This window comes from Oryza sativa, chromosome 4 (genome assembly GCF_034140825.1).
Source record: "Oryza sativa Japonica Group chromosome 4, ASM3414082v1".
In the NCBI taxonomy this organism is placed as follows: Eukaryota; Viridiplantae; Streptophyta; class Magnoliopsida; order Poales; family Poaceae; genus Oryza; species Oryza sativa.
Genome location: NC_089038.1, coordinates 27,159,840 through 27,297,290, shown reverse-complemented (window position 1 = coordinate 27,297,290; position 137,451 = coordinate 27,159,840). Strand labels below are relative to the sequence as shown.

Below are 137,451 nucleotides of genomic sequence, written 5' to 3'. Positions count from 1 at the left end.
AGGAGAGAGGAAGAAGAGAGGCGATGCCTCTCTCTCTCTCGGCGCGTGCAGCGCACGTGGAGGTGGAGGGAGCTGAGGAGAAATGGGCCGAGCCAGGGAGAAACGGCCCACAGCCAAGAAGGACGCAATTTAGACTTTTTTCGAGAGAACTGATTTGGTGGGGGGGGGGGGTTTCAATTGGAGAGAATTTGAGAAGGATTTTTGGAATTTAACCTTGATACTTTGACTTTAGGAACATAAGGTGAAGTCAAGGGAAGGATTCGGGGCGAGATTTGAATAATTCTGGATTTGTAGAAGTATTTGGCGAGGATTCAAAGGAAGGATTTGAATTTCAGAATTTGATTTCAGAGACTCGAATCGGAAGAGGAATTTGGATGAGGGGGAGGATTTTGATTTCGATGAGAGGGAACAACGGGATTTGAATTGAGATCCTTGGCATAACATAGACTCGCACACAAAGAACGAAATTTTCGCAATTAGGATTTTGCCGAATTAGTTTTTAACGTCTCACGAAAAGCGGAGCGTTACATCCTCGTACTAGCGTACCCCAATACACTATTCATCTGGTCCACAGGTATCCCCAGTCAACACAACCAAACACAACTTTGAGTCATCATTACCTAGCTCGTTGTCACCTTGGCGCATTAGCTCTAATTACTTCCCAAAGGCTACCCGTGGATGCCATCGCGAGGCATGATAGACCAAAAACTACTAAAACACAACAATAGATTTCTACAATGATGCCTTTTGGAAGGACATGTCGTCATAAAGCAGCACCATTGTCGGCCCAAGAGCTAAGTTGAGTTGTCATCCAAGAATCCAAAAATGGAGGCACATGGAAGATGTATCCAAGGACGAAAATGCCGCCTGTGTTGTCCTCATTAGAACGACACAGGCGCTGGAAAGTTCTCTCTAACTATATCCGTAGTTATCATAGCATGGTTTGTGAAATTTGGTTATTGTGAAAATAGAAGCGTTTATTTTGCAAACCAACATGAGTTTTGATGGAGGCAGAATGATAACCCAATCTCTACCGATGTTGTGTGTTCCTTCATTTTCTCTCATATTTCTCTCACGTCACATCAACGTGTGCTATATTTTCTTCGTCCTTATCTCTTTTATACAGACCATGCATATACAATACTCCATCCGTAAAAAGAAGTACTACAAATAAGCCATTTTGTAGTAACTTATGACGATGAATCTGAATAAGTTTTTGTCCAATCCATCATCAGTTTTTTTAGAGTTAATTGAACCCATGCCACTACAAATAAGCTATTTTAGATCAATGTCACTATTATTCACGATATCGGCTACGTGCCATTGGAATTTGGAGAAATTGGAACTATACCACTCCGTCATGTTTTCCGTCAAAAGTCTTCGTAAGCCTCAACTGCATGTGGGACTTAGCTGTCAGTTCATTCTTCTTCACCTTCCTCTCTCTCTCTCTCCACGGCGTTCATCGTCGCTGCCGCCATCGTCGACCACCTCCACGGCGGGAGGGATCGGTTGTCGTCGCCGTCGTCTTCGACCCCATCTGCAGCGGGAGGGCTTGGGAACCGCCGCCGCCACTGTCGTCTTCGACCCCTTCCGCGGCGGGACGGCTCGGGTGCCGCCGCCACGTTGCCCCTCATAGAAGTTGTGGAAGATGGAGGAAAAGATGGGGAAAAAAGAAAAGGGGGGACGATGAAGGAATATGTAACTGACATGTGGGTCCCACGTCTGGGGGTCTGACGGAAAACGCGATGGAGTGACACGATTCCAATTTCCCCACATTCCAGTGGCACGTAATCGATATCGTGAATAGTATTAACATTTATCTAAATTGCATATTTGTAGTGGCATGGATCTGTCACACCCCAATCCGGCACCGCCGCACAACGGCACCTGATAGGAGCGTGTCGTAGGAAAAACGGCGCGAACCGCTTCCTACGAAACCGCGATCTCGGTACCAGTCCCAGGACATAGTGCTGGTACCCACGGTGACAATTATGAATCACTGCAAATCCTTAAAATAGATAGAGGACTTATTTACCTTAACTTAGGTTGCAGCTCAGAACAACCCGAGAATGCAACCGACGACACGGACGAGGAAACACCAACAACAGCAGCAGCAGCGGAACCAACGAACTAACACCCAACACCACAGGCGACGGCTGGGAACCAGGACGAAACCCTAATCTTCACTTCACTTTATCTTCTCTTTAGGGCGGAGGAACTATATATATATATATTTATATAGAGCAAGGGTCAGTACTTTCGTACTCAGCAAGTCACGGGAACTTAGGTGTTTAATGCAAGCTTGGAAGAGAGGCAAGGTTGTTTTGCAAATCTTTCATTTGAAGACATTTTGAAATCACTAAGTGATTTATTTCTTTCTAAGTTTGGGCCGAAAAGAAACTTGCGTCCCGATTCGACTTTAAGAGATGTTTTTCAACAGCTCATTGGTAATGTACCGACCTCCCGGGTCAGATCATTACTTCTCGGCTCCCAGAGCCATTCCACTTGATTAATCGGCTCCCATAGCCTTTTTCATTTTCTCGGACTCCCAGAGTCCAGCTGCCCAGCAGCACAACAATCCGCTTCCACTCGGGAAGCCTAGTCTATGATGCCCACAGACATCCCGAATCACACAGATTCGTTTCTGACCACTCAGGTCGTCTATCTGCCACATAGGCTGATTCTGGTTACGATTCCCACACCACAACAACTTTTCACAAAGCACAGGCAAACAAATCTACGCAACGGGAACCACCTCACATCCGCCCATGACCGTGGGCACGGCTGTTCGAACAGTTAGTTAACCTCTGCAGAGGGGTACACTTTACCCACAAGACACGAACTTACTCCAGACACTGGCCGGTGTCAGAGGTTCGCGACAAAGCCTTTCCTAAGCCGACCCAGGGTTACCTCATGCCACATAGAAGGATCAAATTCTCACATAAACATAGGCCATTTTAGGCATTCACAAATCAACTCCAACCACCTTGATCGGTAAGTGAGCAAGCTTCTCGTTCTTGCCTTACCAGGAACCCGGTTTGTCCGACCCCGCCCCGGCGTTCCCAACTATTGGCATGCGAGGTTTCCCTGAACCGACTAGTTACTTAGCCAGGGTGTCCCATTCCACCTTGTGGTTGCACTTTGATTATGTTCGATGAGTTTCCCACAGGAATCGGTCCTTATATGCGAATACGGGACAGTGCCACATAGGCACAACCGCCGCATCGCGAGTTTTCACAATTCCTTTTATTTTCAAACAAACCGACACCACATGTCGGGTTTTGAAGGCTTCACAAACCCATTTCCCAAGTTTTCGACAAACAACGGTGTATGTGGGATATTTGGTATATGCGCTCAGAGAGCACGAATACCGAGGTACCACAAGGGTGGAGTGACAAGGAAATCAGGGTAGTACGACCTACGGAAATTAGTGCGACTACTGGGTAGGTCCGTCGGTTTGGCACGCAAACCGAGGCCAAGCAAGTTAAGTGTGTGATTCTAATAATGCAAGTTGCAAACAAAATAATAATGACTTTTCAATTATAGGGGCAATTGATCAAAGGGTGACTTGCCTTGCTCAAGGCCTTCACGAAGCTTCACGAATCTTCGAGAAAACCCGCGATCGACGAAAATCCGCAACCGCAACTTTACACAAACAATCGAAAACCTAAACAAAAGACCAAAGAAGGATCCTATTTAGACTAATTAATAGTGCCATTAAATAGATCTCAATTTTACGGAATTACTGGAAGTGGAACGGAGGCGATCGGAGCTACGGATCGAGGGATATGAATTTTGGAGGTCTAAATGGATTTTCTGGACAAAGAAATGTTTTGTCGGAATTTATGGAAATAATATTCTCAAGAATATTATTGACAGTCACTGACCAAGGAAAATGATTCATGGAATTTTGGAATAAGGAATTGATTTCTGAAAGAGGGGAAAATGATTTATTGAATTTATAGAAAAGAGAAATATTTGTGGAATATTGGAAAAGACATTCTCAAGAATATCTTTGACTCATTGACAAGTGGGGTCAACAAGAAGGTGAGAGAGAATAAAATTGAGAGGGAGCAAATTTGGACTTTTAGCTCATGAGAGATGGACACTGACTTGGACGGAGGGAGGAAATATGGACTTTTAGGCCGAGCGTGAGGCGCGGCCCAATGGGTTGAAGGAGGCTCGGCCGAGCCATTGGGCCGGCGCGGGCGCAAGGTGGCGGCCCATTAGGGGCGCGCGGAAGGGAGAAGGGGCGGTCCGGGTGGACCGAACCCACCATGCGAGGTCCCGGGTGGGGCCCGCATGTCTGCGACATGGTTCACGGAGGGATGGGCGCACGCGAGGTGCGGCGCAAGGGTTTCGGGTGAGCGCGGTTCACGCGCGAGCACCGGATGGACCAAGGATGCGGCGGGCCCACGCGCAGCCGGTTGGTGCACCGTGGACCGTGCGCGCGAGGGAGGGGGGGAAGGAGGAGGCGGCTGACCGGCTCGGCTCGGTCAAAGCCGAGGTGGCGCCGACGTGGCGCCTACGTGGCAGCCACGCGGGCCGGCGGGAGGAGGAAGAAGGGGGCGCGGCCAAATGGACGGCGGACGGCGGCCGAGTTCACCGGAGCAAGGCGCTACCTCAATGGAAAAAGAAAGCGCACCGGGGAAGGGAAGGGAAGAGAGGAAGCGAGCCGACGGCTCGGATTCGCCGGAAAGAGGCCGGAGGCAGCGGATTGCGGCGACGCGCGCCGCTGGCGAGCAAAGGGGGAAAACGGCGGCGGTCAACGAGGGATCAATTCAAGGCGGTGGGAGTATCTCCGGGGTTCAAGGAGTTCATCCCCGGCGTCGGATGGGGCAGAGCGACGCCGTGGAGATCTGGCGACGAGCGGCGGCCTCCGGGAGCGAGCGGCGACGGTGGCAAGCCTATGGCGGGTGGTGGCGAGGCTAGGGGCTTTGTCCACGCGCGTTCGGGAGGACTACCGAGCTACCGCGCGAGCTATAGGAGGGAGAGGGCAAGCGGGAAGGGAGAACGGAGGGAGGCACTACCGAGCCGAGACGGGCGCTGTGACGAGCGGCCGACAGCGCGGGAGCGAGCTCTCCGGCCTCGGGCCGGGAAAGGGGAGGAAGATGGGTGCCCGGAGTCCCGCGTCACGCGTCCTCGCACGCACCGGTCTTCCCGGTGCTCGGCGGCGGACGGCGACGGCGAGAGCAGAGGAAGGGCGACAATGGCGCGGTGGAGTAGGAGTGTGAAGCGGGAGGGATTGAGATGGGAAGGGGAGCTCGGCTTCGGGTTTTATAGGCACGGGGTGAGGTGATGTCGGTTTGGGAGGGGAGAACCGACCTTGGCGGTCAAGCGCTCGGCTGGCGGCAGCGGCGGTTTCGTGGGCGATGCGAAAGCGGTGACGGCGTGGATGCATTGGGCGGCGAAGGCGGTGGATCGTGCGGCGGAAATTGAACCGCGGGAGCGAGAGGAGCAGCGCCGGCTGGCGCGGGGCGAGCTGGCGCTGGGTCAAGGTGGGGGCGGCGAGCTGGCGGTCGCGCCCGTGGTCCAGGCGGTGGCAGGCGGTGATGCCGATGGTGGTCGGGGAAAGAGAAAAAGAAGGGGGAAAAAGAGAGGCTCGCTCCAAGCCGATTCAGGAAGGGAGTAGGAGGGAGAGGGAGAGCTCGGCCTCCGGGTTTTGGCAGGACGCGCGTGGAGCGGCTCAGGCACGCGCGCGGGGCCGTGCAGCTGTGTGGTGCAGCGCGCAAGGGCAGCGGGGCCGGGCGGCTGCGCGGCGCAGGCGCGGCAGGGCTGACAGCGGCAGCGACCGGCCGGTCGACCTCCTCGCGAGCGAGCGCGCGCGCGCGACGCGGGGGTGCGGCCGGATTTCGAACGGCGACGGCGGGGAAATCGGCGCCGAGGAGAGGGAGAAAGGAAGCAGAGAGAGAGAGCGAGGAAAGAGAGAGGAAGTAGAGAGGCGATGCCTCTCTCTCTCTCGGCACATGCAGCACACGTGCGGGGAGGTGGAGAAGCGGGCTGAGAGGAGATGGGCCGGGGAAGAAGAGTCGGCCCACCGAGCCAGAGGGAGGTAAAATAGACTTTTACAGAGAAAACTGATTTGGATAGAATTGGAGAGATTTAGGGTTTGGATTCGAATTCAAATTTGATACTCGAACTCGAGGGTTCAGGGAGGAATCAAGGAAGGCTCAAGATAGAGTTTGGTATTTTTCGAAATTGGGAGCGAGCGTTTAGTGAGGATTCAAAGGATGCGACTGAATTTCGGAATTTGATTTGGAGACTTGAATCGGAAGAGAAATTTGAGGTGGAGGATTTTGATTTCGATGAGAGGGAACAACGGGATTAAATTGAGATCCTTGGCACAACTTAGACTCGCACACAAAAAACGAAAATTTTCGCAATTAGGATTTTTGCCGAATTAGTTTTTAACGACTCACGAAAAGCGGAGTGTTACACAAAGCATTCACGCCGTCGCCGCTTTCGCATCGCCCACGAAACCGCGAGGCCGCCAGCCGAGCTCCCCTTGACTGCCCTCGTTGGATCCTTCCCCTCGAAGCCCCATCTCCACCTATAAAACCCGCACTCCCCTCCCTCGTTCGGCTCCTAGCCTCTCCATCATCGCACCGTTTCTCAGGCCAAGAACGCTCGCCCAACGCCGCGGCCTCCTCCGTCGTTGGTGTTCCCTTCCTCGCCGCCTTGCGTCGCCGCTCGGCCAACGCGGTGCTGCCCGCCGAGAACACCATCCTCCAGACCCGGCGCCGCCCTCCCCGAAGCCCGACCGTTTTCCTTCACCGGCTTCCCGTTTGCTCGCCATCGACGCCGTTCATCGCCATCGGTGAGCTCTTCACCTAATCCTCCTCGTTGTCACCCTCTTGGATCACCGTAGAACACTCCCGAACCGCCGCTTTGATCACCGGACCCCTCTCCCTCCCCGGCGGCGTTCCGCCCTTCCCCGCACCGCGCCTCGCCGTCGCCGGCCTCTCTCAGAGTCTCCCCGCCCCATCCAACCCCGAGAACAAGTTCCCAGAGTCCTAATGTAGACCCCCGATTTTGGAAATCGGAAATCTTCTGTGTTTATCGGTACCAATCCCTGGATCAGTAGTTGGTACACACATACATAGTTGGATCACAACATATCACGAATGAACTTAGGCTAAAAGAGTTAAATACTTACATTAGGGCCAGGTAGGCCAACAACTATCAGAGAACAACAGCGGAAGACAAAATAATATAAGGGCCCGGTTAACATGCCACAGGCAGTCGACTGGGGAACGAGACCTAGAACAAGACCGCACTCCGATCATCTTGTGGGATACGCAAGCGTACCGACAAGGGCTTCTCTTCAACACTCTCCTAAAAGATATATAAATAGCAAGGGTGAGTACCAACCGTACTCAGCAAGCCACCACAACAACAATGCATATGATAGCGGGTATTTCAAGGAATGGCTTCAGGTTCTTTTGCATAAAGCTAATTTTACAATTCTTTTCACAAGCCTAAAACCTAGCATAGACTGATCAAATTTTAGTACCAGTGTTCACTTTAAACAACGACGGTTCTGTCCACCATCCATTGTGATCCCAAGGATAGCTTCCCGCCATTGAATCGTCATGGTTTTCTGAGGATGTCCACCTTCCCTCCTCTCGGGATGTGGCTCCATCAGCATAAAATTCATCATGCAATATCCCATCCCACACAAGTTAAGAATTTAGAGTCTAGCCAAGTGTAATACATGTCCCGGTGCTCAATAACCGCGAGCACGGCTATTCGAATAGATTTGGTTTACTCACACTGCAGTGGATGTACACTTTACCCGCACTCCGCGACTGCCCAACACATGAGCCTCGTCCCAACACATGAGACGCGTCACGGCAAAGCTTTTTGATAACCTCGCATTGGCAGTACCCGCTCCATGAACTTAAATCCTCATGCACTCTAGGCGTCCATGTTTCTAGCAGTGAGAGGAGTTCTGGCGCTCCCGGGAAAGAGAAGTCTCACACGCATATTAAATTATGGTTCAAGTTAAGTTCTCTCTCTCACACACTCATGGCAGTCCTACCAATGGCGACACCGATGTAGGGCACGCCTCTCGGCCCTACCTCAACGGCTGTCCCATTGTAGCGCACCTGCCTCACTCAGGGGTGAACCATCTATGCAGGGATACTGCCTCCGCTCGGCTATCTAATCCGCTAGGTCTATACCCATTCGAGAAGTACGGTTGTACGGGGGTCGTTTCATGCTTAACTTCATGGCTCGGTCCTTAATTGACCGAGGACGGTACTAGCCTTTTCCAGATACCACCCAAATCCTCCGTCCGCCCCAGTCGAAAACAGTTGTTTAATTTTATTTCTCCTTTCACAAATCATGTCATCAACATCATGGCAATGTGGCGCTCATGTCTCCACATGCCGCATCTCAATTACCTTCCCAAAGGTAATTGCCCAAGCATATAGCATTTGATAAATATGAGTATGCATGATTCTAGAATAGCATTTCTAAGCAATTGTCATAATTGACTAGGGACTCGTACGTAATCATGGGTACAAGGATTTTAAGGGTAAACAATAATCAAGGCATGGCATAATCACAAGTAGGATGTTCCTCATTGCATGCAATTTTATTTGTAAACAAAACAATTTCGCAATTAGGATCAACATGTTCAAGGAATAGTGATGACTTGCCTGCTCAGGATAATCCCTATTCTCGATATAATCTTGATCAACCTTCACCTCCTGGAAGTTGCAGACGTTGCCTCACGACTAACCGATACACAAAGTCTATAATACGCGAGAAAAACCAATATTCAAGCAACAATCAAATATGCACAACAAAATATATTTGCTGAGGTCGAACCTAAGGTTGCTCATATTATTCGCGCTTGCTAATGGACTCTAATCAAGCTAAGAGCTAGGGTTTCTTAGTCTTTCTGTTGTCATGGTGGTGCAGTCTAGCTAATGGCTAAGGAAGGATTATGGTTACACATGCATCTATCTAAATAGGACGGTTATTTACTAGAGGTTCTGTTGTTAGATGGATTTAGGATCAATCAAATAGTTATAGTGAATCATTTGTATTATTATTTTATTGATGGAAGCTTTACTTTAATTATGAACATATTTTACTTGTCACAATAAATTATAAAAGGTTAATAATTATCCATGCTTTGTATGTTAGAGTTGTTCAGGTTAATCATATTATGGGTACAGATTATCCCATCACATAATTTTACAATGAATAATCCTAATTTACAGTTGAACTATAATTATAATTATATGAGGTCAAGATTTATAACTAGTATTTATCTAATATACATGCTTGTCATACTCTCCCTCTTAACTTAATTTATGCAACACGCAAATTAATACTATACCGTACCACTATAATGGGATGTATAGTATATGTGTAAGCAACAATATCTTATTATTGGATCATATATTTGAGTAGTTGCTTTTTACTGTAAGCTATACAATACATGTTAAAGATGATTATGCTACTGTACAATATCCATTTTTATTCATTGGCACACTATTTAGGTTAACTATTATCTAATCATTTGATATTAATTAATTTATAATTATAAATATATTTTTTTAAATAGTGAATTATATATCATTGGAAAGCTTATGAATTTAGATGAATTTAGGTTCAAGTTTCACTTAAATCCGAGTAAAAGTCGAATGCGAAAGTCGATTCCTTTTTATTAACTTTACTATCTGCGAACTACGGCAAACCCAATTTCGATTTAAACTATTTTGCGGGTATAAATATTTTGTTGTCATAAGTTTTTAATTTACTCATCCCGAGCATTATATCCATATAACAGGTTAGAAATTTCTATTACGAGCTAAATATCGGACGAAATCTTAGAAATATTATACAATTTAATTTAGTCTATGACTAAACGATTAAATATAATACACGGCTAAGATTCCTAGTAATTGAATCCGAATTTCTACCATGAACCGATGACTTATAGAGATTATCAAAAATAATCTATAATAATCTATAAGAATTCATCTAATTGTTTGGTTATTAATTATATCTAAATTACTACCAATTTTAATCTAATCTGATCAAGAAACATATATTTATAATTAACTCGGAATTTCGATCGAAATACCATTACGCTCGAGGAATTTCCAAAAATAATCTATTATTAACCCCGACCATTTTTATTTCCTAAATCCTCCTAATTTCTCCCCCAATTTCCCTTCTATTTTCTCCTTTCCTTCTTTTTCTCTCTTTTCTCTCCCTCTCTTTCTTTTCTTTTCTTTTCTCTTTTCCCTTTTCCTTTCTTTTTCTTTCTCTCCCTTTTTCCTTTCTTCTCTCTTTCTCTCTCTGTCGGCCTCTCTTTTCCTCTTCCTTTCTTTCTCTCCTCTCTCCCGGCTCTATCTCCCTCTCTCGGCTCTATCTCCCTCTCTCGGCTCTCTCCCACCCGAGCGGCGGCGGCGATGGACGCGAGGGAGAAGGAGGGCGGCTCACCGGCGGCAGCAGCGGCGACGACGGCGGCGGCGACGGTGGCGCACGGCGGCGCAAGAGCGGCGGCACGGCGGCACGGGAACGGCGGCGCAGGAACGGCGGCGCGGTGGCACGGGAACGGCAACGCGGCAGCACGGGAACGGCGGCGCGGCGGCACGAGAACGGCGGCGCGGCGGTGGCGCACGGCGGCGCAGGAGCGGCGGCACGGCGGCACGGGAACGGCGGCGCAGGAACGGCGGCGCGGCGGCACGGGAACGGCAACGCGGCAGCACGGGAACGGCGGCGCGGCGGCACGAGAACGGCGGCGCAGTGGAGAGGGGAGAGGGGAGAGGAAGGGTTAGATGGGGTGGGGGAGAATGGAGAGAGGGGGGGTATTTGTAGAGAGGGGAGGAGCGGCGGGGCTCGGGGCGGCTTGGTGTGACGGCGATGGCGACGCGACGATGACGCGGCGCGGCAGCGGCGCGGGACGCGAGGTGGCGACGCGATGGGCGAGCGGCGCGCGGGTCGCGGGGCGCGAGACGGCGCGCGGGGCGCGAGGCGACGGGACGGGGCGGCAGCGGCGACATGACGGGCGCGCGGCGATGGGATGGGCGGGCGGTAGCGGCGCGGGGCGCAAGGTGCGATGGCGACGGACGAGCGGCGACGAGACGGTGCGCGGCGCGATGGGACGGCGATGCGGCGGCGACGGGCGACATTGGCGCGAGACGACGGCGACCCGCGGCGATGGCGACAGCGTGGCAGCGGCGGCGCGAGCGAGGCAGCGGCACGGGGCTCGAGACGGCGGCACGGGGCGCGAGGCCGACGGCGACGATGGCGACGGCGGCACGGCGGGCGAGCGGTGCAAGGTGGCGACGCGCGGCTCGGGACGGCTAGGGCAGAGGTGGGAGAGAAGGGGAAAGGTTAGGGACCAAATCGAACACCTTGCGGGCAATGAATAGTGCACTTTCCTATTATTCCCGATTTTAGGTTATTTTCAATATAAATTTGATTTCATAATTTCTAAATCTTGTATAAATGAAGTTTATCCCATATTTGTGTTATCCTAACTAAAATTCTCCTTAATTTGATATCACTCATATTTTGTTTATATAATTTATTTGAGTTTTAATTAGGGTAAATTCTTATTCTATCGCAATTAAATTTAATTGATCCAAATATGGTCGCGATAATATTTTATTTATTACTACCCATACCTAATCTTTTATTTTTAATTTATATTTATTTTACCAATTTATTTTTAAGGTTTATTAAAGATTCTATAATTTTCTAATGAGACCGTTATTAACATAATAGCACATTAGCTCAATTTATCTATATGTTAGTTTATTTTATATGGAGGGGTTTAATATATCAAATTTCAATCCCTAAATGCAATTAGGAACTTGGTGCAAAATCGATCTACATATCGAATTAAATACTCCTGTAATTCTATTATATATACAGAGAGCTCAGTTCATTTGAATGATCATCATTTCATGTGTACTCGTATTATGGCACCCACCTATATTATTCAAATATTTTAATATTTGATAAAATAGGTTAATAATAACTTTTATTTTATTTGATTTTAATATCTTGCGCATAATTATTCGTAGGATTAAATATATTCTCATAAATCATATCTATTGCTTAAATGTAGTTCTTTTCTTTACCTTCTTGGTGATCATTTATGGTTTGGCAAGCAATAGGAATCATAACAACCAGCATGATGCAAAAGTTTTAAAAAGTTCGAAATTTTAGTGATTTTTTTTATTGTCTTGAATTTTCAGGATGTTACACCTAGAGATGCTCCCGCCACCACGAATTGACCCCATTCTCTCCCGGCGTGTCTTCCCCCTTTTGCTCGCCGCCGGTGGCCGCCGTCGAAATCCGCCGCCTCCGTCCAGTTCCGGCCACATCCGAGCCGAGGAATGGAGTCTGCGTCTCCTTTTCCCTCCCTCCGGTGGTCTCCCTTCCTCCCGCCTCGCCTCGCGGCCGCTCCGCCGACGCGCGCCGCCGCCTGCCGTCCATCTCCCGGTCGGTCTCGTCTTCCTCCTCTAGCCGGCCCGCGTGGCTGCCACGTAGGCGCCACGTCAGTGCCAACTCGGCTAGACCGAGTCAAACCGGCCAGCCTGGCTAGCCCCCTCCGTGCGCACGGACCACGGTGCGCCATGCGGCGGCACGTGGGCCTGTCACGCCTCGGTCCACCCGGCGCACCAATCGTGAGCCGCATCCACCCGAAACCCTAAACGCCGCCCGCGTGCTCCCATCCCTCTGTGAACCGTGTCGCCGACATGCGGGCCCCACCCGGGACCTCGCATGGTGGGTTCGGTCCACCCGGACCGCCCCCTCTCCCATTCGCGCGCCCCTAATGGGCCGCCTCCTTGCGCCCGCGCCGGCCCAATGGCTCGGCCGAGCCTCTTTCAACCCATTGGGCCATGCCTCACGCTCGGCCTAAAAGTCCATATTTCCTCCCTCCGTCCAAGTCAGTGTCCATCTCTCATGAGCTAAAAGTCCATATCTGCTCCCTCCCAATTTACTCCTCTCTCTCGCCTTTTGTAGGCCCCACATGTCAGTGAGTAATTAAAGAATATTCTTGGGAATATTCTTTTCCACGAATTCAATAAACCATCTCTCGTATTCCAGAAAAATTCGATAAATCATTTCCTTGTCCAGAAAATTTAGATAAACTTCCAATATTCATATCTCTCGATCTGTAGCTCCGATCGACTCCGTTCCACTTCCAGTGTTTCTATAAAATTGAGATCTATTTAATGGCACTATTAATTAGTCTAAACAGGATCTTTCTTTTGGTCTTTTGTTTAGGTTTTCGATTGTTTGCGTATAGTTGCGGTTACCGGATTTTCGTCGATCGCGGGTTTTCTCGAAGATTCGTGAAGCTTCGTGAAGACCTTGAGCAAGGCAAGTCACCCTTTGACCAATTGCTCCTATAATTGGAAAATCATTATTATTTTGTTTGCAACTGGCATTATTAGAATCACACACTTAACTTGCTTGGCCTCGGTTTGCGTGCCAAACCGACGGACCTACCCAGTAGTCGCACTAATTTCCGTAGGTCGTACTACCCTGATTCCTTGTCGCTCCACCCTTGTGGTACCTCGGTATTCGTGCTCTCTAAGCGCATATACCAAATATCCCACATACACCGTTGTTTGTCGAAAACTTGGGAAATGGGTTTGTGAAGCCTTCAAAACCCGATATGTGGTGTCGATGTGTTTGAAAATAAAATGAATTATGAAAACTCGCGATGCGGGGGTTGTGCCTATGTGGCACTGTCCCGTATTCGCATATAAGGACCGATTCCTGTGGGAAACTCATCGAACATAATCAAAGTGCAACCACAAGGTGGAATGGGACACCCTGGCTAAGTAGCTAGTCGATTCAGGGAAACCTCGCATGCCAATAGTTGGGAACGCCGGGGCGGGGTCGGTTGGAGCCAAACCGGGTTCCTGGTATTGCAAGAACGAGAAGCTTGCTGAATTACCGATCGAGGTGGTTGGAGTTTGAATTGTGAACGCCTATAATGGCCTATGCTTATGTGAGGATTTGATCCTTCTATGTGGCATGAGGTATCCCTGGGTCGGCTTGGGAAAGGCTTTGTCATGAACCTCTGACACCGGCCAGTGTCTGGAGTAAGTTCGTGTCTTGTGGGTAAAGTGTACCCCTCTGCAGAGGTTAACTAACTGTTCGAACAGCCGTGCCCACGGTCATGGGCGGATGTAAGGTGGTTCCCGTTGCGTAGATTTGTTTGCCTGTGCTTTGTGAAAAGTTGTTGTGGTGTGGGAATCGTAACCAGAATCAGCCTATGTGGCAGATGGATGACCTGAGTGGTCAGAAACGAATCTATGTGATTCGGGATGTCTGTGGGCATCATAGACTAGGCTTCCCGAGTGGAAGCGGATTGTTGTGCTGCTGGGCAGCTGGACTCTGGGAGTCCGAGAAAATGAAAAAGGCTCTGGGAGCCGATTAATCAAGTGGAATGGCTCTGGGAGCCGAGAAGTAATGATCTGACCCGGGAGGTCGGTACATTACCAAATGAGCTGTTGAAAAACATCTCTTAAAGTCGAAACGAGACGCAAGTCTCTTTTCGGCCCAAACTTAGAAAGAAATAAATCACTTAGTGTTTTCAAAATGTCTTCAAATAAAAGATTTGCAAAACAACCTTGCCTCTCTTCCAAGCTTGCATTAAACACCTAAGTTCCCGTGACTTGCTGAGTACGAGAGTACTCACCCTTGCTCTATATATATATATATATATATATATATATATATATATATATATATATATATAGTTCCTCCACTCTGAAGAGAAGATAAAGTGAAGTGAAGATTAGGGTTTCGTCCTGGTTCCCAGCCGTCGCCTGTGGTGTTGGGTGTTAGACCGTTGGTTCCGCTGCTGCTGCTGCTGTTGGTGTTTCCTCGTCCGCGTCGTCGGTTGTATTCTCGGGCTGTCTGAGCTGCAACCTAAGTTAAGGTAAATAAGTCCTCTATTTATTTTAAGGATTGCTATGATTCATATTTGTCACCGTGGGTACCAGCACTATGTCCTGGGACTGGTACCGAGATCGCGGTTTCGTAGGAAGCGGTTCGCGTCGTTTTCCCTACGACACGCTCCTGTCAGGTGCCGTTGTACGGCGGTATCAGATTGGGGTGTGACAGAGGATCTACACGATACGGCATCAAGCAAACATGAAGACAAAGATTACACTGGTGTCACGCCCCGAACTAGTCCCGACCGGAACTAGCCCGTGACGCTCCAAATTAACCTGTTAATCGATACCAGTCCCAGGAAACAGTGCTGGTATCACAGGGAGACAGAATATCACAGCAACAGAGGTCTCTTTATTATAGAGTAGAGGTACAGTCATGTTGGGCTGCGGACAGATCCCGAGCTCACAACTGCATTACAAAAGGGAAGCGGAAGCCAAGACTTGGACCAAACAACACAGGCGCGACTTGGGAACTAGGCCGAAACCCTAAAACTCATCGTAGCCGGCTTGCTCCTGGAAGAACTCCTCATCAGCAGGATCCGCTTCATCTTCTTCAGCAACTGGGGGGAGATTATTTCTATAGAGCAAGGGTGAGTACGGGAGTACTCAGCAAGCCAGGGGAAAAATAAGTGTTTAATGCAGGCTTCAAGGAGAGGCTGGTGTTTTTGCAATTGATTTTATTTGAACTCTTTTCTGAAACAACTAAGTGAGTGCTTCTCAAACGACAGGGATGAGACAGTGCGTCTCGTCTGGTCGGAGTATGTGCAATGTATCAGTCTTTAGATTTTGAAACGAGGTTGGCACCCGGCCAACAGCTTTTCAAACGGCCACCCGGGCCAACAACTTTCAAACGGCCACCCGGGCCTAGCTGATTCCATCAGCTACAGATTTTTCAAACATCGAACCCCTTTCCACAACAGCAATTTCACAAGCAGTAGTTAAACAAAACTACGCTAGGAATCACCTCACATCCGCCCATGACCGTGGGCACGGCTGTTCGAACAGTTTGTTAACCTCTACAGAGGGGGTACACTTTACCCACACGACATTACTAACCCGAATCACCCAGCCCGTGGGGATCAGCCACGTCGGGAGACCTCCAAGCTTTCATGACAAGGCATTTCCAAAGCCGACACAGGTTTACCATATGCCGACGAGAGGGGTCCCAGACCAACAACAGGTTAGGTCCCAGACCATACTGTGCCAGGAAGCCCAGGGGTCCTCCCCAACACCACCCCGGCGAATCCACATGTCTCTCGGCATCAAGGCTCCCCTGATAAGCTAGTTACTCAACCAGGGGTGTCCCATTCCACCCATGTAGTCGTACTTGTCTTATGTTTGGATGAAATTCCAAGGAAACGGTCCTTAAGTGCAAGAGCGGGAAACCGTACACCCGGTACGTTCCCCGGTCCGCGGTTTTGGAAATTCATTTAGTTCGCAAGCACCGACCCAGGTGTCGGGTTTTCCAAGTCTTTTGTAAAACCCAAGTTTTACCCAAGTTGTTTTTCAGATTTTAAGTTTGAAGGCGTCCGTCGATACTCGCACTGGGTGCACGAATATCGAGACGCAACTAGATGGTTGCAAGGGGACATGGTATCACAATTAACAAAGGAATGATCAAATGCAACAAATTAGGTAGGTCTACCAATCTGCCTTGCAGACGGGACAACAGATTAAGTGCGATCCTATCAATGCATAATATTTTTTCAAGCAACATAATTAAATTTCAAATATAGGCTCAAGATGTTCAAAGGTGGCTTGCCTTGCTCGAGATCTGGAGCTTGATCCTCGAAATCCTCACACTGCGGGTCTTCGGGCTCCGAAACTACACGCGAAACGGGACAACTCAACAAACGGCGAAAATAAAGCCCTATTAATGACCTCTTAGCGTGCCATTAGATAGATCTCGAGATTTGAGGAATTTTGGAAGTTGAACGGAGTCAAACGGATTTATGGTTGGGAAGGTATTGAATTTCTAAGATTATTGGATTTTTGGTCTAAAGGAAAAGGATTTAATTAAATCCTTTTCGAAAAAGAAAAGAAAAGAAAAGGAAAGAGGGAGGGAAAATAGACTTCCCTCGGGCGGCTAGGGCGCGGCCCGAGAGAAAGGGCGGCTCGGCCGAGCTTAACGGGCCGGCCGGCCCAAGAAGGCGGCCCAGAGCGGCCCAAGACGCGCGCGCGCGGGAGGGAGGAGAGAGAGAGCCGGTGGACCGGGCTCACCACGCGCGGTCCCGGGTGGGACCCGCTTGTCAGCGGCTCGGCTCACCGTGCGGAGGGAGCACGCGGCGCGGCGCTAGGGTGGGGGAGGGACGCGGTGCACGCGCGCGGTTCGCGGTGGATGCGGATGCGGCGGGCCCACGCGCAGCCTCACGGCTCGCGGTGGAACGCGCGCACGGGGAGGGGCTGACCGGGGTCGGCTCGACCCAGTCTTGGCTGAGCTGGCGCCGACGTGGCGCCTAAGTGGCTGCCACGCGGGCCGGCGGGAGGTAGACGACGACGCCGGCCTGAACGGACGGCGGACGACGGCGGCGAGCGGCGGAGCGAACCACGGCGATACAGGCAAAAGCGAGCACACCGGGTGGTTGCACGTGACGAGGGGAGACGAGCCAACGGCTCGGATTCGCCGGAGGGAGCTTGACGGCGGCGAATCGCGGCGGCGGCAACCGGCGGCGGGAGAAGGGGGAAACGACGACGAGGTCACGAGGGGCCGATTCCCGGCGGCGAGAGCATCTACGTGGCTACGGGAATCCGATGCTAGCGTCGAATTGGGCGGAACTACGCCGAGCGAGGCCGGCGACGAGCGACGCTTCCGAGCTCGGGCGGCGACGGCGGCGAGCACACGGCGAGCGACGGCAACGGCCAGGGCGGCGCCGGCTAACTACGGGGAGGCTACTCGTGCTACTACCCGAGTCTAAGGGGAGGAGATGGAGCGGGGAGGGAGAACGGGGAGATGCTCTACCGTGCGGGCGGGCGCAGTGACGAGAGGCCGACGGCGCGGGAGTAATCTCTCCGGCCTCGGGCCGAGGAAGAGGAAGAAGAGGGCGCGCCCGGAGTCCTCTTCCGCGTCCTTGCTCGTGCCGGCTCCTCCGACACGCGCAACGACGAACGGCGACGGCGAACAGAGCACGGGGGCGGCGGCAATGGCACGGAGGCGAATGGGAGAGGAAGGGAAAGGGAGAGGCTTGGGTTTTAAGGGCGGCAATATCGGTTTGGAAACCGACTTAGGGCGGTCAAGGCGCGAGCTGGCGCTCCGGCTAGCGGCCAAAACGGCGACAGAGGTGACGCCGGCGAGAGGGAAAAAGGAGGAAAAAGGGGGAGAGAAAGGGGGCTCGCCCCTTGCTTCTTTGGGAAAAGGAGGAGGGGAGCGGGGGCGTCGCGGCAGAGGGAGGAGGGCTCTGCCTCTGTCCCTTGGCGGCTTGCGCGCGGAGAGGCAGGGCCGAGGCGATGACGACGGCGATGACGGCGGGGCGGTGTGGAGCGGAGCGGCGACACAAGCGACAGGCGCGACAGAGGCTGACGGCGGCAGCGACCAGGCGGTCGGCCACCACGGCACGCGCGCGCGGGAAGCAATGGGCGGCGCGGCGATTTGAGCGGCGCGGCTCGGGCACGCGCGCTGGCTAGCGGGGCCGGGCGGCTGCGCGGCAGGGCAGCGGGGCCAGGCAGCACAGACGGCGTAGGCGCGGCAAGGGCGGCGACCACGCGGGTGCGCGCACGCGAACACGGCGCGCGGGAAGCGGCAGCGAGGGAGCGGAGAGGGAGGACTCGGCTTGGCGCGGGCGGCTCACGCGCACGCGCGCGGGCAGAGCGGAGGGGGAGGGAGCGCTCAGCGCGGCTCACGCGCACGCGCGCGCGGCGCGCGGGCGGAGCGGGGAAAGGGAGAGAGAGAGAGAGAGAGAGCGCCGGGGGAGGGAGGGGGAGATGGGCCGAGAGGGATTCGGCCCATCGACCCTGGGGAGGCAAAATAGACTTTTGCGGATGGATATGATTTGGAAGGATTTGGATTCGGAATTGAACTTGACGATAGATCGGGGATTTGAGATCTTGAGATGGCACGGACACTAGACAACAAGCGAAGAAACAAATTTCGCAATTAGGGTTTTTAAGAGATAATTTTTCCGCTAGGCGCCACGACGGAACGGGCGCTACAACTGGTTCAGGCCCCTAGCTCGTAAGGTAATAGCCCTAATCCAGTTTATATGAGATTGATATAGAAAATCACATGTTACAATAGAGAACAGTCAATCCCGAGATTACTAGCGAGATCCTTGTCGAGATGGTTTCGACGAGATCTCCCAACGAGTAGGCTTCAAGTCCTCCAGATTGTAGGCTATGGTGGTGGTGTTGGCTCCCCCCCCCCCCCGGCCAGGGGGTGGCTATTTATACCTTGGACCCCTTTGTCTCCAAGTAGAACGTCTACTCGGAGACTCTGTATCCTACACGATATGGTATAATCCCAACCTTCTCTGAGTAGAACTCTACCACGTTACTTGCCCGTGAGGTTTATTTCCATAATCTCTTGTCGATTTCCTTATCATACACAAAAACGTATCGTACATACAAAAGTATGACATATCCGTATATTTTATAAGTCGTAGGATAGAAGGTATGTCTTATCCGTAACCATGACAAGTTGGGAGAGGCGTTTGGCTGTTGTCTCCTAGGAAAGTTGAAGCTGCTGCGTAGATGTGAACTCGGCAATGACGACTCATGTCGGACCTTGTCAATCGTGTTTCACTTCGGTGTAGAGTAGCAAGTTGTATAGTTCTTGCTATGGTGCTTCCTAGCGAATTAGGGGTCACTTGATCGTGTGGGCGATGGTATGATGACAGTGACATGTCATTGCCAACGTGTGGGGGTCTATGCTTTCAGTTTGTTTCTCGTAGCTACAACACCTATATCAACAACGTGTGGCAATAATGCCTTGTGGCCAACAGAGTTTGAGTGTTGAGCTTAGTTGTCTTACTTCTAGTTGTGGTAGTTTAGGTTAGTTGGCTACGAATGTGTTGTAGTTGCGGTTTTTGCTTAGTTTTGTATAATTAATTATGCACCGCAAATTTTGGTCTCATTTTTCCTTGAAATAAGGCATCTTCTTCTTGTTCTTATATAAAAAAATAATACCCCGGCAACAGCTGACTATAGTTCAAATTTCACAAACTAATTTGTTCATGGATAATTTTACAAAAAATGATGGTATGGGGAGGAAAAGACAGTTAACATGCCATATCTGATATAGTCTCATCTGATTGGAACAAACACCTTATGAAGCCTTGGTGTGAGTTTTTGCGCATGACTATAGGCTCTATGGAGTGTGATAGGTAATTGGCATCATTGTGATTGTTGTTAATTTGTCTTCAAGTTATGAAGTATGGTGTCATAATATTGGTTTTGATAGTTTCAAGTTGTATGTATATGGCATGATTAATGTTGGTCAGGCTGTAAGAATCTTCTCCTAATAATCATTATCTAGTATAATGATGTCAACGATTCTTAAAATCTAGTGATAAATTGGATTCAAACAAGATACATGGTAGAGAGAAACCATATATAAAGGATTATTATTTTGGTTATATCAAATGATTCCAATTGAAAATAAGGCCATCCAAACAAACATCAAAGTGGGAAGGACTTTTTAGAGGTCCTAGAAGACATAGGACACGTTCGGAAGTCATTCCTGCGATTTGCAGCGCTTGTGTTGTGCGAGGACAGTTTTGCCTTTTGCTCCTACAGCTAGCTGCCATGCAGCCACAGAAACTGTTAGCCGAATAAGTCCATAGTTGAACCGGAGATGACGAGGCTACGAGCTCACCCATTTCCCCACTTGCTAACAACCACTAGGTAGATGTTAGGTATAGATGAAGTCTCGCGATTGACTGGTTGAATGGCATGACTTGTACTACTTTATTTATGGCTATTGGTGAGGAGTGAGGATAACATAGCCAGAGTAGGGGTGCGGGCGCGCGCACACACACAGAGACACACAAATATAATGCACATGCACAAAAATGTAACACACACACACACACAAATGTAACACACACAATTATAAATACTGTGGCAAAAATGTGATTGGTTTTAGTGTCTTTAAATTGTGTACTAACAATTTCTAGTTGGAGTTTGATAGAAAGAGAAGAGCAAACAAACAAATTAGATTACAAAATAGAAATATGTGATTAATTTTGTGTCTTTCAAGGTGTAGTTACATTTTACAATTGTGGTTTGATAAGAAGAAGAAAGCAAACAAACATATTTGACTAAAAATTTTCAGTTGTGGTTTGATAGGTAGAAAGATGAAGACAAACAAATTTGACTATAGAGATACAACTAATGAATCTAAACATACCACACTACCATTGCATTTAAAAGGATGTAGTTTATATATTGATGAACTTAAGTAGAGTTTAGCTCCAAAATCTTGAGTGATTTTCTAGTGGCCCTAAATTTGTGGCATTGTTGAAGAGGAATGTTCGCAAAGTCGTATATTGTTTATGTAGGATAAACATGACACAATTGGCTTACGACAACATTACGGTGATGGCTAATAATAACATCAGGGGTAGAGTGATAGCATACGCACATGTGCACGTACGTGTGCGCATGCGCACACACAATAACAAAATTGTGGCAAAACAATATGATTGATTATGTTTTATTTCAGTTGCTAGTAATATGTCATAGTTGTAGTTTGACATAAAGAAGGAAGCAAAAAAGATAAATTAGCCTATAAAAACATAACTAACAAATGTAGACAAATCATTCATTCCCATTACATTAAAAATGATCTAGTCTACATATGGACGGATGTAAGCAGAGTTCAGCTCCCAAATCTTTAGCGATTTGGCAGTGACTCTAACATTTGTGGCATTGTTGAAAAGAAAGATTTTGGCCGACTCGTAGATGGCTTTGGTGGGATACACACGCGAGGTAATGCATGTCCTCCCTCCTTGAGCGAAGCCCTCAACTATGGAGTGATCAACCTATTGAAAGAAATTGCACACAAAGAGTTAGGTTACGACGTATCAAAATATATGCGTTGTGGCATATGAATATGCATGTACTCAACATTGCTAGAAAGACTTACCAAAATCCTTATTGACAGGTTTTCGCCATCTAGCACAGGTACCAAGCTGCCATAGACTCTCTTAACTAGATCGTTTGCTTTTGATGACCTGAAAAAAAAACAAGATTTAAAATGCATTAAAATTTACATCTTGACTCGATTAAAGCAAAATTTAAGCCTCCTTTATATATACACAAGGAGTTCTACACACGACAGCACACATCCTCTGTCCACAAATTGAAGTATCGAAAAAAAATACATCCTCTAATAACAAGATCAAGTGTGAATATTTGGTTGCAAAAATATGTGCACACAGAGGAAGACATGCACGCATATACTGGAAAATGTGTACCACACACACCTGAGCTCGTCTTGGCAGAAGAAGGTTGTAAGGTTGCCGTCGACTCCCTTGACCAGGTAGAAGAAGACAGCCGTCCGCTCCGACAACTGATCATCGGCCAGCACGAGAAGCCCGAACGGGCCCATCAAGCCACGGCCAACCGCACCGCCGCCCGTGCCGCAGCTGTATGCTGCTGCTCCAGCCTCCGTGACGACACCGTCGGCTGCCGAAGTGTCCACCTCGAACACGGCCTCGATGTCCAGCTGTACAACCGCACGCACACCAGAACCACACTTGCACGTCAGTTTCTCGGGTCGGATATATAGCAGTTGTTGTGTATGTGTATGGCACACTTTTTTTTTATAAATGTATGACACATTTTGTGTTCATGTGTCAAAATCACGCGTACGTACCTGTGTTGCTTTGCCGACGTCCAACGGCACGACGGAGCCGGGAGAGACGTCGAGGCCGTCGAAGCTCTTGCCGCGCATACGGAGGTTCTCCACCTCCACCACCGGCCACTGGAGCAGGTTGCTGCCAGTCTTCGTGTCCAGCATAACTGTCCTCGGAATTGACTGCAAATAATAATAATAATAAAAGGTTAATTTAAATAAAGGGAAATGCCTTGTTTGGATGGGCCTCGGTCAAGGCCCATCAAGGGCACATTGAATTCAACAACAATTTAAAACAGGAAAAAAATAAGATTTAAAGAAAAAGGGACAATGACATGAATGATTGAAGGAGAGACAGTTAAGGATCTACTCCCTCCGACTCTAAAAATGTATAGTTTTAACTAGTTAAAGATATATTATTAAGCAAGAGATTAAAAAACTACGATGTCCTTGTGGTGGAGAAAACGAAAAAAAAAAGATAAACTAGTATTAAAATGGTCTAGTGGATCACCTAAAATTACATTTATTTAGAGATGGTAGTAGCAGTTTAGTTTTTTTTATAGTCATTCAGACAAAATACAAAATTGTAGCATGATTTTAAAAATATACAATTTTAGCAAGTTTTTACAGTCATTCAGATAAAAATACATAATTTTAGCATGATTAAAAAAAGATGCAATTTTAGTAAGTTTGTATAGTTCGCAATTTAACAAAAGGCCAATGCATTTATTGGTTAACCTATCACCTAATTCTGATAAACTCGCCTAGCGCCAATGGCAAATAGTAGAGTTGTAAAATATAACAGCCCGGGTTCGAGTCTTAACACGCTCACTTCCCACCCAAATTCTTTTTGATACAATTCTAGGATATTTTCATACCCGGCCATCTAACCAAGGAAGTATATTTACTCAAAGTCCACTGCTTTTTTAAGAAGCCCTGCCTAGTGTAGTTGGCAAAGTCTATAGTTAGACAGACTAGCGGACCGTGTTCGAGTTTTAGCAGCTCACCTTTTCACCCTTGTTTATTGTGTTTGAGTTTTAGCACACTCACCTTTTCACCCTTGTTTTCGTTTGCGTTTAATATAAAAATTATCATGCTCACCTTTTTCCACCATAATTTTTTAATAGAAGTCTAGTGTATTTGCATAACTGGTCACCAAGAAAGTGCATTTATAAATTTGTGTATCACCTAATTTTGATAACTCCACCTAGCGCAGTTGGCAAAGGTTAGAATTAGGAACCTAGCGGGCCGCGTTCGAGTTTTAAAACACTCGCCAACAGCCACCCTTTCCACCATGGTGCTTTTTTTTTCAAATGCATCTCAAGTATTTTTACAACTTAACTGGCCACCAAGAAAGTGCATTTACTTATTAATCTATCACCTAATTTCGATAACTCCACCTAGCGCAGTTGGTAAAGTTTAGAATTAGAAACCTAGTGGACCGCGTTCGAGTTTGAACACACTCACTCAATTACCCTTTCCATATATTTTTTAAAATACATCTCAAGTATCTTTACCACCAAGAAAGTGCATTTACTTATTAATCTATCACCTAATTTCGATAACTCCACCTTGCGCAGTTGGTAAAGTTTAGAATTAGAAACCTAGTGGACCGCGTTCAAGTTTGAACACACTCACTCAATTACCATTTCCATATATTTTTTAAAATACATCTCAAGTATCTTTACAACTTAGATAACACGGTTAGACTTGTGTAGCCTATTAGCATCACAACAACTTGCCTAACCAACTGAGAAAGGAGACGTTTGTTGATTTCCTTTTTTATATTATAGTATAGTACAAATATCGAAAACTCCTCAATTTCATCTTTAGAATAACTATGAGTGGATTTTTTTTTTCATTTCACAAAAACCATTGATTTCATCATCGATTAAAATAAATTGCCAAACATTTTAGTTCCAAAAATAACGTAAAACAAATTTCTCAAAAACGAAGTTAATTCCCCTAGGAGTCGAACCGGCCACTCAAGAACTCACTTTCACGCTTGCCACAAGAATGACATGTACATATACCGCGAAATTACTAAGTTATTCAAATGATTACGGATTATTAAAAAAACAACACGATTGCAGCGACAGGTCAGGGTATTAAATTTCCTGATGCTAAGCAAGTCATTATCCACGTGCTGCTTCGTTGGAACAACCCCTTTGAATAGTCCTGTTTGGAATTCCAAACTCTAGCAAATCAGAAATTTACTCAAATCCCCCTTTCGTCAAGTAAATGTCCTAGCTAATCTCTAGCTATGCGCCAATGCAAGACACGTTATGGACGCATAAAAAAAACCCTTCGCAATTTGAGGATTAATCTAACTCTAGCCTTAGCTAATTAATAGAGTACTAATACTTCTCCACACTAAGACGTGGTGACAACTAGTTTGCTTAGACGTACGGCTCTCGTGCTCTCGCGGCCAACCGGAGACAAGTCACGGTCGGGCACCAGAAAACGCCGGCCGATCCAGTCCGATGTCATGGCGCCGCTGCTGCATGCAAATCCCCGCGAGTCTATTGGCAGCCTGCAAATCTCGCCGGGCCCGGCTACCTCTGGTGGTTGGGCGGGCGTGACTCGGACCGATTAATCAAGTCGGCATCGTGCAACTCGTTTGGGTAGACCGGTAGAAGGACGTGATCCGGTTTTCAAAAAATAATAAAAAAAAGGACGTGATCCCCGTGGGGCCCGCCCAGACCTGGACTACTGCATATACTACTGGTCCAACTATGTTCATGCACGTTTTCTTCTGGATCGACCGGCCGGCGCAACAAGAAAGCCGCACGCCTGCATGCCTCTCGTGGTGCACAGGTAAAGACGTTTTGCATTATATCTTAGTGGGCGGAATTGTGGTCTAGAAATGGTATATGCAAGTGTATAACTACATAATGACCGGGTCCTAGCTAGCCATCCATGGTTAACTAGCCAGATCAGCATGATCATCATATCCAGCTGGCTAGCAGCTAGCTGGCTTAGCTAGGGGCGTTATTTTCATAAGGTTTTAATGGATTTCCATGAGTTTATATCGTCCTAGTCACTTTACTTTTTTGCTCTAGCGATTCAAATAGTATGAGCTAAATGTTTTTGACACAGTAATTAATGGAGTACAGTACATGATTGGGAAAAAGGGATGTATACGGCAAGTTAAATTAATTACAATATATATGAATTATACCAAATCAGTACGGCTTTTCAGATTTTAATAGTAACTCGTTCTGTGCCAATTGAGATAGTACATACCCAGTTACCTAAAAATCTTAATTAAGTATCTTGTTCATGTCATCGCAAAAAAAAAAGACTAATTAGTTTTGCAATGAATTATATCACAGATCAATATGGCTTTTCAGACAGCTTTATAATAGTTTTCCTACGTCATTTGAGATTAATATAACTTGTTATTTTTATATTTTTGTAATTATGTTCAGTTATGATGCTTCACAAAGAAATTTGACGGGTTCGTATCTCTATCCGTGTCTCGTTCAATCCATTGTCAAAATTAAATAAAAAAAGTTTGTTTATACGTAACTACTACTAATTCTATAGCCTATCAGAAATATGAAACCAAGGTTATGGGGGTTGTCGATCAATGTACGTTACCTGAAGGGAGGCCCAGCCCTTGAGTATGTCAGCCCGCTCGCTGTCGGTCTCGCCGATCCACCCCCATAGCACGCGACGCCGCCCGACGGGGTCGTAGAACGTCTTGGACGCGTAGAACTTGCCGTAGTCGTACCGGAGCCCGATCCCGACGTCGATGTCGGCGTTGTCCGGCGTCCAGGTATCGGTCTCGCCGTCGTAGGTGCCGATGGCGTAGTAGTCGTTTCTGTCGTCGTCGAGGCTGGCCTTGAGTACGTGCTTCACGCCGGGCCCCGGCGGGGTGGACGTCTCGAGCCCGTCCTCGACGGCCGGCGAGGTGGACACCGGGTACAAGTCCACGCACTCCCACATGCCGGTGCCCTTGACGACGTGCAGCAGCGTGGGCAGCAGGTCGTAGTGCAGGAAGTCCTCCGTCTTGTACACGAGCGCCAGCCCCGCGTGGTCGCGGTCCTTGGACCCGATGGTGATCCGCCACGCCGAGTCGGCCGGGTTGCGCCACGCCGTCGTCGGGTCGCGGAAGTCCGTCAGCCCGATGCCCGGCGGCGGCACCAGCACCGGGTTCGCCTCCGCCTTGCTCCATTCCCGCAGCAGCGGGTCGTTCGGGTCGGCCGGCTCGGCCAGGTTCTGCACCTGCACCGACTCCTCCGTGGCGCCGGTGTAGAGCATGACGATCCGGCCGTCGGGCAGCTGCGTCGCCGAGCCGGTCCAGACGCCGTTGATGTCGTACCAGTGGTCGGGCACCATGGCGAGCGGCAGGTGCAGCCAGTGGATGAGATCGCGCGACACGGCATGGCCCCAGGTGATGTTCCCCCACACGGCCGAGTCCGGGTTCCATTGGTAGAACAGATGGTACCATCCCTTGTAGTACAGTGGACCTGCAGATCGATCCATCGACGGCCCGGTCAGTGCGTGCAAAAAAAAAGTGTCACGTCTCGCGACATCGATGTCAATGCGTGACAAGTACAAGATTGCGCCGTGCATTGACAATCAGCGCCAGCAACTTACCGTTCGGATCTGTAGATGCCGAGAAAAAGACGAGCAGCACGGCCATGCGCACGAGACGTCCGTGGAAAAGAAACGGAAAGGGAACAAGATTAGAAACGAGAAAACATTGTATAACCGGTGAATCGGAGCCGTGCGATTACAGATCCAACGGCCTAGATGAAACCACGGGAACGATGGCAACGTGTATACATACCGTTCATCCAATTGTTGGGGGGCTGGAAGTGGAACGCCGTGCGCTGCCAGGACAGCATCGAGTTGGTCCAGGCGTAGTCCCGGACCGCGCCGCCGCCGAGGCGCAGCGCCGGGGTGGTGGACTTCTCCGAGACGCCCTCCACGACGCCGCGGGACGACGAGGCCGCGACCTCCACGGTGCCGGGCGCGAGTACGGCCGCCCTCCCGTCTCCACCGTCGTGAAATCCATACACCAGGAAGAGCGCCGCGAGGCCGAGAAGGACCACGGCGGACGCGACGACGGCCGGGAGGACCGGCGTCCGCCTCTTCCCCCTCTCCGGATCACGTTGCTGGCGGCTCTCGGGGCTCGTCTCGGGAAGCAGAGGCGCGGCGCCGTCCATCATCGGGGAGATGGCCGGGATCATTGGCAACCAACCAATCTAGCTGCTGCTGCTGCTTGCGCTCTAGGCTACGTCGAGAGCTAATGGCAAACAAGGTGCATGCGCCCTCCTATTTGTACATGAACGAGAGCGAGCGGACGAGGAAAAATGGAAACGAACGAAGAGGCTGGCAGTATTTATAGCGACGTTGCCTTATGCGGAAGGGACAGATGTACTCTGTCGCGGGCGATGATTTTTTTTTCACCGCATCGCGCGCTCGCGCAAGGTCGCCGCCGAGACGCCGAGCGAATCGGGAAATAAAAGGAAACGGAGAGAGGAGGCGATCTCGATCTCACGGTGGGAACTCCTTGCCAAAAAAAGGGAGGGTTTTATAGCGGAGCATTGGCCGGGCGAAGTGATCGGAGTCTGAGTCAGCAAGCATGGGGGCCAGTTCATGTGGGCCACGGAAACGACAGGCTTTCACGTAATTTGCACAAACTACTCAGCTTATTACAGAGGATCGGAATTCAGGGGTCCAAATTTGTGAACCGAGAGAGATAAAAAACCTACTACGTTTGCATGTGGGTTTAATTCACCGGAAAACATGGACGATCAATAAGGTTGAATTATGCAAGGCTAGCTACAGCTAGAATTAACAGTAGGCCACCAAACCATGCATTTTGGTTCTAGAGCGATTCTGTCAGTAGTTCTGTCCTAGTGTCCTACTACAGTACAGCGTGGCACTAAAGCCATAATTTAAATTCTTGCTCCGCCTAAAACGAAGGAATGGGTGCTTAAGTTCGTTGTCCACTTCCCAGTATGTACTGGCAGCTGATTATACAAATAAATTTACATTTATTGATAAAATGCAGCAGCTAGTTGGAAAAAATATATAAAGGTAAACTTTTATTGGTTTACAATAAGAAAAGGAAAGCTTTGAAACCATATCTATCCACTCTGACATGATATAAATTGAGGAGTTACTCGATCGAGAACTGTCTCTTAAATCTATTCCGTCAAAATGCGTGGACTTTAAACTCTATAACGATATGTCGATACATCCCTTGGATCCAATAATGTTAAACTTTTATTGTTTTACAATAAAAAAGGAAAGGTTTTTTAAAACAATATCAATCCGCTCCGACATGATATAAATTGAGGAGTTATTCGATCAGTAACGATATCTCTTAAATCCATTTCGACAAGATGTGCCGACTTTAGTCTATAATGGTATGTCGGTATATCCCTTGGGTCCAAATAAACTAAACTTTTATTGTTTTACAATAAATAAGGAAAGCATTAAAACGATATCAATCTACTCCGACATGACATAAACTGAGTTATTCGATCGATAATTGTGTCTCTTAAATCCGTTCCATCAAATTGCGCGGATTTTAGACTATAACAGTATGTCGGTACATTCCTTGGATCCAATAAAGCTAAACTTTTATTGTTTCACAATAAAAAAGGAAAGGTTTTTTTTTAAAAAAAAACTATATCAATTCGCTCCGACATGACATAAGTTGGGGAGTTATTCGATCAGTAACGATATCTCTTAAATGCAGTCCAACAAGACGCACAAAATTTAGTCTATAATGGTATGTTGGTACATCCCTTGGATCTAGTTAAGCTAAAACTTTTATTGTTTTACAATAAGAAAAGGAAATCTTTAAAATGATATCAATCCGCTCCGCCGTGATATAAATTGAGGAGTTATTCGATTAGTAACGGTATCTCTTATATCCATTTCGTAAAAAATGTGTAAACTTTAGATTTTATAACGGTATGTCGATACATCCTTTTGATCCAATAAAGCTAAGCTTTTATTGTTTTACAATAATAAAAGGAGACATTTTTTTACAATGATATCAATCCGCTCCGACATGATATAAATTAAGGAGTTATTCGATCAGTAACGATATCTCTTAAATACATTTCGACAAGATGCACAGACTTTAGTCTCTATAACGGTATGTCAGTACATCCCTTGGATCCAATTAAGCTAAACTTTTATTCTTTTACAATAAGAAAAGGAAAGCTTTAAAACAATATCAATCCGCTCTGACATGGTATAAATTGAGGAGTTATTCAATCAGTAATGATATCTCTTAAATCCATTCTAACAAGATGCATGGACTTTAGGCATATGTTGGTACATCTCTTGGATCCAATTAAGCTAAACTTTTATTGTTTTACAATAAGAAAAAGAAGTTTAAAGCCGATATCAATCTGCTCCGACTGTAGAGTCTATAACGTTATGTCGGTGTCCCTTGGATCTATTCAGAGTTTCCAACAAAATAATACACAGGAGAGCTGTAGATATGTTGCACCACCTTTCACTAGATTTTACTTTAAATTTATCAACATCAATTTAAGAAATATGGATTCAGATTGTATCTAGCCATTTCATTCCCAACTACGAATACTTTTTTTTTCGTTATACTTAAATACTGCTAGGTATCTCAGCAAAAGAATATATATAATAGATGCTGCCTGCTATGGAAAAATCAGGTAAAAATGGAATTTAATGTCAACCAAATAACATAAACAAAAGTAGTAATACATAAAAATATTAGGAATTTGCACACGTTAAGAAATTGAAGAGCAGTCGTCACAATGGACTGAATCCAAAATCAATCGAATAAACAAAATCATCTCTGTAGCAATGTTTACAAAGATAAACTCCCTAGTTAAAAGGGATTAATCAATTTGATGACATGTGCGTGGTATTAAGTAACTCGATCGTTTCTATATCTCGCATGTTGTTTCAAGGAAGAGATTTGTGCAACGTACGTAGAGCTATCCATGCTTCCAAGCTTCAGAGTAGCTTCAGCAATCAGCATGTGTACATGTATTTTCTTGAGGACTTCACGTTTAACGCACACAAGCAATACCTATGGGATCAAGTTGTTAATTTAAATATTTTTTATCCATTCCAACTCGCTACAAAGCAGCGGGCAACTCTAAGCGGTCAAGGCATGGGCCACCAATAAAAATTACTCAGATCATAAAAGTTTTAAGTTTCAAATTTTTTTGAACTACGTTATAAAAATCTAATTTTATCCTAAATATTAAATATTTATGACGGGAAAGAGGGAGGTATAGAGTAGAACCTAACGTCTTTTTCCAAAAGAAAAATCGTTGGAGGTTAATTGTTCGGCATCTTAAGTTAGCCTCATTAGTCGCTGATAGTTTATTAGTATTTAATTATGCACAACTCCTCGATAGCAACCTGTTGAATTCATATACATATAGTAAGTACTGTTCACAAATGAATTGTAAGGTTAGTGTTCACCATGTATTGATTGTGTAATTCTATATTTCCACCGGTTCTAAAAATATTTCTCCACGTGATATGCATGACGAGAAATTAGGTAGATCAATTACGCTGATCGTCTCGCAAGAAAAACTGAATATATAAATGCAAATCATTTGACTAAAAAAGATGCATTAATTATTTTATGACATAATTGGCATGGTATTGTATTGTATTGTTTTATCGTTATACTGTTCACAAGCTGGAATTTGAACTGTATTACAATATCTTAAAAATTAGAGTTGTATTTATGATACAACTCTTATATTTATATTTACAAATGCAATTGTACTGTCATACCACAGAATGTAGCTCTCTAACATATGAGAGAATCTATTCTATACCACTGAGTTTGATCTAGTTTAATAATTTGCTACTAACATTGTCTCTTTTCATAATATACCCATTGAGTTTATTCACTGTAGGAGCCTCTCCTACAATTTCATTTTCAAAAAAAAAACGATGGCTTTACCAATTGTTTTATAATACGCTATTGGGTTAAACTTTTTTCAAAGAGAGAATCGACTCCATGCCACTGAGTTTGGTTCAGCTCAACGATTTCACTAACAGTGTCTCTTAATTTCTATTATATACCGGTGACATTAACAATGTTTTACAATATACCAGTGGGTTGATCACCCTTATAAGAATACCCAAAATACTCTTAGAGATATACAATGTAAACAATCCCTAATTTATTTCATTAAAAGTTTCAATAAAAATGAAAATTTTTGTATGGCCTATGTACAAAACATGTAAGAATGTATTAAGTTTAAAGTTTTTTTGTTATATTTATTTTATAAAATTATTTTGTGTGGTATACGAGAGAGAAATTGCTTAAAATAGATAATAGCACAAAACACAAAAATATCGTATGTAGCGTATGAAATATGATTTACATTAATAACAATAACAAAAATTTATATAGCATATAACGGATAAGTTATATTTTTTAAAAAAGAGTATAAATGCAAAAAGAACTTGAAACTTATCTACAAATTTACATGTTGTACATGTAAGGAGGCCAAATAATTAATACACACACACACACAAACACACACACACACATATATATACATACATATATATTTTTCGAAATTTCTAATGAGATAAAACCTTTTATATATGTACTTTTCCTCCCAAAAATAGTCTTGACAGGTGGAATTAAACCATAGCTCCAAGACCTTGTAGGTAAATTAGTTTAATGTGTATTCCGTGAAGGTTCATATATAGTTTGTTTCGTACACCACTCGCTTGGTTTCTGAAGGAAAGAAACCAACGATTTTTTTCACGTTTCAGATTTTTATTCAACGGTGCATCAGGGAGGCTCCTGGCCCCTCCTATACACAGCCAGGATCGACTCTCAACTCCACTGTTGCATCATCATCTCTCCTTGATATCCATGTCGTCACCACTGATGCACCTCAATGAGACCTACTACTGTTAATTGCTTGCCGGAACTAACCTCCACCGTGGCAATTCATATACTAATAATCATATGTGGTGTGCCTGTGGACAAACTCACGCAAAGAAAGATAAATTAATCAATCTATGTGTACGCACACGATCACAGACTTGTACGCACGAAATCCATCGAACACCTGATCCAGTATTCAACTATTCATCGCGAGAATTAAATGGGAGGGAGAAAAATTCATCGCAATCCCCAGATCATTTGATCGATCGATTGAGTGGATATACACTATCCGGTTCGTCAAACCGGTGACTGGCAACAGCAACTGGCTGATCGATCGAGCTAGCACCGATCTATTATCTGGACTGCCAAATAATTGAAGACGTCGTCGCAATTCAAGCATTACGCTAGCTAGCTACGTGGATGGAATCCACTCCAAGCATTTTTGCAGCAATGAGGAGTTTAATACGCAGACAGAGACCCGCGGAGATGATGATAGTACTGTGACGCGATCAATTAATACCGGTCGATCTCCTCCAACGACAGCAAACCGGCTAGTCGGTGAGCGCGAGTAACATGCGCTATCGCCTACCTGCAACATTTCTGCACATGCATACATTGGAGCTCTCTTGATCGGTCGATAAAGACCCATGATAAGTATACCGCAGTACTAGCTAGGAGTAGGAGGCAATAATGCATGTTACTTGCAGCTTCTCTAGAACGGCGCATGTTGCCGTGAATCGGCGGCGGCGCTGCCCGTTTTCTGCAATGCCTTCTTCTGCTTTCGAGATCTGCCGAATTTTCCTACCTCTGTCACAGCTAAAGCCGGGCACTGTTCACGGTTAAATTTCACCTTCGTTTCCATCAGGCTAATCCGGCGAGACAGACGCATTCGAGGAAGAACATGGGCACATGGCAGACTGAGACTGGCCGCAGCTGCATGCGATGTGTCTCGCGAGGGACGTCAAAGCACGCCTTTTTGTGATGAGCATGCACGAGGCAGCCTGGTAACGACGAGGGGGTGCGGTGATCATTTAGAAGTAACCCGCAGTGCAGATAATATCATAATACGGATGTCCCAGGTGTTGCTTAGGCAGGTCTTAATTATCATCATCAGGCGTTGGTCAAGCGATCCTGTCCACGGGAGACGGGAGACAAAAGCGAAATCCTAGTACTACTAGACATGCTCCAAGGCTCCAAGCTCACGTACTGATATGCACAAGGAACAGAGAGAACGGAGATAAGAAAAGAAAAAGACCTTATCCAGCAGCTGCGTGTGCAAGCTTGACACAGAAAGTTCGTAGCCAAGTAATTTACCATCTCTAGCGTGTACACCTTCGTTTATGTTTTTCCGACGTGGTTCAGCCACATGGACCAACTTTAATTATATCCGACAGTCGTGCGGGTGCGGCTCGTGACAGACCAAACATTCTTCATTTCTTCGAGCTACCCCGTCCAACGTTCAAGCAGCCCTGCTCGCGTCCGGTCCAGTCAAGCTCTTGTGATTCGTGGCCCACGGTTGTCTAGACTCTGGACCTTGTGGATGACGGCTCGGCCTCTTTGCGTGTCAAGTTCGGTTGTTGCCAACGGAAATAAAAAATCAGAATTGAATTTTACACCCACCGGCAACGTGCGTAATGGTCGAAAACTTCCCTTCCTCTTTGCTTCATCACTAATCATCCTTTTTTTTAACAGTTGACCATTATATAAATTCAGGATAAACTTCACGGAAGAACCAAGCGCCCATTTTTTTTAAAAAAAATTGGAAGAATTAGCGTGAAGCAAGAAGGAAAAAGTACATCCAAGGTCTCTCAACTTGTCATCGAATTACAAAATCATCCCCCAACCACAAAACCAAATATATAATATCCCAACTTACAAAACCATTCACTTTACGTTCTTCGGTGGTTTTGATCCCGGTTTTGTCCGACGTGACGGCTGAATCAGCATGGACCCCACATGTTAGATGCCACGTCAGCATCCCTCTCTTTCCCCTCCTTGGAGCACGACGACGACTCGGGGCTGCCGCTCGCTTGCTCCTGGGGGCTGGAAAAGCCGCACGCACTCAGAGTGGAGGCGGTGGGTGTCCGGCGATGTCCCGAGGCGAGCGAGGACAGCGGTGGCTTGCCTCCTGCTCCTCTCCCCGCCGATCTCCCTCACCGACCGGCGAGTGCACGCGGAGAGGAAGAAGGGCAGCGGCCGGCCGGCAGAACAGCCTGTGAACCCATCCTTCCCTCCATTTCTTTGCTAGCTTCCGCCATTGTTTTTTGGATTTTATTTGCTCATCTGGTGCTTCTTCCCCTTTCCGTTTCTGCAGCTCACAGCCTCACACCCGCTCAAATTCTTCACAATCCGTAAGTGTGTGTGTGTGTGTGTGTGTGTGTGTGAGAATTCTTGCAGATTAGATGCTGAATTGCTGCTAATAGCCTGCATCGACTCGTAAATTTATGTTTTTTTTTGTTGGAACAGATGGGCTGTGGCTAGTGCCCGCAGTACAGCTATGGGGGATGCCATCCTGCTGCAGGCCAATCACATTCGACGTTAACAAGGTGCCAACCATGCGGGGACCTAGCGCACCGAGGTCCGGCGAGGGGCAGCGGCGGCACGCGGCGCGCAGCGAGGGCGAGCAGGAGCGTGACGGCGGCCGACGGCGGGGCGCGGTGGCGGCTAGGCGGCGGCCGCGACGCGGACGCACGGCGGCGGCGCGGCCAGGACACGGGCTCGTGGCGGCCGGCGTGCGGCGGGCCGGCGGCTCATGGCGCCACACCATGCGGGGCGGCGCGGGGGCGATCAAGCGGCCATGGCGTGGTGCTGCGAGCACGCCGTGGACGGCGGATGCGGTGCAGCGGCCTAGCACGGCACGGTGCGGTGACGCCGGTGGCCGGGTGGGTGCGGGATGCGGCTAAGCTGCGGCTCGGCGCGGGATGCGGCCGAGCGGCCATGGCGCGGCGAGTGCCAGCAGCACGGCGGCCAGGGCTGCTCGCTGCTCTGCCCTTTTCCCTTTTTTTTTCTTTCTTCATTTTCTTTTCCCATTGACTTCGTGTGGTCGGGGAGGCGCGGCGGCCATGGCCAGAGCGGCGGCACGGCTGGGCGACGGCTGGTGTGACGCTGCGGAGTTCGGTGCAAGGCGCGGTCCGGGGCGGCCGTGCGGGGGCGAGGCCGTGCAGTGGCCGGCGCGCAGCCGACGTCTCCATCAGTGCCCTTTCGTGACATCCTGACACGTGGGTCCCATGTTGACTTAGCAGTCACGTCGTACAAAACCGGAGTCAAAACCACCGAAGAACCTAAATGGAACGGTTTTGTAAAGTTAAGGGATGTCATATATCTGGTTTTGTGGTTGAGGGACGATTTTGTAATTCGATGACAAGTTGAGAGAACTTGGGTGTACTTTTTCCAAGCAAGAAATGAGAAAGTGCGGTGCTGAGTTGGGCTTGGAACCAAATTCATGGCCCATCTCAGTTGGGCCTGTGATGAGTTGGGCTTCTCCAAGGGACCAGGAAACTGACGCTACAGCTTTGCCGGTTGCGCTGGGCCGTGGAATCACTGGACGATTAGCCAGTGCGCCACCGGCCACCGGATCGATACCGGCGGCGGCGGCGGTGGCGGTATCCCACCCGCGAGCACGAGCACGAGCACGGCTGCCGCGTCCGGGGCGCAAGTGCGGAAACAGTCCAAGTCCACGCCGCGTTGGGGATCCCACCTAACCTCAACCGCTCCACGCGGGCGCCGAGGGTGCCATGAAGAAGCTGTTCTGCTTCCGCGGCGGCACCGTGGCGAGGAGGTCGGAGAGGGCCCCGATGGCTGAATGGTGCGTGTTCTGCCCCATCGCCCGCCGCGACCCCGCTTGCAACACCGTCCTCCTCTACTCCGTTCCGTACCCTCCTCCCCGTCGCCGCTTCCGATCTAATAATCCCCGTTCATCTGGTGCTGTTGGTCGCTAAAACTCGTGTCAATTTGGTTTCCTCCGCAGGATGACAGGGTCATGGCGTTCAAGGACATCAACCCGTCGGCTTTCAGGTAGGAGTACTTCTATGTCTCCGCGCACTGCGTCGTGTTGGGGGGGATTGGTCTGGAAATATGGATATGGCGTTTCCTTGTTATTACGTATAATAGCTGTAGTCGGATATTAGAAGTGATTGGGTTCACATGTACTCGGATTGAATTTACCATCTATATTTCTACTATACAACTAATGCAAGGTGGAAGGCTTTAACTAACTTGTGTTTGTTGTCTTGTTATGTCTCCTACCTAGCTATAACTACTTTGCGAGTGCAAATAATGGTTTACTGTGGATCTTGGTTGCAGTGAGCTTGTTATAAGTTTCAGTGCGAATTTTTCATATTTGGACACTTTTTTACCACCATATTATCTCTTTTTACTCTGCTTCTCATTGCAGAGAGACCTATGTTTTAATATATATATTTTTTGAACAAACAGACCTATGCCTTGATCGTTCCTATATAAGTGGCTATATTTTCATGCTGAAAGAAATCATCCTTTAGGTTTTTTTAGCAGGAGATTATGTATTTTGATGGCCGATCAATATTGGTGATCAGCTGAATAGCAATGCGACTGATTCCTCTGTACCAATCTAATCTTAACTGTTGTCTGAATTTGGGTATATACCAACCACCAAGAGGTCATGGAGAACCAAGTCTTGTGGATCGCCTACTTGGATGTTCTTGATTATCTCAATTCTCAAGTTACTGTGCATATACACAAGCATATGTTTTTCTATATTATACAGAAGAGCAATGAAAAAACATGTTGTATATCTTCACAGTTGCACCTCTCTATTTACAAATAGTGGAAAACATACTCTCTCCATACTCGTAAAGGAAGTCGTTTAGGACAATGTTTAAGTCAAACTTTAGGAATATAAATCATGAATAACTCTCAAGTTGTTGAGTTTGAAAATGTAAAAATTATATGAATAGATTTGTCTTGAAAAATACTTTCATAAAAGTATACATATATCACTTTTCAATAAATATTTTTATAGAAAGAAGAAGTCAAAGTTTCTTTTTTTTTTGAAACCGTATGAAGAAGTCAAAGTTGTGTTTTAGAGACCGTGTCACTGTCCAAAACGACTTCCTTTACGAGTATGGAGGGAGTATGTAATATCACATAGCTTACAGTTGAAGATCAATAAATTGCTACCGACAATTATTGTACTATATGGTTAACTGGATCAGTCAGACATGATGAACACCCTTCTGTACTCAATGCAAAAGTTGCAAACATAATAACAAGTCGATCTGAGCTCTTTATGCCGGTTCTGTCTTTGACATGCCACTATGCCAGAGTGATTTTGGCCCTGTAATCTTTTTAGCACCAAGTGTCCAAATGTGATTTCAGTTTTCCACCGTTAACTATTGACCCAGAGCTTGTCAGATTTTTCCTTTAACATTTGTTTTACGGTATCCTGTGCTGTTTGCAGGCACTATCTTGTCATACCCATTGAACATATACCTACTGTCAATAATCTCCAAAGAACCACCGAAGATCACCAGTTAGGTGGGTGATTTGTTCCTTCTCGCTTCTTGCAACCTTGGCTCCCTATTACTCTTTGTCTAAGTCAAACCAACCAGTTGGCATGTTTTGTCCTTTTCAGTTAGTCACATGTTGGCAGTAGGAAGAGATTTACTCAATCGGGATGCTCCCAATTCGGAGGAACAGAGGTATTGCCAAAAAGAAATATTATTTATGTGTTCTATATTTCTTGTTGTACATGTGATTGAAAGCTCTCTCATTTGCTGATAAGCAGTAACACTAATATGCGGTGATGGGGAAACTTCCATTGTCACAATATACTTATCGAGCGTTATTCCTCTCTGCGTTCTTGTAAACTTGTTGTGTATTGCAGATTTGGTTTTCACCAGCCACCATTTAATAGTGTTGATCACCTTCATCTTCACTGCTTGGCATTGCCATTTACGCCCAGGTACTCAATTTACAGTGCTATACGCCTTTCCCTTCATTTGAAATGTGGCATTTTTCCGTTTGGAAATTATTTATACCACTTCATTTTAACAGCTGGAGGCAAGTAAAATATACACCTCTTGGTCCCCTTGGAGGGTTTATTGAAGCTGAGAGTCTATTGGAAAGAATACGCCCATAGTCTACCGTTATCACAACTACCGGTACAAGCTATTCTTGCTTAACTTTTGTTGTATTGTCATTTGTACGTGATTCATTGTACATTCACAACACATGGTCTGAAATTGTAGACTAAATCAGACCCACTCTTTCTGGATGTTGAGCTGCATTGAGTTGATAAATGCCTGCTGTATGAATTTCTTTTCATGGTGGACAGCCTTAGCTTACAAACAAAGGAATAATAACCACCTATGGACCTTTTATGGCCTTTTGATTAGCAGTCAAACATTTAGGCAGTTTGCAATTATGATATGATTTTCTCCTATTTAGCTCTCGCCGTTACAGTTACTCTTAGGCTCGTTAAGAAATGTACGCCCTCCGGGCTAATAATACTTGTCGTTTTGGACAAAAGTGAGGTCAAACTTTAAAATATTTGATTACGAATAATTTCTAAAATATTTATCTTTGCAATATGGTGACTATATGTATAGATTAGTTTTAAAAAAATATTTCAATAAAATGATATATTTGTTAACACTTCTATTCATATTATAAAAAAATAGTGGTTAAAGTTATTTTTTTAAGACCGTGTCTCTGTCCAAAATGACAAGTATTATCAACCCGGATGGAGTAGCATATGGACTAGGACTTTGGTACGAGATGAATACATTTTTTTTCTTTGTCAGGCAGATGAACACAATTTACAAAGTATCACCGCCATTATCGCGATGACCACGGAAACCCGCAGGCAGTGGGCAGTAGGCACAATTGGAGAGAGAATGTTAATGAGCGATCAGTCGCATGCGCCCTCCCCCGCGCGACTAGACACGGGTCGCGCGTGGAGAGGGGGGCGCAAGCACCGTGCGGTTTCTTTTTTTTTGTTGTTTTTTTGGCGCACGGTTTCCTAGGCGGTGTGCGGTTTTTTTTCTTTTGTTTTTCTTTTTGCGCACGGTTTCCTTCCTTTTATTTTTCTTTTCTTCTTTCCGTATCAGTTTCTTTTTTTTTTTGGCGCACGTTTGACTGGGTGCAATTGGCTCTCCAATTGTTGTGACCTTGTGATTGCATCCTTTTAATATGCATCGCTTTAGTCATAGCTTTTGAATGATTGTATCATCCCTCTGTTTAATATGCATCGCTTAATCATATAGCTTTTTATATATATATATATATATATAAGAGTAAAATGCACTAGCGGTCCTTAAACTTGTCAGCAGGTTTCACTTAGATCCACGAACTTGCAAAGCGCACATCGAGATTCCTAAACTTGGTTTATTGTATCATTCCGGTCTAAAGCCGCGTTTGACCGTGGTTTTGCCTACGTGGCACGCCACGTGGACGATGACATGGATTTTTTTCTCCCTTCTTCCTTCTTTTTTTTCTCTTTCTTCCTTGTCGAAAAGATGAAAATGCCTTATACACGTCATCGTCCATGTCATCGTCTTTTCATAAAAGAGAAAAGAGAAGGAAGAAGGGAGAAAAAATAAAATAAAAAATCCATGTCATAGTCCATGTGGCGTGCCACGTAAGCTAAAACCACGGTCAAACGCGGCTTTGGACCGGGATGATACAATAAACCAAGTTTAGGGACCTTGATGTGCGCTTTACAACTTCGTGGACCTAAGTGAAACCTACTGATAAGAAGTTTAAGAACCGCTGGTGTATTTTAGTCTATATATAATGTTTGTATCATCCCTCTGTTGGTTTCTTGCACCTGCTACATCCCTGTTTCTCTCCTGCTACAATAAATATCGGCTCGGAATGATACACATCATCATGAAACAAATATATATTGGATGTGCCATATCGGAAGTTGTTCTTTATGAAATCTAATATCCAAATATATAGTTAGAAATTGATTTTTTTTATACTAGTATGTAGCCGTTTGTATCTGCCCCCACAACCAAGAGGCAAGCTAGCATGAAAAAAGTGGCAGTCATGGTTCTTTTGCATCTTATAAAGTGGCAATAAATTGGTCACTCTCTGATTGTACATTTGTACGCAAACGAATAATAATGGAATGCTTCTCACTTTCACTTTATTCGAAAGTAGACGCCAAGTCTTGCGCCTTTGTAAAATTAGTTTTGTCGTCACTCTGAATGATCAACAGCTCAATATCATAGTGCAGATGTACATACACCAAAAAGGATCTGGCACCTGTTTTATCTCACTTGGTGCTCTTAAAACTCAACAGCAATGTTCCATTGCATTTGTTCGTTTCAGTGCACGCGGAGACGGGGAAATCTTTCACTGGCCGTCGCGTCTCTTTCCATTTTGCCTCTGCCTTCTTTCTGTTCCAGTGTTCCTAATCCGTGTCATTCGTCTCATCAGCTACTATGACCTACACAAAGGCCAACCCCAGCAGTACACACTGGACGACAGCGATGGCCCAACCTGCTCGAAGTATAGTGTACTCGGAGTACAGCAGTACGAGAGATGCCAATGATGAGCCCGAGCCCCATTGGCAGAACCAGCCTGAACTGGAGTGCTTGCATTGCAATTGCATGTACAGTACTGTTGAGCTATACTCCCTCCGTCTCAAAAAAAAAAAAAAAAGAAGTAAACTGTGAGTTCCCGTGCCAACGTTTGACTGTCCGTCTTATATGAAATTTTTTTATAATTAGTATTTTTATTGTTGTTAGATGATAAAACATGATTAATACTTTATGTGTGACTTATCTTTTTAATTTTTTTTATATTTTTTCAAATAAGACGGACGGTCAAACGTTGGACACGGAAATCAGGGTTTGTCTTTTTTTTTTTTTGGATGGAGGGAGCACGTATTTTCCATTGGCCATGGGCCATTGGCCGTTCGCTCTTTCAGCTTCGCACTGCGGCTATATGGAGTCTAGGCGGTGCCCACTGATCGGCCGGCGGGGACCCTCGTCGGTACGGCACGTACCCGACTCCCCTCACAGCTGTTCTCCGGCCAGCCATCGTACGTCGCCTGTAGCTGTCAATCGTCATCATCACATATTCACACTAGGAGGAGTACAATAGTACATCATGGCGATGAGGGCACAGGGCAGGCGTTCGATCCATCAATCCTTTTTCACGACGTCTCCTCTTGTTTTCTTCTGTACCGGAGTCCGAAGCCGAGCCCCCCTCTGCTGCTGCTTCGTCTCCTCGACTCCCCGTTCCGCCGCTGCTGCCGCGCGCCATCCGTTGTCCTGCCTTTTCTTCTCACCGTTGGCTGCGAACGGTGGTGCATCATTGTGCAGCCTGTACGTTAGCCTTGGCTGCTTGCGCGAACCGTTGTCGCGTTGCGCGCACCGTTCTTCTCGGATATGTGTGGTTTGAAATTCGAATTCTCATTCACTACCCCTTTGCAAAGACTCACTCCCGTTTGAAGCAGATTGTTCGCCATAATTGTCTACTTTGGTTTTATTATAGGTGTGGAGTAAATAATTTATGACAATAATATGGTAAAGTAGATAAATAGAACGGGACAACCATGCATTAACCTGTACTAGTACGGAGTATATTGTACTAGTACCTCACGTATAGTGTACGTACATATGAAATGGACGCCTGAACAGAAGCTTAAAGGATACTCTACCATTGTGGATGCCAGTGAAGCATGAATGAAGGATCTCAGAGTCAGATAGAGTACATGGTGGAGTAGTATTAACTCGCCTGTGCCTATGCAGACATGAAAAATTGACTTACAGCCAAGCCAGCGGTACGTGCAAGATTGCTCACCGGCGTGAATGCCATTGCCAACCTCGTTATTCGATCACTGAATTGCATAGAAATATCTCACATGAAAAGGGCTGGGCCCTTCCCTTATCAACAAACTAGTCCTAGGTCCCATTGTATATCTGATTCTGTATCCAGCTCACTGAACCAGTGAGCTCATGATAATGTCGCCACGGTGGCGCATAGAACTATTGATGGAAGAGAACTAACACTACTACTAACAAAAAGCTCAGACAGCTAGTCCTTTACTCCTTTTCTTGCCTCCCATTCGGCTCTCACGGTGTATTTGGTTTTAGTTCATTTTCCCATGATTGTCATTTGTCTTTGCTAATGCTCCAATTTCTTATGGACTGAACCAGGGGCTGATTTTATCTTTAGGCTGTGTTTAGTTCCACATCAAAATTGAAAGTTTGAAGAAATTAAAACGATGTGACAGAAAAGTTGAAAATTTATGTTGCAGGAAAATTCAATGTAACGAAAAAATTAAAAGTTTGAAGAAAAAAATTATAATCTAAACAGGGCCTTACTATTTTTTTGGTGTACAGAAGTACAGAACGAAAAGATAGAAAAATTAGACGATCGAGCAAGTGTAGTGCAGTGCAGTACTAGTAGGTACTGGTAGGGCCCTGTTTGAAAAAAAAATTAGCTCAGGGCTAATTTTGAGAGCTAATGTTTAGTCATGAATTGGTAGGCTAAACATTAGTCTAGGGTGGTATGTTTGTATCCATGGGCTAATTTAAGGTTAAAAGGTAGAGAGAGAGTAGAAAGAGAGGAGAGAGCTGTTTTTTTATGGTCCCCACACAAAATTAGCCCTATTAACATTCCATGGAGAGGCTAATGTTTTGAGGGGGCTAATTCACTTTAGCCTCAATTTTAGCCCACCCGTTTGGATCCTTGAGGACTAATTCAGCACTAAAAGGTGAGAGCTAATAATTAGTCTAAGGAACCAAACAGGGCTGTCTAGTTGATTTCATGGTGCAATCAAGAAGATTTCATGGCGCAATCAAGAAATGGATCTGATCCGTCCACAGATGCAACGATAAGCACTCTGCAAATGGTCCCCTACAATTGATTAGCACGTTTTTTTTTCGAATAAGATTGATTAGCACGTCTTTGTTCTGATTGACAGACACCTACAGACTGCAGTTTAATTAGTGCTATCCTTAATCTCAATAGTTAATTTGCTGATTTCAATCTTCCTAACCTAACCTATGGTCTATGGAAGCAACACCCTAAATGCAGATTAACGATCACACGTTTTCAAGGGTAGTTAATTATGTTGAGGGGTTTCAACTACTAAAACTTTCTGAAGTGGTTTAAACAGAAGATAAAAAGGAGACATAATAGTTGGATGTACTCCGTACTAGCAGTCCATTCACCTACTCCCTCCGTCCAAAAAAAAAAGACAAACCCTGATTTCTGTGTTCAACGTTTGACCGTCCGTCTTATTTGAAAAAGTTATGAAAAAAATTAAAAAGATAAGCCACGCATAAAGTATTAATCATGTTTTATCATCTAACAAGAATGAAAATAATAATTATAAAAAAATTTCATATAAGACGAACAGTCAAACGTTGACACGGAAACTCACGGTTTTTGAACGGAGGGAGTACCTATAGTTTCAGCCTTTCGGGACGCATTATGCACCAGGCTAGCAATAGCATGAGATGACAGATGAATAGTAAAACTCGTTTGGTTGAGTTTAAACTTCTAGATTTAATTTTAAGAGTTGAATCTCAAGTAAAGTTATGGAGTAGCTGAAACCTAGTTTTACCTTTCTACTTTAATTTACTAGAGCTCTTCACCTATCTTTAATTCTGTTTTAAGTGAAGTTGAAACTTATTGATCGGGCTTCAACTTCAAAAGAGCTAGAGCTGAAACATGCAGCTGTAACCTTGTAAAACAGGCGAGTTGTGCGCCTTTCAAGTTTCAATCGAGCCGTGTCGTAAAGTCACCACTCCCAGTAATCGCAAAGTCACAACTACCAGTAAAAAACCATAGCGATCGCAAGCTCGTGGTACTTGAAAATGCAATGACACTACTCCAGCTACTCTCACTCCGAGGCCACCACTCGCTAGCTTCCTGTGTCCCCTTGTCCTGCTTGCTCTGCTACCCTGTAGCTGTAGGCCTGTACTGCTCCGTCCTGATCCGCCCCGGCTCTCTATCGCAAAGAAAAAAAGATCCGCCCCGGCTCGATCGGTTTGCGCTTGTGCACGCATACACGCTCGCGTCCAAGCGCACATCCGCACAGTGACTCGCCGTCCCGTGACTCCAAATCCACACGTTGTCTCGTCACGTAGCCGCTTGCAAGTTGCAACCAAGCGGGCGCGCCGCGCGAGCGCCTGAGCGAGTGTGCAGCATGCGTGTCCTCCGTGCGGCTCGCGCTCTCCCCGGGTGGATTTCCCCCACGCGATACACAGTTTAGTTTGTTTGAACCGTCCCCACGTACGCCCCGGGATGCTGCTGCCGGCTCGGCCGCTTCAAAAACCCCTTCTAAACCCGCGGCCTGAGGCCAGAAACCCGAGCATTCCACCGTGCGCGAAAGCGCCCCGTCACCATGCGCCTCCAACTCTGCTTCCTCTGCTTCGGCTTGCTTCTCGTCTCCTCCTCGCTGCAATGCCACGGGCTGCTTCTGCCGCTCACCAACACCCTCTCCTCGCTCCGCCCAGCCAATGACACCGCCACCATCCACCGCCTCCTCCGCTCCTCCTCCCTCCGTTCCGCCGCGCGCCACCGCGGCCGCCGCCACGGCACGCGCCGCGCGCCTCCTCCTCCACGGCACCGCCAGCTCTCGCTGCCGCTCGCGCCGGGGAGCGACTACACGCTGTCGCTCTCGGTCGGCCCGCCTTCCACGGCCAGCTCCGTGTCGCTCTTCCTCGACACCGGCAGCGACCTCGTCTGGTTCCCCTGCGCGCCGTTCACCTGCATGCTCTGCGAAGGCAAGGCGACGCCTGGTGGCAACCACTCCAGCCCGCTCCCCCCACCGATCGACTCCCGCCGCATCTCCTGCGCGTCGCCGCTCTGCTCCGCGGCGCACTCCTCCGCGCCCACCTCCGACCTGTGCGCCGCGGCGCGGTGCCCGCTCGACGCGATCGAGACCGACTCGTGCGCGTCCCACGCGTGCCCGCCGCTGTACTACGCGTACGGGGACGGCAGCCTCGTCGCGAACCTGAGGCGCGGACGCGTCGGGCTGGCCGCGTCCATGGCCGTGGAGAACTTCACCTTCGCCTGCGCGCACACGGCGCTCGCCGAGCCCGTCGGGGTGGCCGGGTTCGGGCGCGGCCCGCTCTCGCTCCCGGCCCAGCTCGCCCCGTCGCTCTCCGGCAGGTTTTCCTACTGCCTCGTCGCCCACTCATTCCGCGCCGACCGGCTCATCCGGTCAAGCCCGCTGATCCTCGGCCGCAGCACGGACGCCGCCGCGATCGGCGCCTCCGAGACGGACTTCGTGTACACGCCGCTGCTGCACAACCCGAAGCACCCCTACTTCTACTCGGTGGCGCTCGAAGCCGTCTCGGTGGGCGGGAAGAGGATACAGGCCCAGCCCGAGCTCGGGGACGTGGACCGCGACGGCAACGGCGGGATGGTGGTGGACTCGGGCACGACGTTCACCATGCTGCCGAGCGACACGTTCGCGCGGGTGGCCGACGAGTTCGCGCGCGCGATGGCCGCGGCGCGGTTCACGCGCGCCGAGGGCGCGGAGGCCCAGACAGGGCTCGCCCCCTGCTACCACTACTCCCCGTCGGACCGCGCCGTGCCGCCGGTGGCGCTCCACTTCCGTGGCAACGCGACGGTGGCGCTGCCGCGGAGGAACTACTTCATGGGGTTCAAGAGCGAGGAGGGGCGGAGCGTCGGGTGCCTGATGCTGATGAACGTCGGCGGGAACAACGACGACGGCGAAGACGGTGGTGGTCCGGCAGGGACGCTTGGCAACTTCCAGCAGCAGGGGTTCGAGGTGGTGTACGACGTGGACGCCGGTCGCGTCGGCTTCGCCCGCCGCCGGTGTACGGACCTGTGGGACACGCTCTCGCGCCGGTGAGCTGCTGGTGCGGACTTACGATGATCGAGTATGATTTGTCCTAAGCTCTCAGGTGTACAGAGTACAGACTAGTGGTAGCTGCCATGCATGTATCTGTAGGATTGTTCTTCTTGCGACGTTACTGTTTTGTTTCTCGTGTTTCTGCTTGTAAATCTGTCTTGCTCTGCCCGTATGGAACCTGATTAACGATTAACCGATGGCAACGACTCGGACGGCGAGACATGTCTCCACACGGGTTTTTGCTACCAACAGAGAAACTGCAGTAAACAAACTCGAACCTTTGGCACATTTGATGCAAGAATCATTGATCAACCACTGGTGCACGAGAGATGCAGTGCAGATAAACTCCAGAATTTTCAAGCTGATCCGGTGAGAGATTGATCGAGTGGTGGTGGTAATCAGCTTTGCCGCTGATGAGTGAGCTGTCGAGCGATGAGTGTGGCGTACAAGCGGGCCATGGGGAGCTGCGCACGTGTGGAGTGGTGAGCCGAGCATGAGCTGGCGGGGTTTGTCTCCTGAGGGAAAGGCAGCGCAAGGTTCGATGTGCTACAGAGATTACAACAGTTTTGTGGTCCACGTGTGTGGTAAAAAAAAAATCTGGAATCATCCAGAAAATCTGGATGAACAACCGAATACTTACTCCGTCCCATAACCTAACCATTTTAAGGTAGGCACGTATATTAAGTAAGTATGTAGAAATGATTAATTGGAGGGGTTATGATTGGTTGAGAAGAGAAAATAGGTGAAGAGAATGGTTGTGATTGGTTGAGAGAAGAGGGTAGGTGGAGAAATAGTTTCATTTTAATACAAGTTACTGTGCTAGAAATAGATATAATTTGGGATGGAGGTAGTATCATACTTAAAATGTGGATGAACAATAGAAAATATGTCTAAAATATACTCCTTCTGTCCCATAATATAACAATTTAGGACTGGATGAAACATTTCATATGACAATTAATCTAGACAGATATATGTCTAAATTTATTGTACTATAAAATGTCATATTCCGTCCTAAGTTGCTTATATTATAGAATGTAGGAAGTAGTAAGAATCTTAGATGAAACATTTTTTTGTATAATGAATGTAGGAGTATCTGATAGAGAGTTCCAGATACATTATACTAGAAAATATCCCACCTAGTGTTAAATACTTTCATCCCATAAAAAATAACCTAGTCACTACCAATCTAGACATACATATGGCATATCTAATATTTTTTTTTTGGAACGGAGGGAATACTAAATAATTAAACCAATGACGATCTAATTGGGCAATGTCAGGCAGGAAAGGTGTAGGCCTAGGAAGACAGATTTTGGGCATATTCAGATTGTAGCCAAAATAAACCTTACCAAATTTTGGCAATGCTAAAATTTTAGCAAGATGGCAATATTACTAAAAATTTGACAGGATTTTTCATGTATTTATCAAATTTGGCAACAAACTAAACGTAGATATTTTTTTTTGCAACTTTGACAAAAAAAAATGGTATGGTTGAAAATGTCATCAAGATGAACAGTTCCTTTGCTCAGCTCTGCTACTGCCAAGGATCCGCATCATACAGTAGATACGTTGCGGAGAATCCACACTTGAGTTTGAAACTTCAAAAGTCCTCTTCAAATTTGAAAGCAGATCCAAAATTCCAATGCAATGGTGCTCTCTTTCAAAAAGAAAGATGTGACCAGTTTCCTATCGATACTACCACCACTACCAAACTGTTCAGCTGGTGACAAACCGTAGATTCACTGTGGTGTGCAACAAGAACGATTCATATAAATCTAGCGCTCCACTATACAGAACTGTATAACAGTATAACATCATGGCATTGCTAACATCCTTCAGGCGCACTGAACCAACGTGCTCATACGGTAGATGTAGTGAGTATGCATTCAGAGCTCGAGACTGATCAACATATAGGTTCGATGTCGCTCGGTGCAGAGTCGTAGTATATGCCTCATCTATTCAAATATTACTATATTTTAGAATGGGTGTAGTACTCTGTATTCATATCAACTAATCAACATAACGAGCCTGTCACATGCTTGCAAAAAATATTTATCTTCCTTCTCAAATTTGCATTTACTAGGACTCAAAAACAGAAAGCACCCTGTCTGCAGTGCACAGAGCCTAGCAGTGCAGTTCACTGTGAGCTGCGGAGGTTGGTGTTTGGATTGGATCGGCGTAGATGAATCCAGGATGCGTGAGCTGTCACGGTGTACCGAACGCCAATCAATTGAATTGCTCAGCGCAGCTGCACAGTAATATGTTTTGGCACGAGTGATGAACCCTATCTCTAGCTAGGCCATTTATCACCTGACGAACGCATAATGGTTGGCAATATTCTATTGGCACATCAATGCTGGGATTGTAAAAGCATTTGCGAACATGTATTCCAGCTTGGCTCTCATTTGCTACCATCGTTTTAACTGTTCATCCAACCCACGCATATCAATACAATATCTTTATTTTATCAAATCTCAATACAATAGTTTTACACCTTATCTACTCTTAATACAATTGAATTATATCATACTTTGGTAAACTCTGATACAACAAATACTTAAAAATAAATTTATTTTATAATAATAAATATGCTAAAAATAAACTTGTTACGAAACGTACTTCAGTCTTTTTCCCTCCTGACTAGCAGCCTGCAACCGACCATCCCTTAATACTCTCCACTAAATTTTTCTCAAACTCTCAACTTTTTATCACATCACATTACATCTAAAACATTCTTACTCATATAAACTTTCAATTTTTTTTTTCAAACTACCAACTTTCTCTAAACTTCTCCCTAATTTCAGAAACTAAACGACTGTAGCCGAATAGCTGAAGTTTGACCGAGATCATGGATGGCATCTACGCTCGGGTTCAATGTCAGATACACGTTGTACAAATAAGAGTGGATTGTCTTCACTGGTCAACTTAATTTACAAGTACCTGAAATAATGCACGCCAATGTTAGCTCAGTCAGTCCAATACGACCCCATCGTTTGGCTAATTGTATAAGACAAACAACATATTCACAAACAAATAATAATTTGTAAATAAACCTTTTATATTTGTGTTCTTAGCAATCTAAAAGTAAAAGCTGAAAATAAACTTTGATAAAAAAAAACCTTAAAATCAACTCCAATTTTAAAGTTGAAAATTCAAATTTTGATTGATAAGCATAAGTATAAGCGAAAAGATGGGCTATTCTTTTTTTAATTTTCAACACAATAAAAACAACGTGTGCACATTCACCCCTATAAACGCACAAACACACTCTCTATCTTTACGAACACCTCTAAAAGACTTGGCTACACCCTATCTTTACGAACATCCATATCTTGAAATAATGAAGTCACCACGGTCATTACGGTCGTCACCACGGGCGCCTATTGTTTCCCACTGAAAAAATAATTAACCGTAAAAGCAAGTACTTGTGTCAAGTTTAAAACTTGAATCCGGATAAATTGGTTTTACACCAGAATCTAAACAGTAAACAGTTGAGATACACTCACTTAGTCAATAAATTCCTTTAAAAACTATCTGGCTATGCTGACAAACGTCCAGGCCCAAAATATCTAATTTGCCTGTCTTCTCTTCTCTACCGGAACGGCGATGCAGGACCTACTTTTGGTTGAGTTATTCATGAACTATCTATCTATACTAGCATCTTAAGTCGTGGGTTCACACGACGACTATGACCTCTCCATCTATTAAATATATTTATATATTGTTTATGTTAGTGGACATAAATTCTTAATTATAATTAATAATGAATATGCTTTTAACATATTATTTCAAAAGTGTAACTATAACATTAATGGATTTATATATCTTGATTTGTCATTAAGAATATCATCGTAAACAAATAATTTATCATATATTACCGCGACCATTGCCTTTTACAATATCTAAATGCGTCAATTGTAATAGTAATGTAAATAGTCACATTTCTTATGCGTTGCAATTCTGTCATCACCAGTTGAGAAGTATTTATACGCTATTTTATCGTAAATCTTATAATCATATGATTTAAGTCAACTTTACAAAATTTATTATATCGTCCATGTCACATGTTTTTTTAATTTTAATCTGTAGTGAAGTAATCGATAGTATTAGATTATGTAGCTATTTATATTTACACGGATACTTTTATTATTGATACAGTAGAATTACTTTGAATACTCATTGGTGATTATTAAGGATAATTTTGAAGATATTTTTCATTCTCATATATTTGTTATCACACATTTTATGGAATGTGCTTGAAGGGACTAGAACATCCCAAGACACTATTTGGTTTTTTTTTTAACTTATTTTTCTCTCTTTTGATCCAACGGTTCTCTTCATTCAAATCATGCATCCAACGGTTCATATTTATTTGATGATGTGGCTCATCCTGGTGGGATCTTGGGATCCCCTTTTCACTGATGTAGATATCTCTGTCTAACTTTCTGCTATATCTCTATTCTAATTAAAGCATTTTCTAGAAGTCTTCAAGTTAAAAAAAAATCTAACTTGTTGATTAAATGCCATAGTGCGATGATAATAGATTTACTTTTAACATCATGGGCTACATTTCAAGCCCATCCATTATGGGTTATAAGCTTATGACAAGTTCATAAATATCTAAAATAGTGAAAAAAAAACAATGAGCCATGTCATCAGGAACACATGGACCGTCTGATTCTTCATTCGGTAGTTACTAGCCATCCGATCCGTCAATTGACAAAACATCTCCTTGATCCTTCAAGAAGTTTTTTTTTTAAAAAAAAGGCCCTTCCATGTCCCTATCCTTGTCCTACTGGAGGAAAAATCACCTTTCCTTCCAATTCCATCCGGAGAGAGGCGGAGACAGCACGTGTCGTTCCGTGCCTCCTCCCCATTGTCGCCGCCGCTGCGTCTCCTCTTCCCAATCCCCTCCGTCTCCTCCCAATCCCAGATCTAGTTAATTATTAAGTTCAAAATTATGAAATCATAAAAGGTCTATAATCGAGACTCCAACCGAGTACAACTTGATATTATTAATTATTACAAAATTTTAGATTCAGTAAATCATGTCAAAATTATAATTGAGACTCTAAACTGAATAGAGTCAAATTTTATTAATTTAGAATTTCAAACTTATTAAAACATGGTAAAACCACAACTAAGACTCCAAACCAAGTAAGGGTCCCTTTAAATAGCAGGAATGAAAAAAATAGAGGAACATGTTAAACACAAGATTTTGATAGATATATGTGTAAAACATAAAATAGCAGAAATGAGAAAATGTAGGAATAGAAAAAACATTAGGATTCTGTTAGGGATATGTGTAAAATAAAGTATTGAAAAACATATGAATCGGATGATAGAGATTCAAGGGAATTTTTCCAAGAGTTTAGACCTCTCACTAACTATTCTCCGAAATTTCTATAGGATTATCCATTCCATAGAATTATAATAAGGATATGATAGAATTAAATTGTTTGTTTCGTAAGATTTCATAGGAATGTTTTTTATATGATTAAAATCCTCCGAAATTCTTATGTTTTTCGTACAAATAAACGGACCCTAAAACTCAATATTTATTAACTACGAATTTCAAGATTACTAAATTATAAAAATCTTTTTTAGCATTATAAAACCAATGTACATTGCCGGACATCCTAAACCAACATCGCTGGACTAATCAAATTGCATCGATACTCAATGATCTTCGGTTTTAGCGAGACCGAGATGGGTGAGGCTGAAGTCCTCGTTGCCGTCGTTCGCCGGTCTTCCTAGTACGTCTCCTGCTCACCTCCCTACCTCCGCCACTACCGCCGGCTCCTGCCCAAGCTCCGCGCGAGGGGGTCATGAGCTTAACATGCATGCTAAGGCCGATGTTTAGTCCCATGCGAAGTTGCGGTATCAGGCACACCAAAAAAAAAAAAGCACAAACCCAGCAGACCAGGTTGGATCTCGACAATCATGCACCAAAAAAAGAACTTGCAGAAAACAGTGATAGCACAACTTGCTTGGAACCTGCGCAAATGGGAGGGCAAAAACATAAAATGAGGTTACGGTCATCCACATGTTCAGTTTGACAAGAGGGGAAAAGGACGCAACAATAGAATTCCTAACTTTAAAATTCAACTATGCTTAAACTATCTTGATAAGTTCAAGGTGATACCATACCTTTTTTTCACCGGGCCGGCAAAGAACCGGCCGAGATGTATATTAGGAAGAAGAGAATCTTTACAGAACACCCTGAGCCGAGAATGGCTGAGGCTACAACTAACCGCCGTAGCGGAACACCCTAAGAACACACTAGAGGCACATGAGGGACTCTCGGCTATCTAACCGTAATAGATCGCGCACAGCAAACCAGTGGCTTTCCATGTTTCCCACTTGTCAGCGATGGTAGCACAAAGATGCACCGCTGAAGTGGCCTTTCCATCGAACACCTGTGCATTCCGTTCCTTCCAAACTAACCACGTCACCAGGATAACTCCCGCATCAAATGGCTTTCGATCCGTCTTGTGAACCGATTTACGTGCCTCGCACCACCAGCTCAGTATGTCACCAGAGGATGTGTCACAGGCAATGCCCAAGCGACTTCTAACCTACGCCCATACCTACTTCGTGTAATCGCAGGCGTGGAAGATGTGGGCGCAAGATTCCGCATCGTTCCCACAGAGGTGGCAGAACGAGGCCAGATGCCAACCCCACCACTGGAGGTTGTCCGCCGTCAAACAAGCCTTCCGACCACTGACCGCATCTTCGCGGCACAGAGGAGGGAATAGGCCGTTTTCACCGAGAAAACTCCATCCGCAGCAGGCTTCCAATAGTATGCATTCGGTTGAGTAGGGTTCAGGGTGACGGTGGTGATCAAGTCCCAGACTTGGAGATGTCGCCGGTCTAGCATCCTCGTGCAGCACTGTGTAAACTGTCCTTCCCTTGTTTTTGGCGTCCAGTTCACAGTTCAGGATGGAACCTCCATCCGGAAGCAAGTCGTCTCTCCACAAGAAGATGCTCTTCCCGTCCCCCAACACCACACCTTTTTAGTTACTAATTGGGTGCCCGTGCGTGCAACGGGAAATAAAATAACATCAACTTGGGTGCCCGTGCGTGCAACGGGAAATAAAATAACATCAACTCAAACTTACACTGATGTCAAATGAGTTTGAAATGTGATGATTGTAAATGTCAACATGCCTTCCAATTTTTAAAGAATATTTCACCCTCGTAAGATCCCATATGTACAACAACTATCTTCTATTCACTAAGACTACGATAGCTACATTTTGAAAGAAAAACACTGCAAAATTGTGCTTGGCATACTATGAAAAACACACATGATGTTTCCTCCTCAACAGTTAATAAGAATATTTGACATATAGGAGGGTTCTATCCGTGAGCTTCATTTACCCTTCTATTACAGGTTCATTTACTTCGCATTGCAGCGGCTATTAAATAAACGATACAGAAACATCTAGAGTTTGTATTTAATAATATCAGATCCAATACATCCGGATGGCTTAGAAACAAATTTGACTGCTTAAAGTAAAATATATAATATTTTTCTCAATAAAAATATTTGGCTTAACAGCTATAAATTTACATATTTTCTATCTTAATTTAAAAATAAAATAAACTTGGAGTGAACTGTCCTTTCCATGTTTTTGACGTAAGAGCATATAATTGGCATCCGGTTCAGGATGGAACCCCCATCCGGAAGCATAGAATTGGCATCCGGTCCAGTCGTCTGTCCAGAAGACCAGAAGAAGATGCTCTTCCCGTCCCCCAACACCATACCTTTTCAGTTATATACACCACGAAAGTTATGTTATATGCAGATAGAAAACAGAACTCATGGCATACCTTTTCATTCATGCTTTCTTCAAGACTTTCAAGAGCGTCAATGCAGCCGTGCCAAATAGCCTCTTTGTTTGATGATTGGTTATTAATGCAGCAGTACCAAATTGCCTTGTCAATTGATAATTGGTTGTGGGTTGCCGCAAGCTTGCCAAAAGGCCAGTGTTATGGTTTGGAGCTGGAGATGATCCTTTGTCCCTCGATTCACGTTTATAGATGAATGGTTCCAGATCACGATGATGCTTATCATCATATGAGTATGATGGATAGATCGTCACAGGAAACCCGAAACTTAAAGCTGATCGCCAATATGGGAAGAAACTTCTCCTTTTGTATTGGAGATCCAGTCTCTTTACCAAAGCCTGCCTCATAGAGGTTAACAAAGGTTAATGTCGAAATCACACCTCTGTTTCAGCATGACCAAACAGCAGCACTCATTTGAGGTGCTACATATTATTTGCATTAAAGATTATAATTAGACGTTAGCTAGCCAGCTTACAATTTGTTTTCATGATTTGGATAGTATTTTCTAAATTGCAGTACTTCCCATAACAATGCTTAAGCAACATGGTAAGACGCTAAAAAAGTAAACTACGTGGCAGAAAACATAGCAAGTAAATCATTCTTTTGCTTTGCACTAAAGATTGCCTTTGTGTTAAATCTGTCCAAGCATAAGGGAAGTAACTATAAGGAAATATGAACAATAATCAACCATTTATAGCCTTATTAAACAATAACCAATGAACCTATTCCCCAACAATTAAATATAGGGTCCTGGGGCCTTCGACAGAACAGTATCTTTCTCACAGGCCATATATTTCACATAGATTAATCAGTAATATTAAGGGGACAGTTTATGTTAGGCGGAAAATAACAGTCCAGAACTGGCCAGAGGGTGCACTTGTTGATTCTCACATATAACCCCCAAAAAATGGATTAAGAGCTGTCCAATGCGATTATTTGCACTTTCTTAAAAAAGGGGTTGCTATATAACGGTATCCCGTTCAGACGGTACAATATCAGTTAGGTATCAAGTATCACGTGATACTTCACAAGTATCACCTGATACCTACCGGGTATCATCCCGTCCGAACGGGATACTGTCCTGTAGCATTTCTGTAAAAAAATACCTAGTCCGCACTCTTTATGTTATGTGTTGTCATTTCTATATGTAGTTGGAATACTACACAAAAGCAAATGGATCATATGATTTCCAAGGCTCCCTCTGAGGATTTGAATTGAAAGGCACTCATAGCATATTAGCATGTTTAACTTTCAAATCAGAAATTATTCATTTCCTGTAGACTTTTCAGAATAATTCTCATGTTCCACTGAAAAATTGAACATACTTCTGGGGTTTGTAGAGAAGTTAGATTTAACTGTCTACTGAAACTCGAGTACTTGGATTACACACGGGTTTGTACTTATATTTGATGCAGTGTAGATCTTTATTTTCTTTACGACATGCTTATTATTATCCTAGTACTGATGTAATTTTCTGGAGTTCTTGCACTAAAACTGCTCATCATACAGAATTTCTTTTGTTCCATTTCAGACCAATTCAGCTCCCAAAACCGTGTTTGCCAAATTATGTATCATTTTACCCATAACTCGGGCACAAAGAACCAAATAATAGTGTTTGTAGAACCCATATCATCTGATGTTTCAAAAAGCGCTAGGCGCTAGGAGGGCGGTCAGGCTCCTAGCTCCTAGGCGTTGCCTAAGCATGCCAGTCGGTTAAGCTTTTTCTTCACAGCTAGTGTAACATCATGTTAAATAGTAGAATTTTGGCATATTAAAACTGATAGTGTAACATTATAATGCATCCGTTCTATGGGGATAGTTCATCTTCCTTTATCTCCAATTTGATCCATTTTCATAGATAGATCAAGCATTAAACTGTTTTAGGTGGGAAAATGCCAAGACAACAACTCGGTGCTAGGGGAGGCACGGAGGCCATGCTGCTCCACCTAGTGCCTAGGCGCCACCTAGCACTGCCTTTTGAAACAGAGAAATTATAGCATGTGATCTCAACTCTCAATGAGAATAAAATAAATCTTAAGATAAGACAATCAGAAAAAAAAATTCTAGCTGCCAAGTAACTTCGAAGTTAATTCGCAGCATTAATCTTAGGGTAGTACCCTGCTTGGGGAAACAAACATGCAAGGAACGTCTTTAAAAAGCAGAAACACTCAAGAATCAAGGCCACTTGGCACAAAGTCAGTGGATTCAGTGCCCTAACCCAAAGTAAAAACAGCAGCAAGTAAAACAAAAATGGGACACCAAAAATACCTTCACAACAAAGAAACATCATGCAGTGAAGTAAGAAACATCTTTACCTTTTCCTTTCCAGCATGCAGATGAGTAGCTACAGTAGTCCCTGTTTACCACAAAAAAAAAATTAGATGGGACTATTTGCAGAAATCACGATAGGATGGTTTTGGGCTAAAACAAATACACACACACCAAATTCGTCAAGTATGAGTCCACTGGGCAAGGGGCAGTCGTAGCGGGAGCTTCAAAAACAAGCAGAAGAAATAATTAAACATCATGTCAATCATGTAAGGCATTATGGCATACAAACTATAATCAGAAAAAATATAAAGGAATGCAAGAATGTACAGGTTTAGGCTTTCAATGCTGATGCCTTCTCCAGTAGGACAAAAATTATAAAACTTGAGAATCGATGACACGTGTTCAAGGACCTCCTTGTGGGGCACCTGAGGGGACTGTTAATTTGTAGAAAAAAGGGGGAAATATATATTAAAAAAAGAAGAATAAATGTCATTAGAAAAGGCACAAGGAACATAGATGCAATCTACCAGGTCTGGTACCTTTGAATGCCTTTGAATGCATTGACCAAGAGCTTTACCAGCCCTGGAAATTGCTTGAACAAGCCATAATGTTGATGAAATATATTTTTCCTTCAGCTGTGCCTAATTCTTTATACCAACATCCAGTTTAATGGAACTGGTGTGCTCGGAGATATATTTAATAATATCACCAAATCCATCTTCCTTACTATTACCATTTCTTTTGCTACCCCGGATATGCTCTTGAGCTGCCAGGAGCAAAACTGCAGTCTGCAGAAGTTTCCCATGTTTTATGTAATTGCAAATCTCACCAACCAGATCATTTGTGTGCTTTGCAAGCAGCCTAGTCGTATCCATGAAGATCTTCTGCAAAAACCACCAACAAATGAGAAAAAACAATGAGTGCTTTTATCATTTGTATGCAAGCACGTAGTGTTGATTATCTTCCAACTTTATGACATTCTGAAATGGTCTCTTCACGAAATAAACATCAGAATTATGAGAGAATTAACTGTACATAAGAGATGTAATAAATTGTAAACTATATTGATTTTTTAATGCTGAACAGGAAAGGGTGACAATGTCTCCTTATTTATAAGGAGCACCTAGCAGACCAGATCAACAGATAACCACTCAAAAAGCCTAAAGGTCAGATGTATAGTCTAACTTAATTGTATCCCTAATATTGTACTAGTGGAAACTAATATGCAGAAAGCACTATAATGACTCAGATGAATAGTGCATGTGTGCAGTAGCTCCTGCCCATGACACATTCCTTCTTAAAGGTCAGTACCATGGAAAGCTGACAACTAGCAAAAGAAAATTGACACACAGAGTTGCTAACTAGTTTTTTTTCTTGTTAAAATTGTGAAAAACTAAAAGGATGTACCAACAAATGGGCGAATACACAAAGTCACATTTGGAAATTATCATGTCTATGATAAAGTGAATATGTATAGATACTGGTTCACCAAGTACTGTCATATCAGAACATGTACCGATAGATGGGCACATACAAATTCTCCCATTCCAAAATGTAAGATATTCTAGTTTTGTCCTAAATAATCTTCCCTAACTTTGACCACCGACATCTACAGCATCAAATTAGTTCCATCAAATGTCTTGGTAGTGCATTTATTTGGTATTGTCGATGTTAATATATTTTTCTATAAATTTGGTCAAAGTTAGAGAAATTTGACTTAGGAAAAAAACTAAAACACCTTACATTTTGGAATGGGGGTACAGAAAGTGACAATGAAGTGAATGAATACCACGTCTGAAGTATTGCTATATTAGAGCCCAACTGTTCTCTACTTGTTACACTGCAAAAGTAATATAATTTATGCAGGGAGGGACCTGAGACATACCATTTCTGGTAGGCACAGAAGATGGATAAGCTTGTAGATATCATTGGTATCTGCCTTACTGTAGTCTGGATTCAACTCGTCAGGAAATAGATTGTCATCAAGATACTTATGCATTCAAGTGTTCTCAACTGCAACATGGAGTGGGAGTAGTCCTTCAATTACTTTACCACCAATTGTGCGTAAATTTACAAGTGCGCCATGCCGAATGAGCAACTTGATCATGTCAACAGAAAATATCTCAGCAGCTTGGTAAGAGGGAAGAACCCATATTAGGTAACACAGTTGGGATAGGCACGGAGCCCCTCCAGCTCAGGTGCTTGGCCCTCCAAGACAACTTTGGCACATCGCACAGAATTCACCATGATTATGTAAAAAAAGGTTTCTGGGGTGACTAAGTCCCGACCCATGACATCCATATTCCTATGGAAGAAGCGGAGAAAATCTTGGACATTATCCTTTTGCAGGATGGGCATCAGTTTCGGCAAAATGTCGTAGAAGACAGAATTCACCCTCTGGATTCATCAATGCACAAAGGAAAAGGGTGAATGTGACCAATTATGCAATTAAGAAACACGAAAAAGAAGAAAATGACAACTTTCTGCAGTGCATCTTACAACAGCAAAACCAATTTTGCTATAGACAGGTTAAATACTCAAAATACTGAAGTACTTCAAAACAAAACATTAATATAACTGAAGATTTGACACTTAATTTTATAAACTAAAGACAAACCTTAGGTGTAGGGTCTGGGATGATTACACGGTCTGGGCAGGAGTCGGTAGTCACAACCTCTGTTTTGCTCAAGCACTGTTTTTTTATGAATGTGTGTGTGTGTGTGTGTGTGAGAGAGAGAGAGAGAGAGAGAGAGAGAAAGAGAATCAGTTTATCAAGAGATATGTAGGAATTAGGAAAAGAAAACAGAAGAGGAATGTTATGAATGTGATAAGTTATTGTACCTCCTTAACTGATGTGTTATGGGAATTCATGTCAATACCAATAGTTGATCCATCTTTACATTCACCACCAACTTCACGATACACAGTTTTAATTGCCTCCTTTCTGTGCATTGTCCTACAATTCCAGCTCTCTCCTGTGCGCTAGTACGAAACAAGGAAGTTTAACCCGTTATTATGTTCCAGTTCAATACTCAATGCCCTGTTCGGTTTTAGTTTATATATAAAATAGTATATCTTGTCAAATACAAAGTACATTGATAATATAAAGCAATTGTCTAACTTGACAGCTATTAAGACATATTGGGCATCCTATTTCAAAGGGTAGGTAGTGGATTACGTAAATAAATGGTTAAAGTTAAACACGTCCTGCAACCAAATAATAAATTGGGTTTTTCTCCTAGTGTTATTGTAGTCCGATAGAACACAAGTAGTTAACTCAACTCGGTTTTAGACCAAGGTTTAGATCTGACAAACACAACTTAAAATGTGAGAGTGGAACAATTGTTCACCCCGTATATTTATAATAGCAAAGACCATTTGCAAATACCCCTAAAAAAAGAGCTGCCCAAGGTTCGGCATAGGCTTTTCCCCAAATAAGTCACGCATATTACCAAGATTGGGACTTAAATCTCTCAAAGTGAAGGTCAGAAAGGATTTCAAGAGGGTAACAGCATGCAGAACAAGAACATGGGTATTTTATAGAGTAGAGCTGGCGAACAAGAGACTCTGCATATGTTCTTCTCCCATGCATATTGCAACAGAAAGTCTCAAATCCACCAAGTATGAAATGAATATCAGAAAAAGAATACACAAGGGCAACAGAAAAGAATTGCAAGTTAGCGCTAGACCGCTTCTTATTCATATCAGTAAATTACTAGAAATCGATTGCAACTCCAATCAACCACAGATGAAGAATAGCATAAACGAATTAAAAAGGGCAGTTGCATACACCGTCCGTCCCCAAAAAAGAAAAATTACTTCTGGCTATGTATCTAGACATAGCCTAAATAGGTAGGCAAAAGTTTTTTTTTTTTGGAACGGAGGGAGTAGATCAAGAACAAAAATCCCCCTTTTGCACGCATGGGAAATAGAATAAGGATACATGAAAGAAAGGGGGAAAATCAATAGGCGTAACAAATGTTAAACTACTGATAATAAACTATTGGTAAACAAAAGACCAAACTTTATGGCTATTACAGATTACTTTCATCTCAAACCCACTAAATCTCAAAAGCTGGAATCATTCTTCCAAGTTAGAAGGAAAAGAGTTCAGCCAGCTGTTTGGGACAGGAGAAGGGAAGAAAGAAGGCGGTTTCGTGAGATTTCGTCCAGCGTGCAATGTGTTACTCTCGAGATTTCATGAGATTTCTTCCATAGTTCAATGTTTTAGGTTAGAAGCAAAAGAAAAGCTAACATACAAGCCTTTTCACCAACAGCCATCACATATGGACATTTCACTCCCGAAATCTCAAAATGTGTTACTAATATACCTAGCAACCCAAGTAACCTTGTGAGAGAATGGGAATACCCACAAGCAAGCCAAAGGTTTCTAAAGAGTCTACAGAAATGAAAGAAATATGCTCTACCAAGCCAAAGCATGTTGACACAGGTTGTATCATTTGTCCAAATCTTACTATTAAGATAAGTCCATTCTCATCCTATCCCTTTCCTCTATTGGCCCAGCTAATCCCTTCTCTCCTTGCAACTCTTGGTTCTTTTTCTAGACTCGATAAACCATAGCCATCATTGACAACAAAATATATGATGCAGCCCCATAATCAAAAGCCTTGTCCTGTTGTCCATCTATAATGCTACAATTTGATGCATAATCAGGTCTACCACATTCACACACATACATGGACAGAGATAAGTACCAAAAGCCATCAAATTTGTATAAAGTGAATTATCCTTCTTTCCTCATCGAACTTAGACTTTTGGATTGAACTGGTCGGTGCATGTAACTCAATATGGTATCAAAGAAGAGGCCTTGAGTTCAAATCCTGACTGGCATGCAATTAAATAAAAAAATACAGCCCACTTCTAAATATTCCACGCTAGAGACTTGAGGTTGTCTCGTGTGAAGGGGAGTATTGGAATACAAAGTGAATTATCCATCTTTTCTCATCATTTAGTTTTTGAGTTGAACTGGTCGGTGCATGCAACTCATTACATCAAATCTAAATGAGTTCATCCATGAACAACATAATCTGAGATTAGGAGTATACCTCAGTTTTGGGAGGCGTTGGGGAGGGGAAATCGATGTCGATGCAAACTTGTGCGCCGAATCTAGCTGTCCTATCCTCGCCGCCACCTACTCGCTGCGTGAGCCAACCTGTGCTCGTTTGTCGACCGGCCGCCGCCTCCCTGCTCGCCGCACCCGTCAATCGCTTGCCGCCTACCTGCTCGCCCCTTGTGCTAGCCTGTGCTCGCTCTTCTGCCGGCCGTCGACCCCCTGCTCGCCCTTGCGTCGGCCTGAGTTCGCTCTGGCTTCCGCCCCCTGCTCGCTGCAACCGTCAACCGAACGGCGTGATTTTTTAATATTTTCTAAACCTTTTGAATATATAATATTTTAATAATAGATCCTATTAGATTTTATTGTCACATCTGAATTTGGACCACGTCGAGAATACTTGCGTTACCAAATAACCGTACCACATCACATGCATAGGCATGGCAGAACACGCCACAGCCACGTGGAAGAGTGTGATACCAAAATGCCCTACCTCATCGGCTTCGTTGCCATCGGCTAGTGGGATGCCGTGGCACGGGGGCGGCCACTGGACGCTGATGTGGTGTGGGCTTGAGCGGTGCTAGAAGCTCCTGATCGTCAGGTGATGCAACAATCTTGCAATGCTTCCACCCATGCAGCACCACCGCCCCGCAGCGCCACCGCCTCCTCCTCTGCCTCCAACCGCACCAGCATCACCGCCCCCTTCTATCCCTTCCCTTCCCTCACCCCCTTCTCGTCCAGCTTCCTCTTCACAGACCGCCGCCACATCACGACCGCGCACATCATCAAGCAACACGAGCACGAGCTACCCTCTGCCATCGCCATTGTCACGCCCGAAAATTCACAAGTAATTTCCGAACTAATTTGTGCATTAAACCCTCGTCCAGAAATCAGCCAAAGTACACAAACTGACAATTTAAAATGCAGATTCATCATAATAACTAAAGCGCTTAAATACTTACATAAGAGACACTTAGTCATCACCACGAAGAAAACTGCAGCGGAAAAACTTACATAAGAGACACTTAGTCCTCACCACGAAGAAAACTGCAGCGGAAAAGAAAATCTAGCAAAGCTTCAGCTCCACTCCCACAGGTAGCTCAATTGGGATATAAGCCAAAGATCTTCTCCTTATGGATCCTTTTTCTCCAACTGAGATTTGATGATTATTGCAAGGCGATTATATGGAATAATCCGCAAGCCACACAACAAGTATGCAAGTGCACAGGGATAACATAGGATGGCATAATGTTGGGTTCATTTGCGAAAGCAGCATATGGCAAAGAGTTGTGAATTTGTAAAATAGTAGAGTAATTAATTAAACAGTATTAATGCAACACTATACAACATACTCGTTGCATAGGCCCAACCATATCTGTACAACCATGCCCGGTTGAACAGACCCAATCTTCAAACCAGGAATTAACCATTTCAAACCAGGAGCTAAACCAAAGTATCATCATTTATCACAAAAAAATTGCTATGCTCGTCCATGACCGCGGGCACGGCTATTCGAATAGTTTTACACAACAAGTATGTAAGTGCACAGGGATAACATAGGATGGCATAATGTTGGGTTCATTTGCGAAAACAGCATATGGCAAAGAGTTGTGAATTTGTAAAATTGTAGAGTAATTAATTAAACAGTATTAATGCAACACTATACAACATACTCGTTGCATAGGCCCAACCATATCTGTACAACCATGCCCGGTTGAACAGACCCAATCTTCAAACCAGGAATTAACCATTCCAAACCAGGAGCTAAACCAAAGTATCATCATTTATCACAAAAAAATTGCTATGCTCGTCCATGACCGCGGGCACGGCTATTCGAATATTTTAATATGGCCAGAGGTGTACCACTGTACCCACAAGACACAACCCCATAACATGTTAACATGCCCTCAGTACCACCATGGTACCTCGAAACGGGACTATGACAAGGCACCTCGCATAAAGCAATTCAAAGCAATGCACCATTCCCAGATCATAGTCACCCCCTTTAGAGCAAGGTATAGACTCCCCAGCGACCCCCATGGGATTATCTCCGCCACTTCTCAGTCTAGCACTCCACAATGAACCATGCTATACATCGCATCCAGTTGCTGCCCATGCTGGCTTATGGTTAGTACGGTTAATGCTTCACAACAGTAGCTCGCCAACCGGTTCTTAATTATCATGAGTACGACCTTCAAAACCATGTACTCATAACCCACCATTATCAGGTTTTAGTTGGCAAATTAATTAATTAACCAATCACGATTAACCATTATGAGCTATCACTAAATATTCATCATTAAGTAATAGTGAAACATTAGTTATGCCAATACTATGCTAATGTTTCTAAACATGGCTAAGCAATTATATCAAATATCTAATATAACGCCCAAGCTAGTCAAATAATAACCCATAGAATAATAAAGTCATCTTCGGCCATAATATAAGGAAAAGGCTCACAACAGCTAATGACATTTGAAAATAAATGTATATTTGAATGAAATAGAGAATTTAAACATAGGTTCAACATGCTCAGAGGAATTATGTTTGGGATCTGTATGACTTGCCTTGCAATCAAACATCTTCAATCCATCTTCAGGAGCTTATCCAACGAACGAACGGTCCTCCAAAACGACAGAAAACTAAACCTGGAACACAAAATGAGGAAAAACACTAATAAAAACCAAATAAACAATACAATTAAAGTTCATAAATGGGTAGAGATTGAATTTATATGAATTACGAGACTTGAACGACCTCATTCCAAGTTTGTATGAATTAGTTATGAATTAATGAAGTTTTAATTGATTAAAACCTATAAAGAAAACAACCTAAATGATTTATTGCATCATATTTAATTATTTTATAACTGAAAAGGAGGAATATGACATCAGCACTAGGATAGAAGAGTGAAAGGACTGGGGACGAGTGGGACCCACTTGTCATAGAGACAAGCGGTAGACCGGGTCTACCATGACCCAACTCCACAAAGGTGGTCCACGGGTCCACGGGATGGACGGCTCAGATCGAGTTGACCAAGATCCAACGGACGAGATTAGTTCTGGTCTAGGTTTTGAGGTGGATGCCATGCGGATAGAGGTGTGACATACAATAAGGCCATGGCCTACGCTCCAGCGTGGAGCGTGGTCTCACCCCGCCCGAGGGGAATATTCCCGCCAGCTCAGACGGGACCACACCTCAGCAGAGGTGCGCGACCCCAGCAGAGGTTTGCGTGGATTTGTCAGAGTGGGGCGAGGAACGGGCGAGGAGCCATGTTGAGAGGCCTCGTCCCGTAACGTCACCCCGGACGCTGCGGACAACTACCTCTCGCGCCAAGGACGAAGATGGCGCCGCCGCGGCCCAATCTGCCACCGACGCCTCCATCCGTCGCCGTTGCCACTCGATCCGGCGCCGCTGCATCGATCCGCCCCCGCCGCCGCTTGATACGCCGTTGCCGCCTCCATCCGACACCGCCGCCGCCGGGGAGGAGAGCGCCGGGGAAGGGAGAGGTGGAGAGAAAGGAGGCACAGAGAGATATGGTGATGAGAGGAGGGGTCGGTGTTTATATATGTTTGTGATTTTTAGGGGGTATACTGCAAATATTGGACTTATATGCGAATAAAACTAATCTAAGGGTTTAATGCAAAATGTGACCGACAGATAGGTATTGAATTGCAAAAATAAGATGGAGGCATGGCTTACACTATGAGGCATATCCCTAGCCGGGTCTTTATTCACTTTTGCTCACGTGGATGTTGGGGGTGCTCCCTGCGTTGGCGATGGCCTAAGGTGTCAGCTGACGTGGACGCACGCGGGATAGACGTCGACGGCATGGTACGACAACCACGACGGCAAACGGCGGCGGAAACCGAGAGCACGGGGAGGAAGAGGAGACCGAGGCCATCCTTACCAGTACTTACAAGACGACAGACGGTGAACGGAGACGGCCGGCTGCGAGCTCGGGTCGGCGGCTTTCTGGCGACGACGGGCGGCGGCAACGGAGGGGTAGACGGGCTTCTCCTCGGCGCTGGCGATGCCGAGGATGGCGATGGGGGGAACAACGGTGGGTCACGGCTGGAGGTCGATGGGAGGCAGAGGCGCTCGGGTTCGCATCAGCGAGCAGCTTCCTGCGGTCTTCGGTACAAGCGAACCGGCGGCCGAGGTAGCCCTCGCCCTTGTGGAGCCGAAGGAGGCAACGGCGCAAGGCGGCGTCGACCAGAGAGGCGGCGCGACGCGGCCGGAGTTGGCGGCGGTGGCGGACAGAGAGGAAACTCGCGGGAAGAGGTGGCTAGGCCACGGCGGCTCGGGGACAGGAGGGGAAACCGAAGAGGAGACCCGGGCATCATTTATATAGGCGGAGGAGGAAGAGATCCATGCGGATTTGGGGTTTCGGCGGTGGGAAATAAGGGTTCCCGAGTTCATCGGGATAAGAATGGGGCCGAAATCCAGCGCGAATTTGTTGGGGGCTTTCTTGTGGCGAACGTAGAGGTGATCGAGGGAATTCCGTTTCCGCGGAGCAACGACGAGGCCGAATTTGGTGGAGGTGGCGGCGTTGATGTGCACGGGCACGGCCGCACGGGAGAGGCGGCTGGGGGAGGAAGACGGCAGTCACGGCACTGTAGCCGGGTGGGCCCTAGGCGTCAGGAGAATGAAGGAAGAGGGACGCACAGAGGACTTCGGACGAGAAAGACGGGCGCGGGCTGCGGGCTGAGGAAGGAGAGAGGAGATTAGTGGGATGGATTCGTTCCAAAACTCAGGGAAGGAATTTTAGTTGATTTTCTATTTCAAGTAATTACTGACATGTTATTTCATTTATTAAAAATACTTACCATACTCAAATAATTCCAAAAAAATCCTGAAAATACTTAGGATACTCAAAGTATTTAATAAATTTTTATCTAGCTCAATTTAATGTTCGAATTTTTTATAGATTTTATTCAAACACTTACTTTCATTATTAAATAATTTCTGAAATTTTCTTTTTCACCACAATTTATAATTTAGCTATTGTTAGGGTGTGACAGCTGTCACTGCTGCTCCAGCCAGTGGGTTGTGGTCCTCGTCCATGGCCGCTCCTAGCGCGTTTGGGGCATTTTTGTTCCATCACCATTAGAGATGGCAATGGGGACCCGATCACTGATTCCCTACGGTGAATTCACATATTAGGGGATGGTTAATATCTATTCTCCATGGGGAATCAAATGGTCCCAAACTAATCACCATCGGTGAGGACGGTGAACCATTCGCCGTCCCCGCCTCCCGCGGTGACACTTCTTCAGACGTTTCGACCCATAATATTGAAGCCCAATTAACATGTATATGTACATCTAACCCTAATCAACTAGTCAACCTCCACATCTTCCAGATCCACACTTCCACAAACTCCACACCAGGCGCGCGCGCGCCGCCACCTCCTATTGCGCGGGCTCTGTCTAGCCCCAGCTGTCGACGCGGGCGCACGTCTGCAGCCGTCGCATCGCCCGAAGCCGCTGCTCGAAGCCGTCGCCGCCGTCGCCCCGCCCGGAGCCCGCTGTCATCGTCGCGCTGTTCGTCTGCCATCCGTCACCAGCGCCCTCTGTCCCAGTCGTCGACGCAGGCGCGCGCTTGTAGCCGTCATGCCGCTCGAAGCTACCGCCATCGCACCGCTCGAAGCCGCCGCCCGGAGCCCGCCGTCGTCGTCGCGCTGTCCATCCGCCATCCTCCACCAGCGCCCTCCGTCGCTAGCACACCGTCCGTCGCCAACGCCCTTCGTCGCCAGTATGCTGTCCGCTGCCACCGTTTCTCTGCCGGCTGCTGAGTGCTGACTACCGCAGGACGGGGGTAACCGTGGGGGAAATTCACCGCGTGGGGATCGAGGCTGGAGAAAATGTAGCCCCGTTATGGTTGACGGGGGCGAGGACGGTGAAATTTTATCACCGTGGGGACGGGGACGCGGATGTGACCCCCGACGGTGAATTCACCGTTGCCATCTCTAATCACCATGTAGAATTGCGAAAAATAATTTAAAAATCAATGGAACCAAAAAATAATTACTGTTTTGATACTGTTCATGGGTTGATTCCGCACAATGGAACCGCGTGACTACCGCGTGAACAGTATTAAATCGCTGGCTGCGGGACCGTTGCAGTGCCATGCGACCATCCCGTGGGCCGTTGGTCCCGCGTTTTGGAGCTACGAGATCATCGCGGTCATGCGTTTTCACCCCGCAGGATGGGTTTATTTATACAAATCCTTCCCATGCAGGTATATAAACGTAAATTACAGAAAAAAATAAGTATATTTTGCAATTTTTTATTACAGAAAAAAAATAAGTATATTTTGCAATTTTTTTTCTTGTTCTTCTTTTTTTTTGTGAACTAGGAGAGCAGGAGCTCCCCCATTTCCATTAAGAGGAATGATAGAATTATAGTATCCGGTTCTAGGCAGCAGATCAACTTTCTTCGCTCACCAGGCGCGCCATCCCACCATGGCTAAGAAAGTAAGAAGAGAGGCTAACAAAAAGAATAAGACATACTTGCACACCAGGTGCTCGGTGGCACTGTGGCAGTGTTCAGGTTGGCTACAAAGTTTTAATTTCTCCCACAAGGAAAATCCCCAGGGTTAATCAAAGCTGCGCTAAGAAATTGCTCGACTCATTTACCACCATGGTTATCTTCCTGTCTTGGAGCCCCAACCATGCCTGGTGCTATAAACCTCATTTACCACTCGTTTTAGCAGTCTGCCCCCCTCCTGCAGTCTTCTTGTTTCTTCCTCCTTGTTTTGTAAAATTGCCCAATCAAAGATACAATGAGCTACCTGAAAGATTACATCTACGAGATCATTAGGAAGAATATTCTCAAAGCAGGCCATTTTCCAAATTGCCCATAAAGCAGCCGCAATACCAACAGCCACTAGCTTTGTTATAAAAATAAATGCACAACAGAGATATAATTTTTATGGGGAAAACCCTTTCGAGAAAAAACCACGGTACCGACCGGTAGCGATCACTATTAAGGAGTTGATTACAAGCGTAGTGGATACATTGGACTGTCGCACCCTCCCCATCCGGCTTACAAGGGATATATATAGCAAAGATCTAGGAGTACTAGTGGGGAAAGACTTAAGAGTCATACTAGGAAACTAATCGGAAAATGCTTACGATCGGCATGCCGATTTGGAGAGAAAAATCGGGCGCTCTCCTCTTACTATAATGTGCACGCAGATAAGTGCTAGGTAGTTTCTCTTCTTTCTTCTCCTCACTTTAAATGTTTTTTTTCTCTTAAACCATTTGTCCGATTTACGATCCGATCACACTGTTATATTTATTATAATTAAATCTTTACAATAAGATATTGCATAATTATATTCTGATAAAAGAAGAATATATGTTTCAAACCGTTATAACTCAATGTTTCATACGTGATAGTGACATGTTTCATCATGTGCTTTTGCTATGTTTCACAAAATTCATTTAACTACTTGCACATACTCTATCTCTCTCCACTCCTTGCATGCATGCATGCATGTATTTAGCTATCTTTAAAATGATTTTTCTCCTGAACTACTTATTCGATCTACGATCTGATCACACCATTCTATTTATTGTAATTAAATATTTAAAATAAGATATCACATGATTATGTTTTGATGAAAGAAAAACATATGTTTCAATCTGTTCATATTTGATATTTAGTTTCAATATGTTAATATTTGATGTTTCATACACGATAACAATATGTTTCAAGGTGTGTTTTCACTGTGTTTCACACACTTTTTAAATGTTTTAATGACTGATTTTTTTTTCACCATGTATAACTTAATGTTTCACAAGCGGTTAACTGAAACATTTGACCGTCCGGTTTTTTGAGAGAGGATCGGATGTCCGATTGGAAATTTCCTCCCACTTCTTCAAATATTTTTTCTTCTAAACTAATTATCCATTCTACGATTTGATTACACCGTTGTGTTCGTCACAACTAAATCTTTATAACCAGATGTTACTTGTTTCTATTTTGATAAAAAATCAAATAATGTTGCAACACTTAAAATAAATTGTTTCATTACTTGGTCAAATGTTCTAGTTCTATGTATAAAATGTTTTAAAATGTTTCAAGGAGATACAGCATTCATAATTTGTTATTGCAACCCTGACAACCGCTCCACTAAAAATTTTTCTATCATGTAATGAAACATCGATATAAATCATATGAAACACAATTTTTTTTTACAAATACTTGAAAATGTTGAAACATTATTATATCATGTAAGGAAACATTAACTTGTGACTACTAAAACATCATAAAATATTTGATGAAGCATTCGAAGAACACCACCTGCAGCATTTTAAGATCAACTAGTGAATCATCCTAAAATACTACCTGAAACACTCAAATATAACCAAGTGCAACATATAGGCCTGTTTGGTACAGCTCCAACTCCTAAATTTAGCTCCAGGAGTTGGGTCTGGAGTGGAGTTGTGGAGCTGCCCTCTAGTTCATTTTGTAAGAGAGCTCCACCCAGCTCCACTCCTAGTTTTGGTGGAGTTGAAACTGTTTGGCTGAGCTCCAACTCTAGGAGGTAGGGGTGAAAACGGTACGGAAACGTACGGAAACAACCTTTATCGTTTTCGTTTTCATATTTTTTTTTGGAATCGGAATCGAAATCGGAAACCCCAAAAACGAAAACGGAAACGAATATTATTGAAACCGAAAACGGAAACGAATATTATTGAAACCGAAAACGGAGCGAAAACGAACCGCCGCGGATACGGTAACGAAAATTCATCAGAATACATAAACCCCTCAAACTGAGCCTCACAGCAAAAACATATTCTTCTATAACTTCATATAATTTGCATAACAAATATTCTAAAAAAAATTATAGCAAGATACTATGGTATAATAATGTATAGAGTATATATAGCCTATTATTCAGTGCTTTCACTCCATAATCAGTACATACTACATAGTTCTCTTCTACAAAATTAACAGAAGATATCATTCATTTACACAGTATAACCAAGCTCCTTAGTACAAACAAATCAATCATTTACACAGTATAACCAAGCTCCTTAGTACAAACAAATCAATCATTTACACAGTAACAACTAACAAAGAGTGATAGATAGAGCTGGAGGTTGAGGAACACCTGCTTACTGTTGCCGCTAGGCTGCTGGAGGCGTTGGCGTCGGCTCGGCATCGATGGCGGTGAGGAAGCCAGTGGGGCTTGAGATGTCGTCGGTGTGGTGTGGCTGTGGCCTGTGGTCTCGTCGTCGATGTCGCGTCGTCGTCGGTATGGCCGGCGTCGGTGGTGTGGCTGTGGCGTCGTCGTCGCCTCGTCGGTGGTGGTGGCAGCGGCGAAAAGGCGAGAGGCGGCGGGACGGCGCCGCGAGATGGTGGGGGCGAGGACGGAGCGAAGAGGAAGGGCGGCGCGAGATGCGAGACGGCGGGGGCGAGGTCGCGGGGAGCCAAGGAAGCGAGGACGGCAGGCCGGCGGTGGGTGGTGGCGCGCTCTGGATGCGCCGCTCCGCCGCCGCCTCTGGATGGCGATGCGCCGCTCCCGGCCTCCCTCCCGATCTGTCTGACTTCTCTCTCTCCACTCTCTTCTCTTGGGTTAGCAGCTTGGGTTGGGCCGGCTGGGGACTTGGGGAGGGATTATGGACTATTGATTGGATGGGCCTTTTTAACTTCGGAAATTTCGACAAATTTTCCGGAATGTTTCCGACCGATTCCGAGTTCCGACGCAAACTGCGATTATCATATTTGATTCCGTTTCCGAGAAAATATTTCCGTTTTCGATTCCGTTTCTGAGAAATTCTGAAAATTTTCCGACCGGCTGATTCCGTTTCTGAAAATAGGTACGGAATCCGGAAAAATTCCTTACCGTTTTCACCCCTACCAGGAGGGGTGGAGCTGGAGCTGTGCCAAACAGGCCCAAAATATCTATTGAAAAAAGAGCTAAATATTTTTTTTCCGTTGGAATATAATCATGTCTGATCTTGTTGTAAAGATTTAATTACAACGAATATAACAGTGAAATCGAATTATAAATTGAAGAAGTAATTTAGGTGAAAAAAATAGTTTCAAATTTGCTAAAAAGACTTAAAACAACCTAACTAACCCTACAGAAATCTCATGCATGCTCCTACAACACTGCTATGTGAAGGGTCAACGTGAGAGAAAGGGGTCTGACCAATTTACATGTAAAGGAGTGGAGTGGAGTGTGCGTGTGTTGAGGAGCGCACGATTTTTTAGCCAGTTATCGGGCGCCCGATCCGTAGTCGTATCCAAACTAATCCTAATAGTTAAGTTCTATTAGAAAACTTATCCAAATACATTGCAGATCTAAAATTCGAATCACATATTTAACAAGCTTTATTGTCTTTTGGGTAAATTTCTTCATCCAAGGTCCCATTAAATTCTGCATCCCATTTGGCATTTCACAATCAAACACACATTTTACTGTACTCCAAACGAATTTGGCAATATTTTCAATCTTATTAGATATCGGAATTGCTGTCATGTACAGATTATTTCAGCCAGGCGCCCAAGCTAGCTATTGGTCTCCATGTGTTCTGCGACGACGATGGCTGCATTTTCCCCGAAAATATGTTCAGACTGAAGAGAGAGACGAAGAAAAAAGAGAACTTGGTTGAAATAAACGGAAGATTGCTACGTTCTCTTCTTTCATGTGCCGATGTGCCTCAAGTGTCGGTTTCCAAATCCAATCAACCCCTTGAGTAAAGTAGTACGTACTGTATGAGGAATTGACGATTGATCTTAAGAACAGACTCATCGATCATGAAAGATTGGTTGGGATTGCCAGTGAGCTGTTCAGTACAGTATGCGTCGATCTATGCGACTATACACCAACGGTATCTCGACTGTAAAATTTGCTACAGAAGCAGAGTTCAGTGCCTGGCAAAATCATTATGATGTAACAAGGCCGAAGAGCGTGCGAAAAATAGAGTTGGAACAGCTCACGACGGCCAGTTCCTGTACCAGCCGGCCCACGCCGAGACGAGCCCACTGATCCCCAACGTGACAGCGTGGTTGCAGAACGGGTTGGGCTCGATGTCCGCGATGCCGATGACGAGGTCGGCGACGTTGGCGGCCGTCGCCATGAGCCGCATCACCCTGTCCATCCGGATCTTCTTCACCTCCTTGTCCTTGTCCTTCCCGCCCTCCCTGAGCAGCTTCCTCTCCTGCCTGAGGCCCCTCCTGATCATGATGAGGTCCATGGCGATGAAGAACACGTAGCCGACGGACTCGCCGAAGGCGGAGATGAAGCTCATGCGTCGCGCGAGCCAGGCGTCGAGGACGCCGACGCGGGAGAGCCACGTGAAGTGGTCGAAGAAGAAGTAGACCATCTCGCCGGCGTTGGCGAGCACGGCGAGCGCGCCGAACTCCCCCGGCGCGCGGCGCAGCCCGTTGAGCCCCGTGAGGAAGCGGCCCGTGCGGAAGGCCTTGCGGCTGAGCCCCGCGGACGTCTCCCAGTTCTTGGCGCGCCCGGCGAGGCCCGGGCTGGACGACTCCGCCGCCCAGTGCGCGAGCTTGGACACGTACTGGAACGTCTTGACCAGCTTGTCGATGCCATCGCGCTTCGCGAGGAAGACCACGAGCTTGTCGAGCGTGTCGCCGGCGCTCATGGCTGCGGCTGCGGTGGCTTGGAAGGCTCAGTGGGAGAGCGCGCGTGCATGGGAGGGAGAGAGGGCGCCCTCTGGCTTGGGAAGTGAGAAGCGGACGCGGCGTGTGTGGTTTGGTTTGGGATAAAGCGGCCGTGGCGGGTACTTGGCTGGGATGCGTTTGTCCTCTGCGCCAGAAGTGATTTTCTGGTGGTGGTGAGGATTGAGATCGAGGGCTCGGTGAGAGTTCTACCCATCTTTGTTTGCTTGCTTGATTGGTCCCTTGTCTTGTTATTAGTCTTTTTTATTTTTGCAACTTGGGCTCTCTTATCTTTATTTCTCCGCACAATGCATCCGTAACCTATGAATTGTTGGGGGGAAACACTAGGCAAAATCATGTCAAGTAGCAACACCATACAAGGCTGAAAGTGAACAACTAGGCAAACACTCTACCTCCCTCTTTCAAAAAAAGAGAAAACTGAAAAAGTAGTAGTAGAAGAAGAAGAAATACACATATTTTTGAAAAAAAGAGAGAGAGAGAGACAAACACTATTGTACAGTTCAAGGCTTCAAGCCCATAGATTCTCTACCAAAAAAGGTTCAAAGCCCACAGGTGAAATTCCGTATCCCACACGGCCCATCAAATCTCATTGTTGCTTATTGGGCCAGTTACCTCTCCTCCGTCTTCCCCCTTAGATGAAGCTGCAGTGCAGGTTCAGGGGGCAGCCGCGACCTGCGTCCGGGACTCCGGCGCTGCGACGACGACACGTTCAGAGACTCCGGGCTCCCGCCGGCGAGAGGCCGAGGGAAGTCCAATCCGGTTAGCTCTCGCTCTCTCCTGCCTATTCCTCGCTCATACGCATATGCGTGCCTTAGCGGAATTGGAGTAGTGCTTGAAACCTTGTGTTTCTCTTTAGTACCTCTGGATCTGATCAAATTGGAGGCTTAGGTGTGTGCAAGGTTTTGCCGATGTTTCCAAATGATATCTGTATTCCGCGTGTTTGCATACGCGGTTATATTTTCAGCAGGAATCGTCCATGGAGGGGCGGAAATCAACTTGCCTTCGATAAGGGCAAAGCCTCGTTTGATAAAATGGACAGTTAAGGATTTGCTTGTGGTAAATATGTTTGGATTTTAGAGAAATATTTTTTTAACCAGCTGATGATTTGGCTAAGGAATTTGAACTCTTGCGCACTTCTATTGGTCGTAGATTTGGGTGGTCAGTATTGCTTGATGTACTAACCGGATAGTCTGTTATTATGGCAATTATGTTGTTATCATCCTTCTGTGATTTGTCTGACATTCAGAGCGAAGCTTAATTCTCAATTATGCTCACTGTATCTTTGGTTGGCCCTTTAATATTTTCCTAGTCTTAGGCTCTTAGCACTAAGGATTTCAACCGCAATGATCGTTTTTACCTGATTGTGCCTCACAATGACCATGTCTAGTTCGATGCAAAATACAGTTTTGTACGTTTCTTTTTACATCTATTCATGCCATGTACTCCCTTAGTTTTCTGTATGTTTTGACCAGCTATAGTTTGGGACAGAGGAAGTAGTTCCGTAATATATAATATGCAAACTTTTGCTAGGTGTAGCTTGAAGTTAGGATGAGTGTGACCACAGAAATACATAATTGCAAAGCATTTGGAAAGCTGTGTTCCATTATATTTTTTCGGGAATACGCAAGGAGCACATTTTTGTATTAAGAGAAATAAAAGTTATTTACATGGAAATACAAAAACAGCAGGGGACTGAAACCGGAATGAAACACAACATTCATTAGCCTAAATCTTGCACTAGTTTTGGCGACCTTGATCCCTCCGGAGAACCAGGGAGGGGATAGCCGAGTTTGCTTGACGCCAAAGTGTCTTCTCCTCCGCCATTCCCCTTGCCACTTCAACCCAGGTCCTGCGTTGCTGGTTGAACACCCGGCCATTTCGTTCTTTCCAGATTCTCCGGAGGAAAAAAAACATTTAGAAGATTCAAACACACAAACCTCAGCTGATTCCTGTTTCAGCCAAGCCAGCTGTGTTCCATTATAAACAAGTGGCAAAGAGCAGAAAACACACAAATAGATGTACATGGAGTTGTGATCTTGATTCTTGAAACTCAGTTGAATGAGTATCATAAAACACTTAGTGAAGTTAACTGATCCTTGAGTTCCTATTGTATTGTCTTCTTTGTTGCGCAACTAGTCTCTGTGATGTAACTCTTTCATACATATGGTATTCATCACTTGGATTGATTGATATCTTTGGTTCAGAGCTATCCGTCAAATGGCTGTGTTATATGGGAAAAACAAAACTAAGCCAATTGTAGATCTATATGCCGTCTTTTGTTTCGTTGTTGTTAACCTGATATCATACTGGATAACATTCCATTGTTTCTGTCTTTTTCGTGATACTGTTGAGTTTTTGTTTACCAATATGCTATGTATAGTACCATAGTTGAGGCACTTGATAACTAGTTTGTTTTGTTCCCTTTGCAGTGTTGAAGGCACAGATGTCATCCTGTACCATGGCCTCTTTAATTTGTTCACAGATAAAATTAAGCAAAGCACATATTAGGAACAGGAGACAGATTCATGAGAATGGACAAATCAGATTGCCTAAATCTCTTTATTGGAAACCTCTACACTCTGGCCATTTTGAAAATATTGTCTTGCGATGCACTCAAAATTTGTCTTGGGAGGCCTCCCTTCCATATGCCTCTGCAGAAGATGGTGCCAACATTATTAAGGGAACTGAAGTTGTTGAACCTATTGATACAGAAGAAGCACCAGAAATTCCGATCCTCCAGAGTGACCAGGATTTTGTGGAGGTGATAAAAGAACCTTCCATGCAGCTGACAACTTTTAAACTGCCAATTTGGCTTTTAGGGCCTTCAATTCTGTTGGTTACGAGTATAGTTCCAACTTTATGGCTACCATTGTCTTCAGTGTTTCTTGGTCCCAACATTGCCGGCCTTCTATCCCTAGTGGGACTTGACTTCATTTTTAACATGGGAGCAATGCTGTTTTTCCTTATGGCTGATGCTTGTGGGCGTCCGGAGGCCAATTCATCCGAACTGATAAAGCAGATCCCAACTTCTTACAGGTTCTGGAATCTGGCTGCCAGCATAGTAGGCTTTCTTGTTCCTTTGGCCCTGTTTTTCGCATCTCATAAGGGTACTCTGCAGCCACATATACCATTCATTCCGTTTGCAGTGCTGCTTGGACCATATCTCTTGCTCCTTTCTGTACAAGTTTTGACTGAGATGCTTACTTGGCACTGGAAATCGCCAGTTTGGTTGGTGGCCCCTGTGGTTTATGAGGGTTACCGAGTTCTACAGCTGATGAGGGGTCTTCAGTTAGCCGATGAGATCACTGCGCCTGGATGGATGGTGCAAAGTCTTCGTGGTTTGGTGTCATGGTGGGTTCTGGTTCTAGGCATCCAACTGATGCGCGTGGCTTGGTTTGCTGGACTCAAATTTGCAAGCACTTCAAGGTACGGAGCAAGTGATGATAATAAGTAAATTCGGACAAGAAAAAAATGTTCAGGTTTACATGTTTTGCTCATGCCTCTGCCATCTGCAGCACGAAATGCTATTCTGATGCTACTCCTGGCACCGTCTGGGGTTGCTCACAGGTGCCTTCTTCATCAACTAGTTCAGTAGATCGTATAGACGAACAATTATCAGACTGTGTGTAATCACTCTTGTACATACAAAGTTTTTTTTTATAATACAGAAATATATGTCTTTACATTTCCTCGGTGAAGGCTGAATTGCATTGCACATATGCTATTTTCTGTTTCAAACTTTTTTTCACAAAGCGCCTGGTGGTATTCATGTACTACTTGATACTCCTAGTACTACAAACCAAGCAAACGTTTGACAAGCGATGTGTGTCACTGTGGTTGTGTTTAGATGGTGGAAAAGTTGGGAAGTTGAGAGAAAATTGATAGTTTGGAGAAAAAATTGGTAATTTATGTGTGTAGGAAAGTTTTCGATGTGATGTGATGTGATGGAAAGTTAGGAATTTGGGGGAAATTAAACACTGCTTATGTTTTCAAGCCAATCCGACACGGATATAACACCAAATCACCCAAACACACGGATGTAAGTTACCGTGTCTGTTCACCCACTTGATGGGGAGTTGAAATCCTCGTCCCGAAATGTGACGCTCTGCCTGCAATCATCAAATCTGAATCTGAAATGAAGATTGAAGAACACCCCAACTGTCAGAAAGAAAAAAGGAGCCACGTGAGCACTACTTTTCTTTCTTTGTTTTTCTCAAATCTACCATTGCCTTAACCAAACAAACATGTGGCCTTTTCCAGAAAAAGGAATGTGTAGTGTAGTTAATTACTACACTAGGCTTTTGCTCGTCTTCCGAATTTCCGATCCACCTCGCGCAGCCGTGCTCGTGCTCGTCTCCCCCACCAAAAGACCCACCCGACCGGGGGCGACACCATCACACACCAACCCGACATTCCCTCGTGCTCTTCCCATCCGCGACTCCAAAATTCCCGTCCGCTCCTCCAGGCAAGCAAGCACGGAAACCCACTCATCACTCACTCACTCCCCCAAACCCAAACCCTAGCTACTACTAGCTCCCCGCTCCGGATCAAGCGCATCTCGAGTTCGAGCGAGCATTCCCCTCTTCGGTTCGAGTGGGTTGGCTGGCGGCAGATGGGCTCCGACTCCAAGGAGTTGCTCGGGATCGAGCCGCTCGAGCTCCGGTTCTCCTGTACGGTTTCCTCGCCGGAAATTCCCTGCTTGTGAAATTCCGGAGCCACATGCCGCTGGGGTTTTGTTTGTTTTTGCTGATTCTTTTGCTGTTTGGATTGAGCAGTCGAGACGAAGAAGCAGATCTCATGCTCCATGCAGCTGACGAACAGAACAGATGACTACATCGCCTTTAAGGTAACTGGAATCTTTTTCCCCCACGAAGAAATTCAGCAATTTGGTTTCACGGAGCATAGAGCTTGGGAATTCTGCAAAAAAAAAAAAAGAAAAAAAGTTAATGAGATTTGACGCGCTAACGCTAAATTTGGTGAAATGTTGTGCTCCTTAGGTCAAGACAACTAGCCCAAAGAAGTACTGCGTCAGGCCGAACAGTGGCATTGTGCCGCCACGGTCCACCAGCGATGTCATCGGTTATGCTCAATTCTCATCTCCTTCATGCAAAACGTTGGGATATTTTCCTCGTCCTGTTATCTGTGTGCAAAAAATTGACAGTTCTCTGCATTTCCTTAGTAACAATGCAAGCCCAACGGGAGGCACCAGCAGACATGCAGTGCAAAGACAAGTTTCTAGTGCAGAGCGTTGTGGTGACTGAAGGCACAACAACCAAGGATGTCACTGGAGAGATGGTAGTTCATGTTCTAATGTCTATCAGATGGTTGATTCTTGATTATGTTGCTTGATGTTTGTTTCTAACTTCCTAGTTCCTATGATGCCAACATGTGTACCTTTTCTAGTTTAACAAAGGATCAGGTAATGTGGTGGATGAGAGGAAGTTGAAGGTTGTCTATGTCCAACCACCACGACCACCATCCCCCGTGCGTGAGGGATCTGAAGAAGGCTCGTCTCCTCGGGCTTCATTATCAGAAGGGGGCAACTTGAATTATCAAGATGTGAGATGTCTGATTATGCATTGTTTCATTTCCTTGTTTTTCTTTAATTCGTGTGGATATGACTGATTGTTTTTAGACGCAGACAACTCGGGAATCTGATGAGCCACCATTGCTATCTGTTAGTACCTTAACTTTTATATGCACTTCCCCATTCTGCTCTTTTCAAAGACGAGTTAAACTGAGTAGTAGTTATTTTTCCAGGCTACAAGAGCACACAAGGATGCAGAAGATGTAACATCTGATTCTGAGGTGAGTCACTCCAAATAAGTTTTCTATGTTCACTTGTAACTTTACATAGAAGTAAAGGAAACAACAGTACTTATGTAAATAGGTTTCAGTGATCTCTTAGCAAACATTGCATTTCAATCTTCTATTGAAGTAAATATCAAGTGCCTTTGAGACTTGACTATTTCAACAAAAACATGGCATGGATCTGATGGTCAACAGTACCCCAATAAAACTTGCCAATTTGTTTTACAGCTTTAAATATAAATGTCTTTTACAGTCAATGATTACAATTAAAATTTCAATGAGACCTGAGCTTGGTAAAGTTTGCTTGGCACCTGTAACGTAGAAAACAAAGTAATACTGATACAAGCAAGATGGAGTAGATGTTGTTGTGCTGATTGATACTTGTAATTGCAGTATGTACTTCTCATTGTAATGCTGGATATTTGCACAGTGGTTTGTTATATGTTAAGGGATCATTGGTCAAGCCCAACTACGTATAAGTTCAAAAGTTCATTTCAGTTGACACCTTATTTGTTGTCAATTCGTCATTTTGTTTTGAAATTGGTCCTTTCTACTCTCTGTAGCAATTATTTTTGCTCTACGTGCAAATGCACATAAATTACCTGTTACAGAGTGGAACATTTTTTTTTTCGACATTGATTATTTGTTTTATGGCACTAGGCTTTCATTACAAAGCAGTTAATGTGTTGTCCTTTTCAACATTTAACACTGTTCACTCCTCAGCCATATTGGCCAGCAAAGTATCTTTCGCTTGCCTTGTACTGACACGAATAATGCCTCATTAATTTCTTTTATCCTATGTGTAGACATCTGCTTTGATTTCAAGATTGACAGAAGAAAGAAACTCTGCTATTCAGCAGAACAATAAGCTTCTCGAGGAGATGGTTAGTAGATACTGCCCTTATGGAAACATTTTGTCGCATGCTCTACTCTTTCATTGTATAAGTAATTTATTCCTACTGTGATAAAGGTTGATATTTTGTTTAATTTGTTATTATTTATGTAAAAATATATAATTTTCTACTTCATACTTCCTTTTTTTAAAAAAATATATTATGCTCTCACCTAAATCTGTACTCCTTTTTGCCTCTCATCATTTTGGCGATGACAATGTTGCATCACAAAAGGTTTCCGTACTGCTTTATGCAGTGTTGCTATAAGGGAAATACTTGTTGTATTTTATTTGTGCACATAAAACCATGAAATTGTTGTAATCAAGCATTTCTTTTGAATCTTAACAGGACCTTGTGAGGAGGGAAATTAGCAAGCAGAATGGTGGTTTCCCTTTTGTGTTCGTGGTGGTCGTTGCTCTTCTGGGAATTCTACTGGGGTATATCATGAAGAGATAGATGAGCTTGTCTAGTTCTGTTTCGTTAGGCCTTTTCTTTCTTAAGAATTGATTTGTTGTCTGCATTTTCTGATGCGTTTGCTCACATGTTCTACACTACCGCAGTCCGCATAGCAAATTCATCCTAGGATCTGGTATATTCTGTAATTGCGTGCTTCAGATTGGCTGGCTACCATACACAGTCAATAACTCATCTCCTTAACACTAAGTTGCAAGTTAGTCGCGAGCTTGGAGAGCTTATGCAGTTAAGAAGTTTGCGCATCGGTATCTGTTGGTACAACTGTAAACTTGCTTTCAATTTACTAGTGTCCTGATTGCCTGATTCTGATACGTTTGTCCTATGTATTGCAAAGACAGAAGACGTGGTTATGTTCAGTTATGTTTCGGAGCAAATGAGTCTGGTTCAATAGCTAACTTTTAAAATAATCAGATTCGGACATGGGTTAGTAGTACTCGTCAAGAGCTCATGTAAGCTTGACTTGCACATAAGGCAGAATATAATAGGGACACTCGCTTTTCGATGGAACAACTTGCATGTCAGTCTTACAACTTCATGACGAACGCATATTCTATAGTTAGTTTTTCAGACATTAGTTTACATGGGAGAGTAGTGCAGAACAGCAATAACCTAGTCAGCTTGAAGCCTGAACTTGATGCTCATGCTGTTCTGGGTTTCATTGCCTCATTTCATATGCACAATCAGCGCCTCTTGTAACACTCATGCAGTAGGCTTTGAAAAAAGGCACTGTCCACAAAAAGAAAAGAGCTTGAATCTTTGAACAAGATCGACCGATCGTGTCTCGTTATCTCATCCTGACTTCTCAGGCTCCTGCAACATGTTGCATCGGGATACAATGGTGCGGAAATCCTCAAGGTTAATCTGCGGAGAAGTAAAACAGAAGTATAAGAAAATAGAGAGCATAGAAGTTGTGGAATGGGGCTTTTTTCCTGAAATCTTTTTAATTGAGAGAGAGAGAGAGAGAGAGAGAGAGAGAGAGAGAGAGAGAGAGAGCTGCGTATGAAAATTGAAAACCCACACAACGGGTGGTTACGAGAAGACAGTTATCCTGAATTCCTGACAGTCACTAGTCATTCAGTAAAGCTGGCTGACGCCAGGTGGTGTATTCACATATTGACGAAATGCTGATCCAGTAAATCCACAATGATCCAAAACATTTCACATTATTTTGAAAGAACACACATTGTTTTTATTTTAAGAAAAGGGAGATAGCAGGGAAAAGGGTGAAAATCTGCCAGTTGGCTTGGCTGAAACAGGAATCAACTGAGGTTTGTCTACATGATTTGAATCTTCTAAATGTATTTTTTTTTCTAGATTGGGCCCAATTGCCAATTTAACTGCTTGGGAAATGCTTCTGTGCATGCACAAGAATAATTTTTCTTGTTGTTTTTCATTAAAATTAAAACAAAGTTTTAAACAGGGCATGCTTCTGTGAGTGCACAAGAATCAATTCAAGAAAAGAAAGCAAACCTTTCCATCCCTGTCACTATCAAAGCAATGGATCATCTTTGATATCTCAGAATCCGTCCAGATGAAATCATGCACTGTGGCCATTCGTTCAAGATCCCACGGCGTGATATATCCTTTTCCAACTTCTATAGATCAAAGTAGTAAGTAATAACCATTTTAGAATGTTTACAAAAGTAAGAGATAGAACCCAAAATGAAGTTTTGGTGGTGCATGCCACAGAAGAAAAGGAGTGTCTGTTAATTTTTCAGCAAGTATTGCACAATCCATAGTAAAGGAACCAGAGCAAAGTTGTGGCTTGGACAAACATTTTAAACAGATGATGAAGGCCAAAAGGAAAGAAACACAAATCAGTATAGGCATACCTAAGGTATATACAGAGGCATGTTATGGCCATAACCATACAAAAATATGCTGATGTGCATGCTGGTTAAGTTTGGATGAAAATCTGATGATACGAGTAAAACAAAAATCTGAAAGTACTTGCAGTGCAGATGAGGACTATGATAATAAATTCAATGGGAAGGAAATTGGACATAAACCATACAAGTCAGATATCAAATTAAACAACAATGTGTCATTATGCACTGTGCCATGTCCGTCATTTCTAAAAATATAAATGGATAAAAGGAACTAAGCAAGCTCAACTTAACAACTTCCTGCAAATTCTTTTTCTCTGGCTAATTCCTTCCTTGACTACATTGTGGAGCACTGGAGCTATAAGCAACTGATTTTAATGCAATCCAAAGTTCAAATGTTCTCTTTCAGGTAAACCCAAAGTTTCAAGTAGGTCAAAAAGGAACTCTCAAGCTAGATAAGGTACCATCAAATGAAAAGAAGAATGCAACCACATCATCTTCTGTCAGTTGTATCCTGCTCTTGCCCTAAAAGCAATGAGAAATGATACTGTAATTCTGTAAAATACAATTAGATAGGATAGGAAATTTGTACAGGCCATGCTTGGAGCAACATACCTGCTTTTTTATCCTCATGGTTTTAGCTGAGTCTTGAATGGGTACAGTATTATTCTTTTTGCATGGTGTGCTACCACTTCCTTTCATCCCTGTGCTTGGAGTTTCTCCACTCATTGCTGGCACAGAATTTTCTAAAGATTCTGCCAGGGACAGAGCAATTGCCTGCATGATTATGATTGCTCAAGAATGATCGAGTGAATAACTTGCGGTTAAAAAAGAGGTTAGCAAGTTAAGAGTTTTCAAATGACATTATAGGATTCTCAGCTTAGTGGCTGAATTTGTCACATAATACCTGCTGTAAGGCTGCATCATCATCCACAGAATCAGCGAGGTGAGCATTCTCTTTTCTATGCGTAACTTGAGAAGACTTTCCTGAGTTCAGTACCTTTTTCTTTCCCTGAAAACAAACAGGAGAAAAACAAGTGCGTTAATAAAAGAGAATAATGCATACAAAAATGTAAAGCTATATTATGAATTTATGATGCACATTTCATTACTGGATCTGCAATGCATTATGGAGTAAAATTTACTACATTATCACTTGGGAGGGTTGAGTTTGGCAAACACAATGTGTCATTGGTTATTTTTGTTGGATAAATGAAACCATTGTTGGATAACGAAACCATAATTTAACCTCAATGGACGTCATGAACCGTGATATGCTTATCATTTTGCTCAATAACAATGTCAAGGGAGATTAGTTAAAGGGATTAGTTTTTTAGTTAAATGGGCTAGAATGAGAATAAAAGGTCACTACAGGTTAGTACACTACTACATCTGACACAAAATGAGATGTGATTCTTCCAGCGAGTTGGCAGCAACGACACAATCAATGAAGCAGGATCAATGAAGCAGGATTTCTTTCACGGGGGAAGAAAATAGGACCTTTTTCCGAGACCTAGAGGAAGCCTCGGCGTCCTCCTCTTCCTCGCCATCCTGGTCGCTGGTCGACGAGCTCTCCTCCTCATCATCATCCTCTCCGCCGTCGGACGGGAGGTACTCCTCGTCCGCGTCGGCGGCTCGGCTCTTCCGCTTCCCCTTGCCCCCCGCCGATGAAGCCGGGCTGTGGAGGAGAGGGGACGCGGCGAGCCGGCGGATGCCGAGGGCCTGGAGGCGCGCCTCGTTCTCCCGAATCCGCGCCAGCCGCTGCCTCTCGTAGTCGTTCATGGGCTCGCCTCCCGCGGCGCACCCGTGCTCCTCGCTCGCGCCGATTTCCTCTCCCGCCATGGCGTGGCGGCGTGCCCCCTTCTCCTCCCCTTCTTCTCTGAGAGGAGGGAGAGAGACAGAGACTTTCGCTGAGGTCGGGCTCGCTCATGGGCCATGGCTGGGCGGCCCATCCGAGTGTTTGCGGAGTTAGGCCGCGCCGATAATTGGGCTGTGGTTGGGCACTCCCATGGGCCATGGCTGGTCGGCTTATTCCGATGTTTGGGAGTTGGGCCGCGTCTCGTGCTGAGAGTTGGGCCCCACGGTGGGAAGGAACAATTTGATGCTTGAGGATTTTTTTTTTCTTCAGAGAAACTCAAATTCAGAAAACGAGTTTTACGTTTTAAAATATAAATATATATTTAGGGGGCCTTTTAGCCAATAAAATATACTCCCTCCATATTTTAATGTATGACGCTGTTGACTTTTCAACCAACGTTTGACCATTCGTTTTATTCAAATTTTTTGTGCAAATATGAAAATATTTATGTTATGCTTAAAGAATATTTGATGACTAATCAAGTCATAATAAAATAAATGATAATTACATAAATTTTTTGAATAAGACGAATGGTCAAACGTTGGACAAAAAGTCAACGGCGTCATACATTAAAATATGGAGATAGTATATTTTAGTGGCATACAAACTCAAAGTCTGCTAGATCAGGTTTTCGCGGTTGGTCATCGGTTTGTGGAAGCTGGTATTGGCCAGTTTTCATATGGCGTTGATCGAAAGGTGTCGATTTTCGATCATTTTTTTTAAAACTTCGAAAATGAAAAGGTAAATCCTGGGTAGATCACATATGACATATCACACATCAAATCCGCTCACAAAATATCCACACATTTTTCATGTGATCTGGGAGAGGGAGAGGCAAAAAGGCACCGAGGAAACGTAAAGCAGTAGCCACGAATCAAAAAGAAAAAAAAAAGGTTAAAAAGCCCTTTGTGGCAAAACCACTGTGTGCGTCTCTGTAGTTACTGTCCGAGTAGCAGCAAATTGCATGTCCGTCTACGACTACGAGATGGCAATCTCTGCCTCCGCCCATGCCAGGGAGGAGTCCCGAAGGACGGTCGCCGGCGACGTGTCGATGCCTTCCTCCAGAATGGCGGTGATCATGTTCATCGACGGTCTCCGGCACGGCTCGGCGTCGATGCAGAGGTTCACCACGTTGCAGACGATGCCCAGGTTCTCATGGTTGGCGTTCATCAGCTTCGGGTCGACCAGCTTGATGAATTCTTCGGTCTGGTCCAAGTGCTTCCTTGCCTGTGACCCCAAGTTGGACCAACATTGCAGAGTTTCAGACTTTCAGACTAGTGCCACGGTTTTCATTTATCTGATAATTCAATGTCTGGAATTACTGGTGTCAAATCATGATTCAGGCCAAGTTACTTACCCAGTCCACAAGATCTCCTGTATCTTTGGAAACTGGGGCTCTTCCACTTATCAGCTCCAGCAGAATCACCCCGAAAGCAAACGTGTTGGCCTGGATGTCCATGAAACGCCTGTGCCGCGAGTCTATGATGTTGTTGAATGACCCGTTCACTATGCTGCCAGAGCTGAGCCCTGGTTTTGTCAGGAGAGCTCTCCATCTCTCAAAATCAATTATCTGCAAACGCATAAACCATTTCAGCTGTTACATTTAGCTGTGTACACCCCACAAAGGTGTAGAGGCTGGGTTTAATCTAATCCATTATCTAAAAAAAAGCTGTTACATGAACAGGACAATTTGTGTGTGACTGCACCGAATCTAGGACACCATGTTCATTGCCATGTCACAAGGCACAAGCAGATGAGACGGACCTTTGGGGAGAAATCTTCAGTTAGATAAACTGAACTTGATGTCAGTGCAGCAACTGCAAATGGAGGCTGCATCTCAGTGTGCAGGTATCTGAGGGCGCGAGCAATGCTGAGTGCTATTTTCATCCGCCTGGGCCAAGATAGCTGATATCCTTCTCCATCTGCAAGAAATAGCATACATCAAAATTTAAGTTATTATCACCATGTCATGTGGTATCAACCTTTTGAACAGAAAGGCAACAAGATGAGAGATCATTGGGTTACCATGAAGATGCTCATAGAGTGTCCCATTTGGTGGGTACTGAAAGACTAGCATTCTCGAAAATGGATCGGACTCCTTGCTGTATCCCACCATCTTCGCAACATTTTCATGACTCAATCTGGCCATTTCTACCACCTGAAGAATTCAAAAGTACCATGAGATATAAGCAAATAGCTGCACCTTTTGAAATTTCGAGTCACAAGATGCAGAGTTCTTCTTGCCTCCTTCTGGAAGTACAGCTCAACGTAACTCGTCCAGTAATGTACTGAAGCTGATAGTGACACAACAGCAATTTCACTGCCATCCTTCATAGTTCCTTTGTACACCACCGTGTCATGAGTAGATCCAATGATATTGCTGAAGTCTTCACAGGCTTCTGCAAGCTCTTGCCGACTTATTTTTGGCACATTCGCCAGCAAGTCATCATCTACACAAGCAAACATTCTGTAACCAAGGAAGTGCAATATTTACTTCGCCAGTCACTCACACACACACAAATAAAAAGAAACACTTACCAATCGAAATTACAGTATTTTCCTTCCAGCTTATAGCCCTTGTCCATGTACCACTGTTTCTGGAGGATCTAGCTTTGCATCTTCTGAGACCAGCTATAGTACATAGTGTTAACACAGTAAGCAATGAAATTGCTGTAATGACTTCTAGAATAAGAAGCCAAAGTGGTTGTTGAAAGCTTTTCTGCTGGTTTCCATCAACACGGCTGCTTTCATTTCCTTTCTGGCTGTTTTCACCTGTAATTACAGCACATGCACTTGCTCATTGATCAGTTGACTAAAGCAGTATAAACATTCTAGTTTGGTTGTTTCATAAATTACTTTAGAAGGCTCATGCGGTCTCATATATCAAACATAAAAGTATGTGCATGTCGTATTTGAAAATGCACAAATATAGGTTAAATCCTGATTCATGGCAGTTCAGTGCTGAATTATAAAAATCCAACAGAACAATTGAATACTTAGAAATAAAATACCGACATACAGAGAGCATGGAGGACAAAAGGAAGAATGTGAGAGATAACGTCCAAGAAGGAAGGAAACAAAGTGCCAAAGTATAGTTATTTATGTTATCAACGATAGCTAAGATTCCACTATGCCTAAGTCACCATGAGTAGCATTAGTGATTAAAAACTAATGATGTCATTTACAACGTAGGGCCTACTTTGCTACAGCTAGTAAATTGGGACGGTCTATACACCACCTATGTTATCGGGACCCAAAAATTACTCAATTAACTTTGAATAATGAAGAAATGGATGTGTAACTTTTTTTTTTTTTGAACATGGATGTGCATCAGTTTTCATATTAGCCTAGCCTAACCGGTGGAAGTAGACAGTAGTCCCTTAGTTATCAAGGTTGCCATGGATATTACCTATTAAGAAGTAATACATACAATAATTTCGTTTCTGTAACATTTTGACAGCAAAAATGAACCGTTAGGTGAATCTAAAAATATATAATGTTTATACGCTCTTGTGAAAATGACATCGAACATCGCGGCAAACGGTAAGAAAACTTTGCGCTGAATTTAGTGCTGAAAATAGTACTAAACTGCATTAATGATATTAACATGTTAAAATGAAATATAGCCATACATTGATTGTCAGGACGATTCGTTGTGTCATTGTTCTCGAAACAATTTCCTACCAAGCTTAATCTGTTCAAATACTGCAAAGCAGGTAAGTTCAGAAAGACTAAACTGAACCATCCAAGCCACAGAAAGCAAGGTGTACCTTCGGATTTGCATGAAGCATGTAGGAACATCTCCAGCCAAATAGTTATAAGAGAGGTCCATATCAGTTAGCTGAGTTAATCGGCACAATCCTATTTGACCGTCTCTGTTGGTGGATACCCTGAAAGATGCGTGACATTGCTTATTCAAATGTTTGTCAGCATTATAATTGGTTCTGATCTCATCAGACTTGCTTGTATATGATAAATCATAACTACTCATACTTTCTTTTACTGTAAATACTGCAGGATGGAGTCAATCCTGATTGATGTCTACTTCTTAACTAAATCACTTTAATTCCTTCCTATAGAAGAAACATTATTTGGTTCTTCCATGCATTTCCAGTTTATGCATGCTGAAAACAGTTACTTGACTTTGAATTTGGAGAACTCTGAAAAGTATTACTTACATGCTTGAATCATTACTTCCAGGAATAGTCCCTGTAAGGCTATTATTGCTCAATTGTAGCTCAGTGAGGCTCGTCAAATTACCAATCTCAGGGGGGATAGCACCATCCAACCGATTCGCACGAAGGTCTCTAGGGCATAAGGCAATAGATGAGTTATGAATTTTGAACATATTCTGAAGAAATATAAGTTGATTATAGCTTCTTGGTCAGTACATTTTTGAGATTTTTGGCATGTCACCAATCTCAATGGGAATGGGCCCATCGAGTTGATTGGTGCTGAGGTTCAACATAATTAGATTTCTTAGCTTGCCAATTCCTTTTGGTATTGGACCCATGAGTGTATTGTGATCCAATATGCTGCAAGAAGTTCACCAAGATTGCTATCAGTTCAGTAGTGGCTAACAGGTCAAGTTTATTATTGAATCAAATGGACATATAAGTACATACAGTTTTTGTAAAGAACTCAGGGATTCAATCTCTAGTGCCAGGAATCCTTTGAGCGATGAATTTGCCAATTCCCTGGATAACAACGTGTAAATAATAAGATACTTTACAATAGAGAAGAGGGAAGTTTATCAATAAAATGTACAATAAAATGTACTTCCTCCGTCCCAGAATATAGCAAACTAGTACCGGATGGGACGTATTTTAGTACTACGAATCTTGACATGTCCCCTGTCCAGATTCGTAGTACTAGGATACGTCCCATCCGGTCCTAGGTTGCTATATTTTGGGACGAGGGAATACACACCAACTGAAATTTCTGCAATGCTGAACATTTAGTGATTTTTTACTTGAACAGAAAACGTGTGTAAATAAAACTATATATTCATTTTATCTGACTTTGGTGTTTGGATAAACACCACTTGGATTATATTTATTGTAATAGATAACTGAAATCTGTTGGATTGATTTTTTTTTTTGTTCCTAGGGACCACAAATCCATAATCTCTTCTTTCCCTGTTGGGGCTTCTTGAGTCAACTGAACATAAGAGAAAACAAATAAAAGAAGGTAAAACTCTATGATAGCTTCCAGCTGGATGTCTTGTGGTGCAGCCAGAAAACTTAAGGCCCACTGTTCTCTGAAAGAACATGCATCATTCTGACTTGCTGTTGTTATAGAGAGGCCTCCAGCCAGTTTTTAATTTTCATAGGAGAAAGTGCATGTTCAAGAAGCTCTGAAAGAGCTGGAATGTTATTCCATTATTTCTAAAAAAAAATTAAAAAACTCTGAAAGAGGATAACCTATGACTGAAAAAACTTCTTCCATCCGTGCAAGACATGAACCAAAACAGGGCATGCACAAATACTCCGCGAGAAATGGTGGATTGCTTAAACAAAAACTTAAAGTTCTATCTCAGCCGCATGATGTTTTAAAGTGATGCAACGAAAAGAAAGAAAAAAACCAACAGGAGAACAAGCGGAACCAGTTCTTACAGAGTCACCACGCGGCTGTCGAACGGCGAGCACCCCACCCCTGTCCAGCCGCAAGGATTCTCATCCTTGGAGTTCCAGTCCGACAGCTTGGCGAGAGGGTCCTCGAAAATGGCCTTCTTGAAAGCAAGAAGCGCAGATACTGCGCAACAACAACAACAACGCAACAACTTCTCAAGAAACGAACGGCACAAAAGATGGAAAAATAGATACATACAATACACATGGGAAGGGCAATTGATACCGTCATCTGCAGCTGATTCCGAGGGCGCGACGAGCAGCGCGCAGCCGAGCCCCGCGACGAGGAGGGAGACTCCGAGCAGCCTCGCCATGGTCGTCGTGCCACCTCAGCTGAAGCAGAGGAGGCCTGCTCGCATGGTAGACTTTTATTTATGGCCCCGAACCTAGAAGAAGAAGAAGAAGCAGCAACAGCAGTTGCACTTAACGGCCACGGCAAGCAGTTATGATGTCCTCCTTCACCATGCAAGACCAGCCAGACAGCCAAACCACCGCATGTATTAATTTAAACCATCCAGTCTCTCTCCCTCCCTCTCTCAGTCTCTCACTCTCCCTGTATTGATTAATTAAATAATTCAACTATCATCTGAGTGAGTTCTGCACCGTCGCACGTGACAGTCTTCTTCTACAGACGTATCCGTGCGTAGCGATAGACGATAGTAATGCTCTGCCATCTTCATTACCCATCGGTTAATAAAGACTAAACTTGGAGTAGAATCTGAACTAGTTTGTATCTGTACTAAACTGCAGACGCAGGATGCCCGCACAAAATCACGGAAGGTACTTGTTGCAAGTTTAGAACTTGAGATCAAGACACATACCCTACTCGATCCAGTGTACTATTCGCATCAGGAGGTGCGAAGTCTTTACCTGAAACTGCCACTTAGCTTCATCAGAGTTTTGGCGTTTACCGTCCCTCTAATGAACTTTGAAACCGTCCAAACACTAATTCGAGTTTTAGATAGCAGGCATAGTACGCTCCCTTGCGCGTACGCACTGAAAACGACTTGGTTAGAAGACGATTAAAAAAAAAGTTGGATCAGGATTCAGGACAAATATATAGTTCTGTTCAACGTCACAGCCGAATTTGCTGTTTCTTTATGCCACGGGATGTTTCCTTGCTGCTAGCTAGCTCTTTGAATCTTTGATTTGTAGCACCCTACATTTTATTAACAAAAAATAAACAATTACGCAGTAACCTTAGGAGAGTTGTTGCAACCACTATTGCAGAAAGATAACTAATGCTAGAGTATTCAAAGAGGAGTACACATCACCATCCCATGGTATGTAACATAATTTGACAGGAGAAAGATCAAGAACTAGGCGGCGTCATCATATGTCGTAACAAACAAAAGTGTTAGTTTAATAAAGAAAAGTAATAGCTAATCATTGATTAACTGGGAAGCATCCCCATGCCTGCAAATTGATTAGGAATCCTTTATATTCCTTCTTTTTATGAAAAAGAAAAGAAAGTATTTTCACCTTCGCAGTGCTGTTAATTTGAGTATATGTTAATTGCTTGCAGTCCAACGGAAGTCAAGTTTGAGAGATATGCACATGGTATAACACCAAAAGAATGAAGATTATTTAGCTTAAAGATGACCTGAAAGTGAGATAGTGAAGCTTCCAAGCAAATCAAGTGGATATTAATAATGATGATGCCCGTGGCTGGAAAAACGAAATGCTAGTAGATGAATAGCCTTCAAACACAAGCTTCTCCAGGACACTTCTGAGAGAAGTTGTTCTTACCTCTCCTTTCACTTTCTCCTTTCTACATTAGCTTTTCATGTATTAGTAGTTGTTGTTTTTGCAAAAAAAAAAAAATGTAGTCGTAGTTGTTTTTCAGTTGTGCAATGGTCTTCATTTTCAAGGAAAAATATACAGCAGACCTTTTCCCATATATTTGTATAGAATATAGAAAAGTATACTCCAAAAGCATAAGCTCTGTGAAGAAATAGTGTCGGTCTCCAAGCCTGTCTTCTTATCGATTTAAGAAATAATGATCTTCACAACCCATGTTGCTTCACTGTGCCAAGTTTCGCCGAATGAAAATGAGCTGCACAACTTGTTCTTTGGCATGTCAGCACAGCAGGAGAATCATGTTTTAGCTTTTCTTTTAAAGAAAATAGTTTCCGGCTAGCAAATAAATTTTGGAAGGAAAAGGCTTGAGACTATAGAGAGGTGTCCCTTTTTTGTGGAGACTACATGGAGGTGCCAATGAAGGAGGCTCAAAGAAATTGCCCTTCTAAAGTGCTCACAAAGCCACCCTTTTCCTCTATTGACTTCTCCCTATTGGTTGTTGTTGATGGTAAAAAAAACTATAAAATATTAACAGTACTAAAGATTTTTATAATTCTTATCTATTTTGATGTCCATAAACTCTCCACGGCTTTTTTACCCTATGGATTGTAGGTGCTGACTGTTCCAACTGACAGAAAGTAAAAGAAAGGAAGGGTTTCACTACAACAACCAAACCAATTATCAGTGTAAAGTTCCTATACTCGGATTGGTGGCAAGGCATGGACAAAGTAGTAGTTCAGTAACTAAAAGGTTTTACCTGGCACCAATGGCAACGAAGCAGTCGAGAATTGCACCCCGGAATCCTGGATTCATGACCTATCCAACAGAGAAAAATTGCATAGTGTCATTGACTCTGAATTTTAAGTTGGCACAGGTCTAGCACCTCCAAATGACGCAATCATACATGGATGCACCTCCCAGATAATGGCACCTTCCTTGGGCTGATGGGCTCATCAGCATGCCATTGAACCATTGATGTATTTATAAGCTTCACAGTAAAAAAAATAAAGAACTGGTGAAATGGTTGTTAGCATTCAGCCGTCTGCAGCAGCTGCAACCTTCTTGCCAGTGGATAGAAAGCACTCAAAAAGCACCTGAAGGAAATATAAGTTAAGAAGCTTATGATGCCATTAAAAATATCAAACAGTACCCACACCATTTAGGAGCAATCGGCAGTTAGCAGTAAGCGCAAAGAACATACCTGACTTCATTCAGCAGCTTCTTGGTGCATAATGTTTTACCATGCTAGCGCTGAACAGATCTATGATATCCTTCTCATTTATTACATCTCAGCATTCTCAGTGAGGCATTGCGAATAAACAGAATTTTAACATAAAGGTGGCATGATATGCGTTAAGAATATCTTCTGAACAGTTCAGATTATTATATCTGTCTGTTACAATGGCTTTACAAAGCAAACACTAAATCTAGCAAAAAGAAGAAAAATAATATGAAATGAGTAACACCGTATTTCAAATTCTCTAAATGTTTGGACATTTGAATAGGTCAACCAATGCTTGGTGTTTGTTAGAACCACGATGAAACCAAAATAGACCAGAACTCCTAGAAAATCCAATTATGTATGCCTGTATTTGTGGTGGGGTGGGAGGGGGGGAAGGCAGAGGCTTAAAGATCATCTCTAAGCAACTAAGCCCTCCCAGATATTCTCTCCCATGTTTGAATCTGCTTGATCGAATTGTCCTTCCTTCGCTTAATCATTGCGAGCTCTTGAGGGTTGAAAGGAGGTGGCAGATCACACGGACCTGCATCACGGGCAGACTTCACCATGGATTCCATAAGAAACTTCTTCTCAAGGCCTTCAGCTTGGCAGGCCAAAGAATCAGGACAGATCTCAACAGCTTCAGGTGGTTTAATTGGCCTGAACCTTAGGAGCTTGGCATATTCAGTTAGAAGGTGAAGCATGTAATCATAAACACGGTCCATATTAACATCTTCTTCGATGAAATCACTGGCTTGTTTTCCTATGCGCTGTGCCTATGACAGATTTAGAGTATGGGGCCATATTTTATCAAGCAGAAACATGTGATATATCCCTAAAAAAAAAGGCAACAATTAAACAATGCGGTGTGCTGTAACATAAAGACATAGTAAATTGCTCAGTATTCTGCTCAATATATTCGTCATTTAAGAAATTTATAAAGTCCAATGCAAGAGCTCCAAGTGCTCGTTGTCAAAAATAAAAAGAAGTTGTAACACAATTCTTCGAGCAGCAGGGATTTTTTCCAGAATTGACAATTTCAAGTGAAGATGAAGAACAGTTTGGATAAATATTTCTAGCTAACAATGCTTAACCCAATAAATCACAGTTTACATCATGAAAAATGTTGGGATTATTTACTGTCCAACAAAATATGAAAAATATACCATAACCTATAATTTATCAGTGCACTGTTAGGGGGCACAAATTGTTTGCGGTATAATTTCATAGCATCATACAAGCTCATAATCTGAACCAGTTTTAATTATGTCCTAGTGAAACATAGATGCTCTAGAACAATCTGGCAGCTTGCATTTACATATATTGCAGCTTGAGCGGATTTCTATTAGTATTCAACTGAGTTTGTTGTGATAAGTTCCATCTATACTATTAAGCATTGCAAAACTCAATTGTCTACAGGTGTAGGTGTAAATAGATAGACGATAGGTACCAATTGCTTGTGAGAGTTGCCCCAGTCAACTGCATATTTTATGGAGTCACATTTATTGTCATTATGAACAGGCCAATAATGCTGAATCGGCATAAGTGACCTCGAAAAGAAATCATAGTATCTTGGTGTAACCAGCAGTGTCATTGAATCACATGCTAGAATATATTTCTGACTGACTGACCATGCTGACCCTTCTATATAGATCTTGTACCTGTTAAATACGAACTACACATCATTAACTTAGACACCGAAAATAAAATTGCATAGATCCTTGATAAGTTACTATCACCAGAAAAAACAACAACAACAAAAAAACAGATAAGACCTGTGCGTGCATTGACTACCCAAATTTGAGTCCTTGTACCCTGCCTTGCTCTCTCTGAACCAATCCTACAGCACAACATAAAACAGTTTTAATGTAAAAAGTATGAAAAATTCAACCATGTACTCATGCATATGCAAGAAGTACCTGTTTGTAGATCCTTGCATTCCAATCTTTTGTAGTAGAGACATTACAGTTAACCAATTCCTGCCGTGTCACAGCAACTGCTGGATTTCCTTTCCAGTATGCATAAGGTACTCTATCCAACCATTTCACCCTATTATTGCCATCCTTCAGGTCTTGCCGCAGGGCATCCCACGGCTTTATGTTGATCTCTGGCCTACCAACCGTGATACTTGTTAGAGTGACTAAACTCCATATGCACATGGCAATGGCTGTGTATATCCACCCGTGTATATAGAGGCCGGATTTCTATCCATTATGTAAAAAAAATATGCACATGGCACAGCCAAACATCCTACGGGTTTGCAATCCCCCAAGTATCTGAGTATCCTATTAATAATACTGAAAGCACTAGGTACTAGCAATTTCCTATTGTGTGGATTGAGCGAACAATGCACTATACAGTAGAATTTCGATCCTACAAAGAAATCTTATACTTGTTTCTGTATCATGTTCTTTAGACCGAAAGAGGCCAAAAGAAAATTATCATATAATCTTCATAATGGTAACAGAAATGCAGAAGACGAGCAAGCATATTACCAGCCCCAAAATGACCAGTCCGGGAAGACGATATCCAGAGTCCTGTCATCCCCGCAGTAGCTGAACAGTGGAGGCATGAAGGCAGCGTGCTTCCCGCGGTAGAGGTGCGTGCGGACGACGGGCCAGTCGGCGCAGTCGAACATGAGGTCGAGGTCGGGGACCCGCCCGGGGTAGCGGCGGAGCAGCTGGAGGACGCCCCAGATGGTGAAGAGATCGCGGGTCTGGAATGCCGGGCGGAACCGATGCACGAAGGCGCGGCCGCCCAGCACGAGGAGGCGGAAGCTGGCGGTGACGCGAGCGCGCGCCAGCATGGCGCGGGTGATTCCCCCAGCGTCGCGCCATGGGCGGAGGTCCTCGTGGATGAAGCGAAAGTAGGAGGGGCACGAGGAGGAATTGGAGGCGGAGACGGAGGCGGAGGCGGTGGCGGGGTCAGGGGAGGAGCGACAGGAGGACGAGGAGGAGGAGAGCGCGAGCGCGAGGGTTTGGGAGGTTTGGGGCGTTCTGGCGCCGCCACCACCGGAGAGGTTAAGCGGGGGGCGCGGCGGCGTGGAGCAGGAGATGGAGTAGGTGGGATGCGGCGGCGCCGCTGGTACTCCGGCGCGGGTAGTGGCGGCGACGGCGGCGGGAATGGCCGCCGTGGCTGGGGGGCTCGCCTGCAACTGCAAAGAGGAACGATCACGGCGAGAAGAAAAAAGGAAAAATAAATCGCATGAGCCCAAAAGAATTGCATCTATGGGCCTTAATATTGATGGACCACGCAGCCCAAATGTGGCCCGTAAATATGATAAACCGTGAAGCCCGGCCAGTAACAACGACCCGCGAACGCCCACGGATTAGCTCAGTGGCACCATGGTTATCTCGAGAGACGAGAGCCATGCGTCACAGCTGCGGCGTTGGTTCAAGTTCCAACTTCCAGCATCCAATCCGATCCGACCAGCTCTCACTCTCCCCGTGAGGCCTCCTCTTTTGTTCTTCTCGTCTTTTCTATTGCACGAGCTCTCGTGATCCTAGATCACCATCCTCTCGAAAACTCTATCCCCCCTCTTTCAGGGTTCATTTTCCGTATTCTGAACGGAATTGGAAGGGAAGCAGATAAAATTACGCAGTTCTATGCTGTTTGCACTGATCAGCCACTGAATGTATGAATGCTGAGCTAGGCAGCTAGCGCCTCTAAAATAAGCGCATAGTGTGGGCGCGGCGGGCATGAACGAGCACCGTGACGTGAGGGGCACAACACGGAGTAAGGCCTAAAACGTCCCTATCACATCGGATGTTTGAACAATAATTATAAATATTAGATGTAGACTATTAATAAAACACATCCATAATCTTAGACTAATTTAATAGACGAATCTATTGAGTCTAATTAATCAATGATTAGCCTATGTAATGCTACAGTAAACATTATCTAATTATTGATTAATTAGGTTTTAAAAATTTGTCTCGCAAATTAGCTTTCATTTATATAATTAGTTTTGTAAGTAGTCTATATTTAATACTTTAAATTAGTGTCTAAATATAGGGACTAAAGTTAAGTCCCTGTATCCAAACACCACCTTAATGACAGAAAATGGAAAAGAAGAAGCCTACCTACCTACTGGCATGGTGGCTTTCTGCACCGGTGGGAGGTGGTCCTAGCCGGCGACGGCGAAATGGCAGACGGACCAGGAAGACTAAAATGCCATAAAACCCTAGCCACCACCATTCACGAAGACGCCGGACAGTTTCGGCTGTCTCGCGTTTCCGGTGCTCATTACACGAACAGTGGCGGGTGCTTCCTCGAGTCAACTAATTTGGGATTATAGGGGCACAATCATAATCGTGAATTCGTGATGCAGTTCGTTAGAGAGAGGAGAGAAAATTAACTTGGTTACAGTGGTTCTCGGTCAAAGAACTAAAGATGTTCATGTCATGGCCCTCATATGCGCGGCATAACTACAGACTACAGTCGGTGCAGAGCAGAATCATTGAATTAGCTGTAGCATCGTGTGTCAGATCAACAAGAAACCATGTTGCAATCTGGTTCCATAAGCTCGAAGAGGAATTCTAGAGCTTTGTATCATCCATTGAGAATGATGTACCGATCGATCATCCAGCAAGAACGAGACACGGGATTAAGGGAATCAGAAGGTTTCGAACTCACCGTGAACCTGGTGATCCAACGAGCAGACGAGACCAACCCCACGACGACGACGGAGAAGAAGAGGAACGCGGAGCTCGTCCTCGACAACGCGGCGACGAACTTGGGTGTGGGCCGCCGGAAGTCCGCCGCCGCCGCCATCTCCAGCCGCCTCTGTTGACCTGAGTGTACACAGCAAGACACTATCTTTTCCTCCTCTCCTCTGCTTCAGGAAAGAGCTGGCGAACTTGTACTGAACTAGAGCTCACTCTTCCGTATTATGACGCGTTCTCAGCGGCGCAGAAGGCGACCGCAAATTTATGAGGTATGGAGAGGGGGTAAAGGCGCCAAAGCGGCAGCGCGAGACGTGGGGATTCTGGGGCGACAATGCTGTCCACAACAACGTTCCCTTGCCTTTTGATTCGGCATGCGGTTAATTAATTAATTCGCTACTCCACTGGATACAAAAGTTGATTTTATTTCCCTAGTAAAATGGATAAGGCATAAGTGTCTGGTAGATCCCTAGGATCGCAAGACAGATATAAGGAAGTTAATTACTCCATTATCATACCGTATGTAAAGTGCAACACCATACAAGGAAAACAATGGCGGTGTCAGTCATATTTAGAAAAGAACCCAACACTTTATGGTGACATTATGAGGCAAAATTAGTTATATGGCATTAAAAGTTCACTTTTTAGTTTTATAGCACCGAAAGATACCAATTTATTTTATTTTAATAGCACCTAAAGTTCAACCCGTTCTCATTTTTAACACTTCCGTCAATTCTCGATCATTTTTCATCCGTCTTGATCGCAATTGACCCAGCCACGCACACGATATGATGTTTCTACCCTCATTGCCATGCATTCTACTTGTACTGTGAGGAGTAGAAACGTCATTGTCAGAGTTACGGATAAGGTATACCCTCTATCTTTGGATATACGTTGTATACTGATACGGTGTACCCGCGCGTATACGGGTAGTTCCTGTATACGTTAAGGAACTCTATCACGTGATAGGGGCAGAATCCACAGATGGAAGGAGTCCTACTCGGACAGGACTGGGTCTTTACCATACCGTGAGGGGTCCGATATCTTCGAGTCCTACTTGGAGACCAACTGACCCGCAGTATAAAAGGGACCCCCTGGGCAGGACCTAAGGCATCGAATCTCACCGCCAATACATCCACCACAGCCTACGAAGTCAGAGCCTACATGAGCCGAATCGCGGGGTGATCTAGTCGAACCAACTTGACTGCGGTCTCGTCGGTATCATCAAGTTCCACCATTCCCTTTGTAATCTGTGGTTTCCATTATATAATCCCATACCATTTGGATTAGGGCTATTACTTACCAAGGGGCCTGAACCAGTATAATCCTTGTCTTTTGTTTGCTTGATGTCGTATTACGTAGATCCTCGTTCTAACGTACCCCAATACCCTCTATATCCGGTCTACGGATATCCCCTGTCGACAGTCATATCGTGTGCGTGGCTGGGTCAATAGTGATCAAGGCGGACAGAAAACGATCGAGAATTGACGGAAGTGTTAAAAATAGGAATGGGATGAATTTTTTATACTATTAAAGTGAACCGGTATCTTTCGTTGCTATAAAAAAAAGGTGAACTTTTGATGCTATATAACCAATTTTGCCATATTATGAGGGGTTATTAATTAATTTATCACCATATTTTTTTTACACTTTTACTAATCATTACCTTCTTGTGAGTCACAACAAGTACTATAAAAAAGTCATGATTTTGAATGCTAGCCCCTACTATTTTCTATATTAGTACTCATGTTTTGTTGATTTATAAAGAGCCTCAATATTCTACACCGAACATCTCAAAAATCAGAATAAAAAAACAAAATCACCTCCTATCGCCCACTTTGTCACTCCCTCCCCCTCTCTGTTGGCACCTGGACCAACGGTGAGGCCGAGCTCGCCAGATGATGGTAGCTCGAGGACCGTGGTAGCTCAACGATGGAGGCGGTGGCAACTCGATGACGGCAAAGGCAGTTCAGGAGACGCGGTCGCTAGGAACACGGCCTCGGGCCTCCCCAACGCGACTCTTGGCGTGCCTTCACCTACCCCATGTTGTCAAGGAGAGCTTTTCTAGTGTGCTTGGAATGCCAGATATCCATTGATTGGCTCTGATCCAACGCTCTACGACACGAGGTATACGTGAGAAGGTACTAAATATGTGGGCCAGGTGCTTAACTTAGAGATAAGTGGAAGGTTAGATATGTAATTTTGCATCTATTATTTTAAAAGAGATATGTAATTTTGCATCTATTATTTTAAAAGTGAACGGTTATCCTCTTATGGATGTAGTCTCGTTGACATCTCCCTCTTTCTCGCTGTGTTAGTATCTCTATCCCATAAACTCAGGTGATGGTTATATTTTGTTGGCAGAAGAATAATAATGCTCGTAGTTTCTTTCAGAAACAACTAGGTAGTTGATCAATAGTTACAAACTATGTACTCATTTTCCTTTGTTCATCTTGATTATGAAAGAATGCATGAAAAGAAACATCTATATAATCCTTTCCCTTCGTTCATCTCTAGATTACAAAAAAACTGGTTTCAGATCAGTAGTAAAAGCATGTGTAGATTGCTGCAACAATACCAATAACAACGAGATATAGAAAATTAGTTAGTCTTGAGTGGCTAATCCCTACGTGAGAAAGTTAGATGACAGAAAATCAGAAATGTTAGTTAGAAATTATTATTAGTCAGAATATTAGTGTTTCTTTAAGTTATTTTCTATCCCTAAAATGCCCTTTGGAACATCAACGATGGATATTAAGTGGCTTAGGAGGTACCTGAGATACCTCCCAAGCACCGTAAAAGGCTCCAAGGAACGTGCATCCTTGTGAAGGGCCGAGGGGCTAGGCAAAGGCATAGCAATGGTTGACGTGGTGGAAAATCTCCAACATGGTACATCGATGCCATAGATAGGTAAGCACATTGCAAATGACCTTATGCCACCCTAATCTCTTATCAGATCTACCGCCTCCTATCAGTGACTCCAATGATGACACTGATGATCGATTCTTCCTCCAGAGCATGATAGAGTTGCTGTCATCCACTCATCCTAGCCTTGACGAAGCTAGCAATTCTTCGAGCATAGGGCTCAAATAATGAATTTTACCTAGCCATCTATTTTTTTTATTTTTTTCATGCACTTTTTAATATGGTTTACATAGAATCAAAGAGCCAAACCTAGGGCATTATGACTAGGGGTTAAAAACATGCCGTGAAAACCCAATTCTCAAGCCGTTAACAGAGTACCACCATTCGCCATAGCATGAATTGCAAAGTAGTAGCACACCGCATGTAAATTAATGAACATGAAAAGTATAAACGATGATGATTTTGTGTGTTCCAAGTAATTTCACTAACGGATTTTCATTTCAAGCTACATGTGCTAAAAAAAATTAAAATTCCTCCCTTTTGACTATGAATGACGAATTTTAGTATTTACTTTCAAAATTCTGTATTTTGCTATTCGAACAAAACCCAACCTATGAGGCTATTAATCTGTGATGTATTGATGTCACCAGAGAGGTTTGCCATCCTTATTACATTTCGTCACTGGTCACGTGAACCTGTCATCGCTTCTCCCACGTCTCGACCTGTCTCACCGCATCCGCCTGTCTTCTCCTCAGCGTCTCCAGTTCTTCAGAGCTGAAAGGCGGCGGCAGCTCGCAGGGCTCTCCGGTGCCCGAACCAGCTTCCACCATGGTGTCCACCATGAACTGCCTCTCCAGTCCCCGCCGGCCGCGCGTCATGGACTCCACGGTGACCTCGACGGCTCTGTCAGGCACCGTGGGCTTGTACTTGAGCAGCTTAGCGTACTCTGTCAGAAGGTGAAACATGTAGTCGTAGACACGGTCCATCGTTAGATCCTCTTGGATGAACCTGGTCGCGTTCCCGGCTATTTCCTGTGCCTGAAGATCGACCAGCGTTCAGTTCAGAGCTTTTCTGCTGGTGTGACGTTCATGACGAAGTGGGAAGGATTTATGGTAGGTAGTACCTTGTCGGCGTGAGCGTTGCCCCAGTCGACGGCGAACTTGATCGACCGGCACATGCCGCGGCCGCCGCCGGGGATGGGCCAGTAGTGCTGCAACGGCATCAGCCCCCTCGAGAAGAAGTCGTGGTACCTCGGCCGCACGATCAGCGCCACCGCGTCGCAGGCCAGGATGTACTTCTCGCTCACTGACCAGCCCCTTCCTTCGATATAAATCTTGTACCTACACACGCTCCAGCAGCTCCGTTGTTACAGAATTCATGTACTCCCTCCGTTCTATAATATAATTATAACGGATATTAAGATTTTACTTATATTGTTGGACCACTCGTCTTATTTAAAAACACTTAAAATTATTATTATTTTTACTTACTTTATTATCCAAAATATTTTAAACATAACTTTTTTATATTTATATATTTTTTTTAAATAAGACGACTAGTCAAACAATAAAAAAACTCAAAATCCCTTAAAAGACGGATGGAGTAGCATCTGGACTGACCAGAGAAAAACATGAGTAGTAGTAACCTTTTTTCTACCTGTGAGTGCACTGTTTTGCCAGGTCTGATTCCCTGAACCCGTCTCGCACCTCCTTCCTCCAATCCTGAAAAGAAAAAAAGAATTGCAGTCGCGTCTCATGCTCTGCACGATTGCTAATCCCCCGTGTCACTGTGTCAGGTGGCGACTTGGCGTGCGTGTGCGTTCATCTGCACCATGTAACGCGCGTACCTGCTCGTATATCCTCGCGTTCCAGTCACGTTTCCCGGACGCGTTGCACCTGAGGAGATTCCGGCGATCGGCTCCCACCGTCGGGTTCCCTTTCCAGTACGCGTACGGCGCCCTGCCCGTCCAGTTCACCGCGGCGTTCCCGTCGGCTATCTCGCCTCGCAGCGTCTCCCATGGCTTTATGTTAAGCTCCGGCCTTCCAAAATCGCAACAGAGAACACAACCCAGTTAATTCATCACCTGGTAGATGGATTGAGTACGTGATGATGATGCAAATGCAATGTGTGTATTTACCAACCCCAGAACGACCAGTCAGGGAAGGCGATGTCCAGCGTGGGCTCGCTGCCGCAGTAGCCGAACAGCGGCGGCGGCGAAGAAGATGTCCGGCCGCGGCGGTCGCCGGCGTTGACGACCGGCAGGTCCTGGCAGTCGAACATGAGGTCGAGGTCGGGGACGCGGCCCTGGTAGCGGCGGAGCAGCTGCAGGACGCCCCACTGCGTGAACATGTCCCGCGTCTGGAAGCACCGCCCGTAGCGCGCGACGTGGAGGCGCCCCGCGACCACGGTGACGCGGAACTTGGCGCCGTACCGGCGGGCGGCGCCGTCCACCGCCTCGCGCGTGATCCCCGCGTCCCGCCACGGCCTCAGGTCCTCGTGGATCCACCGGAAGTATGCCGGGCAGGAGGACGACGGCGACGCTGCCGCGGCGGCGTCCGGCGCCGGGGCAGGTGCTGGCGGTGGCGGTTGCCGTGGTGGGGGCGCGAGATTGCCGAGGCGTGGCAGAGTCGGCTCTGGTTCCGGACTCGCTGCCGCATGCTGTGCCATGTTCCGGGTGGCGATCATAGGGATCGAAGTGACCTGAAACTGGCACAGAATTGGTGAATTTCATTATCGGACAATCGCGCTATGTATCGAATTTTCCCATCTTTTACGATCCAGAGAGTGCAGTGCAGCTGACGGAATTGCTTTCTTTAGTTACACTAGCAACATGAACTCCAAACCACGAGCTAGAAACGAATCGCCAGATTAAACGTAGCTACTAGTGGCAGTGCACCTTACCCTGGCGCCCGTAGACATCCAGGAAGCGGAGACGAGAGCTCCGGCGACAACCGCGGCGAAGAAGACGACCACGCCGCCGTTCACAGCCGGGCAGGAAGCCGCCTGCAGGCTGCTCCGTGTGAGCCGACCAACCTTCGCCGCTGCCTCCATGTAAACACCCCTCAATCACAAATCAGACGGCACGCCTTGTTCCATCCTCGGACGGATGAGCCGACACCGGAAGCGATGAAGACGAACTCGTCATCACATACTAGCTCCTTTTCCTGCCCGCGTTTTCTGCTCCGGCTTTACTATTCCTGACTTGTTTGGGCGTGTACGCAAGGGAATTGGGGGAAAAAAAATCAAGAACGCGATGTGGATTGTGGGGGTAGCGCATATTTTGCCTGTGATGTGGACTAGCTAACTATTTTGCTCCTTTCATCCCATTTGCTAAAGTGAGACCAGATATGATATCATAGACGAAAGGTGGGTGTTCCCACTAATCTCGACTGTTTTATTTCCAGGTGATTTGCATCAGGAGCACGTCACTGTGAGTCTGTGATCCCCTTTTTTCTTCTTCTTCTTTCAAGAGCGCATGTAACCGGCCAAAACTTCAGCTAGTTCTGACCAAATAACTTTCAAACAAAATCTGCATGGCCTCTGTACGTATAATCGTCCAGTCAAGAATAAAATGCCGCCATTGAACATGTGGAATCAGACTATTTTAACTTGATGGACAGTAGTATATCGTGAATTAGCCTGTGTAAACTGGGGCTTATCTGGAGACAAAGTTAATGTTTGTTTTGGGCTTGTAAACGAGGCCTGGCACAGGTTTTGCGGGCCCGATTTCGTAATATTCATGTGGCAGGATTAGACCACCAAATTTACCCAACCCTCAGTCCCTCACTTTGCGTGGGAGGGTGTTATAAAACCGGCCCCGAAATCACATCGGAAACCAAACACGGAAGAAAACGTCATAGGAGATCCAAACACGATGACGACACCGAGGCACGATATTTGATAACGGAGTTCAGCCGAGGCCTACATCTCCGGGGCACTGATTACGGGTGCTCCTCCCCGATCCAACATATTACAGCGTATCAGAGTTACAACGACTCACGGCCGGTCGCCGCCGGCAGCCGCTCCCTCTCGCTATGCTAAGTCGCCATACGGTTACAACAGGCACGCCCCTCTATTTATGAGAGAACCTAGGATAGAGTCCGACTCATACTCTAGTCTTACACCTAGTACAACTCTAAGTCCTAAACTGTAACCAACTACATACACATATTCGACACAAACTCTAACAAACTCCACCTTGGCGAATATGCCACGCCAACCTGAATCTGTTACTTGCTCAAATCTCCGTGTACCCGGACTTGAGTTGATCCTTTTTCGCCGCTCACGCCGAGCCGCCCCGACAAGCCTCCATCGGGCTCACCGTAACAAGAGACTTCGCTATTTTTACAATTTCTTCCTATTGACTCCACCTGCAACAGTGCTCCACCTTCTCTCCTATCACCACAGTCGTCTTGCCAAGCGAATTGAATTCTTCTTAGCTGTCACATCATAGACTCCCTGAAGACCATGTTCACCTCCATCTACCGTCTTAAGTTTGACTTGATCTAATCCATGGCTAGATAACCGATGTCATCACCAAATAGACAAACCAAACTCACCAGACATGAAGAGAACCCTTTCTTCCTTGTCGTCTTATGAACCGAGCTAATAAATCCAACATCCACGCTTCTCCGCATCCGTAGACTGAATTCCTGGCAATTTGAGAAAATCACCGTTGCCTTGAATCACCCGAAGAAATTACCACCATAGCGTTTGCTCTTTCTCTTCAGTGACGCAGATTCCATATATCCCCATCATGCAAACCCCGTAGATCCTGGATATATCCTGTACTGCCAAACAGCCCGTTGATACCCTCAACGATTTTCACCCGCTGTTGCCCGGGATTATTTTCACCCACTCGAAGACTGTCTTTACCGAGTCGTACCAACACTTAGCATGTTACTGCCTTGCTGCATGCATCAATTTCCTTCGCTTTCTCACATATTCCATGGCTCCACAAGATCCAAGCATGTGTATTTGACATACACACGTGTCCTTCCCTCAGATCTTGTACTGACCAAATCAATGCACGAATGAATTAACGTTCCATGCAGCCCATAGCCTCGTCACGTGCAAAGCCACAACAGACTCATCCATAAACAGCCTAACCAGCGGACCGACCGGTCTTTTCCTTCTCCAAAAAACCAACTGGTTTTTCTATCGGTAAGACCCAGTCAACACAGAAGGACCAGATCGACCCTCTTCTCGCTTCTTCGCTCACGTCTCCTCGGCCCAAGTGCGCCGCCGCCAAGCGCCTGCGCGCCGCTTCCCAGCCGCCACTCCTTCTGCCGAGCATGAGCACCAGAGCCCACCGCACCTCACCACTCCTCCGCATCCCCAAGAAAAAATGCCGCCGTTGCTACTGCCGCCGCCTAGGTTTCTCTTCAACGCTGTCGCCCGCTGGAAGGCGCTGCCACGCACGGGAGCTGGACTCCCTTGCGCTGCCTCCCCTCAGGACTTCGACGATGAGGGCAACCGCCGTTGCTGCCGCCGTGGGTTTCCCGCCGGTGAGGATGCCGACGCCCACGGGAGCTGCCTCCCTGACACAGGAGCGTCGCCACCGCCCCTTCGCCGGTACCTGCCGCCTCCTCGCCGGAGCCGGCCCGCGTCGAACTCGCCGGCACCTACACGACGACTACACCAAGCCGTGCTTCTACCGCTCGCAGTTCATCGCCCAAACCCCCGCCGCCCAAGAAATCGGGTCCGATCTCTTCATTGCTTTGGTTGGTTTGATTCGATTGCAATCTCTGCAATCCCGTGGAATCCCTGCTGCTTCTATTTTGGGTAAAACTTGACTCTGATTCCAAAACGAATACAGTCCTCGTCCAATCCCCTTCCGTTCCCGACATGGTCTCCTTGTTGATCTCATCCGTGCCATGTGTATTGAAATCGAACTGTGCCCGACTCCTGTACCACGACCTCCACCAAGTCAAGTCTTGCATGAACCCAGACCGAGCCTGCTACTACCAGCATCGCTTCTGTCTCCGTCGCCGGCACGCCGCACGCCTCAACGCGAAATCGTGCACACCACCGCGACCCTGACCTCCAAGCTTCACGTACCTCAACGACATCCTGGTTCCAGAGCAAACACACACAGCACGACCACCGACATTGTCAATGACTTCCGCCGCCAATATGTATTGATTCTATACTGACGCTTCTCTGTTCTGCCATCCATCGCATGTACTTCTCTGTTCTGCCATCCATCGCATGTACGCTGCTAGGTAGCAATCCTCCACGCAGTACCTTGTCGTTAACACCTCCAAAACAGCCTGTAGGATCCACCTGCTCCAACTTCCGATTAAACGCCATCAATCTAGTCGCGAGCCGAAGCCGACAAGTCGCATGTCGTCTTCCCAGCCGCCGAACGACCCAAGTGCTACGTCTAGCCGTCTCCCTGTCGAACGCAGCTCATCGAAAGGCCTAGGCCACCCCGCCCAGAGTGTTCGATTCCACCGATCGAGAATGCCGATCGCCTCCAGCTTCAATCAACCCCGAGCGTCTGGCCAGCCGCTCCCTGTTGAAAGTAGCTCACTGGAAAGTTCGAGCCACCCGCCCGAAGTGTCCGACCCACCGATTGAATCGCCAATCGCTTCCGCCGCCATCAACCCGAGCACCACGTCTAGTCATCTCCTGTTGATTGCAGCCATCGAACGGTTCAGACGACCGCCTGAAGTGTTCGATTCCACCGATCAAATTCTGTTGATCGCCGTCGTGCTCCACCTTGCGTCCATGTCCGTCCTGGACACCCTGTGTAGTCGTCGCGGTGTGGAGCACCTCCCTCGTACCTCTACCATGGATCTCCCGCAGGCTCTGATACCACTTGTTATAAAACCGGCCTCGAAATCACATCGGAAACCAAACGCGGAAGAAAAGATCCAAACACGATGACGACACCGATGCACGATATTTGATAACGGAGTTCAGCTGAGGCCTACATCTCCGGGGCATTGATTACGGGCGCTCCTCCCCGATCCAGCATATTACAGCGTATCAGAGTTACAATGACTCATGGCCGGTCGCCGCCGGCAGTTGTTCCCTCTCGCTATGCTAAGTTGCCATGCGGTTACAACAGGCACGCCCCTCTATTTATGAGAGAACCTAGGATAGAGTCCGACTCATACTCTAGTCCTACACCTAGTACAACTCTAAGTCCTAAACTGTAACTGACTACGTACATATATTCGACACAAACTCTAACAGAGGGAGAGAAATCACTAGGATCATGATGGAGAAATCAAATCAAGTAGCATGAACTGCACAACCAAACAAAATAAACGGCAATACATTATGCAGTATGCAAAACTGCATAGCAGGAGATATCAGGAAACGACGCGATGATAGGTAAGCAACTCGACTGAAATGCTGAGAGCCTGAGCCGCCAAGATTGACATGGGAACCTTCTGGCGACATGGTGTTGTGCATGGGCGAGGAGCTTTTGACTGATCGATAATGGTGTTTAGCAGTAGGCTACTGGTTTTCTTCTTTCCGGCCACCCGTTCACTTATTTTCGAACTACTTTTTCGGTCCAAATGACTTTGGACTCAATCGCCCAGCCAACACGAATTCAAACCTGCCCGAAGAAAGAAGCCCGTACCGGTTGGTGACCGCCTACATATTTGTCCTCATATCTCTCCCTTTTGGCTCATTCTACACGTACGCTGAAATCCAAGCAGCCTTTCTCTCTCTCGCGCGCGCGCGTTCTTCCTCTCCCCTTTCTTCTTCGAATTTCAGAGCAGTTGGTGATGGCGCCGCAGGTACGATCCCAGTTAGTTTCGGACATGCTCGAATCTTTCACTCCTCCGATAGTCCGATCAGCCTCGTGTTTTTGCCTGGTTGTGTTCTAATTGCTGAATTCAATTGACTTGGTAGCAGAAGGTGATCTTGAAGGTTTCTTCTATGAGTGATACGAAAATGAAGCAGAAAGCAATGGAAACTGTTGCAGATATCTATGGTAAGCTGCTACTAACTTGATGCCCTCCTCTTCAGATTCTGTCGATATGTTCGGCCTGCATGTCTTGATAGCTCGTTGCTACTTTGGAAGTAATCAGTAATCACGGTTTCTCCGTTCTTATGTTGAACATATATGCTAAATTTATATCAAATTGAGTCCATCTTAATTTGACTTGATTTTGTAATCTGAAACAGGTATCGACTCCATAGCCGCCGATCATAAAGATCAAAAGATGACTGTAATAGGTGAAGTTGACACCGTCGAGATCGCCAAGAAGTTGAAGAAATTCGGGAAGGTCGATATCATATCGGTTGGGCCCGCCAAAGAAGAGAAGAAGGATGATAAGAAAGGGGACAAAAAGTGATCAGACTTCTTTAGTTTCAGGCCTTCAGATGAATATACTGTGTTCTTCTGATGGCGTGTACACTTGGGCTATGTATAAATTGAGGAGGGGGTTAGATTCAAGGGTGTAAAGTTTTGGCATGTCGCATCGGATATTATATAGGGTGTCATATGGTGTGTTCAGACACTAATAAAAAACTAATTACAGAATCCGTCAGTAAACCACGAGATAAATTTATTAAGCCTAATTAATCTGTCATTAGTAAATGTTTACGGTAGCACCATATTGTCAAATCATGGAGCAATTAGGCTTAAAAGATTCGTCTCGCAAATTAGTCGTAATCTGTACAATTAGTTTTTTTAGCCTATATTTAATACTTTATGCAGGAGTTCAAACATTCGATGTGACAGGGTGAAAAATATTGTGGTGGGATGTAAACAGGGTCTGAGTGATTTGAGTATATGTACTGTACTAATATGCAGATGTATTAGTACAATTTGAGACGGAGTGCATTTATTTGTTGTAGCAACGGAAAAGGAAATACAAAAATCTGTTTTTTTTAACCCATTAAACAACTCAACTTCATGATCCTTAATAACGCCTCTTTGCAATACTTGCACATCATGCCATTGTTGCTAAACCCCACTCCAGTTAATAGCTTTTCCAGGAGACAAGGCATTTCAGATTAGGGAATTAATCGACAAAATAGGAACATTGAACAAGTTTGATTGCACAATGCAGTTCAAGGTTTAAAAGTTCAACTAAGGCGCTAAGAACGAGCAATCATGGGCTCATGAGAGCCATTCGATCATTATCACATCGACAAAGTTACTGATCCTCTTTAGATGGGTCCATCACGTGCCCGAGGAACAAGACCTGGGCCTTCTTATACTCCACGATGGCGAACATGAACGGGTGCTCCGCCACGAAGCTCATCGGCGGCGGCCTGGGAGGTTGGTATCCGGGGCTATAGCCCGGGCTGCTAGGCGAGTACATCGCCTCCACCGCCGTCGTGCCCTCCTCGTCGACCTCCACGGCGCACTTCTGCCTCATGGTCGACACGTAGAGCCCCGCGGGCGGCGTGTTCACGGCCATCCTGGACAGGTCGGCGGCGTCAGGGTCGAACGGCGCGCCCAGCCCGAGCTGTGCCAGCGCGCCCCCGGCGTCGAGCTGGGAGGAGAACTTGAACTTGGGCACCTTGCACGGGGTGACGATCTGCCGGCTCCGGGGCACGCACCGCGTGACGAAGTCCGGCTCGGTGACGGCCATGCGCAGGAGGTGGCGGAGGCCGTCGCGCTTGATCGGGAGGAAGACGAGCATGCAGAAGCACGGCGCACCGAACCCGAAGTCGACCTGGCCGTCGCGGCCGACCATCTTGTAGAAGAGCTGGAGGACCTTGAACTCCAGGCCGTGGAACTCGAACTTGGCGCCTTGGCGGCGTAGTGCATCCCGGGGTCCGACAGGAACGGCACCCGCACCGTCGTGTCGTCGAGGCGGTGGAACATTGCCTGCGTGGTGTTCCACGACTCGAACGTCCGAGCCCACTTCGCCTTGAAGTGCATGGCGTTCGCAAGGACGCACATCGTGTCGCTGTTCAAGGTGCCAGGGGGGATGACGTTGGTTAAGCGCCCCTTCGTGGTCTGCGAGATGAAACCGTTCACCTCCGCCGCTACAGCGTCAGCCTGATATGAATATCCATGCAAAACTGTTAGTTCCAGCTCTCTGCCAAGTGTCAAGTTATTATTTTCCATATACGTCGTTAGCTTTGAGTGTTAATTAAGTGTTTGGTAATTGGTACTACTACTACCTGGTTCCGGAAGTCCACAGATCGCGTGAATGCCCCCATGAGCGGCGGCAGCGGTGGACTTGAATTCCGGCCTGAGGCGGAGTGAGCGGTCCACGAAGATACCCGCGGCGAAGACGAGCTGTGGCCACGCCTGCATCTCGGCGAGGAGCCCGGCACTCGTCGCGTTGAGCTGGTGGATGTGCTCGGAGCCCAGAAAGGCCAGCATCTGGCGCAGCGTCTCGCCGTCCGCGCCCGTGGCGAGCAGCGCGAGCCCCGCGCGGAGGCACATGGGCGAGAAGATGAAGTTGGACTGCTCCGTGATCGCGTCCGAGCCGGCGATCCAGGCGACCTGCAAGCACTGATCCATGCCACCGGCGGTCGGTCAATACGTCGAGCAGTTGCAGAGCAAACTGAAAACCGGAGCGCTTCGGAGCGGAGAGGCGAGAGGCAAACGATTCTGAGAGGCTTTGGAAAGAAAGTGCAATGGGGTGCCTTCCCCTAGTATTTATAGACGGAAGGAATAGATGCACCCCGCCTTAACTGAATCAGAGTACAAGTCAATTTAGGCCCATAAAACATGGGCTCGAAAGGGGGAATATTAAAAGCAGGCCCAGCAGTTATCACCTGACCGACCCATCTCATACTGGACGAGTAAAGACGAGTAAAGGCTTCAGGGATGAAAAGTTTTTGCGTGTTACATCAGATATACGAACATATATTTAAAGTATTAAACGTAGTCTAATAACAAAACAAGTTACAGGTTTCATCTGTAAACTGTGAGATAAATTTATTAAGTATAATTAATCTGTCATTAGCAAATGTTTACTGTAGCACCACATTGTCAAATCATGATGCAATTAGGCTTAAAAGGTTCGTCTCGCAATTTACATGTGATATGTGTAATTGGTTTTTTTTGTCTATATTTAATACTTCATACATGTGTCCAAACATTCGATGTAACAGGGTGAAAAGTTTTTGTTTGGGAACTAAACAGGGCCTAAGAATGATCTATGTTCTGGCCGCCGCCCGATTGAAGACGTGCCGAGCTGCCGCCCGCCCGCCCGCTCTTGGCCGCCGCGCCACCGCCCATCGCCGAGGCGGCAGTGCCACCAAGCTGACCACCTGCTGCGCGCCACCCGCTCAGAGGAGAGGAGAGGAGAGAAAGATAGAGAAGAAATGAGTGAAAATAAAAGAGAAAGGAAGAGAGAGAGGAGGTGAAAAAAATGGAGTGAGAGAGAAAAGAGAGAGAAGGGGAAAAATATGTGAAGGAGAGTGAATATTTTTGTGTGCGGGTCACTTAAGAGGCAAGCCTACCAAAATAGTCGCATTTTTGCGTGCGAGCCATGTAAAGAGACGTATGCAAAAATAAATGTTGATTTTTGCAGACACGATCAAATACGGTTCGTTTGCAATCTAAAGAGGTCATCATAAAAAAAATGTTTTTTTAGTGGTTGTAGTTTAATTTGTTCTTTTTGTCGTGACTTGTAGAATATATGTTTGTGAAGCGATATGCTACATGTTAATATATCTTCTCAATTTTTTATAACTATTTGTTTGATATATAAATAATGAGGGGACGCCTACTGGAGAGTTTAAAATCCACTCTCATCCTATTTGTTTGATATATAATATACAAGCTCATCATTTTGAAAGGCATTCCACCTAAAATTCAACAAATGCTTGCACTAGCTACTTAAATGCATATACGGAATGGGTGGCATTCATCCAAGTTCACACCCAATCTGGTACCATAAATGGATGTAATCATTCATTTGATCAATAGAAGGATCTCATTCCCACAATTCTCTCAATCTCTCACTCCCTCGATGCTAACAATTGATACCACTCCGGAAAAGTATTTTCTACACCTAGATACTATAGCATCTAGGTGTATGCATGTAATTTAAATAGTTATATAAAAATTTTATAAATTTAATAAAATAGACCATAATAATATAAGATATTGTATAAACATACAAATCCAAATTCGATTGACGTACTACTCCTACTTGAATGCGCGATGCACCTCAAGGCTTAAAGTTCAACTGAGGCAGCAGGCCCCAACGCATCACTGGGCATTTTGACATACTAGACAGTTAGTATTAGTAAATTGAAACCATCCATTAATCGGCATATCCTACAACTAATTAATCGCATTAACCAAGTCATTCCTCATTTGAAGGGTCCATGACGTGCCCGAGGAACAAGACCTGGGCCTTCTCATACTCCACGATGGCGAACATGAACGGGTGCTCTGCCACGAAGCTCATTGGCCGCGGCTTGGGAGACTCCGGTCCGCTATAGGTCGGGCTGCAACACGAGTACGTCGCCTCCACCGCCGTCGTGCCCTCCTCGTCGACCTCCACGGCGCACTTCTGCCTCATTGCCGACACATAGAGCCTCTCCGGCGGCGTGTTCACACTCACAGCCATCCTGGACAGGTCGGCGGCGAGAGGATCGAACGGCGCGCCCAGCCCGAGCTTTGCCAGCGCACCGCGGGCGTCGAGCTCGGAGGAGAACTTGAACTTAGGGACCATGCACGGGGAGACTTCCTGCTCGCTCCGGGGCACGCACCGCATGACGAAGTCCGGCTCGGTGACGGCCATGCGCAGGAGGTGGCGGAGGCCGTCGCGCTTGATCGGGAGGAACACGAGCATGCAGAAGCAGGGCGCCCCGAAGTGGACCTGGCCGTCGTGTCCCACCATCTTGTAGAAGAGCTGGAGGACCTTGAACCCGAGGCCGTCGAACCTGGCGGCGTAGTGCGTCCTGGGGTCCGACAGGAACGGCACCGTCACCCTCGTGCCGTCCTGGCGGTGGAACCTGCGGCGCTGGGTGTCGTACGACTCGAACTTCCGACCCCACGTCGCCTTGAAGTGCATGGCGTTGGCAAGGACGCACTTTGTGCTGCTCCCGAATGTGCCAGGGGAGATGGTGTTGTTCAAGCGCCCGTTCGTGGCCTGCGAGATGAAACGGTTCACCTCCGCCGCCGCAGCGTTAGCCTGATCCAGGCAAAATTGTTAGTTCAACTACTTAACTCTATGTCACGTTATTTTTGCACGTATTAGTTAGCGTTGAGTGTAAATTTAATAATATAGTATCTTTCGGTATCTTCACAAGAACTGTAAATTTGTAATTTTTTAGTATTAGTAAGTTTTTGGTACTACTTATAACCTGGTTTTGGAAGTCCACGGATCGTGGGAATGCCCCGTGAGCGGCGGCAGCGGTGGACTGGAACTCCGGCCTGAGGCGGAGCGAGCGGTCCACAAAGATTCCCGCGGCGAAGGAGAGTTGCGGCCACGCCCGCATCTCGGCGAGGAGCCCGGCACTCGCCGCATTGAGCTGGTGGATGTGCTGGGAGCCCAGGAAGGCCAGCAGCTGGCGCAGCGTCTCGCCGTCAGTGCCCGTGGCGAGCAGCGCGAGCCCGGCGCGGAGGCCCAAGGGCGAGAACATGAAATTGGACTGCTCCGTGATCGCCTTCGTGCCGGCGATCCAGGCCACTTGCAAGCAGTAATCCATGCTCGCCGCCGGTGGGTGGTCAATTAACGTGTCAAGAAGTTGCAAAGCAACGCGAAAACCGGAGCGCTCCGGAGCAAACGATTCTCAAAGGCTGTCAAGAATAAACAGGGCGATTGGTGCCTCCCCCCTGTATTTATAGACGAAAGGCGTATGGATATGCACCGAGAGTCACAGCATAGGCCCATATAAGATGGGCTGAAAAAGGCCTAATATGTCGGGTTCAGAAGAGGCCGAGCCATAATAGGTGGTAAGGAATAAGTTCACCGGTGATCCCTCAACTTAACAGCGAGATTTTTTTTCCCTTAACCACAAGATCAGAAATGTGTACCCCTAAACTCACTCAAACCGTTCAAAGGAGATCCCACGGCAGTATCGACTCAGTTTTTGTCCAGTTTTATTGATGTCGCATCCTAGTCAGCAAAAAAGTAAAATAATAAATATGTGGGACCCACATGTAAGCGAGAAAAAAATATGGGGTAAACCATGCTAGTCAGCAATCTTCTCTCTTTTCCTTTTCTCTTATTCTCTGCCGCAGAGGGAGGGGGAGCGGCGGCATCGGCGTCGGCGGGCGACCGCGGCTGCGGAGCATCGGCTGCGGAAAGCGGCAGCCGGCGGCGATGCGCGGCCGGAGCAGGCAGAGGGGCGGTGTCAGCGCGCAGCCAGAGCAGGCGGAGCAACGGCTCCAGGCGTGGGTGGAGTAGAGGGGCGGGGGGATGCGGCGGGCAAGCGGCGGCGAGGCGCCGCCTCTTTCCCCCCTCCCGCCGGCCTTATCTCCCCCCACTCCACCTGGCCTCCTCTCCCCCTCTCCGACGGGGCGCAGGGAGATGGGTGGTCGCCTGCGGGCGGCGTGGACAGGGGCGTGGCTGCCCCAGCTGCACGGCCTCGTCCATCCGCTGCACAGCTGCCATCTCGCTCTCTCGCCACTGATCCATTCGCCCCCGAGGTGTGCCGCCCATGTCTTCGTCGTCGTCGTCGTCGTGCCCTCCGTACGCCTCTCGCTCCTGGCAGTTCCTCCCCTCTACGGCCGCCGCGAGTAGAGGTCCGAGCAGCGGACCACATCTCCAAGATTGGCGGTGGAGTGGTCCGATGGCGAACAAGTCGTGCATGTGCCGCGCGAGGCGTGTCAAAGCTTGGTGCTCCATGGAGATGGTCATGTTGAGGAGGAACGCCCTCGCCTTGCGCCTGTGCGCGGTAGCGGCGGCCACAGATGTCAACAAGGGCTCGTCGTTGGTCGTCGTCGTGGTGAGGTGGCGGCACTAGATGGGGAGGTCTCGCCGCCGCATGAAGGTACGTGGTACGCGGCGCTGCCGGTGGTCCGCAGGCCATCCATGAGCTACAGGAGGCCGTCGATGAGGAGCTGGTCGACGTCGGGGAGGCCGTCGAGCATGGAGAGGAAACGGAGCCGCGGTGGCTGAGGCGCCCCACCACCGGCTGAGGCGCCGAGACGGCCCTGCGCCGGGGCGGGGAACACCAGCACGTGCGCCATTGCCATCGCCATCGGCTTGGGAAGAAAAGAGGAGAGGACAGCTGACATGTGGGCCCCATGTTTTTTTTTTCTAACTAGGATGTCACGTCAGCGAAACCACCCATATATATTGTCATAGGACCTTGAGTGCACGGCTTGCATAAGTTTAAGGGTACACATTTCTGATTTTGTAGCTAAAGGATCTCAAAAATCTCGTTGTTAAGTTGAGGGACATTCGGTGAACTTATTCCTACGTGGTAACTGTCGGGGCCCGGCCACATCGTATGGTTGGTCGGTTTTGTGTAGTGATAGGTCACCTGCCGTTGCAATCCAGAGCATGCGCCTTTCGTTCTCACTTCTCAGTTCCAAGCGGCAAGCGCGCACGCGCGCGTCCGTCTGCCCGCCATCTCACGGTCATCTGCGTCGGCGTCGGCATCGTGTGGCGCGCGGAGGCCACGCCCCATGATCACGGGTCACGGCACGGCGACGGAAAAAGTGGACATGTCACTGCGTCGCCCAGGCCAAGGCCCGCAGCCCCGCAGCTACCCCTCTCCCTGTCATGGCGGGCCGCGCAGGACCATGTCAAATTCATATCGCCGGATTTTGCATCCGGTGTCTCCACATAACAACTCGGAGAGAAGATGCTCAGACAAGGACCATGTCAAATTCCCCACTCCCCCGGCTAAAATCTCGAAGAGGAATCAGCTAAGGATCAGACAAAGCTCGTCGCAAATCGCAACGATTCCGTTTGTTGGGGAGTTCACGGTAAGGAGGTCGTTAGACGTGAGTACGCATGGTAACCTTCCAGTCAATTAGTCAAACCCCATCCACCTCTCCTGGCTCTCCAGATATGTCGATGAACATGGACATCTTTCCGGCCTTATCAGCCCTCTCTGTGTTTGAGAGCAGCGTAAATATAAAAAAGAGCCAATATGCACAATTCTCAAATCGCTAAACGATATACTCCCTCCATAAAAAAAAACCAATCGACACACATCTTAGTACAACGAATCTGAACATAGTGTATGTCTAGATTTACTGTGACAAATCCTAGTAGTACTAAGTTGGTTTTTTTTTGGAGGGATTGAGTACTTCTTATAAAAACTTTTTATAGAAATATTATTTAAAAAAAATCATATTAATGTATTTTTAAAATTTAAAATAATCAATACTTAATTAATTATATATTAATAGATAACCTCATTTTACCCACCTTCTTAATTTCTTTTAATTAATTACTATATATATTAAAGCTCTAAACCAACCAAACCAACAACAAAACAGAGTAGTAAACTCTGCTTCCTCTCCTGCTTCCCTCCATCCGTCTCCAATAAAGGGACAGTTCGCGGGAGACCTTGGTACGCGACTACGCGTACGCCACGCCACAACGCTTCTCGCTCTCCCTCCACTCGTAGCAGCTCGAGCTGCCTGTAGCAGATAGCGCGACGCTGCGACCTTCGTGTGCCCGGCCGCTCGCCGCCCCGCGCGCATAAGAGGGAGGAGGAAGGAAGGAGGAGAGATCGTAGCAAGAGCGAAGCGAGATGGCTGCCGGGCTGGGCGTGAAGGCGGCGCCGTTCACGTACGTGGCGCACGCGCTGGCCGTGGCGGCGGCGGTCATGGTGCTCGTCTGGTGCATCAGCTTCCGGGGCGGCCTCGCGTTCGAGGCGGACAACAAGAACCTCATCTTCAACGTAAGGCGTCGTTCGATTTCATTTTTTCCCCCTTTAGCATCTCTTTCACCTTTTTTTTTTTCACCTGTTGCTAGTTGCTACCGCCTACCGGGTAGCTAGGCGAGTAATCTTCGGATTGATTCGCTTGCATCCGCTTTCGTTGCGCTTTGTGCTTCGTTCGTTGCAAGTCACATCAGTGCGGCTGCTTTTGTGAGCAAAGGCAGTTATTGGACATTTCTGTGTGTATGTTTCACACCTAACCGAGGGATGTAGAGTGGCTAGCGACTTAGCGGTAGAATTGGTGTCCAAGAAAACAGGGGCATTTGAATTTTGAAAAGCTTCATCTTGAAGATTCGATATTTACGTTTTGGCTGGTCGGTTTCAGCGTTACAGGATGATCTTGATCTGATGAATTAGTACTACCATACTCGTCAAACATGAACTCTCTGCTAGTAAGTTGAGTAATTCAAGTGCTCCTTTGAGGCGACTATAACTACTCAATTTAGCTGGTTATTTCGCTTTTGATTGCAGTATGCGGCTATTACTATCATGCTCTATGAGTCCATTGTTACTAGATACTGTAACAAGTTAGACGAATATATGGTCTGCAAACTTTATCAAGTACATCGAGTTATTGACTAATTGGTGCATCTGATTTTCCCACTGCAATTTGTGCAATTCTGAAAGGATAAAGCATAGAAACAAATATTAGAGAAAACACCTTCAACCAATCATCATTCATTCATACCAAACCTTTGATAAAAAGACTAATAAACATTTGTGTTTTAGATTTTCCCCAAATTATATATGTAATCAGATTAAAAAAAACGTGCTGTAATTTATCTAGAGCATGTGATCTCTTGTACATGAAGGCCGCATAAATCTAGACAGGTGTCCGTGTCCCCTTGTTTAGCTGTTGATTTTATTATGGTCACAGGTGTCCGTGTCCCCTTGTTTAGCTGTTGATTTTATTATGGTCGAAAGTGGTACTAACATACTCATGTAGTTATGTCAAGATTCCTCAGTTATGTTAACTTGGGTTCTGCTGTGGTGCATACTCAGGTTCACCCTGTTCTTATGCTGATTGGGTACATTATCCTCGGCAGTGAAGGTAAGGATGACATAATCCTGATCAAAATTTGCCTATGATTTATGTGAAGAATAAAAATTATCAGTTAATTAAGTCTCTCATCAATTCATTCTGGGCTTCTGCAGCCATAATGATCTACAAGATATTCCCAAAACTGAACCACGACACAACCAAGCTGATCCACCTGATTCTCCACGCGATCGCCATTGTTCTTGGCGCCGTCGGGATCTACTGCGCCTTCAAGTTCCACAACGAGAGCGGGATCGCCAACCTCTACAGCCTGCATTCCTGGCTCGGCATCGGAACAATCTCGCTGTACGGCATTCAGGTGACAAAACGGCACCAAATCAAACTGGATTTGTAACCAATTTTTTCTCCCCCTCTCCGTTACAGCAAATGCATCGTTTTTGCTGCGCATTGCAGTGGATATTTGGATTCGTGGCGTTCTTCTACCCCGGCGCGGCGCCGCACGTGAGGCGCGGGGCGCTGCCGTGGCACGTGCTGTTCGGGCTGTTCGTCTACGTCCTGACGCTGGCGACGGCGGAGCTCGGGCTCCTGGAGAAGCTGACCTTCCTCCAGAGCTCCGGCCTCGACAAGTACGGCGCGGAGGCGTTCCTGGTGAACTTCACGGGGCTGGTCGTCGCGCTGTTCGGCGCCGCCGTCGTCGTGGCCGCCGTCGCGCCGGCTCACGTCGAGGAACCCGAGGGCTATGCTCCAATTCCGGTCAACTAGCTATGTTTCGCGGTTGCTGGAAGTGATCATTAATACCACGAAATCAAAGGTGTAACAGCAGAATTCATATACCGATTTGTTTGTATTCGGTGGACGATACTGTGCGATAATTCAACACTATCCAGGTAATTTACGTTTACTACAGTGAATGCACATAGTTACCGAATCCAATAATGGTTTACCTGCATGTCACACTCAAATATTGTCGTGCGATTCTGTCTCCGAGAAAAACGTAATTTTTGCAAGACTAGCAGAAGGAGAGAGAAATTTATCCTGGGCCTGGATTAGGTTCCGGATTTGGGAAGATTGGTCAATAGCCCAATAGCCCAAAACATCGTAAAATCATCTGGGCTGGACTATAGCTAGTCCATTGTTGATATGTTGGGCTCAGCCCAATAATTAACGCGAGAACAAATAAGAGCCAGGCAGAACCGCAGAAGTACCTTTTGCCTTTTTCCCCCAAAAAGGAAAAAAATGCTCTTTAATTGTTCTTGGTTTTTTTTACTCTCTCGTATAGCTGTTATAATTTCCTTGTCTAAAACAACAATCAAACAGCTGTACTTGGGTTTGACAGGATCTAGGTGGATACGGAGATAAACACAACTTCGCCATCGCAGCATGGTGAGCATGCAATTACCAGACCCAGATACATTGTAGAAGAAATCAAATCAAAAGGGATGAAGCGAATGAGCATATCGGCGGAAGAAAGAAAAGTACCATTGCTTGTTTAGTGGAGATTATCTCTAAGCACAATTTCACGAAGGTGCGTTTTTATTTAGCAACGCTAACCTGTAAAGCGTCACATAACTAAAATGGTAAGGAGGCTTTGTTCCTTCTCTGACAGAAAGAAAAGCTGGAGATGAAAGCAAATGTTTGTGAGCTCAGAAAATTCAACAAACACAAAATGCCCCTTGGGATCACCCAACAATCCAACATCACTCACACTAATCCTTGGACATTGATTCTTTAAGGGATCATGAGCTTCATCATTTGCACTTTAGCTTATCAGCCACATGCAAATTTTAAATTTTAATTTTTAATTGTAGAGTTTTTTTCATGTGTTTTTATCGTAGTTTATTTTTCATCATCAGCTTTTACACCGCTCAGAAGACATATATAATTGTTTTACGGCAAAATGATGGGACTAATTCATTATCAGTTCATAGCGAAAAGATCATGAAATATTTCGTGTAGGGACACGACTTATACTTCTAACAGTAAAGCACATAGCACTTGTCCCATTTTTGTGATAAACCCGAATCTACAATCATGGTGCTGTGATTATTTGTTTGATTTTCTTATTATTTAATTAAAGCAACAGCGAGAAGAAAAGGAAGCTTTGGGGCCTGCAAACGAGACATGAAAACACTTGCCACCTAGTGACGGAGACAAATACTAGTCATTTGAGTACTGATGCTAGTCCATATGGTACTTCTATAGGCTCCCAAAGTAAAGCTGGTTAGATAACCAAACGAAGCAGATCATGGCACAGCTTAGTGCTGTTGCAGATTAGCCTCTAAGTACCTAATCAGTTATTTTAGAATCATGTATCTGTTCAAAAAATATATAATCATATGTAACCATCCAAATTTAATTAGCTGCTTGTAGATCCATGTTTTTTTTCCTAGCGTGCTCTTACCACTAGGATGTAATCTCCATTTGATGAGGTTAAATCAGTTCCACAGTTCTTGAACAATTGCCACTTTCAGAGAATCATGTCCCCGTTTGTCTCATATTTTACGTTTATTAGTAGTTTTTTAGGTGCACCCAGTATAGATGAACCAACAAATAAAGCATCCTATAATGCACTTGTGCTTTGGTTTTGCACTCATGAAAGAATTTTCATGGCGCATCTTTTCCTCTTCTGCTTTAGACCACTTGAGACACCTAATATCCTCCCTTTTATTTGCGTGAACCGGTGCGTGCTGTGATTTGTGAGGTTCCACCACTGAGTGATGCAAGCTCAGATACTCGCTGAAGAAAACCTTGCACGATCTGCAATAAAAAATCTCCTGTATGATAACTACCAATAAATAACTTTTCAGGCACCTTTCGTTTACTGAACACCATCATCTACAACAGATGAAACTGTGAAAATTTTACCCACATGGAGAACTTCCGCGATTACGACCGGACATGAAAACCGTGAACAAGATCCTGATACTTTTTGACTGCAACAATCTTATCCTAAATCCTGTGAAGGGAAAATAAAGCAGAGCAGAGACTCTGCACCTAATTACGTTAACTGATTAACCTGTCGCAGAATCGTGAGAGTAAACCAATTGTTTTCCAGCCGCATATTAAGCTCTGTTCACACGGCAAAGCGAACCTGAATACTCTTTTTTTTTTTTGAATTAAACCGAATACTCTGAATACTCTGGCCGGCTGACATTAAATATTAACCTGGAAAAGCATTGTGCTGTAATAAGAACAAGTATCGTATCCGTTGATACGTTTGCCTTTTCGAAATAGACATTTGATGCATTGTTGCATCCTTGTATGTCCAGGTTGCTGGTGGAGATATCGTGGAACCTAAATCATTACACACATATGAATTTTTCATTAAGAAAACCTGAAGCAACATGCCTGCTTTACAGGTTTATACATATCTCAGAATTCATGATCCGTACATTCCATCATGCAACTATAAGGTTATGTTCATATAATGCGTCCCCGTTGGCAGAATCTCCAGCAACGCACAAATTCAGATAGCTGGAACCAGCAATAGCGCAAATCCTGATGATAGTGCTCATAACGTATTAAGAGTAGTATCCAGATCATAGCTCCATTTCTAATTAAACCTTGCCTGAAGATAAAGAATGTAGACATCTTAATCAAGGAAAAGGAAGGCACAAATACAGCTTAGCCCCCACATTGGAAAAATACACAAATCTTCCAAAGATTGGCCAGTCACAAAAACGATGGCACAATTGATAAACAGGGAGGAAAATCTCCAGAAGGTACCAGAGCAGGTTGGTCCATCTGGTACGAGGCTGAAAACAACCCTCCCTTGACTCCAAAACGGCTTTTAAAGGCCAAAAACCAAATATAGGTGAGATTGACATGGATTTGGATGCATGAACTAGAGCCTAAATCCAAATGTCAGGCTTGTGGTTGAAACTCTTACAACGTATCAACACGAATCTTAAGCTGATCGGATAAAAAAAATCATCATATGTATGTATGCATTTGTGATTTGTGCAGTGAAATTGCAGATGAAATGGATGGAACTGGTGGCTTGCCGACATCCGTCGCTTTCTAGCTCGATATCTCGCAAGGCCGCAATGCATCCAACACGTCGTGGGACCCGCGATGATGTGGGTAGACGATTTTTAAAAACTGCCTTGCACAAGTTGCTTGGCTTGTCTGTTCAAGGGTTCAGTAGTAGAGTGTAAGTAGGATTTAAGCGGAAGAAAAATTTATCTGCATATACATCATCCTTTCTGTTTATCTGCCTCACTTCTGTAGTAGGAGTAATTTGACAGACTAATTCACAAGATTTGGTTGTTGTTAGCTGGTATGATATGAGGATCCTGTGATGGGTAGACCTGACTGATTCTAGACGTACGTGCCGATGACATAACAAGGGGATACTGATTACTTAAGCAAGATTCAACCGTATGTCACGCGTTCCCCTATTTGGTTCTGGATGTTGCCAATAATTGACAGGCATAGCTGTGGCAGCACTCACCAGCAAAGCATCTTGTGTTCTTGTCCATTTGTCCGTTAAATGATTGTCCGAATACAGCTTGGACAGTTGCACAAGGCTCTAATTTTATAAAGAGATGAATTAGTTCTGGACCTATTTTAATGGACCAACTCTAGTCCCACTTGTATAATCTGCCTAGGAAACGAGCAAGTAGCAGATGGTGTATAATATGATATGATCAAGATGGAATCGAAGCAAACCAAACAGTAGTCTTAAACCGTCAACTTGCTGCTTAACTCTTCCAACTGTTCCATTATTACTATCTCCATTCTATAATAGTTTGTTTTCTTAGTTCAAATTTTATTCTAAAGTATTTATCTCTCTAAACTATTACTTATCATTTTAATCACGTTTTATTTAATTTTTATTTATTTTATCCAATTGCCCTTCCACATCCGACAATACACCATTTAATAAGGATGTTCTTTAAGCCTTAAATAACCTCATATCTTCGTTCTAAAATATAACAATCTAGGATCAAATTAGAATTATCCAATATTATAAATCTGAATAAGATAAGATGTGTGTTCCCGTATTGTTATATTTTAATAAGAGGGATGGAGTAACACTATTCGTACGTTCTTTCTTTTTCGCTCACAGCCTTCTGGTAAAGGGTCGAAGAATTTCTGTCAGAGAACACAGCAAGGTAGTACACTACTGACAAAAACATGCGTCGAGTCTGTATCCTGACCAACGCGAAAACGCTGTACTTTGCCTGCGTCTCAGATACGAGGATCCCCAGTTGAACGCAGCTACCCCGGGGATTTGCACGCGGACCGACCGCGGATTGGCCCGATCCAGCAGTTACCACCCAAATCCCGTGCGTTCTCCCGTGCGAAAAGCACTTGCGCGGTACACTTGTCGGCCGCTGCACCCGGCCAGATGCCCCTTCGGTCCCGGCCCCGGCGGTAGCAGTCGTTGGACTGGACGGATGCGTTATCAATGTGGACGGCAGCGGGACGAGCGTGCGACCTGCTCGGTGCCGGTGCGTGAGGGCGCTTCATCAATGTGGCAAAAACGGAGAAATCAACGATATCACCGACGTAGCCGTCCGGCCGAGGCCACGTGTGCTGCCCCGGTTTCGCGACGCGTGGCCGGCCTCCGACGCATGCACGGTTGTAAATAATGGGAACGTCCGTCGCGCCGCTTTCCGGCCGGCGCTGCGTGAGTTGATGACGACGGCGTCGGGGTGGCCGAGCACGGTGGACGCGCACGCGAGATGGCCACAAGGCTCGCCGCGCGCACGGGATCCGAGCCCCAAGTCACCCAGTGATGCGTGGGCGCGGGGGCCCCCACTGAACAGCGTGGTTCCGCTGGCCGGGATCCAATGCGGCCGCGCTCGGGGCCCTGGGCCCGCATGTCACTAGCCGGCAGCTCTGCACCTCGCCGTGTCGCCGTCACGTATAGCTCATGGGGTTCCTTACCGAATCTATTTTTATAGTCTCGCTTGCAGCATGCACCATCTGATATCAGCCGCACGATCTGGATATGGACGTTGCTTGTTTTGTTTACCTGTCCTTAAAAATTTAGGATTTGCACAATTGCACTCCATGGACAGTTTGTAACATGGGAAGAAACTATCAACAAAACAAAAGGGTTCAAATTCTATCCACCGATTTACTTGTATATACGACTAATTATTTTTTAATGATAGGTGACATACACATCTATAGCGAGACGTTTATGGTAGTAACTTTATCAATATCAAAATATGTTGATCTAGTCTATCGAATGTATTCATAAAGATAGAATGTCTATTCATATAAACTAATGTGCGCTTGTTGTGTTTATAATATATTTAATAAACAAAAGGATTCATATGAGAATTTGAAATAGAATTGTTTTTGGTGTACAATTGTATCGCCCAATCTACACATGATGCATTATATTTTTTCCCCTCCATACAATATAGCAGCCTCATCGGTTGCTCACATTTTTAATAAGCCATTTTGATATTTTTTAATTTATAGAAAACAAATTATATATGTGTTCTTGATACTTAAAAGTCAATGTAAAAAAACTAATTGAAAATATCCTAAAATCAACTTAAAAATTAAGTTTAAAAATTTAATTTTTGGTTTTTATTTTGGTTTATTAGGTAACCGATGGGGCTATAGGTTTTTAACCCACTAGTAAATAACAGATATGTAAAAGCTTCAAACTTTTTCATAGCTTATCAGTTGTACTAAGCTGAAATGATCAAAGCTGCCTCTTTTATATTAAAAAAATGTACGGTCTACCTAATTAATTTGTAGCACAAGAAAACTGAACATATCTTTTTCGTTGTCGATGGATGGTCTGCCTAATTTCAATTTGTCTCCCAAACTACCTCACCTTCTGCAAGGTACTCTTCCGGAGTCCAGTAGTGGAGGTTTTACGGCTAATCCTGGCTATAAAACCTCCCGAGAACCGTCGAAGCTTGAACCCCCGTTCCCCAATTCGGCAGAATACGAGACCTTTTTCTCAGGAACACGCTGTCACCTCACCTCCACGCTCCCCTCCCGCGGCAGCTGAACAGAGACGAGCTCACCCCACAGTCCCCCACTACCCCCACCCACCACCACCTCCAGCTTTTGTCCTGACACCAGCTAACAGTTAAACCGGTTGCTGTTATTAGTACGCGCCACCACGACGCCCACGCACATCATCCCTCCGCGCAAAAGCCTATCAACAGCTAAGCCAAACAGGGTCAGGAGCCGGAGCCGTCCGGGAGAGGGAACACTCGAGCGATCCGTCCGTCCGCCCGCCCGTCGTCGTCGCGCGCCATGGCTGAGGAGGAGGCCAAGAAGGTGGAGGTGGAGGTCACCGAGGCGCCACCCGCCGCTGCCGCTGCCGCGGAGACGGAGCCGGCTGCCAAGGACGTCGCCGAGGAGAAGGCCGTCATCCCCGCCCCCGCGCCGCCGGCCGAGGAGGAGAAGCCTCCCGTCGACGACTCCAAGGCGCTGGCCATCGTCGAGAGTGAGTGGCTTTGCTCGCTGCTATAAATTTCCGTTTGATTTGCTCTTGTTTGGATGGTCAAGGGCTGCTTGTTTGTGTGATGGAAAGGTGGTGAGCATGTGCTTGCTAGGATCTAGGAGCAACTTCTTCTCTAGCTCTACTTTTTGTTACTAGTCGGACAGTGGTACGTAGTACGAGGTACTGATGATCCTCGCCGTGCTTTCTCTAGCCTTTCTGGTCAGTTGTTGACATGATTCTTTACTCTTCGTTTCGCTGAAACCTTGAGCATAATTCGACAATTTTCGTCGGAGAACATGTTTCTTCTCTTCGTAGGGAATTCTGTGTGCTGGTTTGCACATACCAATAGCTTTGGAGTTTGCCTGTACCTATCAGAGTTTCTGTGGGCACCTTTATGCCTCTGGAATTCTCTTCAAATCTTATATTTGCAAGTCGCAACCTGCTGAGCTCTGCCTTGTATCCCAACACCCAAAAGAAAAATAAGATTTTTGGATAGGACAGATTGCTATCTTTATCTTGGGGTTGTAAAAGATAAAATTGGTGCTAAGCATAGCTTCACTGGATTTTACCTTGCAATCTATTAGCACTAGCAGTTGAAAAGGATAGTATCAATTTCCTTGAATTCTTCACTTCCTGTCCTCCACCTTTTGCCTTTTCCCCCTAGCTCTCTCTTTATCCATCCCAGCTTCCCCCTCTTTACAGATGAATTTCGAATTGCCTTTGAAAGTATACAAAGGTTTATGTCAGAAGAAAATGAATTTAAACAGAATCAAAGGCACATAAAAGAACAGCCTTTGAGGAGAGCCTTTAGTCCTTTGGGTCCTTTTTGCTCGCTTATCTGAAAGTTCTTTCATATTTCTCCAACCATGTCGGTATATTACCATTTTCTTTAGACCTCTTTTCAAGAAGCATTTGAATTGGAACATGAAACTGTTAAAATTCTTAACTCATCCAATTTAGAACATTTGAACTGAGATTGGTACGCTCGATTACTAGTTCGGAAATCATGTTACAGAGAAATCATGATACTGTCATATTCTTCTTTTTGAACGAAATATAGCTATCATATTGAAATGACGCATACTAGTTTAGGACAGCCAGGCAATTGCTTTCAGTTGCTCCGCAAGTCATCAGAGATGTACGATGCTCATGCTGTAAGCGTTTAGTACTTCATCAGTTCCTTGCATAGTTGGGCAGAACTTTCATATGGGGTGTTTAATTTTCCTATTATCCGAAAATATACTAATGCCAATTCATCATATCATATTAGTTAGGATAAATTCTTGTTGTGGATAAACATGAAGAAAATAACCAAAAGGAAGCCCCTCTTTTTTCGGCTAGACGGCTATAGTGAGTAGCCAAATATGAGCTGGCAAGCCAGGCAGCTTTCGCTGTCCTCTTGTTTGACATCGAACGACAGAGTGCTAACCTTGTCCGAGTACCACACAAGATAACAAGACTAAATTACTATGAAAAAACAGCAATATTTATGGGGAGCTCTCACCTTTTGATTTCTAAAGAATACCTGCATGTTACTTAACTAGCACTACGAGCTTCTAGCCCTTTGTCGCTCATATAGGCTGACCAATACCAATCTGAATATTGAGGAAGTATTTATTACAACGTACATTGAAGGCAATTCAAGTTATTAGAAAAAAACACTTGTATTTTTGTGAATTATGTTGCAACTAATTCAAGGATTTTTGGAATAATGTATACACCAGATGCTCAAAATTTAGCGCATTACGCTCAAAATTCGGTGTTGCTCTTAGGCAGACAAGCTAACCCAAGTAACAGTTGCACAAAGAAACTGTAAAGAAGCATATCATATTTGAACCCGAGTAACAGTTGCACCAGGAAGCTGTAAAGAAATATATCACATTTGGTAATCTCTCAGAATGGAAGTACTGCAATTTATAGACAGTTGCTACTTGCTAGCCAGGCAAAAAAACTAACTGTGGCTGCTGGGATTCGAGCCTAGGTCTCCACGGCCACAACGTGGAATTCTCACCAATTCTCACCACTAAACTACGTGGAATTCCTATTTTCTTCTTACAGAGGTTGCAGATGAACCTCCTGCCGAGAAACCTGCTCAAGGGGGCTCTAATGACAGAGGTGATTATTAAATAATTTGAGACATCTTCTTTTTGTCTGGGTGTAACTATACCAATAACAACGTAAAAGTTGCCATCCAGATGTTGCTCTTGCAAGGGTGGAAACTGAGAAGAGGAACTCATTGATCAAAGCATGGGAGGAAAATGAGAAGACAAAAGCTGAGAACAAGTATGTTACTGACTTTTATACACCAGTATGCATTTTTTCCCATGTGATCAACATGAAGAACGAACTGACATCAATGTCGCAGGGCTTCGAAGAAGCTATCTGCTATTCTTTCCTGGGAGAACACAAAGAAAGCAAACATAGAAGCTCAACTGAAGAAGATTGAGGTATACAGCTGTTTCTGTTATTTTTGTTTTCCTTCTGAAAGATATAGTTTCCAATTAGCACACTACTTAAAGGTTACCAACATTCTTTCTTATCAATGATGATGAATGGACTACACGTGTACACAGCCTTGACTAATTAACTGGTAACAGTTATAGGGAAAGCTGTACCTTAACTATAGGACTACACATGTCATACTTGTATCATGTATGGCATCCTTTGAACTAAAGCCTATGCATTTGCACCCTTTCAGGAGCAACTGGAAAAGAAGAAGGCTGAATATGCAGAGAAGATGAAGAACAAAGTCGCGATCGTCCACAAGGAAGCTGAGGAGAAGAGAGCAATGGTCGAGGCAAAGCGCGGCGAGGAAGTCCTAAAGGCCGAGGAGATGGCAGCCAAGTACCGTGCCACCGGCCATGCTCCCAAGAAACTCATCGGGTGCTTTGGGGCCTAAAGAAATTTTCGATTCACAACGAGCAAACGTGAAAGTGTTCATCAGTGGTTGCTTTGCTTCTTTCACCCTCCCAAGTGCGTAGTGTGTTTGTTGGTGCAAGAAAGGTCGTGCCTGGTGTGTAAAGTCTGGTGTTGCTGTATATAACATATTACTCCCAAGACAGATATGTTTGGTGCTGTACATGTTTGATGCTTGACAGGCAACATTCTTATGTGTAGTTAAGAAGCCACATTGTTATTGTTATTGACAGTAAGCTGTTTGTTCTTTTACTGGTGTCTGAGTTTGTCTTGTTTTGATTGGCCTTCATTGGATTCACTAGTAACTGACTGCATCTTTGTGCATGTTAGTATATTTGTTTTCATCTGAATTTCATAAGCACCTGAAGAATCCCCATTTTTGAGTGTGAAATTTTTATATATGTGTTTTTAGCGATTTAAAAGCCAATGCTGAAAAATAAATTACATTGAAGTATCATAAAAATCAATTTCAAAATTAAGTTTTAAAATTTAAATTTTGTCTTTGTTTTATAGGCTACCGAGGGGCTCTGAATACCGGTCCTCCTTAGCCAGGTCAGGTAGTGTTTTGGTTAAATGCACATTTTTTTAAATAAAAATGTTAAATGTGCTTTTTTTTAAAAAAAACTTAACCTATGTTTCTTTTATCCTTTTGAAACGAGAGTGGCCAACGAATTTGGAAGCAACAGGTGTACCATTGTTGTCCTCTAGTCCGCGTACGCAGAAGGCATCCGATCTTCTTTTCTTCTCAGCTGCACAACCAGCTCTCGCCAGTCGCCCCTCATCACCTGGCGTTCCGAGAAGAATTTGGATTGGATTATGGGGGGCGGATTGTCGCGTAGACTAGAGAGGATGGGAGGATTATTTCACCGGCGGCTTTTTAGGGGAGATTCGAGATCTCGTGGGATAGAAGCAGGCCTAGTAGGAGGGCCTCAAATAGTGGGCCGTTAATATCAAGCGTTTCAGGAGTGGGCTTCTTGACTCCTCGTCTGTGTTAGCCTGTTAGGCCCTCTGGGCTATATTGATTTTTTCCTTTCTACTACTTGTTCTTGGGCCAGCACGCACAAATGGCAAAAAATTGGAAACAGTAGGCCCTTTTTACACACCTTACGGTACGTTGTCAACAGTAACGTTGCCGTGAACTCAAGGAACAGTACTCCCTGGTGAGTCGAGCGGTTGACCCCTGCCACGGCATTTAAGATGCGGTGGTGTGAGTGAGAATCATTGGACGGAGAGGGTGGTCGGATGGAGCAGAGAGGATGCAGTGATCAGTGATGTCCCTTTTCGCGTTCTTTTTCCTGACGACGAAAACACAGGGCGCAGAGAAACTGGCAAAACGGCAAGGAAGTTTTGGATCTGTCAAAAAAAACAAACCCTGATTTTCGTGTCCAATATTTGACCGTCCGTTTTATTTGAAAAAATTATGAAAAAAAAATAAAAAGACAAGTTACGCATAAAATATTAATCATATTTTATCATCTAACAACAATGAAAATACAAATTATAAAAAAATTTCATATAAGACGGATAGTTAAAGTTGGACACGGAAAACTAGAGTTTGCTTTTTTTTTTTGGACGGAGGGAGTACCCCTTATCGAAGCGGGTAATAAATGTTGTCCTCGTTGCGACGCCCCGGCTATCCGGTGCATTCATGGAGCCCCCGACGTGCTGCACCTTTGCTCCGCGAATACGTGCCAGTTTGAGCGTTTGATCAAGGAACCTTTGTGCTCCTTTCTACACATGCAGATGAAATTTCCATGGCCGTCATGCTGTTCACTCCACGGCGAAGATCCTAAATCATCAAGCATCCGCGCATCATACGTGCGCATAACAAACAGCAGCTTGGCACACGCAAGTTACATTGTACATTTGTACTCCCAGTACATCTAGTAAAGTACTCTCCTCTCATAGTCTCTATAAAACAAATTTAATATACAGTAATATAACGTATCCTAAGAGTACAAATATCGACAGGCGCAGCCTATTCAAACAAACCTAGTATACGTAGTTTATATAGATTCGTAATTTTAGAATGTGTCACATCCTGTAGTTTTTATTTTTCAAAAGTAATTACTATCTCCCACTCCTACTAGCACACTGGAGTACTCTTTGTGTTCTAATTTTTTATCTATTTCACACATACTAATAATAAAACTAGAATATCCCTATTTTATTACATCCCAATATATCAGTTTGTCACTTTTCTATTCGCAGTATAAATGTATAATTATTACTAATTTTTACAAAATCCAATTCAATAATTACTTTAAAAATTATTTTGATATAAATAGGAGTTAAAAATAAAGTTAATATGAAAAGGAGTGAGTAATATTTTACACGGTGAAAAACGCGTCCAGTCTTGCTTTGAACTTTCAGTACGTATACTTGCTCCCTTACATTGCATCAATCGTAATCGTGCATGGCCGTACGACGAAGACTTGGGACGGTGGGAAGACTTGCTATACTAACCGCTTTTTCCATTGGAGTAGACCATTCGCCATTACTCTCCATGCATGTCAAATCGAAACTTAAAAAGACAAATTTAAAATTCCCAGAAAAAGAGGCAATCTAAAAAAAGGTTTAGATTATGCATTTATTTATAGCCTGGTACAGTGGTCGGAATCCAGGAGGAGACATCCAGGCATGGTGCATATGCCACGGACTTACCGGTCCAACGCAACGGCGTAGTCGATCGTGATCGACCTACGTACGGGACGACGAGGCGCAGGGTCGGTCGCTCCAAACCTTCCGAATCACCGGCTGGTCCAAGCTTGATTTGCCCCGGCCGCGTCGTCACACGTATCGTGGTGTGTTTCTTCTCCCCGTCATTTAATTCTCACGGCGCAAACCGACCATCCATGCACCGCGACGTGAATTGGACCGACCTTTGCGCGACTGCGCGTCTCTGCCTGTCTCTGGTGCAACACAGCGCAGTAGATCGGTCCCGTATGCTGGGCCAGCCAGCAACTTAAATTGATTTTCACCAGCAGGTGAAAAACGAAAGGGGGAAAAAAACAGCCTCTACTCTGTATAATCCGATCCGTGAATGTTCTCCCTATACCGTTTCTCTCTCAGTGTGTGTGGCAATTAATGAAGCCATATGATGAGGGGATTTCTCCGTCTGCGCCTCCTGCAGTCGATGGATCATGTACAATCTTCCTGCAGGCACAGCGAACACATGATGACTTGCATGGTACAGTACAGTAGTGTGTGTACGCATACTGAAAATACACCGAAAGCTGAGACACGCCACAGCTCGCCGATTACTTGTCTAATCAACAAAACACAGAAACGCTGATCTGTTTGCACAAACTGAAAAAAAAAAGTTTGACAAGTCTACATCATCACCATCAACGCCACTGGTATACTCGCTCTAGCTAGAGCAGTCGCAAAAAAAACTCCAGCTGCCCTAGCCACGGTCATCCACGCATCACGACGGTACACGTACGTACATACGCCACGGGTGACACAAGACACGCAAGCAAAATCGCATGTGTGTCTTGTGTACGTATGTACGTACACGTACGCGTGCATCAGCGTGGCACGCGCGTATACGTACGTCAGCCACTGAAACTGATCATGAGCTTTTAGTCGAACGCGGTGTAGAGGGATGTCTCGCCGAGCATGTCCACCGCCGGGAACAGCGGGAACCCGCCGTGGCGGCCGTGGAACAGCTCGAAGTCCTCGGCCGCCAGGTCCAGGAACACCTGGTACTCGTCCGCCGCCGCGGCCGCGGTCACGTTGGACGCCGCCGAGGAGTCGTCGCCGGGTCGTGCGAATGTCGCCGAGACCGGCGCCGCTTCGTCTGATGCGTTCGCCGGCTCTTGATCCTCGCGCGCCGCCGAGCGCGCGGACTTGCGGAACGAGTCACCGACCTCGGAGTTCCAGAGGCGCAGGTAGATGTCCGGCGGCGCCTCGGCGCCGCCGGCCGCGGCTGTGGACGACGAGGACGAGGAGGCAGCGACGCTGGCGGTCGCGACCGAGGTGGTGCCGGAGAGGAGGGAGAGGCGCGCCTCTGCCTCGAGGCGCGCGGTCTCCCACTGCGCCATGTGGCGCGCCGCGGGGCAGCTGGCCGCGCCGCCGCCGAGGCTCGCCAGCGCGGCCTGCTCGCCGACGGCGGCCGCCTGGCCCTGGCGGAGCTGCTTCTTGACGTTGGTGTTCCAGTAATTCTTGATCTCGTTGTCCGTCCGACCAGGCAGCTGCGCGGCGATCATGGACCACCTGTGACCGATCGATCACACGAAGGTAACACGTCATTAGCACCGGCGCGTGACATGCTCTACGGTCTACAACCCGGTTTCTACGTGCGTAAGCAAAGAGACCGACAGTTTTGGAAGCTTTCCCCTGTATGCAGATGATAACGTAAAAGGCATCGTTGACCTTCTGATACAGACTCAACAAGGAGTATATCATCATCATCATGCAGCAACTGAAGAATTGAATGGAGTAGCACTTTGGTGGCTGCAGGTACATTGGTACACGCATGCGTATTGCGTTGAATGCATGTCTCTACTCCTAGCTATGTGCAGGATAGAGAAAGAAAAGAGGCTGTTCATTAATGAGTATAGTACAGAGCGACTCACTTGTTGCCGACGATGGCGTGGAGCTGGAGGATGGACTTGTGCTCCTCCGGGGTGAAAGGCCCGCGCTTGATGTCCGGCCGCAGGTAGTTCGTCCACCGCAGCCGGCAGCTCTTGCCGCACCGGTTCAGCCCTGCACGCACCCATCGATCGCGCACACGCGCCTCGCCTCAGCGAAAACCGCACAAAAAAAACGAAACGGAAGCACTACTGGACCACGCGCGCGCGACGCGGCGGCCCCAGATCGATCGCAAAAGAGACGAACGTACGTACCGGCGAGCTTGGGGAGCAGGCGCCAGTTGCCGGAGCCGTTGGCCTGGACGTAGTCGACGAGGAGCTTGTCCTCGTCGGGCGTCCACGGCCCTTTCTTGAGCACCTTGCTGTCGCAGCAGGGAGTCCTCCCCATGGACGCCGGCCTGCCTCTCGTCGACGTCACTCGTTCCCCTCCGAATTATCACGCACCTGGGGCGTGGCGTTGGCGACACGAACGAACGAGCGATTAGGCGAGACGGGACGGGATTTATATAAGCCGACGAGGAGGGGAGGGAGGAGGAGGAGGATCCAGGGAGGCCATAAATGCACCGGATTTTCACCTGCTGCAAACAATGAGCGGGGGAAGGCAGCGAGCGGCAGTGCAGTACTACGCCGGAAAGGAGGCAATAATAGCAAGTGGTCGACGGGGGAGTCGGGGAGGAGGGATGCATTTAATAGGGGGCGAGGAGCTTTCTTGCAAGTACGCCGGACGGGGGCCAGGGACTTGAATGCGTAGGGGACTACCGGTTGTCTGTTGTTGCACATGTGCAACTGCCTGCGACTACTAGGATGGTAGAGTGCGTTTTGACTGGGGGATTGGCGCCCGACGACGATGATCATCGCCGATTTCTTTGCGCAAGGAATTTTACCTTATGTGTAGTTTCTGAATTTCTGACGAAACCATGGTGTTTTATTATCCCGTTACCGTCGAGAGTACCGTGTGACTACTATACTAAAGAGAAGCACCCAGAGATCTTCCGGCTAGCTCCACAAGTTGGTGGGCTAGCCGGTCTGGATTTGAAACCTTACCCCTTTTATTTATTTGATATTAGGTTATTCCTTAATATTTGAGACTACTACACTAAACATGCTTACTGGCGAACGGGAAGAGTCCGATAACTCTTATCAAATTCAAAAAGATATTTAAACCAAAATTTTGAAACCTTTCATGAAATCCATCTGATTTTTTCACTATCCACCGTGTTAACCACACGCTACCGGGCTTACCGGCTGCATATGGTAACCCTTCCTCCCTCGGTAAGGTAAACATACTACCAAATCATAAGTGTTATTTGAAAGAAAAAAGTTTGAATTATCTCTTCAACTTTTGCGGTAGTCTTGTTTATCCACTTTAATTCAAATTTAAGACGTCACTACTAGAAAAATCATTTGTTGCCACGAAAAAAATCGTGGCATCAATACTAAAATTGTGGCAATAAATACATGTTGCCACAATTTTAAAATCGTTGCTAACCGTGGTAATAGGTTATTGCAACGATTTTTATTTAGTGGTAATAAATTTAGATGTTGCCACGGAATAGATGTGGCAAAAAATCATATTGCAACACTTTACATCGTTGTAATAAAAGTTATTTGCTACCACTCCATATGTGGCATTAGTTCTACGTACCAAATTAAAAGTTCAAATATTAATCTATCATCCTATCTATTTATATTTATTTCTTTATACCATATCTTGGCTAGGATTCGAACCCAAGACCTATCCTTCACGCATGATCTCCTTTATCAACTCACCTACTGTCGAGGGGTAACCCTCTCTAGCGGGAGGCCGTGAGGCTCCCTTTTGTTAGTTCGGCCGAGGGCAGCGGGTGAGATTCGAGGATTTTGTGAGAGAAACTGTGTGTGATCTTGATCTCGGAGGCTCCTCCAAGACGATGAGACAAAAGAGGCTTATACAGGTTCGGGCCGCTATGAAGCGTAATACCCTACTCCTGTGTATGATTCTTCTGTGCTTAGAAAGTCCCTGAATCCCGCTCTCCCCGAGGGGGGTCGAGCCCAGGGGTTGCGGCGGCTGCCCCTTCCCAGCTTGGGGTCGGGCCGCCCCTAAACCCACGTGGCTCCCCCCGAGGGGGGTCGAGCCCGGGGTGATGCGGCGGCTACCCCCTCCCAGCTAGAGGGAGGAGGTCGCCCTCAAACTCACGTGGCTCTCCCTGAGGGGGGTCGAGCCCGGGGTGGCGCAGCGGCTGCCCCCTCTAAGCTAGAGGGAGGAGGCCACCCTCGCTTGGGGTCGAGCTGCCCCGACCCCCTCCACGTATCAGCCCACGTGTATAGGGTTAGGTGGTCGCGCCTAATGCCCACCTAACTGCATTTAAAGCGGTCTATGCAACCGCGTCATGCCGCATTTAATGCGGCGTGCTGCGCATCTGACCGGTCTGTGACCGGTTGAATAACCGATGGGACGACGACTATGTACCCCCGCCCTGTCAGTGTGTCAGGCGGCGAGCGGCGTGCTCCGTCCCGTCCCATCATAATGATGAGGGGCTTCACAGCCTCTTACCCCGGTCAGAGCTGGTCCAACCACTCTGAACTGACCCGGGTTCCTGTTTTCTGGTGTGAACGAGAACCCGGAAGTCCTCATCCATTAAATGGCGAATGACAAGGGCGCCCTGCATGATTTGATGGGCCACGCGCAGCAACCGACGTGTAGATAGCTTCTGGGCTAAGGCACAAGACATGTAATTAATATAGAGAATATTTTCCCTTCTCCCTAGGTAGCACTCGCAGCACATGTGGTATCCCCTTAGAGTATAAAAGGAGGACCATGCCTAGTGAGGAGGGGGGATCGGACTGAGGATCCCTGAGCCAAAGCTTGTCTAACCCTAGCTTGCATACCAGGGATTCAGGGACTTTCTAAGCACAGAAGAATCATACACACAGGAGTAGGGTATTACGCTTCATAGCGGCCCGAACCTGTATAAGCCTCTTTTGTCTCATCGTCTTGGAGGAGCCTCCGAGATCAAGATCACACACAGTTTCGCTCACCAAATCCTTGAATCTCACCCGCTGCCCCAGGCCGAACTCACGAAAGGAGGGTCTCACGATCTCCCGCTAGAGAGGATCACTCCTGACCCCCCCTCGGGGGAGCCACGTGAGTTTGAGGGCGGCCTCCTCCTTCTAGCTAGGAGGGGGTAGCCGCCGCGCCACCCCGGGCTCGACCCCCCTCGGGGGGAGCCACGTGGGTTTGGGGGCGGCCCGACCCCAAGCTGGGAGGGGGCAGCCGCCGCAACACCCCGGGTTCGACCCATATCACCGACACCTACGCATCATATTTGTTGGAATATGCATATTGTTCCATTTGAGTCTACCTAACTGAGATTTTAATCATAGATTTGAATATCTAAAAGATTTCAAATGAAAAATTTATCAACTATAAAATTATAGATCTCGTTGAGAGCTACAATTTCCATATAAAATTTGTCTCAATCCGTATCCATATGAAAAAATTAAGTTAAATTATGAGACGACAATTTTTTTATTGCAACGAATTTGTGGATCGTGGCAACAAAGAATAGTGAAAAGTACCATGTATTATATAAATTGCCACAAAAATTAAAATTGTGGCTATAGAACATGTTTGTTGCAACAGTAAGATTTTTCGTGGCAATATCTCATTTTCTATTGCAACAAAAGTATGAAATAAAACAACAATTGTAGATCGTTGCAATAAAATATAATTATTTGTCACAGAAAAATTATCATTGCAATAGTACAATATATTGCTACGAAATATTTTTTTTGTTGTAATAATTTGGTGGCAATAGCTCAATTATCTTGTAGTGCGTTTTACACCCCAAACCCTTCAAATAGGATGAATTATCTACTTACTCAATTCGAAACAGTTTTGGTCCTAGTGGCCTACACATTGCAATCCAATCAATGAAAAAGCATTAAAAATGTTGGTGGAGCCCAACCATCAATGCTTCACTCATCTTCCTTTCCTCCCCGAACTCAACCTCAACAAGCGATGAGGACAATGACATGGCAGGCGTCAACCACCACCGACCCTCTTCCTCGAGGTTGACCTCTGTAGGCGACACCGACAATGATGAGGGCATGAGGCCACCACTTCATCTTTCTTTCTTGTGACTCAGTTGTCACGTGTCTCACACGGGCCCATCTCCTCTACACATCTCCTTGCTAAGCTCTAGGGCTACCCCATTTGTCCTCCTTCGACTCCACCTATGAGCTACAAGCGATGGTTCGAGCGTAAATCCGACGAAGGCAAAGGTGGCTACCTAGTCAAAGTTATTGAGGCAGGGGTGTCATGGGCGTCAAAGGGGACTTTGGGAATGAAGCGGTGCCTGCAACACAGGGGAGATGCA

At 45.4% G+C, this 137,451-nt stretch overlaps 16 protein-coding genes, 3 long non-coding RNA genes and 1 other non-coding gene across 32 annotated transcripts; 8 read left to right on the top strand and 12 right to left on the bottom strand.

The window, feature by feature from the left end:
- Positions 1 to 21,570: 21,570 nt before the first annotated feature.
- Positions 21,571 to 28,255, bottom strand: LOC4336515 (beta-fructofuranosidase 1). 2 transcript variants are annotated; one of them, XM_015781448.3, is made up of 7 exons: positions 27,539 to 28,255; positions 27,346 to 27,354; positions 26,344 to 27,215; positions 22,762 to 22,923; positions 22,370 to 22,611; positions 22,030 to 22,117; positions 21,571 to 21,925 (listed from the first exon to the last, which is right to left on the bottom strand). In XM_015781448.3, exons 1-7 carry the CDS (start codon positions 27,939 to 27,941, stop codon positions 21,731 to 21,733), a joined length of 1,971 nt encoding a protein of 656 aa, XP_015636934.1. In that variant the 5' UTR covers positions 27,942 to 28,255; the 3' UTR covers positions 21,571 to 21,730. The 2 variants fall into 2 exon arrangements, with proteins under 2 accessions (XP_015636934.1, XP_066166285.1); XM_066310188.1 differs by lacking the exon at positions 27,346 to 27,354.
- A 6,442-nt stretch (positions 28,256 to 34,697) lies between these two features.
- Positions 34,698 to 36,073, top strand: LOC136351178 (uncharacterized). Its single transcript, XR_010740768.1, has 3 exons — positions 34,698 to 34,840; positions 34,944 to 34,980; positions 35,096 to 36,073. It is a non-coding gene; the product is annotated as an uncharacterized lncRNA (long non-coding RNA).
- A 95-nt stretch (positions 36,074 to 36,168) lies between these two features.
- Positions 36,169 to 41,387, top strand: LOC4336514 (bifunctional adenosine 5'-phosphosulfate phosphorylase/adenylylsulfatase HINT4). Of its 5 annotated transcripts, none has more exons than XM_015778061.3 (7): positions 36,169 to 36,495; positions 36,597 to 36,643; positions 38,067 to 38,143; positions 38,241 to 38,307; positions 38,493 to 38,570; positions 38,663 to 38,769; positions 41,054 to 41,387. In XM_015778061.3, the coding sequence occupies exons 1-6, from the start codon at positions 36,364 to 36,366 to the stop codon at positions 38,745 to 38,747; spliced, it is 486 nt and encodes a 161-aa protein (XP_015633547.1). In that variant the 5' UTR covers positions 36,169 to 36,363; the 3' UTR covers positions 38,748 to 38,769; positions 41,054 to 41,387. The 5 variants fall into 5 exon arrangements, with proteins under 5 accessions (XP_015633547.1, XP_015633549.1, XP_015633546.1 ...); XM_015778063.3 differs by lacking the exon at positions 41,054 to 41,387 and adding an exon at positions 39,416 to 39,868; XM_015778060.3 differs by lacking the exon at positions 41,054 to 41,387 and adding an exon at positions 39,412 to 39,868.
- Positions 41,388 to 44,935: 3,548 nt separating this feature from the next.
- Positions 44,936 to 46,654, top strand: LOC4336513 (probable aspartyl protease At4g16563). The gene has a single exon (XM_015778727.3). The coding sequence runs from the start codon at positions 44,979 to 44,981 to the stop codon at positions 46,455 to 46,457; it is 1,479 nt and encodes a 492-aa protein (XP_015634213.1). The 5' UTR covers positions 44,936 to 44,978; the 3' UTR covers positions 46,458 to 46,654.
- A 7,235-nt stretch (positions 46,655 to 53,889) lies between these two features.
- Positions 53,890 to 66,271, bottom strand: LOC4336512 (uncharacterized). Its single transcript, XR_010741053.1, has 11 exons — positions 65,567 to 66,271; positions 64,224 to 64,304; positions 62,693 to 62,808; positions 59,427 to 59,567; positions 59,203 to 59,277; positions 58,471 to 58,982; positions 57,125 to 57,469; positions 56,913 to 57,019; positions 56,757 to 56,806; positions 56,630 to 56,670; positions 53,890 to 54,652 (listed from the first exon to the last, which is right to left on the bottom strand). It is a non-coding gene; the product is annotated as an uncharacterized protein (transcript).
- A 1,877-nt stretch (positions 66,272 to 68,148) lies between these two features.
- LOC136356375 (uncharacterized) lies at positions 68,149 to 71,216 on the bottom strand. The gene is made up of 2 exons (XR_010741124.1): positions 70,783 to 71,216; positions 68,149 to 68,451 (listed from the first exon to the last, which is right to left on the bottom strand). It is a non-coding gene; the product is annotated as an uncharacterized lncRNA (long non-coding RNA).
- An 879-nt stretch (positions 71,217 to 72,095) lies between these two features.
- On the bottom strand, positions 72,096 to 73,371 carry LOC4336511 (peroxisomal membrane protein 11-4-like). Its single transcript, NM_001419712.1, has one exon. The coding sequence runs from the start codon at positions 73,280 to 73,282 to the stop codon at positions 72,614 to 72,616; it is 669 nt and encodes a 222-aa protein (NP_001406641.1). The 5' UTR covers positions 73,283 to 73,371; the 3' UTR covers positions 72,096 to 72,613.
- A 581-nt stretch (positions 73,372 to 73,952) lies between these two features.
- On the top strand, positions 73,953 to 77,017 carry LOC4336510 (uncharacterized). Its single transcript, XM_015780749.3, has 3 exons — positions 73,953 to 74,078; positions 75,749 to 76,745; positions 76,835 to 77,017. Exons 1-3 carry the CDS (start codon positions 73,955 to 73,957, stop codon positions 76,947 to 76,949), a joined length of 1,236 nt encoding a protein of 411 aa, XP_015636235.1. The 5' UTR covers positions 73,953 to 73,954; the 3' UTR covers positions 76,950 to 77,017.
- Positions 77,018 to 77,712: 695 nt separating this feature from the next.
- Positions 77,713 to 80,803, top strand: LOC4336509 (vesicle-associated protein 1-2). Of its 2 annotated transcripts, none has more exons than XM_015780752.3 (9): positions 77,713 to 77,989; positions 78,095 to 78,165; positions 78,317 to 78,398; positions 78,499 to 78,614; positions 78,723 to 78,878; positions 78,961 to 78,996; positions 79,080 to 79,127; positions 79,937 to 80,014; positions 80,372 to 80,803. In XM_015780752.3, exons 1-9 carry the CDS (start codon positions 77,932 to 77,934, stop codon positions 80,477 to 80,479), a joined length of 753 nt encoding a protein of 250 aa, XP_015636238.1. In that variant the 5' UTR covers positions 77,713 to 77,931; the 3' UTR covers positions 80,480 to 80,803. The 2 variants fall into 2 exon arrangements, with proteins under 2 accessions (XP_015636238.1, XP_015636237.1); XM_015780751.3 differs by having other exon boundaries at positions 78,955 to 78,996.
- A 173-nt stretch (positions 80,804 to 80,976) lies between these two features.
- LOC4336508 (uncharacterized) lies at positions 80,977 to 84,204 on the bottom strand. The gene is made up of 6 exons (XM_015780750.3): positions 83,824 to 84,204; positions 83,231 to 83,335; positions 82,939 to 83,100; positions 82,788 to 82,848; positions 81,968 to 82,092; positions 80,977 to 81,358 (listed from the first exon to the last, which is right to left on the bottom strand). The coding sequence occupies exons 1-6, from the start codon at positions 84,163 to 84,165 to the stop codon at positions 81,287 to 81,289; spliced, it is 867 nt and encodes a 288-aa protein (XP_015636236.1). The 5' UTR covers positions 84,166 to 84,204; the 3' UTR covers positions 80,977 to 81,286.
- Positions 84,205 to 84,915: 711 nt separating this feature from the next.
- On the bottom strand, positions 84,916 to 90,276 carry LOC4336507 (probable LRR receptor-like serine/threonine-protein kinase At1g63430). Its single transcript, XM_015780951.3, has 13 exons — positions 90,038 to 90,276; positions 89,797 to 89,935; positions 88,807 to 88,878; positions 88,573 to 88,716; positions 88,360 to 88,488; positions 87,952 to 88,071; positions 87,814 to 87,875; positions 86,720 to 86,953; positions 86,426 to 86,631; positions 86,207 to 86,339; positions 85,946 to 86,103; positions 85,539 to 85,751; positions 84,916 to 85,408 (listed from the first exon to the last, which is right to left on the bottom strand). The coding sequence occupies exons 1-13, from the start codon at positions 90,123 to 90,125 to the stop codon at positions 85,160 to 85,162; spliced, it is 1,947 nt and encodes a 648-aa protein (XP_015636437.1). The 5' UTR covers positions 90,126 to 90,276; the 3' UTR covers positions 84,916 to 85,159.
- Positions 90,277 to 91,374: 1,098 nt separating this feature from the next.
- On the bottom strand, positions 91,375 to 92,706 carry LOC136356249 (uncharacterized). Its single transcript, XR_010740901.1, has 3 exons — positions 92,516 to 92,706; positions 92,369 to 92,427; positions 91,375 to 91,867 (listed from the first exon to the last, which is right to left on the bottom strand). It is a non-coding gene; the product is annotated as an uncharacterized lncRNA (long non-coding RNA).
- Positions 92,707 to 92,936: 230 nt separating this feature from the next.
- Positions 92,937 to 97,737, bottom strand: LOC107275790 (uncharacterized). 4 transcript variants are annotated; one of them, XM_015780955.3, is made up of 6 exons: positions 97,469 to 97,737; positions 95,326 to 95,984; positions 94,750 to 94,942; positions 94,606 to 94,670; positions 94,281 to 94,491; positions 92,937 to 93,665 (listed from the first exon to the last, which is right to left on the bottom strand). In XM_015780955.3, exons 1-6 carry the CDS (start codon positions 97,604 to 97,606, stop codon positions 93,618 to 93,620), a joined length of 1,314 nt encoding a protein of 437 aa, XP_015636441.2. In that variant the 5' UTR covers positions 97,607 to 97,737; the 3' UTR covers positions 92,937 to 93,617. The 4 variants fall into 4 exon arrangements, with proteins under 4 accessions (XP_015636441.2, XP_015636438.2, XP_066165954.1 ...); XM_015780952.3 differs by having other exon boundaries at positions 92,937 to 93,606; XM_066309857.1 differs by having other exon boundaries at positions 95,326 to 95,978.
- A 3,049-nt stretch (positions 97,738 to 100,786) lies between these two features.
- On the bottom strand, positions 100,787 to 103,528 carry LOC4336505 (uncharacterized). Of its 4 annotated transcripts, none has more exons than XM_015777966.2 (6): positions 103,259 to 103,528; positions 102,500 to 103,068; positions 102,209 to 102,401; positions 102,019 to 102,083; positions 101,486 to 101,702; positions 100,787 to 101,399 (listed from the first exon to the last, which is right to left on the bottom strand). In XM_015777966.2, exons 2-6 carry the CDS (start codon positions 103,045 to 103,047, stop codon positions 101,061 to 101,063), a joined length of 1,362 nt encoding a protein of 453 aa, XP_015633452.1. In that variant the 5' UTR covers positions 103,048 to 103,068; positions 103,259 to 103,528; the 3' UTR covers positions 100,787 to 101,060. The 4 variants fall into 4 exon arrangements, with proteins under 4 accessions (XP_015633452.1, XP_015633453.1, XP_015633450.1 ...); XM_015777967.3 differs by having other exon boundaries at positions 102,500 to 103,062; XM_015777964.3 differs by having other exon boundaries at positions 103,264 to 103,528.
- A 2,029-nt stretch (positions 103,529 to 105,557) lies between these two features.
- LOC4336504 (heavy metal-associated isoprenylated plant protein 39) lies at positions 105,558 to 109,056 on the top strand. Its single transcript, XM_015778505.2, has 3 exons — positions 105,558 to 108,119; positions 108,238 to 108,316; positions 108,511 to 109,056. Exons 1-3 carry the CDS (start codon positions 108,108 to 108,110, stop codon positions 108,678 to 108,680), a joined length of 261 nt encoding a protein of 86 aa, XP_015633991.1. The 5' UTR covers positions 105,558 to 108,107; the 3' UTR covers positions 108,681 to 109,056.
- A 300-nt stretch (positions 109,057 to 109,356) lies between these two features.
- Positions 109,357 to 110,915, bottom strand: LOC107278494 (putative non-inhibitory serpin-Z11). The gene is made up of 2 exons (XM_026024863.2): positions 110,467 to 110,915; positions 109,357 to 110,341 (listed from the first exon to the last, which is right to left on the bottom strand). The coding sequence occupies exon 2, from the start codon at positions 110,031 to 110,033 to the stop codon at positions 109,488 to 109,490; it is 546 nt and encodes a 181-aa protein (XP_025880648.1). The 5' UTR covers positions 110,034 to 110,341; positions 110,467 to 110,915; the 3' UTR covers positions 109,357 to 109,487.
- Positions 110,916 to 112,610: 1,695 nt separating this feature from the next.
- Positions 112,611 to 115,459, bottom strand: LOC107275723 (putative non-inhibitory serpin-10). The gene is given in 6 exon segments (XM_066309830.1): positions 112,611 to 112,964; positions 113,046 to 113,444; positions 113,617 to 113,676; positions 113,678 to 113,919; positions 114,815 to 115,143; positions 115,299 to 115,459. Coding segments are annotated over 6 exon segments (1,545 nt in total).
- Positions 115,460 to 116,758: 1,299 nt separating this feature from the next.
- On the top strand, positions 116,759 to 119,105 carry LOC4336503 (probable ascorbate-specific transmembrane electron transporter 2). The gene is made up of 4 exons (NM_001419711.1): positions 116,759 to 117,117; positions 118,159 to 118,207; positions 118,312 to 118,514; positions 118,610 to 119,105. Exons 1-4 carry the CDS (start codon positions 116,968 to 116,970, stop codon positions 118,916 to 118,918), a joined length of 711 nt encoding a protein of 236 aa, NP_001406640.1. The 5' UTR covers positions 116,759 to 116,967; the 3' UTR covers positions 118,919 to 119,105.
- Positions 119,106 to 125,270: 6,165 nt separating this feature from the next.
- LOC4336502 (remorin) lies at positions 125,271 to 128,750 on the top strand. The gene is made up of 5 exons (XM_015780708.3): positions 125,271 to 125,585; positions 127,641 to 127,697; positions 127,778 to 127,865; positions 127,948 to 128,029; positions 128,281 to 128,750. Exons 1-5 carry the CDS (start codon positions 125,393 to 125,395, stop codon positions 128,479 to 128,481), a joined length of 621 nt encoding a protein of 206 aa, XP_015636194.1. The 5' UTR covers positions 125,271 to 125,392; the 3' UTR covers positions 128,482 to 128,750.
- A 2,931-nt stretch (positions 128,751 to 131,681) lies between these two features.
- LOC107276813 (transcription factor MYB17) lies at positions 131,682 to 133,753 on the bottom strand. The gene is made up of 4 exons (XM_015780747.3): positions 133,669 to 133,753; positions 133,349 to 133,537; positions 133,079 to 133,208; positions 131,682 to 132,716 (listed from the first exon to the last, which is right to left on the bottom strand). Exons 2-4 carry the CDS (start codon positions 133,479 to 133,481, stop codon positions 132,083 to 132,085), a joined length of 897 nt encoding a protein of 298 aa, XP_015636233.1. The 5' UTR covers positions 133,482 to 133,537; positions 133,669 to 133,753; the 3' UTR covers positions 131,682 to 132,082.
- Positions 133,754 to 137,451: the final 3,698 nt, after the last annotated feature.

Excerpts from the sequence above, each read along its gene's own strand:
- LOC107278494 (XM_026024863.2), bottom strand. The coding sequence starts at position 110,033 with ATGGTCGGCCGCGACGGCCAGGTCGACTTCGGGTTCGGTGCGCCGTGC.
- LOC4336510 (XM_015780749.3), top strand. The coding sequence starts at position 73,955 with ATGAAGCTGCAGTGCAGGTTCAGGGGGCAGCCGCGACCTGCGTCCGGG. Across the intron at positions 74,079-75,748 it reads GCCGAGGGAAGTCCAATCCG|TGTTGAAGGCACAGATGTCA; the intron begins GTTAGCTCTCGC and ends TTCCCTTTGCAG. Across the intron at positions 76,746-76,834 it reads AAATTTGCAAGCACTTCAAG|CACGAAATGCTATTCTGATG; the intron begins GTACGGAGCAAG and ends TGCCATCTGCAG.
- LOC4336502 (XM_015780708.3), top strand. The coding sequence starts at position 125,393 with ATGGCTGAGGAGGAGGCCAAGAAGGTGGAGGTGGAGGTCACCGAGGCG. Across the intron at positions 125,586-127,640 it reads GGCGCTGGCCATCGTCGAGA|AGGTTGCAGATGAACCTCCT; the intron begins GTGAGTGGCTTT and ends TTCTTCTTACAG. Across the intron at positions 127,698-127,777 it reads AGGGGGCTCTAATGACAGAG|ATGTTGCTCTTGCAAGGGTG; the intron begins GTGATTATTAAA and ends GTTGCCATCCAG.
- LOC4336508 (XM_015780750.3), bottom strand. The coding sequence starts at position 84,165 with ATGGCGGGAGAGGAAATCGGCGCGAGCGAGGAGCACGGGTGCGCCGCG. Across the intron at positions 83,336-83,823 it reads CCTCTAGGTCTCGGAAAAAG|GGAAAGAAAAAGGTACTGAA; the intron begins GTCCTATTTTCT and ends GTTTGTTTTCAG. Across the intron at positions 82,849-82,938 it reads CCATGAGGATAAAAAAGCAG|GGCAAGAGCAGGATACAACT; the intron begins GTATGTTGCTCC and ends CATTGCTTTTAG.
- LOC4336509 (XM_015780751.3), top strand. The coding sequence starts at position 77,932 with ATGGGCTCCGACTCCAAGGAGTTGCTCGGGATCGAGCCGCTCGAGCTC. Across the intron at positions 78,615-78,722 it reads AGGATGTCACTGGAGAGATG|TTTAACAAAGGATCAGGTAA; the intron begins GTAGTTCATGTT and ends TACCTTTTCTAG. Across the intron at positions 78,879-78,954 it reads GCAACTTGAATTATCAAGAT|ACGCAGACAACTCGGGAATC; the intron begins GTGAGATGTCTG and ends GATTGTTTTTAG.
- LOC4336504 (XM_015778505.2), top strand. Across the intron at positions 108,317-108,510 it reads AACTGTTGCAGATATCTATG|GTATCGACTCCATAGCCGCC; the intron begins GTAAGCTGCTAC and ends AATCTGAAACAG.
- LOC4336507 (XM_015780951.3), bottom strand. The coding sequence starts at position 90,125 with ATGGCGAGGCTGCTCGGAGTCTCCCTCCTCGTCGCGGGGCTCGGCTGC. Across the intron at positions 88,489-88,572 it reads ATGCCAAAAATCTCAAAAAT|AGACCTTCGTGCGAATCGGT; the intron begins GTACTGACCAAG and ends CTTATGCCCTAG. Across the intron at positions 85,752-85,945 it reads CTGAAGATTTCTCCCCAAAG|ATAATTGATTTTGAGAGATG; the intron begins GTCCGTCTCATC and ends ATGCGTTTGCAG.
- LOC4336513 (XM_015778727.3), top strand. The coding sequence starts at position 44,979 with ATGCGCCTCCAACTCTGCTTCCTCTGCTTCGGCTTGCTTCTCGTCTCC.
- LOC4336515 (XM_015781448.3), bottom strand. The coding sequence starts at position 27,941 with ATGATCCCGGCCATCTCCCCGATGATGGACGGCGCCGCGCCTCTGCTT. Across the intron at positions 22,118-22,369 it reads TTCTGCCAAGACGAGCTCAG|GTCATCAAAAGCAAACGATC; the intron begins GTGTGTGTGGTA and ends TTTTTTTTTCAG. Across the intron at positions 21,926-22,029 it reads ACCTGTCAATAAGGATTTTG|GTTGATCACTCCATAGTTGA; the intron begins GTAAGTCTTTCT and ends TTCTTTCAATAG.
- LOC4336514 (XM_015778061.3), top strand. The coding sequence starts at position 36,364 with ATGAAGAAGCTGTTCTGCTTCCGCGGCGGCACCGTGGCGAGGAGGTCG. Across the intron at positions 38,144-38,240 it reads CACCGAAGATCACCAGTTAG|TTAGTCACATGTTGGCAGTA; the intron begins GTGGGTGATTTG and ends TGTCCTTTTCAG. Across the intron at positions 38,571-38,662 it reads GCATTGCCATTTACGCCCAG|CTGGAGGCAAGTAAAATATA; the intron begins GTACTCAATTTA and ends TCATTTTAACAG.
- LOC4336503 (NM_001419711.1), top strand. The coding sequence starts at position 116,968 with ATGGCTGCCGGGCTGGGCGTGAAGGCGGCGCCGTTCACGTACGTGGCG. Across the intron at positions 117,118-118,158 it reads ACAAGAACCTCATCTTCAAC|GTTCACCCTGTTCTTATGCT; the intron begins GTAAGGCGTCGT and ends GTGCATACTCAG. Across the intron at positions 118,515-118,609 it reads TCTCGCTGTACGGCATTCAG|TGGATATTTGGATTCGTGGC; the intron begins GTGACAAAACGG and ends TGCGCATTGCAG.
- LOC107276813 (XM_015780747.3), bottom strand. The coding sequence starts at position 133,481 with ATGGGGAGGACTCCCTGCTGCGACAGCAAGGTGCTCAAGAAAGGGCCG. Across the intron at positions 133,209-133,348 it reads CCTGCTCCCCAAGCTCGCCG|GGCTGAACCGGTGCGGCAAG; the intron begins GTACGTACGTTC and ends GGGTGCGTGCAG. Across the intron at positions 132,717-133,078 it reads CACGCCATCGTCGGCAACAA|GTGGTCCATGATCGCCGCGC; the intron begins GTGAGTCGCTCT and ends GATCGGTCACAG.
- LOC4336505 (XM_015777964.3), bottom strand. The coding sequence starts at position 103,413 with ATGGAGGCAGCGGCGAAGGTTGGTCGGCTCACACGGAGCAGCCTGCAG. Across the intron at positions 103,069-103,263 it reads GGATGTCTACGGGCGCCAGG|TTTCAGGTCACTTCGATCCC; the intron begins GTAAGGTGCACT and ends ATTCTGTGCCAG. Across the intron at positions 102,402-102,499 it reads GACTGGTCGTTCTGGGGTTG|GCCGGAGCTTAACATAAAGC; the intron begins GTAAATACACAC and ends CGATTTTGGAAG.
- LOC107275790 (XM_015780952.3), bottom strand. The coding sequence starts at position 97,606 with ATGGCGGCGGCGGCGGACTTCCGGCGGCCCACACCCAAGTTCGTCGCC. Across the intron at positions 95,985-97,468 it reads GTTGGATCACCAGGTTCACG|TTGCAGGCGAGCCCCCCAGC; the intron begins GTGAGTTCGAAA and ends TCCTCTTTGCAG. Across the intron at positions 94,943-95,325 it reads GACTGGTCATTTTGGGGCTG|GCCAGAGATCAACATAAAGC; the intron begins GTAATATGCTTG and ends CACGGTTGGTAG.
- LOC4336511 (NM_001419712.1), bottom strand. The coding sequence starts at position 73,282 with ATGAGCGCCGGCGACACGCTCGACAAGCTCGTGGTCTTCCTCGCGAAG.